Raw genomic sequence first — 113,339 nt, 5'->3', positions numbered from 1 at the left:
AAACTAATTATTACTGGCAAAGACTAATTAGAGAATCCATTGAAATTGAGAGGAACAAGAATAACTTTAATCGCTCTGACAGCTACCGGCTTAGTGCGGCCTGGAAGCGTATTATTAAATAATACACATTACATTTTGATTTAAAGAATTACTAATCTACAACTCATTACTAATCATAACCAATGACTGATTACTAATCGATTATATAATTACATTACCCCCCCCCCTCCGCCTCTAATCACTGCACCTGATGAGTTAAGTGATGACGTCACCCTGCTGCTCTATATAAAACCGGGAGCAAGCGAGGGCTTTACCATTCTGGCGAATTGCCCGATGATGCTGGAAGTATTTACCAGTGAAACGTCGTACTCAAACTGTAAATGTGGATTAACTCTTCAACACACCGGTGGGCTGAAGTAGTGAATTATTTGTCTTTTGTCAACGTGACACTTTTTTTGGTGATTGGCCGTGTCGGGTGGTGGAGGGTTACGACACATTTATAAATAAACGCGATCTAACCCAAAAAACCTTTATTATGGGGATGAGTCTGCCTACAGGGACGAGGTGGAGCGGCTGACAGCATGGTGCAGGGGCAACAACCTGCTCCTTAACACCGCAAAGACCAAGGAGCTCATAATAGACTACAGGAGAAAGAAAACGGACACTCCACCACTAACCATCAACGGGGACTGTGTGGAGAGGGTGGCAGACTTCCGCTTCCTGGGAGTCCACATTGGGGAGGGCCTGACCTGGAGCGCCAACACCCCTGAGCTACTGAAAAAGGCCCAGCAGAGACTTTACTTCCTGAGAATACTCAGGAAGAATAACATCACACAGAAACTGCTGATGTCCTTCTACCGAGCCTCCATCGAGAGCATTCTTACATACTGCATCTGTGTATGGTACACCAGCTGCACAGTGGCTCAGAGGAAAGCGCTGCAGAGGGTCATCAACACGGCCCAAAAAATCACCAGCTGCCCTCTCCCCACACTGGAAGAACTACACAGCTCCCGTTGCATCAAAAAAGCACAGAACATTTTAAAGGATTCTTCTCACCCTGGACACTCTCTGTTTGAGCTGTTGCCATCAGGCAGACGATTCAGATCAGTCAAAACAAGGACAAACAGATTCAAACACAGCTTTTATCCTACAGCAATTACCACACTCAATACTTCTAATTAATTAATACTGTTTACAATTGACTGTAAAATAGGGATGTGCAATGACAAAATGTACTTTTATTTGGGTATGTGGGTATACTTGGGCAGTTTTTAGATATAAAATGTAATTATTATTTTTTATTTTATATTTATTGTTGTATTTATTAAAATGTATGAATGATGCACTGACTGGTGAGCACTTTAAATTTCGTTGTACTGGTTACAATGACAATAAAGGATATATCTATCTATATCAGTGATGGAGCAACAGAAGCGGAACGGAACATTATCCGAGGAGATGGAGCAATGAAATCAGCTCAATTACGAGTACGAGCCAGATTACATCACAGGATCGTGAGATGTGATGGTTTGGGGAGGCCTTTATCCAGTAGTGGAATGAGCATGGCTGTTGAGGATTAGAGGTTCTGTTGACATCATACAACGTACAACTGGTAATGACAACAAAGCATGTTCCGTGCAGAATATGCCAATATAAACAATACGTCAAATAACTTATCAGGCAAAATGTTTGAGTTTCTCTTTTAAAAGACAACATTTTACAATCTTTATTGAATGTCAATTAGTATTATCTAAGTTGTATTACATTAGATGCACGCACGTATAAAATTAACTACACAACCTTTTAAACGGATAAAATGCACAATAATTCCACGTGAAGAAACGTGAATATTCATCTTTATTGCACACGACACCAACAATTCCAGTTTCGTTAACAATCAGCGTTCAATAAATCATTCGGATAAGCAATTGTAAATAAACGTATGTATTAATAACGTCGCTCCCTTTGTACTTGGTTATGTTACACATACACACACGACCGTTTTGTATAAATAGCAAAGAGAATCATTGCACGTCACTAGCCAGCCCACTGACGTGCACGCACGGCAAACATGACGATGCACGTGGGGTAAGCATGTGGTACACACGTGCATGCGCAGCACACACACGTGTGCTGCGCATGCACCCACGTGGCGTTTGCTCGTGTCACCTCGCGTGCTGTGTGCGGTTAAATCTGCGCTCAACCTCTAGCAGCCATGTCCCATCACGCGCACGAGTAGAAATCTGTTGCAACATTTGCATGTTGGCAATAGTTCAATGAAAGACGACTGCTTATTTTAAAAGGTTCAACCGTGTAAATTGTGGTGCAATGCCATTTAAAAACGGTCTCATATCGTCTCCACGCTCCATCCAACAATTTAACGCATAAGGCACCAGAACAATACACGTGGCTGTGACAATGTGAGGCACTTGCGACGGGTAACAACCTCGAGAGTGAACGTAATTCATATCGATCGTCATGTCTAGGACTTGACTGCCACCTCTGAATACATCACCAACTAGACGTCATCATGGACAAAGCCATTGATGCCACAACCGCACCTCGCTTGCCAACGCTTTTTGTCCTCCAACATATCCGCAGCAGCTGCACAGGGACACATGACCTCCAAGATCTGCCCTAACAGTATCCCAAAATCTGGCTGTAGACTCACACAGTGCCATTGATGTGCTCGAGTAGAATCCCACCATCTGCTGTTGGACATTCCCCTTGGTCGCTAAACCCCAAAGTGAAGAGTGGTTATTGATGCTTATGTCTGCAAGATTCCCATTGTGGGCAGGACAGAAAAAAGCAGCGGAGGTGGGAACAAACGGCTGCAGCTGAGGCTTGCACTGAAGACCGTCCGCGTGATCCACTAGGGAGCGTGGACGACCCCCCCGCTCCCCGTCTAGCCGGTGCGTGCAGCCAACCATGAATCTGCTCCATGCCTAAAATATTCGGCTTCAAAAATCAGCTTCTAAAATGCACAAGCTCAGAAACCAGAACAACGTTATGAGTGGGCTATGATTATGAATGCACATGCAGATAAATGTCCTAAGCCTTCTGGAGTACACGTGGTATATTGAGCCATTTGTGCAGTCACCCAGCCTGTGTGTATGATCCCTATATACAGATGGTTTCAGAAAACAATGCGTAAACTCACAGGGCCTGTGTACGAGGTAATTTATTCAGATTTTCACGAATGTTAAAGTGTGTTTGTAATTCAACGTGTTGTGTTGTTCTCAGGCCACCTGTCAGAGCACGAGGTTCTGGGCTAATTTTTGTTGCATCCGAGCATCAAACGGACGCAACCTGGCCATGGTCCCGCACTGATAACGATGAGCGTGCTTGTTCGTATCGGCCAAGGACATAAGACGAATCAACATCTTTAATGAAAAGTCAGAGTGCTTATCGAGGTCAAGGGCATCCTTTCCAACGCCACTTGTTGCAACTGCTATACTGCCCCGTTAAACTAATATTGCTATTAGGCTAAATAAATACTAGCAAGTTTCATGGGGAGCTTTTGACTCCGAGTATTAAACAGAAAAATTCCGTAGACATCAGTGGTGTTACACATATGGCAGAAATATCTGGGTCATTAACTGTACACAAATCTACAGGCTGGTGCCTCTAGGAAGGTAACTACAGGTGAAACATTCGCTATTGCACCATGCTGTAAACGAGTTGCTTCCTGCTATTTTCAGCGTCACTTAATTCCATCATCGCCAGTCACCACAGTCGACTGAGCACAGCTGCTTCAGGACAATCGCATGGCTCCGAGAAGAACAACACCGCTGTGTCTTTTACGCGTTTGTTCGGAAATCGCGCGGTCGTGGCAGCATCAATCACGCTGCACAACTGTCGTCCGTACAACGGTCACTCCACACGAATGAGCAAGGCTGTGATGATGGTGGAGCCCCTCTCTTTGGTGAACCACTCGATCTCCGAGCTGGGGAAGCGCGTGTCGGGCGCGTGTATGTTCGAGTGCGCGGCGGCGGACTGTGTGTGCGGCGGGTACGTGTTCGTCAACGCGTGCGCGCTGCGTGCGGGCTGCAAGGGGTGTGCGGCGTGTCCCGTGTTCACGGCCGGGTGAGCGCTGTACTTGTAAGCTCCGGGCCGAACGCACACCTGGAAAGCCACCTGAGCCCCGTGCATGCCCTGAGTCTTGGGGTCGCGGAACCTAGAGAGAGAAAGGCAATGCCGTGCGGATGAGGCTGAAGCGAAGGGAGGAGAATTGGCAAAGGGAGTAAGGTCGTTAAATGATAACCTGTTTGAGAATCGAATACTGGTGCCTAAAGTCAAGGACCAGTAAACGTTTCCAGTGGATTTTATTAGGAAGAGATGGGTGTACCCACACTTTACCCCACCACAAGCGACCTGCTGTTTCGACTGTGGCGAGTGGAGAGAGGTGGGTTGATTTGAGAAACTTAAATTACAATCGTTTCTCACGTAGCAGGGTGTATTGTTATTCTTATTACTCGAGACGTTCCTATAAGTGCAGAATTTTTTTTTTTATATATTTGTGCAGTTATAGGCAATGCAAACCAGAGTTAGAGGCTAAGGTAGAATCCCAATTGAGTAATTTGAAGGTAACTTTTTAAACTTAAAAAAATCTGAACCATGACACCAACACACAATGGCCTACTATTCTAGGAATGACAGAACGGGATTTTAACGTCCAATGTGAAGCAGACAGCATGTGGTATGCAACAGCTAGTACACCCGTGGTAAAAACCACGGCGACCGCCGGGCAACAAGTGGCAAATAAGCTCCTGCTAGGCCACGTCACCGCCTCGTACACAAAGACAAAGATCCCCCATATAGCCTTAAGACTGTTGGGGAAAGTGCTGTTATCGAACACCTCTGAAGGCAAGCATGGCACACGAGGGGATGGGTGGCCAGTACCACGCCCGACAGCCTTGGTCTCCCTGGTGGTGATGTTTACACACCGCACCAGGTACTCATTTGAGGCTGAGTCAACCGAGGGGAGGCCCCTGACTAGTTTAAACAATTGTCGCTGGTGTTGGTCGTGAATGGGAATTTAACTCGGGTCGCAGCTTTGTAGCGCAGCATAGCGCAAACAGCTACTACAATACTGCTCCCATCACTACACACGCACGTACGACCGTCTAAACCAGGGTGGGGAACGTCCGGCCCGTGAAATAATTAGGTCTGGACCTGCCAAGGCAACCGCACGACTCGAAATTCAATCAATCTAGGCGTTTTTTTTCATAGCAACATAAATTTAATTTTTTATGGCCCGAGAATGATGTTAGAAATATCCAAATGGCCCTTGGCAGAAAAAAAGGTTCCCCACCCCTGGTCTAAACGCACAGAGCAACGCACGTGATGTAGCAGCAGTCGCGGCTCGCATGCGGGAGAGATGGAGACAGTCGCACGGCCGCCGTGAGCAACCCCGTCACGACGTCACCCTGGCCCGAAGCCTGGCCTTCAGCGGCCGTGTGCGCACCACTTTCATCTGCCTTCGTTTTCTGTGCAAAGAGGGGGCATTTTGAAGCTGGGGGGGAAAAGATGGGACACAATCGCAGGGCTGTAAGGCTGGATACAGACGCACGACACACACACAAACCGTACGTGGAGAGTGAGGTCTTCAAAGAGCGTAGGTAGATAGACCGTCCCTGCGCATCACGAGTTTCTTTGTGGGATCTCTCTACATTTGAACTTAAGAGAAAAAATTCAACTCACACTGTGAGAAGCAATGCAGGCTTGCGGGCTGCAATTCAATGCTGCTAATACATGTCATGTGACCTGCAGTCCCAGTTTAGTACTGAGTGTGACAGTGAGCGTGGTGAGTTTTGTGAGCAGGATAAGTGTTGAGTGGTGTGTTAGAGTGTGTGCACTGCAGGGTACGTGTTGTGAGTAGAGTGTGTTCACTCAAGGGTACAGTGAGGGAAAAAAGTATTTGATCCCCTGCTGATTTTGTACGTTTGCCCACTGACAAAGAAATTATCAGTCTATAATTTTAATGGTAGGTTTATTTGAACAGTGAGAAACAGAATAACAACAAAAAAATCCAGAAAAACCCATGTCAAAAATGTTATAAATTGATTTGCATTTTAATGAGGGAAATAAGTATTTGACCTCCTCTCAATCAGAAAGATTTCTGGCTCCCAGGTGTCTTTAATACAGGTAACAAGCTGAGACTAGGAGCACACTCTTAAAGGGAGTGCTCCTAATCTCAGCTTGTTACCTGTATAAAAGACACCTGTCCACAGAAGCAATCAATCAATCAATCATATTCCAAACTCTCCACCATGGCCAAGACCAAAGAGTTCTCCAAGGATGTCAGGGACAAGATTGTAGACCTACACAAGGCTGGAATGGGCTACAAGACCATTGCCAAGCAGCTTGGTGAGAAAGTGACAAGTTGGTGCGATTATTCGCAAATGGAAGAAACACAAAAGAACTGTCAATCTCCCTCGGCCTGGGGCTCCATGCAAGATCTCACCTCGTGGAGTTGCAATGATCATGAGAACGGTGAGGAATCAGCCCAGAACTACACGGGAGGATCTTGACAATGATCTCAAGGCAGCTGGGACCATAGTCACCAAGAAAACAATTGGTAACACACTACGCCGTGAAGGACTGAAATCCTGCAGCGTCCGCAAGGTCCCCCTGCTCAAGAAAGCACATATACATGCCCGTCTGAAGTTTGCCAATGAACATCTGAATGCTTCAGAGGACAACTGGGTGAAAGTGTTGTGGTCAGATGAGACCAAAATGGAGCTCTTTGGCATCAACTCAACTCGCCGTGTTTGGAGGAGGAGGAATGCTGCCTATGACCCCAAGAACACCATCCCCACCGTCAAACATGGAGGTGGAAACATTATGCTTTGGGGGTGTTTTTCTGCTAAGGGGACAGGACAACTTCACCGCATCAAAGGGACGATGGACGGGGCCATGTACCGTCAAATCTTGGGTGATAACCTCCTTCCCTCAGCCAGGGCATTGAAAATGGGTCGTGGATGGGTATTCCAGCATGACAATGACCCAAAACATACGGCCAAGGCAACAAAGGAGTGGCTCAAGAAGAAGCACATTAAGGTCCTGGAGTGGCCTAGCCAGTCTCCAGACCTTAATCCCATAGAAAATCTGTGGAGGGAGCTGAAGGTTCGAGTTGCCAAACGTCAGCCTTGAAACCTCAATGACTTGAAGAAGATCTGCAAAGAGGAGTGGGACAAAATCCCTCCTGAGATGTGTGCAAACCTGATGGCCAACTACAATAAACGTCTGACCTCTGTGATTGCCAACAAGGGTTTTGCCACCAAGTACCAAGTCATGTTTTACAGAGGGGTCAAATACTTATTTCCCTCATTCAAATGCACCTTAATTTATAACATTTTTGACATGCGTTTTTATGGATTTTTGTTGTTGTTATTCTGTCTCTCACTGTTCAAATAAACCTACCATTAAAATTATAGACTGATTATTTCTTTGTCAGTGGGCAAACGTACAAAATCATCAGGGGATCAAATACTTTTTTCCCTCACTGTATATGTTGTGAGTGGTGTGTGTGAGTGTGTGGACCACAGCGTACGTGTTGTGAGTGATGTGTGTGTTCACTGCAGGGTACGTGTTGTGAGTGGTATGTGTGAGTGCACTGCAGGGTACGTGTTGTGAGTGGTGTGTGTGAGTGGTGTGTGTGACTGCAGGGTACGTGTTGTGAGTGGTGTGTGTGAGTGGTGTGTGTGAGTGCAGGGTACGTGTTGTGAGTGGTGTGTGTGGTTTGTGGACTGCAGGGTACGTGGTGCGAGTGGTGTGAGTGCACTGCAGGGTACGTGTTGTGAGTGGTGTGTGTGAGTGCAGGGTACGTGTTGTGAGTGGTGTGTGTGAGTGCAGGGTACGTGTTGTGAGTGGTGTGTGTGACTGCAGGGTATGTGTTGTGAGTGGTGTGTGTGAGTGGTGTGTGTGAGTGCAGGGTACGTGTTGTGAGTGGTGTGTGTGACTGCAGGGTACGTGTTGTGAGTGGTGTGTGAGTGCAGGGTACCTGTTGTGAGTGGTGTGAGTGGAAGGGTACGTGTTGTGAGTGGTGTTTGAGTGCAGGGTACGTGTTGTGAGTGGTGTGTGAATGCAGGGTACCTGTTGTGAGTGGGATGTGTGAGTGGCGTGTGTGAGTGCAAGGTACGTGTTGAGAGTGGTGTTTCAGTGCAGGGTACATGTTCTGAGTGGGGTGTGTGAGTGCATGGTGCATTTCGTGAGTGCGTGCAGGGTATTGTTGTGAGTGGTGTGTGTGGGTGCAGGGTACGTGTTGTGAGTGGTATGTGTGCACAGTAGTGCAGCGAACCTGCACACAGCTCTCCGTGGTCGAGTGAGCGCCGAACATCACCTATGTTGGCCCCATGATAGGCTACGTGCCACCGCTTGAGGAAGGTCGCGTCGCTACGGGGATTCGTCCTGACACATTCAACAGGAAACATGGAAGGTGTCAGACACATAGCCAACAATGACTTGGCATGGTTAGCTGTGTAGGGTGCGAAAGAAGTTTAACATACAGTGAGGGAAAAAAGAATTTGATCCCCTGCTGATTTTGGACGTTTGCCTACTTACAAAGAAATGATCAATCTATAATTTTAATGGTAGCTTTATTTGAACAGTGAAAGACAGAATAAGAACAACATCCTGAAAAATGCATGTCAAAAATGTTATAAATTGATTTGCATTTTAATGAGGGAAATAAGCATTTAACCCCCACTCAATAAAAAATATTTCTGGCTCCCATGTGTCTTTTATACAGGTAACAAGCTGAGATTAGAAGCACTCTCTTTAAGAGTGTGCTCCTAATCTCAGCTCGTTACCTGTATAAAAGACACCTGTCCACAGAAGCAATCAATAAATGAGATTCCAAACTCTCCACCATGGCCAAGACCAAAGAGCTCTCTAAGGATGTCAGGGACAAGATTGTAGACCTACACAAGGATGGAATGGGCTACAAGCACATTGCCAAGGAGCTTGGTGAGAAGGTGACAACTGGCAAGACCACCTCTGCAGTACTTAACTGAACCCAATTGTTTTCTATGGTCAAGGACATTGTACTATCTCCTGACGATATCCTCGTCAGCTTTGATGTGGTCTCGCTGTTCACCAAGGTCCCAGTGCCTGATACCATAATAATTGAAGATTTGGTCCAACATAGACTGAACCCTGATGTACCTGCGCTGGTTAGGCACTGCCTCACCAACACTTACTTTACCTGGAATGGTACCTTCTACAAAAAAATGAGGGTACCCCTATGGGTTCCCCCTTGTCACCAGTGATAACCAATGTTTTCATGAAGAAATATGAATCAGACGCCATCCAGACATCCACCCTTCGTCCTTCCCTGTGGAAGAGATATCTGGATGACACTTTCGTCATTTGGCCACATGGCCTCCCAGCTTTGAACCATTTCCTAGACCACATCAATTCCAGACACCCATCCATCAAATTCACCATGGAAGTGGAGAAAGATGGCAAGCTGCCATTCTTGGATGTTCTGTTTGAGAGGAGGACTGATGGCTCTTTGGGACATTCTTTTTACAGGAAGTCCACCTACACAGATTCCTACTTGAAGCCTGATTCCCACCACCACCCGCCTCAACATAATTATCTCATCAAAACATTATACCATAGGGCTCATTGCATTTCTGACCAACACCACCTGGCCAGTGAATTAAAACATGTACATCTGGCCCCCAAGATGAACGGTTACTCTGACCATACTATCCGCCAAGCTGTTTCTCCCACCATACAGAAACAACCACCTGATACTCCGATCAAAATCATCACACTGCCATACATAGCAGGTGTTACCAAAAAGATTTCCAAAATTTTAAACAAACACAAGATCCAGGTTCGGTTCAATACAGTACACAAAATCCGTGATCTGATCCCATTCGTAAAGGATGTCATTCCTGACTTACAGTACCCCGGTGTTTACAAATTGAGTTGTACCTGCGGTGACTGCTATATCGGGGAGACAAAACGACATATTTCTGACCGAATTCGCGAGCACAAATCAGATTTGAAACATGGCAGAACGAATTCTTCGGCCGTAGCTGATCATTGTCTCAACACAGCGGGTTCTCACGAGATTGTTTTCTCCGATACCAAAAGTACCATGCAAACCTCCCAGTTATTACCAAAGATTTGTCCATGAAGCCATCCAGATATACAAACATAGACACAACTTCAACCGAGAGGATGCTTTTAAATTGAGCAACCACTGGAAATATCTTCTTTGGTTCTTTCGGTAAAGTCACGTAGAATGAGAATAAAATAATAAATTGATCAAATAAAATAACACAATAATATTCCAAGACGTTTCGGCCACAACACAAGCGGCCTTCATCAGGTGAAGGGACGAGACTGTCTGGTAGGACAGCGCTGGAGTGAAAAAGCCACGCTGAGATCACGACCTTTAAGCTGTGAGAAGAAGCAAAGCGCCTTGACAAAGGAATTAGCATATAATTTAGCATTGAAATGGCTGAGTGATTAGCTTGTGACTGGTCACAGAAATGGCTATGTTAAAGTTAAAGCATACACATCCGCAGAGGCACCCCTTGACAAAGGAATTAGCATAGAATTTAGCATTGAAATAGCTAAGTTAAAGCATACACATCCGCAGAGGCACCCCTTGACAAAGGAATTAGCATAGAATTTAGCATTGAAATAGCTAAGTTAAAGCATACATATCCGCAGAGGCACCCCTTGACAAAGGAATTAGCATAGAATTTAGCATTGAAATAGCTGAGTGATTAGCTTGTAACTGGTCACAGAAATAGCTATGTTAAAGTCAGAGCATACACATTCACCGAGGCACCTAGTACAAATCAAACAGGAGAATTTAGCATTGAAATAACTAGGCGAATTTAGCATTGAAATAACTGAGTGATTAGCTAGTGACTGGTCACAGAAATGGCTATGTTGAAGTCAAGGCCTACACATCTGAGCTATTCACAGTAACTGGGTATACAATACAATATATAATGAATACTATATAGTGAACCAATAAAAAAAAGATGTCATAAACCAAGTCAAACTTTAGCTGCCTTATAAGTGTACAGCCTTTTCCATTGCTCTCGTGCAGTGAACCACCGCATCCCCCGAACCCTCAGCATAACAAAAGGCGGCTTAACTTAGCCCTCCACCTCATCATCATTCCCTTCCTGGCTCCTCCACCCCCCTTAACCTGTATATAATCTCGGGTGTCTCAGAGCTCCTCACTTGATGCAGCTATCTTGCTGTCACTGTTCCACCTGAAGACGGAAGCTTGTGTTGCCTCCGAAACGTCGTGATTTGATTTAGTTGTTTTATTATTATATTATTTTATTCTACCAACGTGACTTTACTGAAAAAAAACAAAGAGTAAGGTGACAACAGTTGGTGCGATTATTCGCAAATGGTAGAAACACAAAAGAACTGTCAATCTCCCTCGGCCTGGGGCTCAATGCAAGATCTCACCTCGTGGAGTTGCAATGATCATGAGAACGGTGAGGAATCAGCCCAGAACTACACGGGAGGATCTTGACAATGATCTCAAGGCAGCTGGGACCATAGTCACCAAGAAAACAATTGGTAACACACTACGCCGTGAAGGACTGAAATCATGCAGCGTCCGCAAGGTCCCCCTGCTCAAGAAAGCACATATACATGCCCGTCTGAAGTTTGCCAATGAACATCTGAATGATTCAGAGGACAACTGGGTGAAAGTGTTGTGATCAGATGAGACCAAAATGGAGCTCTTTGGCATCAACTCAACTCGCCGTGTTTGGAAGAGGAGGAATGCTGCCTATGACCCCAAGAACACCATCTCCACCGTCAAATATGGAAGTGGAAACATTATGCTTTAGGGGTGTTTTTCTGCTAAGGGGACAGGACAACTTCACCGCATCAAAGGGGCGATGGACGGGGCCATGTACCGTCAAATCTTGGGTGAAAACCTCCTTCCCTCAGCCAGGGCATTGAAAATGGGTCGTGGATGGGTATTCCAGCATGACAATGACCCAAAACACACGGCCAAGGCAACAAAGGAGTGGCTCAAGAAGAAGCACATTAAGGTCCTGGAGTGGCCTAGCCAGTCTCCAGACCTTAATCCCATAGAAAATCTGTGGAGGGAGCTGAAGGTTCGAGTTGCCAAACGTCAGCCTTGAAACCTTAATGACTTGGAGAAGATCTGCAAAGAGGAGTGGGACAAAATCCCTCCTGAGATGTGTGCAAACCTGGTGGCCAACTACAAGAAACGTCTGACCTCTGTGATTGTCAACAAGGGTTTTGCCACCAAGTACTAAGTCATGTTTTGCAGAGGGGTCAAATACTTATTTCCCTCATTAAAATGCAAATCAATTTATAACATTTTTGACATGCGTTTTTATGGATTTTGTTGTTGTTATTCTGTCTCTCACTGTTCAAATAAACCTACCATTAAAATTATAGACTGATCATTTCTTTGTCAGTGGGCAAACGTACAAAATCAGCAGGGGATCAAATACTTTTTTCCCTCACTGTACATACATACAGCCCATCATCCCTCCGGAGTCGATCAAATAAGTATCACTTTTGGAGAAGTCAACAGTCATTGTTCTATGGATAGCCTTGCTCCTGCCATAGGATTGTGGAATCTTAACCACAGGCTCAGGGCTGTAAAAATGAGCACCAATGCCGCAACGCTCATAAGAGCAGAATATCACTCTAATGTGCGCATACCCGAGTACCCACATAGACCACTGAGGACACAAGCATAGACTATAAATATGATCATACCAAGCATGTAACACCTGCATACAAGTTAAAATAAAGGTGTTTATGGTTGAGATGTTAACTTCAATATTTTTTAAATGAGGATCACCATGGCTAGTGCAACTAAAAAATTTAATTGCATCATAATAGTTACAATTAATATTCATAATTTATAGTTAGAGCTTTAAACTCAGTTCTAATATACAGAGACCACTTCAGCAATTTTTTCTTCTGAGTCTCACATATAGAGAACAACACGGCACATCTATTGTAAAGGCGACGCTATATGGGTCGACAGAGAGTGTGTAAAGCCTGACAAGACAAAGATCACCCTTATAGCCCCAATAGACTTTTAGGAAAAGTGCTGTTACCGAGCACCTATCTGGGTGAACAGTCCACGTAATAATAATCTTGTAATTTGGTAGTCGCGGCATTTCTTAAAGCGCAAGGTTATCACAAAGGCACCATGTTTCACATAGTCTGCAGTAGTGTCACAGTCGGGGGGCGATGTTGCTGTGTGTTGTCCCAATCGAATCACTTGTGGGAATTTTTCAAATGTAGAAAATGTGGACAATGGCGCCAACACACAATGGCCTTTCTCATTTCAAATGATGTCAAGCGATATTGTTCGCCCACTGTGCAGCAGGAGGCGAGTAATTTATGGATAATATGCTGGCAGGATTAACCAAGGTGGCCTGCCGGTTGCTAACCTCTAACCTCTGCAACAAGTGGCGAACGCATTGCCGCCACTGACTGCCCCAACGTGCTGGATGCGGGCATAGACCTCACCGCCTCTCGCATGCTTCGCGAGCACTCTACCATCTGAGCTAATCGCACTCGATCATGAGGAAAAAATAAAGTGGAAATGTCTCAACTCAATATCACGGATATCAGGACGGAGGGATTTCCACACAGCAGGGGCAGTTGAGCAGAAGCAGCGACCCCTCCACGAAGCGGAGGCTGACGACACGCTCGGCTGGCACATGCAGGACTCACCGGAGGGTGAAGTGTACCCATCCGAGAGGCAGGCTGTAGTCCCGCGGTGGCTCTCCCCTCGTGCGGTACGCTTCATCGTCACGTAGGTGGCAACATGACGCGCAGAAGCACGACACGCACGGCGTGAAGAAGCCTCCTGTGTGTCAGCCACACACATACAGCACCGCATGGGTCGGCTCGCAGCGCGGCCACACACACAGCACGGCCACACACACAGAAGGGCCACACACACAGCAGGGCCACACACACAGCAGGGCCACACACACACAGCACGGCCACACACACACAGCACGGCCACACACACACAGCACGGCCACACACACACAACACGACCACACACACACACAGCACGACCACACACACACACAGCATGGCAACACACACACAACACGGCCACACACACAGCACGGACGTACAGCACGGCCACACACAGCACGGCCACACACAGCACGGCCCCACATACACAGCACGGCCACACACAGAAGCACGGCCACACACAGAAGCACGGCCACACACAGAAGCACGGCGACACACACACAGCAATGTCATACAATGGAGGTTTTTTTTTAAGACAATGATTGAAATAATGAGGGAAAAGACGTGATTGTTAAAGAACAGTGCAAGACTAAAAAACAAAAGAGAAATATTAAATACTCCCAAATACAACTGTCAGCAGTAGCAGAACACCCGTGCCAACAAGGACACTAAATTGATATTGATAATGTTGAAGTTCTGTGCAAAACTAGCTACTACTGGCCAAGACTAATTCGAGAATCTATCTAAATTGAAAGAAATAAAAATAATTCTGCCCGTTCAGAGAGCTACCGCCTTAGTGGTGCCTGGAAGCGAATCATCAAATAATACATTGTTTAAATGCATGCCTATAAAGGACACCATACTTCAATATGGATTACCATTGGTACGGCTCGCATAATGCGAATAATAATGTACGTTGACTCGTTAATCCCCCCCCCCCCCACTTTGTGCAAGAAGTGTGGTCACCACATCTACGCCTCCATATAAGGAACGAAACAGGTGGACTTCTCCACAAATCTGGCTGCCGCCTGATGAAGCTAGTTGTAATTACTGGCGAGACGTTGAACTCAGATTGTAAATGTGGCTTGGCTCTCCAACACACCGGTGTCCTGTACTAGTGACGAATTGACCACGTTCTGTTTACGTGACAACCTTTTACTAGTTGGCTGTGTCGGGTGGTGGCGGGTTTAACGACACGTTTATATATTTACCCGATCTAACCCAAAAAACCTCTATTATGGAAAGAACAGTTTTCTGCATTTTTAAGTAGAGACAGACCTGCAGAAACATGAACATCTGGAAGATAAACAGGCGATTGAATGGATGAAAGTGAAGAGGTGAAAGACGAGGTTCCATGCTGTCATCGGCACTGTGTTTATTACTCGAGTCACGAGCAAGCAGTGAAAGAGGAATAAGGCTTCATTAACGTTTGGCCATGACTGTTGGTAGATGTGCAGATGGCACTGTCCTCATATCAGATTACAAATACAATCCACAATACGCTTTAAATGCAGAAAAAGGAGGTTTGTGATAAACATACTTGGTTTAAGGTAAAGAATGAAAAAAATAAAATAATAAAATAATAATTTCATAAAAGTTTAAAAGAGCAAAGAGAATTTAAATGTAAGATTGTAATGTTAAAGGTTCTATTGAACAAGGCACTAAAGATGTTAACAAACACTGAAACCAGTGGAGGCCGAGTGGGCTTAGAGGTCAGACAGCTGAGCTGACGCCGCTGTGATCCGGTTTCAATCGCAGGTGGTTACCAGTGACTAAAACCGGATTGCCAATGGAGCGAGCCCACGGTCTCAGCCCTGTCAACCACCCACTTCACAAAAGAGGGTGTTGTATTTAATCTGGTTTTGCACTGCTGTGGTGGAATGGTGAGCGCACAAGACTTTGAAGGTTCGATTCCATCGCCTGGCGCGGCAGTTGAAACAACGGTGAAAGTTTCTCAAATCCTCCGCATCGCCTCTGTCCACCCAGCAGCAAAAACCAGTTCACCACAGTTAGTCTGTAATCGGCAAGTCACGTGCGGTGGGATAAAATGTGGGTATGCCAACCTTTTCCAACACGTTTGGTTAACGAGGGGGAAGAATAGACCAAATACCCTCTTAGTATCCGTCCCGGTGGAGGCCCTGTTGTCAGCAATGGCGTGAGCAAGCAATTTCAGAGCTGTGCCTTTACCCGCTACGTGCGGCAGATGTGCGTGTGAGTGGCCATTACCTGGGAGAGCTAGGAGGTCCCTGAACCGCACGCAAACTGCCTGGTAATCGCAGACGGCTCGGAGGACGCTTCCGTCAACACACGCTGGAGGTCTCAAAACGCCTTCCTTCAAGCCTGTCTCACCACAAAGCAGCCACATGGCCATCGCGTCAGGTCTCAAGCAAGACGCACAACCGCACGGCGCCCGTGCCAGGCTAGGAGCACTGTGAGGTCAAGTAAAGTATTGAAGAGCTCGCGTGCGGGATGTCATGGCACGACCCAGGTGTTATAAGTTAACTGAGAAGACTATCAGATGCATGACTTGCACTTAAACTCACTGGGCCCAATGCATGTATAGATTTTGGCACAGCTATCATTTACATAGCCATTTCATGGGATGCAATAAATGTAGTTGTGCTGTTTATGGCTTATAAATACACACATTTTACACATGACAGCATACGCGTGCTAACAACACTGAGATCCATAGGAGCCATTGCCTGTTATTTTGCTGCATGCGATTTCTTACCGTCCACCATGTCGGCTTTCTCTCTGTCTTCACAGCTTTCCTCCCCGCACGCACCCTCGTCCGTCACCAGGGTAACCTGAGAACACAACAACAGTGCTCATGGACAATATGAAGGAATGAGGCATTAGCTATCCGGTGGCAGGGTGATGGCGCAGTGGTAACACTGGTGCCTCACACCAAGAAGGTTCCTAGGTTAGATTCCCGACTCGGGTGCTTTTCTGTGTGCTGTTTTTTTAAGTTCTCCCCCTGTTCTGTATGTGTTTTCTCCAGGTTCTCCAGTTTCCACCCATAGATAAATATATACAATGTAACTGGTATCGGTCAAACATCCCAATGCTGAAAAATGACCTGCAAATTACTCACAGCAACATCTCCCACTACTGCGACAAAACTTTATACGACCCTCCGTATAGTGAGTGAGGCCTTCCTGGGCAAACGAACGTGTGATAGCGACAACAACGACGACAAAGACGACGAGCCCGCCCCTGGCGGTACCCGAGCACCTTCAGGCAGCACCCATAGAGGTGCACGGCGACGCGGGTGTTCACGGGGACGTGGGCGGCACACGCTCCCTGGTCGACGCCGTTCACGTACAGGTGCAACGCTCCAAGCGTGTCGACGAGCAGGCCGACGCGCGTGCCCTCCGCCAACGAGTCGAGGCCCGGCCCGTAGCCGTCCCGGATCTGAGGGACGGACGGAGACAGCGGCGGCGCGTTTGCCAGGTGGTACCCGGCCGTCGTGCTGCGCCCGTAACCTTGCGCTGTGGAGGCGGTGGTGAGCGCACACGTGGGTGGCACACGTCCGTGAAACTCCCTTCCTATCCGCAGGCATCGAGGTCGCCATCTCCTGGCTTCCAAGGGTATGAAGGTAGGAGAGGAAGTGGGTTCCTTTTCATTTGTATTCCCTTGGCACGTGTGCGTTTTCTCCGGGTACTCCTCGTTTCCTCCAGAATGTATAAAAATTTGGAGTTGGCCAAATATACCAATTATAGGGCGACAGAGCTTAGGCAATTGTTGGCGACAATTTTGGCTGCTTTCCCACTTGTCTGTGGATACCCGTGCACCTGTATCACTCTCGCTCTCTCGAGTGAATGAAAACTGTATACGTTACAAACTCTAAATAATCATAATGATTTCCAAACAGCTTCTCACATTGCGATTTACACTTCCTGTCGCTCAGCAGCTGAGTGAGAGGCTCACATTTAGAAAATGCAAGTTAAAATCTTGGCTGGGGGTTGACTCAGCCCATCAACCCTCCGGAGTTGATATGAGTACCACTTTGGAGGAAGATACAAATGTGGAATTTCACCACTGGCTCAGGACTGTAAACGGGAGATGAGCAATGCCTCAAAGATCATTTTAAATCACTGGCTCTTCTTTAGTTACATTTTACTTTAATTCTTTGTTTATCTTTGGATGTAATCACTTGCACAACAGCACTACTCGTTATCATACTTATGGGACCCTTTTTGCCAGTATCAAGATGGTGAAAAAAATAGCCGGCAAAAAATACAGGTGTTAAACTCAAATTCCACGCAGAAAGGCACCCGAGTCGGGAATCGAGCACAGGCCCTTCTTGCTGTGAGGGACGAGCGTTAATGCTGTGACACCACCTGCCGCCCCAACTACAGATTCATACAAAACGGCCGCCTTACACGCCACATTCAGGTCTAACTGAGCGAGAAGGGGAGAAGCCCCAGGCGAGGCAGTGGCGGTGGCAGCACGCGGGCCGCACCTTGGTGGAGTTGTGGTAGACAGCACGGCCGCGGATCAGCCAGCTCTGCTGCTGGCCCCCTTGCACGATTGAGGAGGGCGGCGTTGCGGGGCTGCGCGCCAAGGGGGTTCGCGCCGTCGGGGTGTGCGCCGTCGGAGAGTGGCCCTCACTGACACTTTCCAATCCCAAACACAGCGAGCCTGACCACTCGTGAGACAGGCGGTCTACACACACCTGTACACATGCCAACAGCGACGACAAGAGGGGATTAACGAAGGCGCACAGCATCATTTCTGTGAATAATCTTGTTGATGCGAGAGACACAACACGCGCGGGTGAGACACGTGCGGGCAAGGCACACGCGAGTGAGCGGGATAGACGCGGAGGCTGCCGTACCTGCAGCAGGCACTGGCGGGGCAGCACGTGCGCCGTCCTGGCCACCGCCTGCGAGCAGCCGTCCCGGCGCGTTGCCGTGCGGTTGTGGTTGGACAGCAGCAGGTTCCTCCCGTCCACAAACACGGGCGACTCCCACGCGGAGCAAGCCAATTCCTAGGGTGGATGCAGGGAAGGTGGACCCAGAAAAGGGAGCAGAGATCATCGAAAGAAGGGGAGGGCAGCCTGCAGCTCGTGACTTCGTTTCACACGGCCAGGGACCTCGTGGCCAGGGGGCATTGACACGGCATTGCGGTCGCCGCTTGTTTCAGGGGTTCACAGTCCAAATGGTGCAGGCTGCCCTGGTTATTACTGCAGGTGTTTTAATTGTAAAATACTAGGCGCCGTCTGCTTCACAGTCAATGAAGCAAGCTTTATTTTACATGCCAATATCATGCTTAATAAAGTAGCCATCAGTGCACATTACAGTAAATCAGGAACGGTACAGGGGCCATACGGCAACAGGAATTATAAAATAAATCCGTGACGCCCTCAGCGGCTAACACCGACTGAGCAAATTACAACTACGCGCAACCAATAGCATACGGAAAGCAAGTAGTTAATAAAAATAAATAAGAAAATAAACATCAGAATAGGTTTTCCCCTTTTTTCTGACAACAAAACAGGTGTTAAGATGTTAAAACACCAAACTGAAACCTTTTACAAGGAATAATGTCTGCATTAACCACAAGATTTGTGGTCAGAATGCTGCGCTCGAGAAGGTTTCGTCCCCCCAGCGTCGGGTGAAAAAATCCTGGGCTGGTTAAGTTATGTCGTTCTCATGAAATGGAGTGTGTGTGTGCCTGAGGTTTGGGGAGAGATGTGGTTTTGCAGGTAGAAAGGGGCCAAGCCATGCATTGCTTTGTAGGTTAGGACGTTGCAGATCCAGCGAGGTCGTTCAAAAAGAGTAAGCCAATGTGTGCCAGCATCATTGTCCAGATTTGCCAAATTAGAAAATGACCTGCAAATTATTGAATTGGGATTGCAGATTGGAACATCGCCCCTACAGCGAAACTACTGCAGACAATTTCTGTGAAACATAACGCCTTCTTCGCGACAGCCTTGTACTGTAAGAATGCCGCAAATACCAAATGTAGAAATGTATTAATTATTCTTCACTTATAAAGGAGAGACGTGTTGTGGAGGAGGTGTTGCTGCTGACCGGCGGGGTGGGCTGGAGAGCGGAGATGGTGCTGGGGATCTTCTCTGGACTGGCGCACACGAGGGCACAGCCCGTGCTGGTGACCGTCACCGATGTCACGGTGCCGTACAGGTCAAACACGGCGTGCACGCCCTGTCACAGCACCCACACAGATAAAAACCCCCCATGGAGCCTTTAACAGACCGTTGGGATAGGTGCTGTTAGCAAGCAGCACTGATGAATACAGGCACGGCACACGAGGGAGTGAGTGGCTAACACCACGCACGGTAGCCTTTGTCTCCCCTGTACTGATGTTTTACACACTGCACCAGCTACTCATTTAAGGCTGACTTAACCTAGGGGAGGCCCAGGATGGGATCAAATATTTGCCACTGTTATTGGTTGTGTTCAATGTGAGTGTGTTAACCACTGTACCACAGCTCCCCATACACAACAGTACAACAACCGCCATTGTTACGGGTTGACCCCCTGAGATGACTGGAAGATGCACCACCTGTGCTCCCCACTGTGCCAACTTGCTGCGTTTTAGCAGCCCAGCACACTGGCGATTGTGAAGGTTGCTCCTTCACCGTTCATTGTTGTTGGAGGGCGATTGGCTCTAACTCTCTAGTAGCGTTTTTAAATAACCTCCTCCACAGAGGCTAATTCTTACACCACTGGTTCCAGTCATTGGCAAGTCCGCTCAGCTCCAAATCGTCCCATACCTCAGTGGCACATCTCTTCTCTAGCCTGTGCTCTGTACATTTAGCCCCTCTATACGGCCAAACAGAAACTGCGAGGGCATGTGGTGGTTGGGCATGCGGGTTCCATGAACTAGCCAATGCAGCCTCACCTGCTGGAGGAGTTCACTGATGGAAATGTCCAACTCTATCAAGTATCTATGAGCTCCTCAATCCAGCCTGGTTAAACTCAGGATGGATCTTAGGAAGGCCAGACAAACTGAACAACATGTGGTACAACCAAAAGATGCATTGGAGAGGTGTGCTTAAATATGATTTTATGATTACATTCTCTGATCACATACTGATTTACAATCTGTGAATATGGTTTCCAGAGCAGAAATAAATGCCTTTATGAAGGTATCGATTGTTGTGTGGTGACACACGCACAGCCTCACCGCTGGCACACCAGTGGCTGCAGGCCCCATGTCCTTGCCGTCAATGACGAGATGCATCGTGTCATCGTGACAGCGCTTCACTCCAACCCTGTTACCCACCTGACACACACACATCCTGTTACCCACCTGACACACACACGTCCTGTTAATCACCTGCCACACACACACCCTGCTACCCACCTGCCACACACACACCCTGTTACCCACCTGACACACACACGTCCTGTTAATCACCTGCCACACACACCCTGTTACCCACGTGCCACGCACACACACACACCCTGTTACCCACGTGCCACACACACACCTTGTTACCCACGTGCCACACACACACACACTCTGTTACCCACCTGACACACACACGTCCTGTTAATCACCTGCCACACACACACCCTGCTACCCACCTGCCACACACACACACACCCTGTTACCCACCTGACACACACGTCCTGTTAATCACCTGCCACACACACCCTGTTACCCACGTGCCACGCACACACACACCCTGTTACCCACGTGCCACACACACACCTTGTTACCCACGTGCCACGCACACACACACTCTGTTACCCATCTGACACATACACGTCCTGTTAATCACCTGCCACACACTCGTCCTGTTAATCACCTGCCACACACACACCCTGCTACCCACCTGCCACACACACACACCCTGTTACTCACCTGCCACACACACACCCTGCTACCCACCTGCCACACACACACACCCTGTTACTCACCTGCCACACACATACACACACCCTGTTACCCACCTGACACACACACGTCCTGTTAATCACCTGCCACACACACATCCTGTTACCCACGTGCCACGCACACACGTCCTGTTAATCACCTGCCACACACACATCATGTTACCCACGTGCCACGCACACACACACACCTTGTTACCCACGTGCCACGCATACACACACCCTGTTACCCACCTGACACACACACACAAATCCTGTTACCCACCTGACACATTACACACCCCGTTACTCACCTGACACATACACACAGTTACGCACGTGACACACACACACCCCATTACACACCTGACACATACACACCCTGCTACCCGCCTGACACATACACACCTTGTTACCCACCTGACACAGATAGGGTCTCATCAGAATTGTGCAAACGTGTTGTTCCAAAAGGAAAACCACTGAAAAAAGTATATAATAATATTCCCACGAACGAAATGTCACTCTGAAAGGCAATACAACAGTTTTACGAGTGAGTCTATACCAGGCCACAAACAAGCCACACTTACGCGCAGTCTGTCCAGTGTAGCGCCATAGTTCTGCCTCTGTGTGACTCCATTGCATCTCACCTCCGACCCCACCACCAGCCATGTGAGCTTTGATCTGGAAACCAGACACACAAACATTTATGAAAATTAACCATTTGTGTTATGGTGAAGAATGTAAATAAGCATATAATTATGCCTTGATCACATATCTATCCCTTTGCATAAAAATGAAAAGTATTTTCGACACACCCCACCGACCACGTGCCTGACTTTCTGGAAGTGCATAATTTCAGCAACATTGGATCAACACAAGCAAACTCTGGACTGGTTTTGACATTCAGTGTCTCATCAACAGTCACGCTTGCTTGAAACAATGCTGGTGAGGGTCCTTGCATTGGATCAAGCCAGCCTGACTCTGATGATGAGACACCAAATGTTAAAACCAGTACAGAGTTTGCTTGTGTTGAACCAATACTGCTTATGGGATGTGTAAAAAAAAATACTCGTATATATATATTTCTTGCGGAGTGACAGATATGGGAAGAAAGCATGTTGTCTGCTTATTCAGTTTGTTGCACAGAAATTATGTGAACAATATAATGCATACAATTCCTCCTCGGTGCAGGAGCAGCAGCCTCTCACCGAAGCTGCAGAGCTGAGGGCGCTAGTCGAGCGGGGTCAGAGGTGGAGAGAGAGGTGAGGCCGGCGTGCAGCGTGCCTGCCCACAGATCGTTCACATCGTCCACCTGCACCTGCACTCGGTGCACACCCACACCCCCGCGACCATCAGCCACGAACTTCACGTGCGGCAAATCCACACAGGTGCTCCCAGTGCAATCAGTTGAGTGTTGCAACATCAGCTATAAATCTTGACTTAAAGTTTTCGTGACTGCAGGGATTCATAATCTTTGGGTCTTTCGGGTAAAGTCACGTAGAGATAGGTTGAAAGAAAATATTTTTTAGTTTTTTTGTTATTTTCTTTCAACCTACCTACGTGACTTTACCAAAAGACCCAAAGAATTTCAGCTATAAACTATTTTTATTTGACCGACCAGATAAGGCCCACCGAGGACCCGTGTGTTCTAGATTCATAGAATGACAACAGCAGACAATGACGTCACGCAATATACAATGTCATGCTGTGATGCAATGATATAATAATACACACGTTATGCGACTTTCTTAACACCGTGCTTACCCATGGATACTCACATTTCCAGGCCACGGTTGGTAATTTGGTATACAAATAATTAACCTTGTGTACGTGAAACTGCAGTTGACAAGTCTGCGGTTGGCGATGGATTCCTGTACACAATAAGGCTTACACATAGAAATGATCGACTTCCTTGGCCATACCAAACTGCACCACACTGGCTCATGCAGGTTGGTAAAAGAAGAGGCTCAAGACGAGTTCAGATATCACTCAACGCTGAATTTGCTGTGGCCAAAAATCTCATTCAGGGCAATGGGGTTCATATAGTGCGGTGCTATAACCGCTGGATATTGTTGTCATTATCAAATTTGAATGTCAATAACATATAAGATTGTTTATCCCAGAAAACCTCACCGAGTCAAAAGACTAATTGTAAGGTGGGTCCTGCCAAGTGTTTGCAGTCGGGGGCAGTGTTACAGTGTGTAATGCCAATTGAGTCATTTCAGGTTATTTGACCTGTTACATTGTGTGTTTTTCAGCTATGGGAGGAAACCCAGAGATTTCAGAGGAAACCCATGGAGAACAGGGGGAGAACTTACAAACGTCGTATCGATAGACGCCCAAGTCGGCAATTGAACCCAGCGCATTCTTGCTGTAAGGCACCAGTGTTGCCAATGGGTCACCCTGCTGCCCAGGGTGGCAACAGGGTGGATTTAGCATTTCATGTTACAGGCCTTAGTGCACTCGTGTGAATACGCAACACGACGCACCTCAAACAGCTCCCCGGTGCGTAGTTCCGCAGCGCTGAAGAGCAGGCCGTGTGCATAACCATGCAGGCGTAGAGCCGAGCGTCCCTCTCTCCGAAGCACGATGCCTTTCCCACAGCACGCGTGCAGCCTGTGAGCCACGCCCAGCACTGCGCATAGCACACACAGCACTCAGCATAGCACACACAGCACTCAGCATTCACTAACACCACCCACTGTGCACAGCACACGCTGCACTCACCATTCACTAACACCACCCTCAGCACTGCGCACAGCACTGCCCATTCACTAACACCACCCCCAAGCACTGCGCACAGCACTCACCATTCACTAACACCACCCCCAGGACTGTGCACAACACACACAGCACTCACCATTCACTAACACCACCCCCAGCACTGCGCACAGCACTGCCCATTCACTAAGACCACCCCAAGCACTGCGCTAAGCACATACAGAACTCACCATTCACTAACACCACTCCCAGCACTGCGCATAGCACACACAGCACTCACCATTCACTAACACCACCCCCAGCACTGCGCACAGCACTCCCCATTCACTAACACCACCCCCAAGCACTGCGCACAGCACTCCCCATTCACTAACACCATCCCCAGCACTGCGCTCAGCACATACAGCACTCACCATTCACTAACACCACCCCCAGCACTGCGCTCAGCACATACAGCACTCACCATTCACTAACACCACTCCCAGCATGGCGCTCAGCACATACAGCACTCACCATTCACTAACACAACTCCCAGCACTGTGCTCAGCACATACAGCACTCACCATTCACTAATACCACCCCCAGCACTGAGCTCAGGACACACAGCACTCACCATTCACTAACACCACCACCAGCACTGCGCACAGCACACACAGCACTCACCATTCACTAACACCACCCCCAGCACTGCGCACAGCACACACAGCACTCACTATTCACTTACACCACTCCCAGCACTGCGCTCAGCACATACAGCACTCACCATTCACTAATACCACCCCCAGCACTGCGCACAGCACACACAGCACTCACCATTCACTAACACCACCACCAGCACTGCGCACTGCACAAAACAGCACTCACCATTCACTAACACCACCCCCTGCACTCCGCATAACACTCACAGCACTCACCATTCACTAACACCACCCCCAGCACTGCGCACAGCACACACAGCACTCAGCATTCACTAACACCACCCCCAGCACTGCGCACAGCACACACAGCACTCACCATTCACTAACACCACTCCCAGCACTGCGCTCAGCACATACAGCACTCACCATTCACTAACACCACCCCCAGCACTGCGCACAGCACACACAGCACTCACCATTCACTAACACCACTCCCAGCACTGCGCTCAGCACATACAGCACTCACCATTCACTAACACCACTCCCAGCACTGCGCTCAGCACACACAGCACTCACCATTCACTAACACCACCCCCAGCACTGCGCACAACACACACAGCACTCACCATTCCCTAACACCACCACCAGCACTGCGCTCAGCACATACAGCACTCACCATTCACTAACACCACTCCCAGCACTGCGCACAGCACTGCCCATTCACTAACACCACCCCCAGCACTGCGCACAGCACATACAGCACTCACCATTCACTAACACCACCCCCAGCACTGCGCTCAGCACATACAGCACTCACCATTCACTAACACCACCCCCAGCACTGTGCTCAGCACATACAGCACTCACCATTCACTAACACCACCCCCAGCACTCCGCACAACACTCACAGCACTCACCATTCACTAACACCACCCCCAGCACTGCGCACAGCACACACAGCACTCACCATTCACTAACACCACCCCCAGCACTGCGCACAGCACACAAAGCACTCACCATTCCCTAACACCACCACTAGCACTGCGCTCAGCACATACAGCACTCACAATTCACTAACACCACCCCCAGCACTGCGCTCAGCACATACAGCACTCACCATTCACTAACACCACCCCCAGCACTGCGCTCAGCACAAACAGCACTCACCATTCACTAATACCACCCCCAGCACTGCGCTCAGCACACACAGCACTCACCATTCACTAACACCACCACCAGCACTGCACACTGCACAAAACAGCACTCACCATTCACTAACACCACCCCCTGCACTCCGCACAACATTGACAGCACTCACCATTCACTAACACCACCCCCAGCACTGCGCACAGCACACACAGCACTCAGCATTCACTAACACCACCCCCAGCACTGCGCACAGCACACACAGCACTCACCATTCACTAACACCACTCCCAGCACTGCGCTCAGCACATACAGCACTCACCATTCACTAACACCACCCCCAGCACTGCGCACAGCACACACAGCACTCAGCATTCACTAACACCACCCCCAGCACTGCGCACAGCACACACAGCACTCACCATTCACTAACACCACTCCCAGCACTGCGCTCAGCACATACAGCACTCACCATTCACTAACACCACCCCCAGCACTGCGCACAGCACACACAGCACTCACCATTCACTAACACCACTCCCAGCACTGCGCTCAGCACATACAGCACTCACCATTCACTAACACCACTCCCAGCACTGCGCTCAGCACACACAGCACTCACCATTCACTAACACCACCCCCAGCACTGCGCACAACACACACAGCACTCACCATTCCCTAACACCACCACCAGCACTGCGCTCAGCACATACAGCACTCACCATTCACTAACACCACCCCCAGCACTGTGCTCAGCACATACAGCACTCACCATTCACTAACACCACCCCCAGCACTCCGCACAACACTCACAGCACTCACCATTCACTAACACCACCCCCAGCACTGCGCACAGCACACACAGCACTCACCATTCACTAACACCACCCCCAGCACTGCGCACAGCACACAAAGCACTCACCATTCCCTAACACCACCACTAGCACTGCGCTCAGCACATACAGCACTCACAATTCACTAACACCACCCCCAGCACTGCGCTCAGCACATACAGCACTCACCATTCACTAACACCACCCCCAGCACTGCGCTCAGCACAAACAGCACTCACCATTCACTAATACCACCCCCAGCACTGCGCTCAGCACACACAGCACTCACCATTCACTAACACCACCACCAGCACTGCACACTGCACAAAACAGCACTCACCATTCACTAACACCACCCCCTGCACTCCGCACAACATTGACAGCACTCACCATTCACTAACACCACCCCCAGCACTGCGCACAGCACACACAGCACTCAGCATTCACTAACACCACCCCCAGCACTGCGCACAGCACACACAGCACTCACCATTCACTAACACCACTCCCAGCACTGCGCTCAGCACATACAGCACTCACCATTCACTAACACCACCCCCAGCACTGCGCACAGCATACACAGCACTCACCATTCACTAACACCACTCCCAGCACTGTGCTCAGCACATACAGCACTCACCATTCACTAACACCACCCCCAGCACTGCGCTCTGCACATACAGCACTCACCATTCACTAATACCACCCCCAGCACTGCGCACAGCACACACAGCACTCACCATTCACTAACACCACTCCCAGCACTGCGCTCAGCACACACAGCACTCACCATTCACTAACACCACCCCCAGCACTGCGCACAACACACACAGCAATCACCATTCCCTAACACCACCACCTGCACTGCGCTCAGCACATACAGCACTCACCATTCACTAACACCACTCCCAGCACTGCGCACAGCACTGCCCATTCACTAACACCACCCCCAGCACTGCGCACAGCACATACAGCACTCACCATTCACTAACACCACCCCCAGCACTGCGCTCAGCACATACAGCACTCACCATTCACTAACACCACCCCCAGCACTGTGCTCAGCACATACAGCACTCACCATTCACTAACACCACCCCCAGCACTGCGCTCAGCACATACAGCACTCACCATTCACTAACACCACTCCCAGCACGGCACTCAGCACATACAGCACTCACCATTCACTAACACCACCCCCAGCACTGAGCTCAGCACATACAGCACTCACCATTCACTAACAAAACTCCCAGCACTGTGCTCAGCACATACAGCACTCACCATTCACTAATACCACCCCCAGCACTGCGCTCAGGACACACAGCACTCACCATTCACTAACACCACCCCCAGCACTGCGCACAGCACACAAAGCACTCACCATTCCCTAACACCACCACTAGCACTGCGCTCAGCACATACAGCACTCACCATTCACTAACACCACCACCAGCACTGCGCACTGCACAAAACAGCACTCACCATTCACTAACACCACCCCCTGCACTCCGCACAACACTCACAGCACTCACCATTCACTAACACCACCCCCAGCACTGCGCACAGCACACAAAGCACTCACCATTCCCTAACACCACCACTAGCACTGCGCTCAGCACATACAGCACTCACAATTCACTAACACCACCCCCAGAACTGCGCTCAGCACATACAGCACTCACCATTCACTAACACCACCCGCAGCACTGCGCTCAGCACAAACAGCACTCACCATTCACTAACACCACCACCAGCACTGCGCTCAGCACACACAGCACTCACCATTCACTAACACCACCCCCAGCACTGCGCTCAGCACACACAGCACTCACCATTCACTAACACCACCACCAGCACTGCGCACTGCACAAAACAGCACTCACCATTCACTAACACCACCCCCTGCACTCCGCACAACACTCACAGCACTCACCATTCACTAACACCACCCCCAGCACTGCGCACAGCACACACAGCACTCACCATTCACTAACACCACCCCCAGCACTGCGCTCAGCACACACAGCACTCAACATTCACTAACACCACCACCAGCACTGCGCACTGCACAAAACAGCACTCACCATTCACTAACACCACCCCCTGCACTCCGCACAACACTCACAGCACTCACCATTCACTAACACCACCCCCAGCACTGCGCACAGCACACACAGCACTCACCATTCACTAACACCACTCCCAGCACTGTGCTCAGCACACACAGCACTCACCATTCACTAACACCACTCCCAGCACTGCGCTCAGCACACACAGCACTCACCATTCACTAACACCACCCCCAGCACTGCGCACAACACACACAGCACTCACCATTCCCTAACACCACCACCAGCACTGCGCTCAGCACATACAGCACTCACCATTCACTAACACCACTCCCAGCACTGCGCACAGCACTGCCCATTCACTAACACCACTCCCAGCACTGCGCTCAGCACACACAGCACTCACCATTCACTAACACCACCCCCAGCACTGCGCACAACACACACAGCACTCACCATTCCCTAACACCACCACCAGCACTGCGCTCAGCACATACAGCACTCACCATTCACTAACACCACTCCCAGCACTGCGCACAGCACTGCCCATTCACTAACACCACCCCCAGCACTGCGCACAGCACATACAGCACTCACCATTCACTAACACCACCCCCAGCACTGCGCTCAGCACATACAGCACTCACCATTCACTAACACCACCCCCAGCACTGTGCTCAGCACATACAGCACTCACCATTCACTAACACCACCCCCAGCACTCCGCACAACACTCACAGCACTCACCATTCACTAACACCACCCCCAGCACTGCGCACAGCACACACAGCACTCACCATTCACTAACACCACCCCCAGCACTGCGCACAGCACACAAAGCACTCACCATTCCCTAACACCACCACTAGCACTGCGCTCAGCACATACAGCACTCACAATTCACTAACACCACCCCCAGCACTGCGCTCAGCACATACAGCACTCACCATTCACTAACACCACCCGCAGCACTGCGCTCAGCACAAACAGCACTCACCATTCACTAATACCACCCCCAGCACTGCGCTCAGCACACACAGCACTCACCATTCACTAACACCACCACCAGCACTGCACACTGCACAAAACAGCACTCACCATTCACTAACACCACCCCCTGCACTCCGCACAACATTGACAGCACTCACCATTCACTAACACCACCCCCAGCACTGCGCACAGCACACACAGCACTCAGCATTCACTAACACCACCCCCAGCACTGCGCACAGCACACACAGCACTCACCATTCACTAACACCACTCCCAGCACTGCGCTCAGCACATACAGCACTCACCATTCACTAACACCACCCCCAGCACTGCGCACAGCATACACAGCACTCACCATTCACTAACACCACTCCCAGCACTGTGCTCAGCACATACAGCACTCACCATTCACTAACACCACCCCCAGCACTGCGCTCTGCACATACAGCACTCACCATTCACTAATACCACCCCCAGCACTGCGCACAGCACACACAGCACTCACCATTCACTAACACCACTCCCAGCACTGCGCTCAGCACACACAGCACTCACCATTCACTAACACCACCCCCAGCACTGCGCACAACACACACAGCAATCACCATTCCCTAACACCACCACCAGCACTGCGCTCAGCACATACAGCACTCACCATTCACTAACACCACTCCCAGCACTGCGCACAGCACTGCCCATTCACTAACACCACCCCCAGCACTGCGCACAGCACATACAGCACTCACCATTCACTAACACCACCCCCAGCACTGCGCTCAGCACATACAGCACTCACCATTCACTAACACCACCCCCAGCACTGTGCTCAGCACATACAGCACTCACCATTCACTAACACCACCCCCAGCACTGCGCTCAGCACATACAGCACTCACCATTCACTAACACCACTCCCAGCACGGCACTCAGCACATACAGCACTCACCATTCACTAACACCACCCCCAGCACTGAGCTCAGCACATACAGCACTCACCATTCACTAACAAAACTCCCAGCACTGTGCTCAGCACATACAGCACTCACCATTCACTAATACCACCCCCAGCACTGCGCTCAGGACACACAGCACTCACCATTCACTAACACCACCCCCAGCACTGCGCACAGCACACAAAGCACTCACCATTCCCTAACACCACCACTAGCACTGCGCTCAGCACATACAGCACTCACAATTCACTAACACCACCCCCAGAACTGCGCTCAGCACATACAGCACTCACCATTCACTAACACCACCCGCAGCACTGCGCTCAGCACAAACAGCACTCACCATTCACTAACACCACCACCAGCACTGCGCTCAGCACACACAGCACTCACCATTCACTAACACCACCCCCAGCACTGCGCTCAGCACACACAGCACTCACCATTCACTAACACCACCACCAGCACTGCGCACTGCACAAAACAGCACTCACCATTCACTAACACCACCCCCTGCACTCCGCACAACACTCACAGCACTCACCATTCACTAACACCACCCCCAGCACTGCGCACAGCACACACAGCACTCACCATTCACTAACACCACCCCCAGCACTGCGCTCAGCACACACAGCACTCACCATTCACTAACACCACCACCAGCACTGCGCACTGCACAAAACAGCACTCACCATTCACTAACACCACCCCCTGCACTCCGCACAACACTCACAGCACTCACCATTCACTAACACCACCCCCAGCACTGCGCACAGCACACACAGCACTCACCATTCACTAACACCACTCCCAGCACTGTGCTCAGCACACACAGCACTCACCATTCACTAACACCACTCCCAGGACTGCGCTCAGCACACACAGCACTCACCATTCACTAACACCACCCCCAGCACTGCGCACAACACACACAGCACTCACCATTCCCTAACACCACCACCAGCACTGCGCTCAGCACATACAGCACTCACCATTCACTAACACCACTCCCAGCACTGCGCACAGCACTGCCCATTCACTAACACCACCCCCAGCACTGCGCACAGCACATACAGCACTCACCATTCACTAACACCACCCCCAGCACTGCGCTCAGCACATACAGCACTCACCATTCACTAACACCACTCCCAGCACTACGCTCAGCACATACAGCACTCACCATTCACTAACACCACCCCCAGCACTGCGCTCAGCACATACAGCACTCACCATTCACTAACACCACCCCCAGCACTGCGCTCAGCACAAACAGCACTCACCATTCACTAATACCACCCCCAGCACTGCGCTCAGCACACACAGCACTCACCATTCACTAACACCACCCCCAGCACTGCGCACAACACACACAGCACTCACCATTCCCTAACACCACCACCAGCACTGCGCTCAGCACATACAGCACTCACCATTCACTAACACCACTCCCAGCACTGCGCACAGCACTGCCCATTCACTAACACCACCCCCAGCACTGTGCTCAGCACATACAGCACTCACCATTCACTAACACCACCCTCAGCACTGCGCTCAGCACATACAGCACTCACCATTCACTAACACCACTCCCAGCACGGCACTCAGCACATACAGCACTCACCATTCACTAACACCACCCCCAGCACTGAGCTCAGCACATACAGCACTCACCATTCACTAACATAACTCCCAGCACTGTGCTCAGCACATACAGCACTCACCATTCACTAATACCACCCCCAGCACTGCGCTCAGGACACACAGCACTCACCATTCACTAACACCACCCGCAGCACTGCGCACAGCACACAAAGCACTCACCATTCCCTAACACCACCACTAGCACTGCGCTCAGCACATACAGCACTCACCATTCACTAACACCACCACCAGCACTGCGCACTGCACAAAACAGCACTCACCATTCACTAACACCACCCCCTGCACTCCGCACAACACTCACAGCACTCACCATTCACTAACACCACCCCCAGCACTGCGCACAGCACACACAGCACTCACCATTCACTAACACCACCCCCAGCACTGCGCACAGCACACAAAGCACTCACCATTCCCTAACACCACCACTAGCACTGCGCTCAGCACATACAGCACTCACCATTCACTAACACCACCCCCAGCACTGCGCTCAGCACAAACAGCACTCACCATTCACTAATACCACCCCCAGCACTGCGCTCAGCACACACAGCACTCACCATTCACTAACACCACCACCAGCACTGCGCACTGCACAAAACAGCACTCACCATTCACTAACACCACCCCCTGCACTCCGCACAACACTCACAGCACTCACCATTCACTAACACCACCCCCAGCACTGCGCACAGAACACACAGCACTCACCATTCACTAACACCACTCCCAGCACTGTGCTCAGCACATACAGCACTCACCATTCACTAACACCACCCCCAGCACTGCGCACAGCACGCACAGCACTCACCATTCATTAACACCACTCCCAGCACTGCGCTCAGCACACACAGCACTCACCATTCACTAACACCACTCCCAGCACTGCACTCAGCACATACAGCACTCACCATTCACTAACACCACCCCCAGCACTGCGCACAGCATGCACAGCACTCACCATTCATTAACACCACTCCCAGCACTGCGCTCAGCACACACAGCACTCACCATTCACTAACACCACCCCCCAGCACTGCACTCAGCACATACAGCACTCACCATTCACTAACACCACTCGCAGCACTGCGCTCAGCACACACAGCACTCACCATTCACTAACACCACCCCCAGCACTGCGCTCAGCACATACAGCACTCACCATTCCCTAATACCACCACCAGCACTGCGCTCTGGACATACAGCACTCACCATTCACTAACACCACCCCCAGCACTGCGCTCAGCACACACAGCACTCACCATTCACTAACACAACCACCAGCACTGTGCACAGCACAAAACAGCACTCACCATTCACTAACACCACCCCCAGCACTCCGCACAACACTCACAGCACTCACCATTCACTAACACCACCCCCAGCACTGCGCACAGCACACACAGCACTCATCATTCACTAACACCACCCCCAGCACTGCGCACAGCACAAAACAGCACTCACCATTCACTAACACCACTCCCAGCACTGCGCACAACACTCCCCATTCACTAACACCACCCCGAAGCACTGCGCACAGCACTCCCCATTCACTAACACCACCCCCAGCACTGCGCTCAGCACATACAGCACTCACCATTCACTAACACCACCCCCAGCACTGCGCTCAGCACATACAGCACTCACCATTCACTAACACCACCCCCAGCACGGCGCACAACACACTCAGCACTCACCATTCACTAACACCACCCCCAGCACTGCGCTCAGCACATACAGCACTCACCATTCACTAACACCACCCCCAGCACTGCGCTCAGCACATACAGCACTCACCATTCACTAACACAACTCCCAGCACTGTGCTCAGCACATACAGCACTCACCATTCACTAATACCACCCCCAGCACTGCGCTCAGCACATACAGCACTCACCATTCACTAACACAACCACCAGCACTGTGCACACCACAAAACAGCACTCACCATTCACTAACACCACCCCCAGCACTCCGCACAACACTCACAGCACTCACCATTCACTAACACCACCCCCAGCACTGCGCACAGCACACACAGCACTCATCATTCACTAACACCACCCCCAGCACTGCGCACAGCACAAAACAGCACTCACCATTCACTAACACCACTCCCAGCACTGTGCACAGCACTCCCTATTCACTAACACCACCCCTAGCACTGCGCTCAGCACATACAGCACTCACCATTCACTAACACCACCCCCAGCACTGCGCTCAGCACATACAGCTCTCACCATTCACTAACACCACCCCCAGCACTGCGCACAACACACACAGCACTCACCATTCACTAACACCACCCCCAGCACTGCGCTCAGCACATACAGCACTCACCATTCACTAACACCACCCCCAGCACTGCGCTCAGCACATACAGCACTCACCATTCACTAACACAACTCCCAGCACTGTGCTCAGCACATACAGCACTCACCATTCACTAACACCACCCCCAGCACTGCGCACAGCACACACCGCACTCACCATTCACTAACACCACCCCCAGCACTGCGCACAGCACACACAGCACTCACCATTCACTAACACCACCCCCAGCACTGCGCTCAGCACATACAGCACTCACCATTCACTAACATCACTCCCAGCACTGCGCTCAGCACATACAGCACTCACCATTCACTAACACCACCCCCAGCACTGCGCTCAGCACATACAGCACTCACCATTCACTAACACCACTCCCAGCACTACGCTCAGCACATACAGCACTCACCATTCACTAACACCACTCCCAGCACTACGCTCAGCACATACAGCACTCACCATTCCCTAACACCACCCCCAGCACTGCGCTCAGCACATACAGCACTCACCATTCCCTAATACCACCACCAGCACTGCGCTCTGCACATACAGCACTCACCATTCACTAACACCACCCCCAGCACTGCGCTCAGCACATACAGCACTCAATATTCCCTAACACCACCCCCAGCACTGCGCTCAGCACATACAGCACTCACCATTCACCAACACCACTCCCAGCACTGCGCACAGCACACACAACACTCACCATTCACTAACACCACCACCAGCACTGTGCACAGCACAAAACAGCACTCACCATTCACTAACACCACCCCAGCACTCCGCACAACACTCACAGCACTCACGATTCACTAACACCACCCCCAGCACTGCGCACAGCACACACAGCACTCATCATTCACTAACACCACCACCAGCACTGCGCACAGCACAAAACAGAACTCACCATTCACTAACACCACTCCCAGCACTGCGCACAGCACTCCCCATTCACTAACACCACCCCCAAGCACTGCGCACAGCACTCCCCATTCACTAACACCACCCCCAGCACTGCGCTCAGCACATACAGCACTCACCATTCACTAACACCACCCCCAGCACTGCGCTCAACACATACAGCACTCACCATTCACTAACACCACCCCCAGCACTGCGCACAACACACACAGCACTCACCATTCACTAACACCACCCCCAGCACTGTGCTCAGCACATACAGCACTCACCATTCACTAACACCACCCCCAGCACTGCGCACAACACTCACAGCACTCACCATTCACTAACACCACCCCCAGCACTGCGCTCAGCACATACAGCACTCACCATTCACTAACACCACTCCCAGCACTGTGCTCAGCACATACAGCACTCACCATTCACTAACACCACCCCCAGCACTGCGCTCAGCACATACAGCACTCACCATTCCCTAACACCATCACCAGCACTGCGCTCTGCACATACAGCACTCACCATTCACTAACACCACCCCCAGCACTGAGCTCAGCACATACAGCACTCACCATTCACTAACAAAACTCCCAGCACTGTGCTCAGCACATACAGCACTCACCATTCACTAATACCACCCTCAGCACTGCGCTCAGGACATACAGCACTCACCATTCACTAACACCACCACCAGCACTGCGCACTGCACAAAACAGCACTCACCATTCACTAACACCACCCCCTGCACTCCGCACAACACTCACAGCACTCACCATTCACTAACACCACCCCCAGCACTGCGCTCAGGACACACAGCACTCACCATTCACTAACACCACCACCAGCACTGCGCACTGCACAAAACAGAACTCACCATTCACTAACACCACCCCCTGCACTCCGCATAACACTCACAGCACTCACCATTCACTAACACCACCCCCAGCACTGCGCACAGCACACACAGCACTCACCATTCACTAACACCACCCCCAGCACTGCGCACAGCACACAGAGCACTCACCATTCACTAACACCACCCCCAGCACTGCGCACAGCACGCACAGCACTCACCATTCATTAACACCACTCCCAGCACTGCGCTCAGCACACACAGCACTCACCATTCACTAATACCACTCCCAGCACTGCACTCAGCACATACAGCACTCACCATTCACTAACACCACCCCCAGCACTGCGCACAGCACGCACAGCACTCACCATTCATTAACACCACTCCCAGCACTGCGCTCAGCACACACAGAACTCACCATTCACTAACACCACTCCCAGCACTGCGCTCAGCACATACAGCACTCACCATTCACTAACACCACCCCCAGCACTGCACTCAGCACATACAGCACTCACCATTCACTAACACCACTCCCAGCACTGCGCTCAGCACACACAGCACTCACCATTCACTAACACCACCCCCAGCACTGCGCTCAGCACATACAGCACTCACCATTCCCTAATACCACCACCAGCACTGCGCTCTGGACATACAGCACTCACCATTCACTAACACCACCCCCAGCACTGCGCACTGCACAAAACAGCACTCACCATTCACTAACACCACCCCCTGCACTCCGCACAACACTCACAGCACTCACCATTCACTAACACCACCCCCAGCACTGTGCACAGCACACACAGCACTCACCATTCACTAACACCACCCCCAGCACTGCGCACAGCACACACAGCACTCACCATTCACTAACACCACCCCCAGCACTGCGCTCAGCACATACAGCACTCACGATTCACTAACATCACCCCCAGCACTTCGCACAGCACACACAGCACTCACCATTCACTAACACCACCCCCAGCACTGCGCTCAGCACATACAGCACTCACCATTCCCTAATACCACCACCAGCACTGCGCTCTGGACATACAGCACTCACCATTCACTAACACCACCCCCAGCACTGCGCTCAGCACACACAGCACTCACCATTCACTAACACAACGACCAGCACTGTGCTCAGCACAAACAGCACTCACCATTCACTAATACCACCCCCAGCACTGCGCTCAGCACACACAGCACTCACCATTCACTAACACCACCACCAGCACTGCGCACTGCACAAAACAGCACTCACCATTCACTAACACCACCCCCTGCACTCCGCACAACACTCACAGCACTCACCATTCACTAACACCACCCCCAGCACTGCGCACAGCACACACAGCACTCACCATTCACTAACACCACTCCCAGCACTGTGCTCAGCACATACAGCACTCACCATTCACTAACACCACCCCCAGCACTGCGCACAGCACGCACAGCACTCACCATTCATTAACACCACTCCCAGCACTGCGCTCAGCACACACAGCACTCACCATTCACTAATACCACTCCCAGCACTGCACTCAGCACATACAGCACTCACCATTCACTAACACCACCCCCAGCACTGCGCACAGCACGCACAGCACTCACCATTCACTAACACCACTCCCAGCACTGCGCTCAGCACATACAGCACTCACCATTCACTAACACCACCCCCAGCACTGCACTCAGCACATACAGCACTCACCATTCACTAACACCACTCCCAGCACTGCGCTCAGCACACACAGCACTCACCATTCACTAACACCACCCCCAGCACTGCGCTCAGCACATACAGCACTCACCATTCCCTAATACCACCACCAGCACTGCGCTCTGGACATACAGCACTCACCATTCACTAACACCACCCCCAGCACTGCGCTCAGCACACACAGCACTCACCATTCACTAACACAACCACCAGCACTGTGCACAGCACAAAACAGCACTCACCATTCACTAACACCACCCCCAGCACTCCGCACAACACTCACAGCACTCACCATTCACTAACACCACCCCCAGCACTGCGCACAGCATACACAGCACTCATCATTCACTAACACCATCCCCAGCACTGCGCACAGCACAAAACAGCACTCACCATTCACTAACACCACTCCCAGCACTGCGCACAGCACTCCCCATTCACTAACACCACCCCCAAGCACTGCGCACAGCACTCCCCATTCACTAACACCACCCCCAGCACTGCGCTCAGCACATATAGCACTCACCATTCACTAACACCACCCTCAGCACTGCGCTCAGCACATACAGCACTCACCATTCACTAACACCACCCCCAGCACTGCGCACAACACACACAGCACTCACCATTCACTAACACAACCCCCAGCACTGCGCTCAGCACATACAGCACTCACCATTCACTAACACCACCCCCAGCACTGCGCTCAGCACATACAGCACTCACCATTCACTAATACCACCCCCAGCACTGCGCTCAGCACATACAGCACTCACCATTCACTAACACAACCACCAGCACTGTGCTCAGCACATACAGCACTCACCATTCACTAATACCACCCCCAGCACTGCGCTCAGCACATACAGCACTCACCATTCACTAACACAACCACCAGCACTGTGCACAGCACAAAACAGCACTCACCATTCACTAACACCACCCCCAGCACTCCGCACAACACTCACAGCACTCACCATTCACTAACACCACCCCCAGCACTGCGCACAGCACACACAGCACTCATCATTCACTAACACCACCCCCAGCACTGCGCACAGCACAAAACAGCACTCACCATTCACTAACACCACTCCCAGCACTGCGCACAGCACGCACAGCACTCACCATTCATTAACACCACTCCCAGCACTGCGCTCAGCACACACAGCACTCACCATTCACTAATACCACTCCCAGCACTGCACTCAGCACATACAGCACTCACCATTCACTAACACCACCCCCAGCACTGCGCACAGCACGCACAGCACTCACCATTCATTAACACCACTCCCAGCACTGCGCTCAGCACACACAGAACTCACCATTCACTAACACCACTCCCAGCACTGCGCTCAGCACATACAGCACTCACCATTCACTAACACCACCCCCAGCACTGCACTCAGCACATACAGCACTCACCATTCACTAACACCACTCCCAGCACTGCGCTCAGCACACACAGCACTCACCATTCACTAACACCACCCCCAGCACTGCGCTCAGCACATACAGCACTCACCATTCCCTAATACCACCACCAGCACTGCGCTCTGGACATACAGCACTCACCATTCACTAACACCACCCCCAGCACTGCGCACTGCACAAAACAGCACTCACCATTCACTAACACCACCCCCTGCACTCCGCACAACACTCACAGCACTCACCATTCACTAACACCACCCCCAGCACTGTGCACAGCACACACAGCACTCACCATTCACTAACACCACCCCCAGCACTGCGCACAGCACACACAGCACTCACCATTCACTAACACCACCCCCAGCACTGCGCTCAGCACATACAGCACTCACGATTCACTAACATCACCCCCAGCACTTCGCACAGCACACACAGCACTCACCATTCACTAACACCACCCCCAGCACTGCGCTCAGCACATACAGCACTCACCATTCCCTAATACCACCACCAGCACTGCGCTCTGGACATACAGCACTCACCATTCACTAACACCACCCCCAGCACTGCGCTCAGCACACACAGCACTCACCATTCACTAACACAACGACCAGCACTGTGCTCAGCACAAACAGCACTCACCATTCACTAATACCACCCCCAGCACTGCGCTCAGCACACACAGCACTCACCATTCACTAACACCACCACCAGCACTGCGCACTGCACAAAACAGCACTCACCATTCACTAACACCACCCCCTGCACTCCGCACAACACTCACAGCACTCACCATTCACTAACACCACCCCCAGCACTGCGCACAGCACACACAGCACTCACCATTCACTAACACCACTCCCAGCACTGTGCTCAGCACATACAGCACTCACCATTCACTAACACCACCCCCAGCACTGCGCACAGCACGCACAGCACTCACCATTCATTAACACCACTCCCAGCACTGCGCTCAGCACACACAGCACTCACCATTCACTAATACCACTCCCAGCACTGCACTCAGCACATACAGCACTCACCATTCACTAACACCACCCCCAGCACTGCGCACAGCACGCACAGCACTCACCATTCACTAACACCACTCCCAGCACTGCGCTCAGCACATACAGCACTCACCATTCACTAACACCACCCCCAGCACTGCGCTCAGCACATACAGCACTCACCATTCACTAATACCACCCCCAGCACTGCGCTCAGCACATACAGCACTCACCATTCACTAACACAACCACCAGCACTGTGCTCAGCACATACAGCACTCACCATTCACTAATACCACCCCCAGCACTGCGCTCAGCACATACAGCACTCACCATTCACTAACACAACCACCAGCACTGTGCACAGCACAAAACAGCACTCACCATTCACTAACACCACCCCCAGCACTCCGCACAACACTCACAGCACTCACCATTCACTAACACCACCCCCAGCACTGCGCACAGCACACACAGCACTCATCATTCACTAACACCACCCCCAGCACTGCGCACAGCACAAAACAGCACTCACCATTCACTAACACCACTCCCAGCACTGCGCACAGCACGCACAGCACTCACCATTCATTAACACCACTCCCAGCACTGCGCTCAGCACACACAGCACTCACCATTCACTAATACCACTCCCAGCACTGCACTCAGCACATACAGCACTCACCATTCACTAACACCACCCCCAGCACTGCGCACAGCACGCACAGCACTCACCATTCATTAACACCACTCCCAGCACTGCGCTCAGCACACACAGAACTCACCATTCACTAACACCACTCCCAGCACTGCGCTCAGCACATACAGCACTCACCATTCACTAACACCACCCCCAGCACTGCACTCAGCACATACAGCACTCACCATTCACTAACACCACTCCCAGCACTGCGCTCAGCACACACAGCACTCACCATTCACTAACACCACCCCCAGCACTGCGCTCAGCACATACAGCACTCACCATTCCCTAATACCACCACCAGCACTGCGCTCTGGACATACAGCACTCACCATTCACTAACACCACCCCCAGCACTGCGCACTGCACAAAACAGCACTCACCATTCACTAACACCACCCCCTGCACTCCGCACAACACTCACAGCACTCACCATTCACTAACACCACCCCCAGCACTGTGCACAGCACACACAGCACTCACCATTCACTAACACCACCCCCAGCACTGCGCACAGCACACACAGCACTCACCATTCACTAACACCACCCCCAGCACTGCGCTCAGCACATACAGCACTCACGATTCACTAACATCACCCCCAGCACTTCGCACAGCACACACAGCACTCACCATTCACTAACACCACCCCCAGCACTGCGCTCAGCACATACAGCACTCACCATTCCCTAATACCACCACCAGCACTGCGCTCTGGACATACAGCACTCACCATTCACTAACACCACCCCCAGCACTGCGCTCAGCACACACAGCACTCACCATTCACTAACACAACGACCAGCACTGTGCTCAGCACAAACAGCACTCACCATTCACTAATACCACCCCCAGCACTGCGCTCAGCACACACAGCACTCACCATTCACTAACACCACCACCAGCACTGCGCACTGCACAAAACAGCACTCACCATTCACTAACACCACCCCCTGCACTCCGCACAACACTCACAGCACTCACCATTCACTAACACCACCCCCAGCACTGCGCACAGCACACACAGCACTCACCATTCACTAACACCACTCCCAGCACTGTGCTCAGCACATACAGCACTCACCATTCACTAACACCACCCCCAGCACTGCGCACAGCACGCACAGCACTCACCATTCATTAACACCACTCCCAGCACTGCGCTCAGCACACACAGCACTCACCATTCACTAATACCACTCCCAGCACTGCACTCAGCACATACAGCACTCACCATTCACTAACACCACCCCCAGCACTGCGCACAGCACGCACAGCACTCACCATTCACTAACACCACTCCCAGCACTGCGCTCAGCACATACAGCACTCACCATTCACTAACACCACCCCCAGCACTGCACTCAGCACATACAGCACTCACCATTCACTAACACCACTCCCAGCACTGCGCTCAGCACACACAGCACTCACCATTCACTAACACCACCCCCAGCACTGCGCTCAGCACATACAGCACTCACCATTCCCTAATACCACCACCAGCACTGCGCTCTGGACATACAGCACTCACCATTCACTAACACCACCCCCAGCACTGCGCTCAGCACACACAGCACTCACCATTCACTAACACAACCACCAGCACTGTGCACAGCACAAAACAGCACTCACCATTCACTAACACCACCCCCAGCACTCCGCACAACACTCACAGCACTCACCATTCACTAACACCACCCCCAGCACTGCGCACAGCATACACAGCACTCATCATTCACTAACACCATCCCCAGCACTGCGCACAGCACAAAACAGCACTCACCATTCACTAACACCACTCCCAGCACTGCGCACAGCACTCCCCATTCACTAACACCACCCCCAAGCACTGCGCACAGCACTCCCCATTCACTAACACCACCCCCAGCACTGCGCTCAGCACATATAGCACTCACCATTCACTAACACCACCCTCAGCACTGCGCTCAGCACATACAGCACTCACCATTCACTAACACCACCCCCAGCACTGCGCACAACACACACAGCACTCACCATTCACTAACACAACCCCCAGCACTGCGCTCAGCACATACAGCACTCACCATTCACTAACACCACCCCCAGCACTGCGCTCAGCACATACAGCACTCACCATTCACTAATACCACCCCCAGCACTGCGCTCAGCACATACAGCACTCACCATTCACTAACACAACCACCAGCACTGTGCTCAGCACATACAGCACTCACCATTCACTAATACCACCCCCAGCACTGCGCTCAGCACATACAGCACTCACCATTCACTAACACAACCACCAGCACTGTGCACAGCACAAAACAGCACTCACCATTCACTAACACCACCCCCAGCACTCCGCACAACACTCACAGCACTCACCATTCACTAACACCACCCCCAGCACTGCGCACAGCACACACAGCACTCATCATTCACTAACACCACCCCCAGCACTGCGCACAGCACAAAACAGCACTCACCATTCACTAACACCACTCCCAGCACTGCGCACAGCACTCCCCATTCACTAACACCACCCCCAAGCACTGCGCACAGCACTCCCCATTCAGTAACACCACCCCCTGCACTCCGCACAACACTCACAGCACTCACCATTCACTAACACCACCCCCAGCACTGCGCACAGCACACACAGCACTCACCATTCACTAACACCACTCCCAGCACTGTGCTCAGCACATACAGCACTCACCATTCACTAACACCACCCCCAGCACTGCGCACAGCAGGCACAGCACTCACCATTCATTAACACCACTCCCAGCACTGCGCTCAGCACACACAGCACTCACCATTCACTAACACCACTCCCAGCACTGCGCACAGCACGCACAGCACTCACCATTCATTAACACCACTCCCAGCACTGCGCTCAGCACACACAGCACTCACCATTCACTAACACCACTCCCAGCACTGCGCTCAGCACATACAGCACTCACCATTCACTAACACCACCCCCAGCACTGCACTCAGCACATACAGCACTCACCATTCACTAACACCACTCCCAGCAATGCGCTCAGCACACACAGCACTCACCATTCACTAACACCACCCCCAGCACTGCGCTCAGCACATACAGCACTCACCATTCCCTAATACCACCACCAGCACTGCGCTCTGGACATACAGCACTCACCATTCACTAACACCACCCCCAGCACTGCGCTCAGCACACACAGCACTCACCATTCACTAACACAACCACCAGCACTGTGCAAATCACCAAACAGCACTCACCATTCACTAACACCACCCCCAGCACTCCGCACAACACTCACAGCACTCACCATTCACTAACACCACCCCCAGCACTGCGCACAGCACACACAGCACTCATCCTTCACTAACACCACTCCCAGCACTGCGCACAGCACAAAACAGGACTCCCCATTCACTAACACCACCCCCAAGCACTGCGCACAGCACTCCCCATTCACTAACACCACCCCCAGCACTGCGCTCAGCACATACAGCACTCACCATTCACTAACACCACCCCCAGCACTGCGCTCAGCACATACAGCACTCACCATTCACTAACACCACCCCCAGCACTGCGCACAACACACACAGCACTCACCATTCACTAACACCACCCCCAGCACTGCGCACAACACACACAGCACTCACCATTCACTAACACCACCCCCAGCACTGCGCTCAGCACATACAGCACTCACCATTCACTAACACCACCCCCAGCACTGCGCTCAGCACATACAGCACTCACCATTCACTAACACAACTCCCAGCACTGTGCTCAGCACATACAGCACTCACCATTCACTAACACCACCCCCAGCACTGCGCACAGCACACACAGCACTCACCATTCACTAACACCACCCCCAGCACTGCGCACAGCACACACAGCACTCACCATTCACTAACACCACCCCCAGCACTGCGCTCAGCACATACAGCACTCACCATTCACTAACATCACTCCCAGCACTGCGCTCAGCACATACAGCACTCACCATTCACTAACACCACCCCCAGCACTGCGCTCAGCACATACAGCACTCACCATTCACTAACACCACTCCCAGCACTACGCTCAGCACATACAGTACTCACCATTCACTAACACCACCCCCAGCACTGCGCTCAGCACATACAGCACTCACCATTCCCTAACACCACCACCAGCACTGCGCTCTGCACATACAGCACTCACCATTCACTAACACCACCCCCAGCACTGCGCTCAGCACATACAGCACTCACCATTCACTAACACCACTCCCAGCACTGCGCACAGCACACACAACACTCACCATTCACTAACACCACCCCCAGCACTGCGCACAGCACACACAGCACTCACCATTCACTAACACCACCCCCAGCACTGCGCTCAGCACATACAGCACTCACCATTCACTAACATCACTCCCAGCACTGCGCTCAGCACATACAGCACTCACCATTCACTAACACCACCCCCAGCACTGCGCTCAGCACATACAGCACTCACCATTCACTAACACCACTCCCAGCACTACGCTCAGCACATACAGTACTCACCATTCACTAACACCACCCCCAGCACTGCGCTCAGCACATACAGCACTCACCATTCCCTAACACCACCACCAGCACTGCGCTCTGCACATACAGCACTCACCATTCACTAACACCACCCCCAGCACTGCGCTCAGCACATACAGCACTCACCATTCACTAACACCACTCCCAGCACTGCGCACAGCACACACAACACTCACCATTAACTAACACCACCACCACCAGCACTGTGCACAGCACAAAACAGCACTCACCATTCACTAACACCACCCCCAGCACTCCGCACAACACTCACAGCACTCACGATTCACTAACACCACCCCCAGCACTGCGCACAGCACACACAGCACTCATCATTCACTAACACCACCACCAGCACTGCGCACAGCACAAAACAGCACTCACCATTCACTAACACCACTCCCAGCACTGCGCACAGCACACACAGCACTCATCATTCACTAACACCACCACCAGCACTGCGCACAGCACAAAACAGCACTCACCATTCACTAACACCACTCCCAGCACTGCGCACAGCACTCCCCATTCACTAACACCACCCCCAAGCACTGCGCACAGCACTCCCCATTCACTAACACCACCCCCAGCACTGCGCTCAGCACATACAGCACTCACCATTCACTAACACCACCCCCAGCACTGCGCTCAGCACATACAGCACTCACCATTCACTAACACCACCCCCAGCACTGCGCACAACACACACAGCACTCACCATTCACTAACACCACCCCCAGCACTGTGCTCAGCACATACAGCACTCACCATTCACTAACACCACCCCCAGCACTGCGCACAACACTCACAGCACTCACCATTCACTAACACCACCCGCAGCACTGCGCTCAGCACATACAGCACTCACCATTCACTAACACCACTCCCAGCACTGTGCTCAGCACATACAGCACTCACCATTCACTAACACCACCCCCAGCACTGCGCTCAGCACATACAGCACTCACCATTCACTAACACCACCCCCAGCACTGCGCTCAGCACATACAGCACTCACCATTCCCTAACACCACCACCAGCACTGCGCTCTGCACATACAGCACTCACCATTCACTAACACCACCCCCAGCACTGCGCTCAGCACATACAGCACTCACCATTCACTAACACCACTCCCAGCACTGCGCACAGCACACACAACACTCACCATTCACTAACACCACTCCCAGCACTGCGCACAGCACACACAGCACTCACCATTCACTAACACCACCCCCAGCACTCCGCACAACACTCACAGCACTCACGATTCACTAACACCACCCCCAGCACTGCGCACAGCACACACAGCACTCATCATTCACTAACACCACCCCCAGCACTGTGCTCAGCACATACAGCACTCACCATTCACTAACACCACCCCCAGCACTGCGCTCAGCACATACAGCACTCACCATTCACTAACACCACCCCCAGCACTGCGCACAACACACACAGCACCCACCATTCACTAACACCACCCCCAGCACTGTGCTCAGCACATACAGCACTCACCATTCACTAACACCACCCCCAGCACTGCGCACAACACTCACAGCACTCACCATTCACTAACACCACCCCCAGCACTGCGCTCAGCACATACAGCACTCACCATTCACTAACACCACTCCCAGCACTGTGCTCAGCACATACAGCACTCACCATTCACTAACACCACCCCCAGCACTGCGCTCAGCACATACAGCACTCACCATTCACTAACACCACCCCCAGCACTGCGCTCAGCACATACAGCACTCACCATTCCCTAACACCACCACCAGCACTGCGCTCTACACATACAGCACTCACCATTCACTAACACCACCCCCAGCACTGCGCTCAGCACATACAGCACTCACCATTCACTAACACCACCACTAGCACTGCGCACAGCACACACAGCACTCACCATTCACTAACACCACCACCAGCACTGTGCACAGCACAAAACAGCACTCACCATTCACTAACACCACCCCCAGCACTCCGCACAACACTCACAGCACTCACCATTCACTAACACCACTCCCAGCAATGCGCTCAGCACACACAGCACTCACCATTCACTAACACCACCCCCAGCACTGCGCTCAGCACATACAGCACTCACCATTCCCTAATACCACCACCAGCACTGCGCTCTGGACATACAGCACTCACCATTCACTAACACCACCCCCAGCACTGCGCTCAGCACACACAGCACTCACCATTCACTAACACAACCACCAGCACTGTGCACATCACCAAACAGCACTCACCATTCACTAACACCACCCCCAGCACTCCGCACAACACTCACAGCACTCACCATTCACTAACACCACCCCCAGCACTGCGCACAGCACACACAGCACTCATCCTTCACTAACACCACTCCCAGCACTGCGCACAGCACAAAACAGGACTCCCCATTCACTAACACCACCCCCAAGCACTGCGCACAGCACTCCCCATTCACTAACACCACCCCCAGCACTGCGCTCAGCACATACAGCACTCACCATTCACTAACACCACCCCCAGCACTGCGCTCAGCACATACAGCACTCACCATTCACTAACACCACCCCCAGCACTGCGCACAGCACACACAGCACTCACCATTCACTAACACCACCCCCAGCACTGCGCTCAGCACATACAGCACTCACCATTCACTAACATCACTCCCAGCACTGCGCTCAGCACATACAGCACTCACCATTCACTAACACCACCCCCAGCACTGCGCTCAGCACATACAGCACTCACCATTCACTAACACCACTCCCAGCACTACGCTCAGCACATACAGTACTCACCATTCACTAACACCACCCCCAGCACTGCGCTCAGCACATACAGCACTCACCATTCACTAACACCACCCCCAGCACTGCGCTCAGCACATACAGCACTCACCATTCCCTAACACCACCACCAGCACTGCGCTCTGCACATACAGCACTCACCATTCACTAACACCACCCCCAGCACTGCGCTCAGCACATACAGCACTCACCATTCACTAACACCACTCCCAGCACTGCGCACAGCACACACAACACTCACCATTCACTAACACCACCCCCAGCACTGCGCACAGCACACACAGCACTCATCATTCACTAACACCACCACCAGCACTGCGCACAGCACAAAACAGCACTCACCATTCACTAACACCACTCCCAGCACTGCGCACAGCACTCCCCATTCACTAACACCACCCCCAAGCACTGCGCACAGCACTCCCCATTCACTAACACCACCCCCAGCACTGTGCTCAGCACATACAGCACTCACCATTCACTAACACCACCCCCAGCACTGCGCTCAGCACATACAGCACTCACCATTCACTAACACCACCCCCAGCACTGCGCACAACACACACAGCACCCACCATTCACTAACACCACCCCCAGCACTGTGCTCAGCACATACAGCACTCACCATTCACTAACACCACCCCCAGCACTGCGCACAACACTCACAGCACTCACCATTCACTAACACCACCCCCAGCACTGCGCTCAGCACATACAGCACTCACCATTCACTAACACCACTCCCAGCACTGTGCTCAGCACATACAGCACTCACCATTCACTAACACCACCCCCAGCACTGCGCTCAGCACATACAGCACTCACCATTCACTAACACCACCCCCAGCACTGCGCTCAGCACATACAGCACTCACCATTCCCTAACACCACCACCAGCACTGCGCTCTACACATACAGCACTCACCATTCACTAACACCACCCCCAGCACTGCGCTCAGCACATACAGCACTCACCATTCACTAACACCACCACTAGCACTGCGCACAGCACACACAACACTCACCATTCACTAACACCACCACCAGCACTGTGCACAGCACAAAACAGCACTCACCATTCACTAACACCACCCCCAGCACTCCGCACAACACTCACAGCACTCACCATTCACTAACACCACTCCCAGCAATGCGCTCAGCACACACAGCACTCACCATTCACTAACACCACCCCCAGCACTGCGCTCAGCACATACAGCACTCACCATTCCCTAATACCACCACCAGCACTGCGCTCTGGACATACAGCACTCACCATTCACTAACACCACCCCCAGCACTGCGCTCAGCACACACAGCACTCACCATTCACTAACACAACCACCAGCACTGTGCACATCACCAAACAGCACTCACCATTCACTAACACCACCCCCAGCACTCCGCACAACACTCACAGCACTCACCATTCACTAACACCACCCCCAGCACTGCGCACAGCACACACAGCACTCATCCTTCACTAACACCACTCCCAGCACTGCGCACAGCACAAAACAGGACTCCCCATTCACTAACACCACCCCCAAGCACTGCGCACAGCACTCCCCATTCACTAACACCACCCCCAGCACTGCGCTCAGCACATACAGCACTCACCATTCACTAACACCACCCCCAGCACTGCGCTCAGCACATACAGCACTCACCATTCACTAACACCACCCCCAGCACTGCGCACAGCACACACAGCACTCACCATTCACTAACACCACCCCCAGCACTGCGCTCAGCACATACAGCACTCACCATTCACTAACATCACTCCCAGCACTGCGCTCAGCACATACAGCACTCACCATTCACTAACACCACCCCCAGCACTGCGCTCAGCACATACAGCACTCACCATTCACTAACACCACTCCCAGCACTACGCTCAGCACATACAGTACTCACCATTCACTAACACCACCCCCAGCACTGCGCTCAGCACATACAGCACTCACCATTCCCTAACACCACCACCAGCACTGCGCTCTGCACATACAGCACTCACCATTCACTAACACCACCCCCAGCACTGCGCTCAGCACATACAGCACTCACCATTCACTAACACCACTCCCAGCACTGCGCACAGCACACACAACACTCACCATTAACTAACACCACCACCACCAGCACTGTGCACAGCACAAAACAGCACTCACCATTCACTAACACCACCCCCAGCACTCCGCACAACACTCACAGCACTCACGATTCACTAACACCACCCCCAGCACTGCGCACAGCACACACAGCACTCATCATTCACTAACACCACCACCAGCACTGCGCACAGCACAAAACAGCACTCACCATTCACTAACACCACTCCCAGCACTGCGCACAGCACACACAGCACTCATCATTCACTAACACCACCACCAGCACTGCGCACAGCACAAAACAGCACTCACCATTCACTAACACCACTCCCAGCACTGCGCACAGCACTCCCCATTCACTAACACCACCCCCAAGCACTGCGCACAGCACTCCCCATTCACTAACACCACCCCCAGCACTGCGCTCAGCACATACAGCACTCACCATTCACTAACACCACCCCCAGCACTGCGCTCAGCACATACAGCACTCACCATTCACTAACACCACCCCCAGCACTGCGCACAACACACACAGCACTCACCATTCACTAACACCACCCCCAGCACTGTGCTCAGCACATACAGCACTCACCATTCACTAACACCACCCCCAGCACTGCGCACAACACTCACAGCACTCACCATTCACTAACACCACCCCCAACACTGCGCTCAGCACATACAGCACTCACCATTCACTAACACCACTCCCAGCACTGTGCTCAGCACATACAGCACTCACCATTCACTAACACCACCCCCAGCACTGCGCTCAGCACATACAGCACTCACCATTCACTAACACCACCCCCAGCACTGCGCTCAGCACATACAGCACTCACCATTCCCTAACACCACCACCAGCACTGCGCTCTGCACATACAGCACTCACCATTCACTAACACCACCCCCAGCACTGCGCTCAGCACATACAGCACTCACCATTCACTAACACCACTCCCAGCACTGCGCACAGCACACACAACACTCACCATTCACTAACACCACTCCCAGCACTGCGCACAGCACACACAGCACTCACCATTCACTAACACCACCCCCAGCACTCCGCACAACACTCACAGCACTCACGATTCACTAACACCACCCCCAGCACTGCGCACAGCACACACAGCACTCATCATTCACTAACACCACCACCAGCACTGCGCACAGCACAAAACAGCACTCACCATTCACTAACACCACTCCCAGCACTGCGCACAGCACTCCCCATTCACTAACACCACCCCCAAGCACTGCGCACAGCACTCCCCATTCACTAACACCACCCCCAGCACTGTGCTCAGCACATACAGCACTCACCATTCACTAACACCACCCCCAGCACTGCGCTCAGCACATACAGCACTCACCATTCACTAACACCACCCCCAGCACTGCGCACAACACACACAGCACCCACCATTCACTAACACCACCCCCAGCACTGTGCTCAGCACATACAGCACTCACCATTCACTAACACCACCCCCAGCACTGCGCACAACACTCACAGCACTCACCATTCACTAACACCACCCCCAGCACTGCGCTCAGCACATACAGCACTCACCATTCACTAACACCACTCCCAGCACTGTGCTCAGCACATACAGCACTCACCATTCACTAACACCACCCCCAGCACTGCGCTCAGCACATACAGCACTCACCATTCACTAACACCACCCCCAGCACTGCGCTCAGCACATACAGCACTCACCATTCCCTAACACCACCACCAGCACTGCGCTCTACACATACAGCACTCACCATTCACTAACACCACCCCCAGCACTGCGCTCAGCACATACAGCACTCACCATTCACTAACACCACCACTAGCACTGCGCACAGCACACACAACACTCACCATTCACTAACACCACCACCAGCACTGTGCACAGCACAAAACAGCACTCACCATTCACTAACACCACCCCCAGCACTCCGCACAACACTCACAGCACTCACCATTCACTAACACCACCCCCAGCACTGCGCACAGCACACACAGCACTCACCATTCACTAACACCACCCCCAGCACTGCGTTCAGCACATACAGCACTCACCATTCACTAACACCACCCCCAAGCACTACACACAGCAAACACAGCGCTCACCATTCACTATTTGGTCAGATAAATACACGGCCTAACCCAAACATAAGTTATGAACCAAATAAAACGCGGTCATTCTCATTGTCGTGGCCCGGGGAGCACCGCGTTGGTCACTCACAGCGCGGTGAGTCCTCAGGCAGCGAGAGGTGAGTGACCACGCTGCTCGACAAGCTGTTGTCCACCACTCCACTGGAGGCCGTGACGCTCACTTGGGCACACTGGCCATAGAGGTCGACCACTGCATACACCTCTACACACACAGACACACATAAAACGATACAGATCCCCCATATAGTCTTAACAGACTGGTGGGGGCAAGTGCTGTAAGTAAGCATCTCTTCACACACAGACAGGTTTAGAATACGAATGCAAACGGCTGCGCTGTCACAACTATTAACACCTGCATAACAATAGAGAGACAAAGGCAGAGAGGTAAGCATGAAGAGAGGCAGCCAAACAAAGACAGATTGAGACACAGACATGGCTGTGGAAATTCCACATATCCACGAGGGGGCCAACCCTACCACACATCTGGTGGTGGGGTCGACAGCAGTGCAAGTGTGAGACGCAAAAATGTGTGGTGGGGATGGCGAGTCGCACCGGCGGGGAGGCCCGTGGCGGCGGGGCCCTGGTCCACGCCGTTGATGAAGTAGTGCAGCGCGCCGTGGCGGGAGCGCAGCATGCCGATCCGTGAGCCAAACCCCAGGCGGTCCAGGTCGCTCCCGTAGCTGTTGCACACCGTGTTACCATCACGCATGATGGCTGTGCCACTACACGCACACACACACACGCAAACTCGCCTTTCACATCCTTCACCTGCTGACGCCGCTGCCTCCACTACTGGCGCTGTTCACGTCTCACCAACAAATGTTGCAACGTGGCCCAGCGGTAGCGCTTTTGCTGCTTGTTGCAGAGGTTCGCGGTTCGAGCCCGGCAGCCACCCTGGCTAATACCGCGGGTGCATTAACCGTAGTGTACTATGCGCCGTCTGCTTCGCAGTGGACAATTAAGATCTCCTGACGCCATTCGGAAAAAGATAAAGCCGCTGTGTGCCAGCGTCATGGTCCAAGTTGCCAAATTCGAATAATTACCTGCAAATTACTCAATTGGGATTACAGATAGCAAAAATCATCGCCCCCTACTGGCAGACTAGTGCCTGATTGCAGACCAGATGCAACGTGCCCAAAGGGACAACTGCCACTGGGGGTGCCCTCACAAATGTGTTGAGAAGAAATGCGATGCAAATAGCTTATTGCGTGTCAAGCGCTCTGATATTATCCAGCATGAAGGAAGATCTATAAAAAAAACATCTCTTTATTATATAAAATGTTTTTCTACATCCTCGGTTAAAAGGGGCCAGTGTACAACAGTATGCCATGCCAGCATTTCAGAATACCAAACCTGTATACCAGCAATTTACAGTAGTCGCTTGTTCTTCTCGAAGGATACATTCCGGAGATGCTCGTGAATAGAACATTTTGCGGAAAAATATATTGGCCTACGGAAACCTAGATTTTTTTAAGAATTGCATAAATAACCTATGAAATACATGAAAATCATCATAACAAAACAAAATTGATAAATAAATATTATAAATAAATATTCAAGTATCTCACTCTCTTCTCTCGATGCAGTTGTGTCGCGTTTCAGATGCGATTCGTGGATAGCCAAAGTTGCAAGTTCTCGAATAACGAGGGAATACTGTACTATGATGCTTCCATAGAGGTGAAATCGCAGTGAAGTTGGGCTGCAGGGCAATACTTTTACTCTTGTTTACCCAGGAAGGGCTCACTGAGTCTAAATACAGGAGGGTCATACCAAGTTTCTGCAGTAGGGGGGGTATGTTACTGTGTGTAGTCTCAATTGAGGTAATTTTTCATGATTGTGATGTTTGGCCAATACCAGTTACATTGCTGCTCTTTGGTTCTTTCGGTAAAATCACGTAGTTAGAAATAAAATAAAACAAATCAGGACGTTTCGAGTAAGGATTCCTGCAGCCATGAAAGCTTCAAACCAGTTACATTGTTTTTTTTACTATGGGAGGAAACCGGAGAACTCGGAGGAAAGCCACGGAGAACAGAGAGAGAACAAATCCCACACAGGAAGGCACCCAAGTCAGGAACTGAATTCAGGCCCTTCTTGCTGCGAGGCACAACTGTTCCCACTGCGCCACCACCCTGCCGGTCAAATATTGGTGGGAATATTTTTTGAAGGCAGTTAAGCAGCGGGGCACCAGTCACAGCATTAGCTGGGTGTTGGCAGTGGTGCACACCTCTTATCCAGCACTGTGGAGGTGAGGGTTGGTGGATCGCACACAATTTGTAAAACTCCCTTTCCATGGGTGTCCAGGACGAGCCATGCCCTGGCACGCCAAGAGAGGGCATAACAAATTGGACTCCACCTGTTACATCCTTAAGGGACAGAGTGTTTCCCCTTGCTTGCGTAGTTTTCTCCCACATATAAACTCATTAATTGGCTGATAACACCTTCCTATATAGAGGAACATGGAGCTTGGGCAAATGTTGGCGCCAACTCATCGTGTGGCTGCCTTCCTGCTCATCTGTGGTTCCGCGTGCCTTCTGGGTCGTTCTCTCTCTCCATGAGAAAGAGCGAATATTGTGTGGAGTTATAAGTAGAAGCAATAGCGATAATTATTATGAGCGTGCACCTATGCCCTTATGTGGGTATTTGCAAACTAACACCTTTACCTCAGCATCCAGGTGTCATGGTCGATATCTGTCATTGTGTTTGGAAAGTGGAGCTCCTCGGGAACAATTGCAGTGACACCTGCATCACACAACACCACAAAAGACAGGCACAAGCTAACCAGGCACAGGAAATGCGGAAGACGCACAGTTGCTCTTTAACACCAATCACGTTTTAACAATAATGAACAGAACAATGGGCAACATATCATGACAAATCAAGTAATGTAAAACTAGGCTTCTGCACAACGTGAGATAATCAGTAAATAAGAAAGGGTTTTATTCGCCATGAAAGTTCGCACAGATAAAAGTATTTCCTTTGCTCATACCAACTTCTATGGAGCCAGACCATCTGTCCACCATCTTCTCAATGACAATCTCAAACAACTCTCCGTCCCGGAGCGGTCTGAGCACACAACCAACAGCACATGAGCACAGCATTACAATCGAACACAAAATCCAAAGCATGGCCAACATCAGAACCGAATGCCCCAAATGGCTCAAATGGTTCTCATGTTGCCAGTCCGCAGGTCACTTGGCAAACACCTGGTGGGTTGCGTAACAACGCATAACATCTATGCCGCATGATGCTCAGCTCCGCGGTGTCACACCGGTTCGTGATGACGATGGCGTCGTTGAACTCGGCACGCGGGTTCTGGCGCAGGGCAGTGCGACCGCCGTTGGTGATGACGGCATTGGTGCCGTGAAAGTGAGCGAAGACCAGGTCGCACCGCGCCGGGCCATTGCCGCAGTCGCACAAGGACAGCGGAGGGGTGCACGGGGTGGGGTGGGTGTGCGTGTCGGACAGATCGTCGGGCAGTGGTGGCATGTCTAGGGAACAAACAGCACATGGATGTCACGTGAAACCCACAGCATTAGCAGTAGCAGCAATAGCAAAAATCAGTTCTAAAGAAATGTTTTCAATTTAGATTTAAATGTGCAAAGCTCCAGTGGCCTCCTCACAGGTACTGCAAGATCCAACCATATCCGTCCAGTGCCTGCTGAGCTGCATTGGCTTCTGGTTGCCGAACGAATACATCAGGTCACACTCATTACGTACACAAGTGAACCACAATACCTTGCTGATCTCAAGACCCTTTGATTAGGATCATGCCAAGTTTTTTTTCAATTGGGGGCGCTTGCTACATGGAATCCCAAATGAGTAATTATCAGGTAGTTTGTCTATGATAGGATGTTTGGCCAATACAAGTTATATTTTATGTGTTTTTAGCTTTGGGAGGAAACCAGAGAATCTGGAAGAAAGTCATGCAGAACAGGGGTACAACATATAAACTCCACACAGCCCCAGTCGGGAATCAAACCCAGGCCTTTATTACTGTGAGGCACAATTGTTACCACTGCGCCGCTGGTCTTGACGTCCTAAAAGCGGAACACAAAGCACGGGCAGAATACCGTGTGTGGAGTCAAGGATGGTGGCTTGGGCCGCCTGCCCGTAGAGGTCGAGCACGGCGTACACGCACGGTGGGACCCCAATGACCGCGCGGCCCTGGTCCTCCCCGTTTACCAGCAGGTGCAGTGCACCATCCACATGGCGGATCACTCCCACACTGTCCCCTGCCTGCATAGAGGCACACACACACATACATCAGCACGCATACCCACAAACCACACAGGCACACATCGGCACGCACACTCGCAAACCACACAATTAGCAAGCACACTCACAAACCAGACATGTCAGCACGCACACTCACAAACATACGCACACATCAGCAAGCACACTCACAAACCACACAAGCACACATCAGCACGCACACCGACAAACCACACACATCAGCATGCACAGTGAAGTCCCAGAGTTCAACCTTCCATGGAAACTTAGACAACTCCCAACCGCTTGAGGACAAGGGCCAGGGAAGATGTGGCCACTTGCTCCAGGAGTAGAACATGAGGAGCATCCCAAATTGTGACTGTGGCCACTACCCAAGCCAGACAATCGCCCCATGTACTGAACTCCTGCCCTGAGAGATCCATTCCCGGTGGCATCGCGACCACTCACTCTGTCTCACCTGAAGCCGTTGAACAGATTGCTAACCTCGACATCAAACTGCTTCCCCAGCCATACAAAGAAGCAGAGGTCTCACTCCAAATCAGTCGAGCGGCATTATATTTTCATCGCCTGCGTAACACTGTGTGGAAGCTAGATGGCCTGTCGCTCCATACAAAGGTTTGGGTCTTCTTGCAAAACGTGAACCCCTTTAAAAGGAACATCGGCACCGGTTCTAAACATTCAGGCTGGCCTGCCTACAATTAATCCCGGGTTTAACCGTACAGGTTCGTATGAGCTCACAAATCTTTCAAAGATTGGACACAAAGCCATCAGTGAGCTCCTCCAGAAGGTGAGGCTGCGTTGGCTGGGTCATGTCACCCCCATGTCCAGCCACCGTATACCCACGCAGCTTCTATTTGGTTGGATAGAAAAATATAAACAAACATGGCATGGGCTAGAGAAGAGATGTGCTAATGGGGTACATAGGATGTCGACCTGAGGACTGTTGATGACTGGTATCAGTAGTGTCATTATCAGCCTCTGTGAAACAGTCTCGTGGAGGACAGTTGGAGGGCAGAGGAGGTGCAACAACAGTGAAAGGCAGAGAAGCAATGCTCACGAGCGGAGCGCCGGGTGGCTAAAACGTAGCAACTGGTCACAATGCGGAGCACAGGTGGTGCATCTGTCAGTCATCTCCGGCAGTTAACCCATAATATCTGGGTCTGTCCTGTGACCATCTGTCAGCGAGCTTTCAACACTTTAAGTGGCCTAAAAGTGCACTTAACCTGACACAAGCGCTGTGGTGGCATCATTGCCACTTTGTGGTGAATGGTGGCTGTTATTGTAATTGTGTTTCTGTGTGTGTGCCAGTGCTCATGCATATGCAGTCATTAATTAATACATGACTTGTGAATGTGCATTCAAACCCGCAGGCGATCCAGGTTATGCCCATAGTCGTCCAGAATGGTGGTTCCGTTGTGCATCACTCCATTCCCAGTCATCATCCACGTGCCTGTACAACAAGCAATACATAAACCCATTTTCCATTGAACGCAAGGGGCTGATTAAACCAGAAGTAAATTAACATATCTTACTTATGTACAGCCCATTACAGTGTATAGGAAGGCACACACGTTGAGTCTCAAAAACGAGTGGAGAAAATGTTCCAACAAACCCACAGATACTCTCCCATCTAATTCACAATTTTATGCTAAGCTGTCAATTCTGTATATAATTTCCCTTGCAGTTGAATTTTTTAAATATTCTTGTGTTTACATATTCGTGTAATAATCACCATAAATATATTTACATTTCCTGCAACTGAACTTGACTTTGGTTTTTAAAAGAAATTTGTCCGGGCCAACCTTTATAACTGGACTAGAGCGAAGTACCCGGCGTTGCCCGGGGGAAAAATATATTTAAAAACTTCTCAAAACTTAAAAACATAACATATACATACACAAATACTAAGCTATTGTGAAAGCCCGGCGTGTAGTTTGTCTGTCCATTTGTCCATCAACAAAATTAGAAGTCAAAAAAGTTATAGAAAGTGGGGGGTAAATAGTTGATCTAAAAGGTTTCCGAAAACTGTCGACCCCTCTGCCACCCTCAAAAAAGATTTTTACCCCCGCGTAGGCATATATACCTAAACACCCTACATACAATAGAGTAGTATCTAGTGACTCTATAGTAGTATCTGACTCTACAGTAGTATCTGGCTCTACAGTAATAACTACTGACTCTGCAGTAGTGTAGTGAGTCCAACTGAGTTGCAGACGTTGTCTTGGGAGCAACACGTTTTATTCAACTATTCGCACAACATACTCTCGGGTGGTGACCACCCAACTAGCCACGCTACGGCGGAACTAGACACGGTTCCACTATCCCGGTCCGGACCACAAGCTGGGTCCCGGACCGCGTGGCTGGAGGCTTCTTCAGCTTGATGTGGATCTCCTGCCTCTCCAACAGTAAGAACCCCGAGCCCCTCACAGAGCCCCCCTGATATCAGGCCGGTCTGGGGCTGGCTCCGCCTCTTGCCCCGCTCACCTTCTCGATCTCTCTCGCCCTTACCCGAAGGCTCTCGAGAGTTCTTCCCGGACCACGTGACCACCCATTAGCCCCCTCCACCGGTGGCCCCCCTCCAGTATCATCCAGTCACATGTCCCCAGGTCAGCCAGAGTATCATGCCCCCAACGTAACCCCAGCTGGCTGACACTCTCTCGCTCTCTCAACGGCCCGCACTGCACGCTGTGCGTGGCCATTGCGCTTAACCAGCGCTCACCCAAGCCCCCACTAGGGCTGGTACTACACCCCGTCTCCGGGGTGTACACAAAACAGGATACATCCCACCGTGGCCTCACCAGCCCGGCACCACACAGTGACATTCCCAGTCACTACAGTCGTATCTAATGACGATAGTAGTACCTACTGAACCTATAGCAGTATATATTGACTCAATAGTATCTACTGACTATAGTAGTAACTACTAACTCCATAGTAGTATCTGCAAACTCTATAGCAGTATCTACTGACTCTATAGTCGTATCTACCGACTCTGCAGCAATATATACTTCCTATAGTAACTACACACATTGGGGTGGGAGGGGGAGAAGAGGACATGACACTTTGAACAATTACCTCAGCGTTGTGTCTGTTTTTTTGCATTAAAGCGAATTACATTTTTTCCCCGCCCTCACCAATCGCGCGTGTGCGTTGCTATGGGAACCACGACATTTCATGCATGCGAAGATGCGTGCTTTGGCACGCGCTTAGTGTAGTAAATTAATAATTAATAGTACTAAATTGTCAATTTAACTACTTTAAAGTTAGAAATGTAAACCGCAGTTTGTGAGTTAAAAGCGTCGCAAGTTGCGTATACAGACAGACAGACGGAAACACAAACAGACAAAAATGACTTTTATAGGTAAGAATTGAAAGTACTCGCAGTAATAATTTACCTAAATATTTTTTTACATAAAAGACCCATTGGCATTGTACGGTGAAAACATTTAACGTGCTACATGTAAAGTTTGCACACAATAACCCTAATCTTTATAAATCATGTAATTATATATTTTTAATTAAAATTAAACCCAATGCGCGGTGGAAAAAAAACTTACGCTCACGCGCCAAGATTCGATTCTTTAAATCGAGGAAAGGAATCCAAGGTTGTAGATTTATTTATAATTGGCCTATTCCCGTCTAATCGATACCACAAACGCTCACCAGATATCGATTCTTGCCAGTCTTGTATGCGGGTTGATGCCACACACTTCATGGTGATTCCCCCCCCCCGCCACAAAATACAAAAGCCTATTTTGATATTTTGCATGGTGTACAGTCTGGAGGCTACCCACATGCCAAATTTCAAATTTGTAGCATGTTGGGAAGTATGCTAAACATTTTGAACAAACACACATATCTACAAATTTCCCTTTTATATATATACAGTGAGGGGAAAAAGTATTTGATCCCTTGCTGATTTTGTACGTTTGCCCACTGACAAAGAAATGATCAGTCTATAATTTTAATGGTAGGTTTATTTGAACAGTGAGAGACAGAATAACAACAAAAAATCCAGAAAAACGCATGTCAAAAATGTTGTAAATTGATTTGCATTTTAATGAGGGAAATAAATATTTGACCCCCTCTCAATCAGAAAGATTTCTGGCTCCCAGGTGTCTTTTGTACAGGTAATGAGCTGAGATTAGGAGCACACCCTTAAAGGGAGTGCACCTAATCTCAGCTTGTTACCTGCATAAAAGGCACCTGTCCACAGAAGCAATCAATCAGATTCCAAACTCTCCACCATGGCCAAGACCAAAGAGCTCTCCAAGGATGTCAGGGACAAGATTGTAGACCTACACAAGGCTGGAATGGGCTACAAGACCATTGCCAAGCAGCTTGGTGAGAAGGTGACAACAGTTGGTGCGATTATTCGCAAATGGAAGAAACAAAAGAACTGTCAATCTCCCTAGGCCTGGGGCTCCATGCAAGATCTCACCTCGTGGAGTTGCAATGATCATGAGAACAGTGAGGAATCAGCCCAGAACTACACGGGAGGATCTTGTCAATGATCTCAAGGCAGCTGGGACCATAGTCACCAAGAAAATAATTGGTAACACACTACACCGTAGAGGACTGAAATCATGCAGCACCCGCAAGGTCCCCCTGCTCAAGAAAGCACATATACATGCCCGTCTTAAGTTTGCCAATGAACATCTGAATGATTCAGAGGACAACTGGGTGAAAGTGTCGTGGTCAGATGAGACCAAAATGGAGCTCTTTGGCATCAACTCAACTCGCCGTGTTTGGAGGAGGAGGAATGCTGCCTATGACCCCAAGAACACCATCCCCACCGTCAAACATGGAGGTGGAAACATTATGCTTTGGGGGTGTTTTTCTGCTAAGGGGACAGAACAACTTCACCGCATCAAAGGGACGATGGACGGGGCCATGTACCGTCAAATCTTGGGTGAGAACCTCCTTCCCTCAGCCAGGGCATTGAAAATGGGTCGTGGATGGGTATTCCAACATGACAATTACCCAAAACACACGGCCAAGGCAACAAAGGAGTGGCTCAAGAAGAAGCACATTAAGGTTCTGGAGTGGCCTAGCCAGTCTCCAGACCTTAATCCCATAGAAAATCTGTGGAGGGAGCTGAAGGTTTGAGTTGCCAAACGTCAGCCTCGAAACCTTAATGACTTGGAGAAGATGTGCAAAGAGGAGTGGGACAAAATCCCTCCTGTGCAAACCTGGTGGCCCACTACAAGAAACGTCTGACCTCTGTGATTGCCAACAAGGGTTTTGCCACCAAGTACTAAGTCATGTTTTGCAGAGGGGTCAAATACTTATTTCCCTCATTAAAATGCAAATCAATTCATAACATTTTTGACATGCGTTTTTCTGGATTTTGTTGTTGTTATTCTGTCTCTCACTGTTCAAATAAACCTACCATTAAAATTATAGACTGATCATTTCTTTGTCAGTGGGCAAACGTACAAAATCAGCAGGGGATCAAATACTTTTTTCCCTCACTGTATAGATGTACTAGCTTTCCTACCCGGTTTCGCTCGGGACTTGGATTCACCACGCCCGGCCACCTTTGTTTCCCCAGTGGTGATGTTCACACACCACACCAGTTACTCGTTCGAGGCTGAGTCGACCTAGGGGAGGCCCAGGACCGGTTCAAATAATCGTCACCGGTGGTGGCCGTGAGCGGGAATCGAACTCGGGTTGCCGAGTTCGTAGCGCAGCGCGCTAACCACTACACTACCGCTCTCCCCACACACACGCGCGTACGTCCATAGGTATACATACACGCGCTTGCTGCAGACACATACAACTTTCAGGGTGCGTACGGCATTAAACGACTAAAATAATAAACCAATGCTGTGCGAAGAAAGCCTTAGACCTGCAACACATTTGTATTTCACTTTACCCAAGGAGGGTTGGGGGGGGATGCGTGACATAAACAGGCAAACTGCGTTAAGGTTCTGCATACGGGTCAAATGACAGATGTGACGTCACAGCTCACTTGCCATGCAAAATATATGCATTATTGCGCCCCCGCCCCAAAAAATAATACAAAAGTCTATTTTTATAATTTTTGCATGGTGAACATGACAAATTACAAGTTATTGCATGTTGGGAAGTACGCTAAACATTTTTAACAGACACACATTCACAAATTTCCCTTTTATATATATAGATGTATTTATATAACTGGATATGTATTTATTTGATAGTGAATTGTGATGGTGCACTGTTTTTTATTTCCTCTGTAATGCAGTTACTGGACATCTATGAAAAAGAGCTTCATAGCTTATCAGATTCCTCCAGTCCAAATAAAGATTCTGATTCTGAGTCAGTTGCTTTTGCCCCAATATCTATTTGTTTATTTTTGCTCTTACTTATATTTTGGTTGTTTTTGCTCTGAATTCTATTAGCTTTATTGTTGTACTTTGTTTTGTTGCAATTGTTTTGTCAGTTTCATGACCCAGGCGACGCTTACAAATGAGTCTGTCTGTCTCTCCAGTTTTCACCTGGTTAAACAAAATACACGCTTTAAAAAAAAAAGTTTTATTACGCTCATTTGGACTGGAAAGCCTCACTGAGTCTCAAGATTTTTTTTCAGGAAGTTATTGCAAAGTTTTTTTAAGAGGGGGCAACGTTGATTTGGATCATCCCAAATGAGTAATTTGCATGTCATTTTTAAACATTGTAACGTTTGGCCAATACCAGTTACAATGTATATTTGGTTTAGTTTTTCGAGAAAATAGGGGAAAACCTGGAGGAACCAATGCAGAACAGGGGGTGAACGAACATGCTGAACATACGCAGAAAGGAGCCCAATTCAGCAATCGAACTGAGGCCCTCCATGCCGTGAGGCAGAAGTGTTGCCAACGCGCTGCCGCCACCCTGCCGGCCGACCACGGTGGCCCACGCGAGTGAACGGATGCGTGCGCACACACGCGTACCAGAGCGCATGTTGGTCATGGTTGAGGGCAGCGCAATGCGCACGGGCGAGTGAGTGGTCACGCCGACCTCGATGGAGCCCGCCCACTTGTCCACCATGCGGTCGATGCGCACTTCAAATCGTTCTCCCGGCCCGAGGGGTCGGTTCGAGAGAACCACCCCGTGGTTAAAATCTTCCAAGGCACTGTGGGTACAGAAGGCATGATAAACATATAACAAATTATGCAAATCAAATACACAATCATAACTGCAAACACTGCACTACATAGCAATTACAAACATATTGCCATGTATTGAAGTGCACAGAGAGGAAAAGCAGGTGTTACATTAACAAAATAAATTAGCAGGAAATTCACCCCCTTCCCATATCTGTCCATCCACATGAAAATTTTATTTTTTACACATCCCATCGGCCACACAGCCTTCTGAGAGTGCATCAATTCCAGAAGCATTGGTTCAACACAAGCAAACTCTGAACTGGTAGTGGTATTTAGTCTTATCAGCAGTCAAGTATGTTTGCACCAATGCTGGGTGAACTGCCAAATGTTGACTTAAAGCTTTCGTGACTGCAGCAATTCATACTCTTTGGGTCTTTCGGTAAAGTCACGTAGATAGAAAAAATATAAAATCATGACGTTTCGATCGCAACACAAGCAATCGTCTTGAGGTGAAAAAATGGCAGTGAGAGAGCTGCTGAAAAAGGATGTTATATCACATACCGAAAGACCCAAAGAGTATGAACTGCCAAATGTTTATAGGCAAGGAATTGAAATCATAGTTAGAGGTCGGGTGAGCCCATTTTCCTTCTGGGTCAATAAAATAAGCACTACTTCGTGGGAACAAGGTTTTGTATCTTCACATGGCTGTGTGGATGCAGCCATGGTCATCCCAGACAGGCTGGCCCCACTATAGGAATGTGAAATTCTTATTTAATTGAGCCTAAGACCAAATTATGTAGAGTCTCTGCAGCTGGATGAGACAAGAAGCAAGCAGCAGGACTAAGCCAGGGGCGGTGCAGTGGTAACACTCCTGTCTTACAGCAAGAAGTACCTCGGTTCAACTCCCAACTGGGGCACCTTTCTGCGTGGAGTTTGTATGTTCTACCCCTGATCTGCATGAGTTTCCTCTCGATTTTCCAGCTTTTTCTCATAGCTGAAATAACGTCCAATGTAACTGGTATTGACAAAACAACCCTATGGTAAAAAAACCTACAAATGACTCCATTGAGATTTCATGCAGCAACATCGCCCCCTAATGCGGAAACTTGGCAGGACCCTCCTGTACAAGACTCCTGAGGCTCAGTGAAGATTTCTTGCTATAACCAAGTGTAAATCATTAAAAACAACGAATTATGGTTTCTCAGTCGTGTTTGACGACCCACGAACTTGGTTCCGATTGCAAGACAATCGAGAGACACAAGACGAGACTCACTTTGGCCGCAACGCGGTGCGTCCTCCATTGACCACGGCCGCACGCTGCCCACAGTTTTGGTGGAAGAGCAGTGGCCCACAATCTCCAGAAGTGCCTTCACCTCCCTCTATCACCGTCGTCACGGAGGCCTCCATCTCTCCGGAGCCGCAGCCACCCACACTTGGACCGCCGGCCAATGCCGTGGCATTACAACTCTGTCCATTAAGTTCAACGTCAGATCCATTGTCCAAACCAGATAATTCACTATTGGCAAAAATCGCTTCGGCAGAAGGAAGTGAGAGCTGATTTGGTTCTGGAGTGCATAGGCTTCTAGTCTCTGCTGTCCCTGTGGTTCTCTCCCTCTCCGTCTCTCTTTCTCTCCATGTTGACAATCTGGCATTTGTAAAGAAACTTGAATGGCTCAACCCCAATCCGATGCCATCTCTCTCCCTTCCATTCTCTAACTCTTCATCTCCATTTCCCCCCCTCTCTCTCCACGACGCGGCTAACCGCACGTTCGTGTGAGCAATGAGATGCCTTGCGTCGGAATAATTTGTAGGCACATTCAGTTCTGGCAACAGCCTCCCTGTGTCACTTTCTATCTCCACCTGTCTGCCCGTGTCCATCTCCTCTTCCCGATTTAATTCTCTATCTACCTGCAATTCTCTGCTACGTGCAGAGCGGAGCAAGTTTTCTCTTGTGGCATGAGCTCGGCAATAGGCGATTCCAAAATCCAAATAGCTGGACAGACTGGAAAAATAGTCTAAATCGGAGCTCAGGTAATTGTCTCTATTGGTTTCCCTATCCCCCAGGCTCTGTCTACCGCCTCCTACTTCTCCATTCCTGCATCTTCTGCTCTGAGTATCTTCGTATATCTCGGACAGACCCGACGCATCTCCTGCTGATATCTGCTCGCGCCTCCTCTCTCTCGAGGAATTAATGTCATCTTCTGCGCTCTTCTCTCCTTCCGCCACCTCCGGCGTTTCTCTCTCTGTCTCCTGCTCTTCGTCTCTCCATCCCACTTCGTCCATCACTCTTTCTCGTTCCCTGACAGCTCGAGTGGTCCTCTCCGCCCCTCTCCGTGTCTCAAGATCTCCACCAAAATCAACACTCTCATCAAAGTTCTCTCCCGCCATTAGAGGCATGGGGGCGGCCGTGGCCCATGTCGTGCCGCACGCGTCGGCCTCCAAACGCGAGTTCAATCTACCGGTGGCAAGGCCGCTGCTGTGGCCCGCACCGCCAGCGGCTGCCCTAGCCCTGCGATTGGTGGACTCGGGAGAAATCGCACGCATGATGGCCGTGTTTCTCCTCAGACGGTCGGCATGATTTTGTTCGTGGACAATAGTGACTTTGGCAGCCATTCCATAGAGATCCACCACCCCGTAGATTGTGGCCGCGGTCTGGGATGCCGCTACACCTGTGTACACAGGTAGTGGAAGGAAACAAGCCAACACATGACACCTACACAACACCAGAGACACATCTCCACAAGGTCAGTGCCTCCGTTTCTGATTAAAATCATGCCAAGTAATATGTATGATCAGAATGTTTTTTTGCCCGAGGTATGCTGATTTTAACGATCACTAGAAAATAATTACAGACAAAATATAACATACACTGAAGTTTGTAAACCATCAGGAATAGAACGAGAATAGAAATTAAAAAAACACAAAAAATATATCGTTGAAGATGTCATAAGCGATGGGAGCATGACAGCAGCAGGAAAGGTTGAAGATTGGCAATTCTTAGTACATAACAAGAATTATTTTTATACACATCTCCATTGCTAAAGATTAACATATCACAGGGAATTTCCAGATGAAGAGAATGTTCCAGAGGTCACACTTGAAGAAGTAACCATGGCCATTCAGTGTGAAAAAGGAAAATATCCCAGACCAGCTGGAATTACTGTGAACATCACCGCAATGGTGGGACCAGCTTTTGGACAAAATTAACGGGCCTACTTACCATATGTTTACACAGAAAGTAAAAACCTTCATTGTGGAACGATGCCTCAACCTTTCGTCAATTTTAAATAGAAGAAAAAACTTATTTTAGGAATTAAATACCCATTAGCCTCCGATCACATATATGCAAATTGTTCACAAAATATGATCGGGACAGATTAATGGACACGTACGAGGGCAATACATACCTTGATCCAAGCCGTTAACATAAAAGTGAAGCTCGCCATTCATTTTCCTAATTAAGCCAATGTGATCCCCTTCCTACAGCCAGAAAAATAAAACAATGGATAATTATAAATATGGTAATGACACTAGAAATATATACAGGAATAAGACAGTCGTATTGGGAAACCACTGCAGCATTCACAAAGATGGGGGAACCACCAGACTCGGTGGGGTCAATGGCAGATGAAGCAATATTAAGCGAAACAAATACAGTAGACGCTCGATTATCCGCGCTAATGATAGGGAGGACATCCGCGGAAAATTAAAAATCGCGGATCCTCCAAAAATATAACCATTTTCCGTGGATGTCCATGCCAAAAAGCACGAACATAGTAGGTCTAAATTACCGATCAATGCGCGTGCGCAGTGATAACACTTTCGTGCTCCTGCGCAGAAGACTCAGCCCACTAAGTGGACAGCAGCAGAGCCATACCAATCAACATCAATCAAACTCCACCCACTATTGTAAAGATATGCAATTAATGTATTGTACTGTAGAGGCGAACATGTGGATTTCAGATTAACCCGAGCAACATATTTGTTTGGTTTAAGCACGTGACTTGTAATAAACATTTCCACGAATAACAATGTAAAACTATTTTAGAATATTAATTTGGGCTAAAGGGAAAATCCACGAGTTATTCATTATATCAAAATCTCAGGTGCGCGGTTAATCCGCGAATCGGATAAACCGCACGTGGATAATCGAGAGTCTGCTATAATGTCAAGGCAGCATCGATGACAAAGCATGTGGAAATCATGCCCGTAATGATTACGTCACCTGCAGCTCATCGAGGCTGAAATCGCAGTACTCTCGCCGCGTCCCCTTCCCGTTTGTCAGGATCCCACAGCCGCTCATCATGATTGTACCTGCATATTTAAACAGACCATCATCATCATCCTCCCACACCTCTGATTATCACGGTTGGCTATGTACGGTGCAAAACAAGTTCAACATAGATAGACACATCAAGGCGAGGGATGAGGAAAGTTCTCTGCAGACACACAAACACTCCTGCAGATGCTACGACAAACCTGGGTTACATTCTACATGAACCGGCAGTGTGCACCATTTAAATATAATTTGTGTTTCTTTATGCTTTTGTATAAATGCGTACTGTTTAATTAGTTTGCCTCCGCAATTATGTCTGCCTTGTTAGTAAGATAATAGATAGACAATTTATATGGCATATGTCGGTGACAAAAACTGTAAAGTGTTTTGATATAAATTATAATAACTTACAGCTCTTTGTAAATCTACTGATGGATGAAGGCCTTCCCAGGCTGTGTTGGTCATGGGGGATATTTGGACATATTTTACCACACTGGGAGTGTGAACTGGTGAAATGGGGGTCACGGGACCAGCTCAAACATCACTGATATGAGCTGGAAACCACATTTCAACTCAGGTCTCCGAATTTAGAGTGCAGTGCCGCTAACCACTGCGCCACTCATTAATTCACATAATTCTGCATGTTTATCGACGATTACGTTTCATAACGTGCTTGTACAATACCTGACATCATGTTGGTCATTGTGGCCGGATAGTCCATGCTGTTGGGGTCATGTGTCGTTACACCAATTTCTAGAGAGCCACTCCACTTGTCCACCAGTCGGTCTATCCGGATCTAGGAATAAAAAAACACACAATGTGGGTGCATAGACTCTCTGTGTTGCATTGCATTACATTTCCAAAAAAAATAACAATTTTTTTCTCATACTACCTATTTCTCTCTCTAAAATTTACCAGGCTCTCTAAAATTTACAAGCAGGACCCACCTCTCTCTCTGCCCAACCCACCCCTCTCTCTCTATTTAAGGCCTCAAGACAGAGGCATTGGGTCTCTGTGTGTCTATGTTGTCTCTCTCTGCCTGTGTGTCTGTCTGTGTGTCTCCGTGTCTGTGTTTTGTCTCTCTCTCAAATTTAGTTCTACCTGATGACGACCGCTTGTGTTGCAATCGAAACGTCGTATTCTATTATTCAATTTATTTTCTTTCTACGTGACTTTACTGAAAGAACCAAAGAGTTGGTGCATGGAATTAAGGAAGTCTTATAATAATTCACTTGGATACAAAATTCAATTGGATACAAAATAATATGACATGTACTCTTTGGTTCTTTCGGTAAAGTCACGTAGGTTGAAAGATAAAAGAAAAAATAATATATCACGACGTTTCGATCGCAACACAAGCGGTCGTCCTCAGGCAGAAGAAATAATCCAGCTGTGGAACTGCTAAACTAGCGAGAGAGCTGTTACAACAAGAGGTTACAGTGAGGGAAACAAGTATTTGATCCCCTGCTGATTTTGTACGTTTGCCCACTGACAAAAAAATGATCAGTCTATAATTTTAATGGTAGGTTTATTTGAATAGTGAGAGACAGAATAACAACAAACAAATCCAGAAAAACGCATGTCAAAAATGTTATAAATTGATTTGCATTTTAATGAGGGAAATAAGTATTTGACCCCCTCTCAATCAGAAAGATTTCTGGCTGAGATTAGGAGCACACTCTTAAAGGGAGTGCTCCTAATCTCAGCTTGTTACCTGTATAAAAGACACCTGTCCACAGAAGCAATCAATCAGATTCAAAACTCTCCACCATGGCCAAGACCAAAGAGCTCTCCAAGGATGTCAGGGACAAGATTGTAGACCTACACAAGGCTGGAATGGGCTACAAGACCATTGCCAAGCAGCTTGGTGAGAAGGTGACAACATCTTCTTTGGTTCTTTCGGTAAAGTCACGTAGAATGAGAATAAAATAATAAATTGATAAAATAAAATAACACAATAATATTCTCACGACGTTTCGGCGACAACACAAGCGGCCTTCATCAGGTGAAGGGAGCGAGACTGTCTGGTAGGACAGCGCTGGAGTGAGAGAGCCACGTTCAGATCACGGCTTTTAAGCTGTGTGAGAGGAACAAAGAGCCTTGACGAAGGAATTAGCATAAAATTTAGCATTGAAAAGGCTGAATGATTAGCTTGTGACTGGTCACAGAAATAGCTATGTTAAAAGTTAAAGCATACACATCCGCAGAGGCACCCATTGTTAAAAGGAATTAGCATAGAATTTAGCATTGAAATAGCTAAATTAAGGCATTCGCTTGTAACTGCTACAGAAATAGTTACGTTGAAATCAGAGCATACACATTCACCGAGGCACTTAGTACAAATCAAAACAGGAGAATTTAGCATTGAAATAACTAGGCGAATTTAGCATTGAAATAACTGGGTGATTTGCTAGTGACTGGTCACAGAAATGACTACACATCTGAGCTATTCACAGTACTATATAGTGAACCAATAAAAACTAAAATATAAATTACCTTCATGTTATCAATAAACTCTATATTCTCCAATCAGCTAAGCTACCAACCATAAGTCGTTATATATCACAATGCTATATGGCGAAAAAATGGGTGGATTCTTACCCTCAAATTTCCGTACCACGGATAGCTACGGGCCCCATTCAGACGGACGAGTTCGTCCATGGTCGGAACAGAGGAGGGGGAGAGAGAGACAGCTGCGAAGCCCTAGTATACTCCATGTTGTAAACCATACCATTAACCGTGGTGTGAGAGGTATTAAGAGGCAATGCTGGCGAAAGAGCTGCGGTCTGAAGGTCATCGTAAAATTACAATTAATTAAGAACAGAAATGATTTAACACATCTTTCCAGTGGTTACTAAGCCTGAATCCATCTTCTCGGTTGAAATTGTCTCTGTGCTTGTATATGTGAATGGCCTCATGAACGAATCTCTCATGGTAGCCAGTTGGTTTGCAAAGAACCTCCGTCTTGGAGAAGTCAATGTCATGTGAGCCCACTGAATTGTAACAGTGATCTGCCACGGCAGAGGAGTTCGTCTTACCGTGTTTCAAGTCTGCTTTATGTTCGCGGATGCGGTCCGAGATATGTCTTTTGGTTTCTCCAATGTAGCTACTACCACAGAGGCACTTTAGTTTGTAAACGCCCGGGTACTGTATGTCTGGAAGAGCATCTTTTACAGATGGAACTAAATCACGGATTTTGTGTACTGTGTTGAATCGGACCTGGATCTTGTGTTTATTCAGGATTTTGGAGATCTTTTTAGTGACCCCTGCAATGTAGGGTAAGGTGATGGTTTTGAGTGGCTCCACAAGAGGATCCTTCTTCATGACTGGAGTGATGGCTTTGCGGATTGTGTAGTCGGAGTAGCCATTAGCCCTGAGAGCCTGGTGTACGTGCTTGAGTTCACTGGTAATGTGTTACTGGTCGGAAATGCATTGGGCTCTATGGTATAGAGTCTTGATGAGGCAGTTCTTCTGGGATGGATGGTGGTGGGAATCCGGTTTCAAGTAAGCATCTGTATGGGTAGCTTTCCTGTAGACAGAGTGGCTCATTGAACCATCATGTCTCCTTTTAATTAAGACATCCAGAAAGGGTAGTTTGCCATCTTTTTCGACCTCCATGGTAAATCTGATGGCTGGGTGTATGGAATTGATGTGGTCGCGGAATTGGTCTAGAGCAGGCTGGCCATGTGGCCAGATGACAAAGGTGTCATCAACGTACCTATTCCATAAGGTCGGGCGTAGAGTGGCAGTCTGGATGGCGTCAGTTTCAAATTTTTCCATGAATACGTTGGCTACAACCGGAGATAGGGGGGAGCCCATTGGGGTGCCCTCAGTTTGTTTGTAGAAAGTTCCACTCCAGGTGAGGTATGTGTTGGTTAAGCAATGTCTCACCAGGGGGGGTACATCAGTATGCAGTCCTTGATGAACCAGGTCTTCAATGATAGCGATGGTGTCAGGTACCGGGACTTTGGTGAACAAGGACACCACATCAAAACTGACAAGCAGGTCGTTTGGGGACAGGGAAATGTCTTTGATTGTCGATACCAGGTGAGTAGAATTTAGTACCGCAGAGGTGGTTTTTCCAGTGAAAGGTCGCAGTATATCAGCCAGAAAACGTGCCAGCCATCAGATTTACCATGGAGGTCGAAAAAGATGGCAAACTACCCTTTCTGGATGTCTTAATTAAAAGGAGACATGATGGTTCAATGAGCCACTCTGTCTACAGGAAAGCTACCCATACAGATGCTTACTTGAAACCGGATTCCCACCACCATCCATCCCAGAAGAACTGCCTCATCAAGACTCTATACCATAGAGCCCAATGCATTTCCGACCAGGAACACATTACCAGTGAACTCAAGCACGTACACCAGGCTCTCAGGGCTAATGGCTACTCCGACTACACAATCCGCAAAGCCATCACTCCAGTCATGAAGAAGGATCCTCTTGTGGAGCCACTCAAAACCATCACCTTACCCTACATTGCAGGGGTCACTAAAAAGATCTCCAAAATCCTGAATAAACACAAGATCCAGGTCCGATTCAACACAGTACACAAAATCCGTGATTTAGTTCCATCTGTAAAAGATGCTCTTCCAGACATACAGTACCCGGGCGTTTACAAACTAAAGTGCCTCTGTGGTAGTAGCTACATTGGAGAAACCAAAAGACATATCTCGGACCGCATCTGCGAACATAAAGCAGACTTGAAACACGGTAAGACGAACTCCTCTGCCGTGGCAGATCACTGTTACAATTCAGTGGGCTCACATGACATTGACTTCTCCAAGACGGAGGTTCTTTGCAAACCAACTGGCTACCATGAGAGATTCGTTCATGAGGCCATTCACATATACAAGCACAGAGACAATTTCAACCGAGAAGATGGATTCAGGCTTAGTAACCACTGGAAAGATGTGTTAAATCATTTCTGTTCTTAATTAATTGTAATTTTACGATGACCTTCAGACCGCAGCTCTTTCGCCAGCATTGCCTCTTAATACCTCTCACACCACGGTTAATGGTATGGTTTACAACATGGAGTACACTAGGGCTTCGCAGCTGTCTCTCTCCCCCTCCTCTGTTCCGACCATGGACGAACTCGTCCGTCTGAACGGGGCCCGTAGCTATCCGTGGTACGGAAATTTGAGGGTAAGAATCCACCCATTTTTTCGCCATATAGCATTGTGATATATAACGACTTATGGTTGGTAGCTTAGCTGATTGGAGAATATAGAGTTTATTGATAACATGAAGGTAATTTATATTTTAGTTTTTATTGGTTCACTATATAGTACTGTGAATAGCTCAGATGTGTAGTCATTTCTGTGACCAGTCACTAGCAAATCACCCAGTTATTTCAATGCTAAATTCGCCTAGTTATTTCAATGCTAAATTCTCCTGTTTTGATTTGTACTAAGTGCCTCGGTGAATGTGTATGCTCTGATTTCAACGTAACTATTTCTGTAGCAGTTACAAGCGAATGCCTTAATTTAGCTATTTCAATGCTAAATTCTATGCTAATTCCTTTTAACAATGGGTGCCTCTGCGGATGTGTATGCTTTAACTTTTAACATAGCTATTTCTGTGACCAGTCACAAGCTAATCATTCAGCCTTTTCAATGCTAAATTTTATGCTAATTCCTTCGTCAAGGCTCTTTGTTCCTCTTACACAGCTTAAAAGCCGTGATCTGAACGTGGCTCTCTCACTCCAGCGCTGTCCTACCAGACAGTCTCGCTCCCTTCACCTGATGAAGGCCGCTTGTGTTGTGGCCGAAACGTCGTGAGAATATTATTGTGTTATTTTATTTTATCAATTTATTATTTTATTCTCATTCTACGTGACTTTACCGAAAGAACCAAAGAAGATGAATCATTGCAGTCACGAAAGCTTTAAATCGAAATTTAAGGTGACAACAGTTGGTACGATTATTCGCAAATGGAAGAAACACAAAATAACTGTCAATCTCCCTCGGCCTGGGGCTCCATGCAAAATCTCACCTCGTGGAGTTGCAATGATCATGAGAATGGTGAGGAATCAGCCCAGAACTACACGGGATGATCTTGTCAATGATCTCAAGGCAGCTGGGACCATAGTCATCAAGAAAACAATTGGTAACACACTATGCCGTGAAGGACTTAAATCCTGCGGCGCCCGCAAGGTCCCCCTGCTCAAGAAAGCACATATACATGCCCGTCTGAAGTTTGCCAATGAACATCTGAATGATTCAGAGGACAACTGGGTGAAAATGTTGTGGTCAGATGAGACCAAAATGGAGCTCTTTGGCATCACCTCAACTCGCCGTGTTTGGAGGAGGAGGAATGCTGCCTATGACCCCAAGAACACCATCCCCACCGTCAAACATGGAGGTGGAAACATTATGCTTTGGGGGTGTTTTTCTGCTAAGGGAACAGGACAACTTCACCGCATCAAAGGGACGATGGATGGGGCCATGTACCGTCAAATCTTGGGTGAGAACCTCCTTCCCTCAGCGAGGACATTGCAAATGGGTCGTGGATGGGTATTCCAGCATGACAATGACCCAAAACACATGGCCAAGGCAACAAAGGAGTGGCTCAAGAAGAAGCACATTAAGGTCCTGGAGTGGCCTAGCCAGTCTCCAGACCTTAATCCCATAGAAAATCTGTGGAGGGAGCCGAAGGTTCGAGTTGCCAAACGTCAGCCTCGAAACCTTAATGACTTGGAGAAGATCTGCAAAGAGGAGTGGGACAAAATCCCTCCTGAGATGTGTGCAAACCTGGTGGCCAACTACAATAAACGTCTGACCTCTGTGATTGCCAACAAGGGTTTTGCCACCATATCATGTTTTGCAGAGGGGTCAAATACTTATTTCCCTCATTAAAATGCAAATCAATTCATAACATTTTTGACATGCGTTTTTCTGGATTTTTTTGTTATTCTGTCTCTCACTGTTCAAATAAACCTACCATTAAAATTATAGACTGATCATTTCTTTGTCAGTGGGCAAACGTACAAAATCAGCAGGGGATCATATACTTTTTTCCCTCACTGTATATATGTGGCGATGGGCGGGCAAGCAAACGGGGTCTGAGCTGGAAGAAATTCCATCCCTGGACGCAAGCACGTCAGTTGTGTTAATGGGGGAGATTAGGGAGAGAGAGAGATTCGGGAGAGAGATGAGCATGAAATGAACTTCTGCTCGCACAATATTGTTTTTTCCGAGACCAAGGTACTCTGCAAACCTTCAGGCTAGCATCAAAGATTTGTCCATGAAGCCATCCAGATATATAAACACAGAGACAATTTCAACCGATAAGATGGGTATAAGCTGAGCAATCATTGGAAGGATGTTATTAACCAAGCAAAGTCGTAACTTGCTGTGGTGCTTCCATTCTTCCCTGCCGTTTGGCTGTTATCTCCGACTCTCTGAGTTGCATTGCCCTGTTAGGTGCCTCTGCATTAACGGGCTGGGGTCTCAATAACATGGCCACCTCTGCTCCCTTAGCCTCGATGTATCGATGGTTCTGGCTGTGTGATGGGCTGTGTGTCTCACTGGCGCGACCACCATTGCGGTGGTTCCCTTGCGTGGACGCGCTTGCCTCTCACAGCGCAGTTGGCAGCGCCGCAGCTTGTGTTGCACATAGACATGACATTAACTTGCTAATCCCTCTAATCTCTCTGCCTAATATCTCCCATCAACATAGTGCTAATCTCCCATTAACACTGCTGTTGTGCACATATATACACTTATGGGGCAACAGAAGCTCATCTCATGCTAATCTCTCTCCCTAATCTCTCTCTCCCTAATCTCCCCCATTAACACAACTGAAGTGCTTGCGTCCGGGGATGGAATTCCTTCCAGCTCAGACCCCGCTTGCTTGTCCATTGCCACATATATAACCTCTTGTTGTAACACCTATCTCGCTGGTTCAGCAGTTCCACAGTTCCACTGCTGAATTATTTTTTCCGCCTGAGGACGACTGCTTGCGAGCGAAACGTCGTGATATATAATTTATTATTTTATTTTTCTACCTATGTGACTTTACCGAAAGAACCAAAGAGTATGGATTGCTGCAGTCACGAAAGCTTCAAATAAAAAATATGTATGACATGTTTAAACCTTACTTGTGCCCGCTCACCCACCCACAATCCACCCACGATCCATACCATACAATCCACCCACGATGCACACACGATTCACCCACGATCCACCCACGATCCACCCACGATCCACCCACGATCCACACACACGATCCACACCACACGATCCACACCACACAATCCACCCACGATGCACACACCTCAAACGTCTCTCCATGGCGAAGCGGCCGGTTCGTGAGCACGACGCCATTGTTGAACTCATCCAGTGGCCGCCGCCGCTCGGCTGTCTTTTGGTTGTTGCTCAGACGGATGAGGGCACCGCACTTTGCGTGGAAGAGCAGTGCGTCGTTGCAGGCAGACACAGGCGCATGGGGCGTCGGGGGGCTGGACCAGGAGTGGGTAGGAGCCGAGAGGAGGGAGGCGGACGACGACGAGGCGAGCGCGGAGCCGAGTGGTGCCGAGCCGTGCACGTCCACCGCCACCGTCAACCCCGCGTCCACTGCCGCCGCCGCCGACAAGGAGGAGGTGGAGGCCGCCCGAGTGCCGTGCCGCGCCGCGCCGCTGCGGCGACTCTCTGTGCGCGATGCGGAGACGTTGTCCGGCGGAGGAGCGGCGGACGGAAGACAGCGGGAGGCTGGGGAGGTGGGAACATGCGCAGACAACGAGGACGCGCTTAGAGGAGCGATGACGACGGGGCCACCGCGTCTCACCCCTCCTGCCTACAAAGCGCCTTCCTGGGCCCTCGAGTCAAACGCACACAACCCAGAATGGATAATCAGTGTCAACCTCATTTTAACGGCTGGTGATGTTGATTCGCTGCCTGCAGGCTGTAATTTATGGGTTGATGTCAGAGTGAAATCCAAGGGGCACTTACACATCATGCAGAGACTGTGTGCTGTCTAGGTGGTGAGAAAACATTTCCACATGGTGGTCGTATGAGGGCACTGTAATGAGCCGAGATATGTTTAGCAGAATTAGAAGTTATTTCCCAAGTAAAGCCCGTTGAGCTAAGAAGTGCTTTTCAAGGATGACTCGGTTGGCAGATTACCGCGGTTTCAAAATAAATAACTAATGGTACATGCGGCTGGGGGAATTTTGTGCATGCGGTCAGGGCCGGATTAAGATTTTGCAGGCCCCTGGGCTACAGGTACTGTGAGGTCCCCAGTAATATTTTGAAAAGGAAAACAAATCTTGACTTAAATCTTTCGTGACTGCAGGAATTCATACTCTTTGGGTCTGGAAAACACAGTTAAAGAAAAATAAACTTTATTTTTACAAGGCTAACAACAAATAAAATTCAGCACTCACAAATGAAATAACTTTTCACTTAATCTCTGGCGGAGGCCCCTGGGCTGCAGCCACTAAAGCCCATGCCTTAATCCGGCCCTGCATGCGGTTGCTGTGGGCTCTTCGTAAAATACCTTCTGGTGGGTGATCGGCTGCCTGTTGTGGTCGTTCATCATCCACAACAGTGACCTGCAAAGATACACACACGTGTGTGTAAGTCACATGGAAATGCATACAACATGTTACGGTGTATAAGAGGCTCACCCGCGTGCACGAGTCTCCCCCGCGTGCACGAGCCTCACCTGTGTACACTTGCCGTAGAGGTCTATGAGGGCCCACACAGGGGAGGGGAGGCCTGTGGCCGCCACCCCACAGTCGTGGCCGTTGAGCCACACGTGGAACTCGCCCGCAGCTGTCCTCTGCACCCCAACCAGCGCTCCCTCCTCCAGCGAGTCCAGGTCCACACACTCATCTTGTGCACACACACGCATGTGCGCGATTAATGATAAAGATCCCGCCGTGTATCCTGAACAGACTCTTGAGTGTGCACCTGTGAAGGCCAGCATGGCACACGTTGGAGTGGGTGGCCAGCACTACACCCAGTCATCTCTGGTTCCCTAGTACATTCTAGATTTGAAGCTTTCGTGACTGCAAGGATCCATACTCTTTGGTTCTATTCGGTAAAGTCAGGTAAAAGTATAAAACAACAAAAATAAAAAATTGACGACGCCACAACACAAGTGGCCTTCATCAGGTGAAGGGACCAGACTGTCTCGAGGACAGCGCTGGAGTGAACAGAGCCAAGCTCAGACCGCGACCTTTAAGCTGTGTGAGAGGAAACAAGGTGCCTTGACAAAGGGATTAGCATAAAAATTAGCATTTAATTGGCGGACTTAGCATGATGAACGGTGTAGAGAGGGGGAAACATGTGCAGACCGGCGAGGGGGGGAGGGGGAGTTAATATATTGATGGTGTGAAAAGGGAATATAAGCAGCTGCGAAAGTTTGGGATACCACTACTTGAAAAAATATACTGTACCATTGATAATTAGTTTAATGTTTGGTTCGATTTAGAACATCTTTCCAATGGTTGCTTAATTTGAAACGTCGTGAATTTAATTTTTTTTATTTTTGTTGTTTTATACTTTTACGTGAACCAACAAGTATGGATCCTTGCAGTCACGAAAGCTTCAAATCTAGAATTGATAGCCTCTACGGGGAGGGTTTTCACCTATCTGTTAGAGCTTTTAACAGACAACAGGACAAGAAGTCACAGCTCAGCGAGACGCTGACCTTCCTCAAAAGATGCCATGATCACAAGGTAATACCCATCGCTTTCACACTCACTTCTGCTGCTGGATCTTCACTGAATTCTAAACAGATTCTGTTTAAGGCCAGCCTATCTTTAATCTCAGAGAGGATAAGACTACTCCGATTTGAACTCGATACTTTAGACAGGACTCTCCTACGAGCTCATTTAATGTTCACACAATAAATGTCACCTTCTGATTGGAATCACGTAGACAACATAACTGCTTCTTCTGCTGATTCACTGTCAGCCAAATGCAAAGCAAACCTGATTTCTAACTTCAACCACCTATCAAAGAAGAACACAGTTCCACATATAACAAAACTAGACGTCACCCTGATTTCGGACAATCTGAAAACAGTACTGGCTAGGGGGCTAAATTTTGCTGTCACCCCAAAACACATACCAGTAGATGATATCATCTCTCAGGTCGATGTAGCCCTCAAAGGCGTAGGACACATCCAAGCAGACGTTGCGAGAGCTGAAATAGCCATTATTCTTAAGAATGCTAAGAAACCCATTAGCAACAACAGCAAAAATGAACGCTCTGAACTCGCAAATTTAAAAAACAGAAGTGACATAGTCATCCTCTCAGCCGATAAAGGCAACGCTACTGTAATTATGGATAAAGATTCATACAACAACAAAATCCAGAATCTGCTCAACGATGGAAGTTACTCAAAAATTAAAAATGACCCTACTAATAGCCTAGCGATAAAAACCAACAAGATCATCACAAGTTCGACCTCTCTAATCGACCCAACTAAACGTCCCTCCCTAAAACATTCTGCTGCAAGACCCCCTAGATTCTATGGTCTTCCCAAGTTTCATAAAGAAGATACCCCACTACGACCCATCGTATCTACGATCAACTCCCCTACCTATAGACTAGCCCATTTTCTGTCAGATACCTTGCTGCCTTTCACTGGCAAGACCGCCTCAGCAGAACTTATCTCAGCCCAATTGGTCCCTATGGTCAAAGACGTTGTACTGTCCCCTGACGATATCCTTGTCAGCTTCGATGTGGTTTTTTTGTTCACCAAGGTCCCAGTACCTGATACCATTGAAATAATTGAAAAATTGGTCAAACATGGACTAGACCCCGATACACCTGCACTGGTTAGGCACTGCCTCAACAATGCCTACTTTACTTGGAATGGCTCCTTCTACAAACAAAATGAGGGTACCCCCATGGGATCCCCCTTGTCACCAGTGATAGCCAATATTTTCATGGAGAAATTTGAATCAGACGCCATCCAGACTTCCACCCTCAGACCTTCCCTGGCCTCCCGGCTTTGAACCTTTTCCTAGACCACATTAATTCCAGACACCCTGCCATCAAATTCACCATGGAAGTGGAGAAAGATGGCAAGCTACCATTCTTGGATGTTCTGTTTGAGAGGAGACCTGATGGCTCATTGGGACATTGTCTACAGGAAACCCACCCACAAAGATCCCTAATTGAAACCTGATTCCCACCATCGCCTGACGCAAAATAATTCTCTCATCAAAACGTTATACCACAGGGCTCATTGCATTTCGGACCAACACCACCTGACCAGTGAATTAAAACATGTGCATCTGGCCCTCAAAAGGAATAGATACTCTGACCGTACCATCCGCCAAGCTGTTTCTCCCTCCATACAGAAACAACCACTTGATACTCTGATCAAAACCATCACACTGCCATATATAGCAGGCGTTACTAAAAAGATCTCCAAAATTCTAAACACAAGATCCTGGTCCAGTTCAATACAGTACACAAAATCCGTGACCTGATCCCTTCCGTGAAGGATGTCATTCCTGACTTGCAGTACCCCGGAGTTTACAGATTGATCTGCACCTGTGGTGACTGCTATATCGGGGAGACAAAACAACATGTCTCTGACCGAATTCGCGAGCACAAACCAGATTTGAAACACGGCAGAAGCTGATCACTGTTACAACGCTGTGGGTGATCACGATATAATTTTCTCCGATACCAAGGTTCTTTGCAAACCCACGGGTTTTTATCAGAGATTTGTTCACGAGGCAATTAAGATTTACAAACAGACACAATTTCAACCGAGAAGATGGTTTCAAATTAAGCAACCATTGGAAAGATGTTCTAAATTGAACAAAACATTAAACGAATTTTCAATGGTACAGTATATTTTTTCAAGTAGTGGTATCCCAAACTTTCGCAGCTGCTTAAATTCCCTTTTCACACCATCAATATGTAAACTCCCCCTCCCCCCCTCGCCGGTCTGCACATGTTTCCCCCTCTCTACACCATTCATCATGCTAAGTCCGCCAATTAAATGATAATTTTTATGCTAATTCCGTTGTCAAGGCACCTTGTTTCCTCTCACACAGCTTAAAGGTCGCGGTCTGAGCTTGGCTGCGTTCACTCCAGCGCTGTCCTCGAGACAGTTTGGTCCCTTCACCTGATGAAGGCCACTTGTGTTGTGGCCGAAACGTTGTGAATTTTTTTTTGTTGTTTTATACTTTTACGTGACTTTACCGAATAGAACCAAAGAGTATGGAACCCTAGTACATATGTAGTGACTTGTAACGTCACTACCGTGTGAATATACACACACACGCATAACGTCACTACCGTGTGGGTCGACACACACACATGAGGTTACTACATGTGGATGTGGGAATGACGTCACGGCCGGGTCGGGGGGCTTGGAGGCCGTCGGTCAGTGCCGCGGGGGTTGTGTGAGGCCGTGGCACTCTGGATGAACCCGACCGGACACGTGACTTGATCAAGGTGGGTGCCAGGGGCCCCGGGGGAACTTTGGAGGCCACATGGCCAGAAGCAAAGCCTTCTCGAGGGTGTGGAAGGTGGGCGTGGCCGGGGTGTGGCCTGGCCACGCCGAGGCGCATATAAGCGGGATCCGGACTTGGTGCGGGGCTGCTCGGGTCCGGGATGAAGATGCCTCACGAAGACGCCTCATGAAGAGTGAAGCCAAGCCTCAAGCCAGTGTGGCCAGGCAGTGGCCCTCCTGGCTTGGCCACGACAATGTTAGCGAGGATAGGTCGGTGGTCACCACCCTATGTGTATTGTTATTTCACGTTGTGTTAATAAAGTGTTGCCTTCCCATAGCAGTGTGTGCGCCTCTCTTGAATCATTTCACATATGTTTACGCACAATACCAGGTACTCATTTAAGGCCGATTGGACATAGGAGGAGGCCCAGGACCGGTTCAGATATTCGTCACCCATGAGCGGAAACCGAGTTAGTAGGGCAGTGCGATAACCACTTCACGACCGCATGTGTCCGCACACACAACAACAACCGCCATTCACCACTAAGTGGCGGTGACGTCACCACGACACTTGTGCCAGGCCATGTGCACCTTGAGGCCATGTGAAGTGTCAAAAGCCCGCTGGCAGGAGGTCACGGGGCAGACCCAGGTGCCATAAGTCAACTGACTAAGACGACTGGCTGATGCACCACCTGTGCCCCCTACTGTGCAAACTTGCTGTGTTTTAGCCGCCTGGCGCTCCGCTCGTTGTTGTGAGCTTCGCTCCTCCGCCCTCCGTTGTTGTTGGAGGGTGACTACCTCCAACTGCCCAGTAGCGTCCTTCATGAGCCTCCTCCACTGAGGCCGATCTTGACACCGCTGGTACCAGTCAACGGCAAGTCCACTCAGCTCCACGTCCTCCTGTACCACATCACTCCTCTTTTTTAGCCCGTGCCGCGCCCGTTTAGCCCCCTCTATCCGGCCGAACAAAAGCTGTTTAGGCATGCGGTGGCTAGGCATGCGGGCTACATGGTCCAGCCAACGTAGCCTTGCCTGCCGGAGCTCACCGATGAGATCTTTCAAGGATTTGTGAGCTCCTCACACAATCCAGCCTGGTTAAACCCAGGATGGATCGTAGGCAGGCCAGCCTAAATGTTTCTAACCGGCGAAGATGTTCCATGAGGGGGGTCCACACACACACACACACTCTTTCACCAACGTGCCGATTAAACCTCACCGTTAAGCACATGTGCGCCACACACACATGCACACGAGCACACGAGCGCACGAGCGCACGAGCGCACGAGCGCAAACACGTACCCTCACCGGCGTGCGTGCGCCCATATGCATCGAGCAGCGTCTTGGCGTCATGCAGCACGCAGGAGCCCGACAGCAGCCAGGCGCCGCCCCGTAGCGTCGTGGCACTGCTCGGAAGCTCACTCGCTTCCTGGCCTGGGTCCCGGGATGTAAGCCCCACCTCGAGGGAGCCGCTCCACGAGTTGAGCTGCGAAAATGTAGACGACACGCTCATTATTACGCAAAGAACCCAGCGACACGGCAAACGCAGATAACAAAAAAAACTGCCAAGTAGAAATCAGAGCAAACAAAAAGTGTTTACAGGCAAAACTGAAACAGTACACAAAACATATTATAATTAATGAAAATACATTTGCTGTAACAAAACGTTGCCTTGGGACAAATTACTTCGAAAAACCACGCAGTAAAAATCAAGTCACAGAAACGTCAAAATGGATTTCACTGGTGTGCAAAAAGACGAGGACATACGTCAAGAATATATGTCACGGGTGCATGGTGTTGCCTCGTGGGGCACAGATAACATCGGTCTCGCCGAATAAGGGCGGTCACGCCTCAGATTAAATAACTCTCAGCATTCAGGACATTCGTAATGCATGGGTACTACATGCGTATCATACGTTGCTTAACACACGTTTATGAGGCACTGCATTTAACAGAAACCTGCAACATGGCAACAGCAACCTGCAACACTTCAACAGCAACCCGCAACATGACCAACAACCCGCAACACGTCAAAAGCAACTTGCAACACGGCAAACTGCAACACTTCAACAGCATCCTGCAACACTTCAACAGCAACCAGCAACATCACCAACAACCCGCAACACGTCAAAAGCAACTTGCAACACGTCAACAGCAAAATGCAACATGGCAACAACAACCTGCAACATGTCAACAGCAACCTACATCATGGCAACCTGCAACACGTCAACAGCAACTTGGCAACCTGCAACGTCAACAATAACCTGCAACATGTCAACAGCAACCTACATCATGGCAACCTGCAACACGTCAACAGCAACAGCAACCTGCAACGTCAACAATAACCTGCAACACGTCAACAGCAACCTGCAACATGGAAACCTGCAACACGTCAACATCAACATGGCAACCTATTAGACGCCAACAGCAACCTGCAACACGTCAACAGCAACCTGCAACAGCAACCTGCAACATGTCAACAGCAACCTGGCAACAGCAACCTGGCAACAGCAACCTGGCAACACGTCAACAGCAACCTGCAACAGCAACCTGCAACATGTCAACAGCAACCTGGCAACAGCAACCTGGAAACAGCAACCTGCAAAACGTCAACAGCAACCTGCAACAGCAACATGTCAACAGCAACCTGTCAACAGCAACCTGGCAACAGCAACCTGCAACATGGCAACAGCAACCCGCAACATGTAAACAGCAATCTGCAGGGGGCAACTGAGGGGACGCGTGGGGTGAGGGGGTCAGGGAAGGGGTTAGGTTATATAAAGTGTGGGGGAAGAGCTGGGCGTTGAGGGTTGGGGGCTAGGGGTGAGGTTGGGATAAGGGGAGGGGGGATGAGGGCTGGGGTGAGGGTTAAGAGGGGGGTGAGGAGGTGAAGGGAGGGGCGGGGTGGGGGTGTGAAGAGGGGGGGTGAGGAGGTGAAGGGAGTGAGGGGCGGGGTGGGGGTGAGGGGCGATGAGGGGAGGGGGCTGCGGGATGCTGCGCGCGGCCCTCGTCAGAATTCGCAGTGCACACGAGCGCCACGTGATGCGGCGGCCCAATGAGCGCGCCGCGTGGCCGCCGCCTCGGCCAATGGGCGCGGGGTAAGCGCCGGTCCGAGCTGGGGAATCTGAGAGCCCCGCGCCGGGCGATCGGGGGCTCGGCGTCCCCCCTCCTCCTCACCCCCGGGGCGGGGGGGTTCCTCACCTTGCGGTCGATGCGGATCTGGAAGAGCTGCCCGTCCCGCAGCGGCTCGCGGCTCATCACGAGGCCGTGGTTGAACTCGTGCGCGGCTCGGAGGCGCCGCGCCGTGCGGCCCCCGTTACTCAGCGAGACGAGGCGCCCCGCGCGCGGGTGGAACGAGGCCGCCATGGCGTGACGTCACCGGCACAGCGCAACGTGACGTCATTCCTCTGGCAGGGTTTGCGCGCGTTACGTCACGCCTCGCAAGGGCCGCCTGACGTAATTCCTTTGCGGAGGCCGGTGATGCACGCTTCGTGGTACAGTGACGTCGCTATTCAAATGCCTCGCGGGACCTCTTGATGTCACCCCCTTGTAGCAAGTTGGTGACGTCACGCCTTTGCTCAAGTTAGTGACGTAGCGCTTCGCGGTGCCGCGTGATGTCAATGCCTTGCAGAATCTGGTGACGTCAGGCCCTTGCACAAGTTGGCGACGTAACGCCTCGCGGTGCCGCGTGACGTCATTGCCTTGCAGAAGCCGGTGACGTCTCGTCCCGCCCGCAGGGTTTCCCGCTCTTACAAAGGAGCAATGGCGCGTTACCAAAGAATCTCGTGAGAGGCGACGCAGTGTAATCAACAGTGAAGCAATTTATTATTTACAGGTTGAGCACAGTGCACAGAAAGTCCGAATGAGAATGATTCAGAGGCGCGCGAAGCCACAAACACGACGCGGGGAGGCAGCCAGAACCGGTGGCAACCATACCTCAAGCTCAACGGTCCTACAATTGGGGGATGTTTGGCCAACTCCATGAGCGAGTTGTGTTTTACACAAGTGGGATAAAACCAGAGCATCCTCACAAAACCCACGTGTGCGAGGCGGATCGAACAATCCCCGTAACTAAGGAAATTAACCCACCATTTGCGCTACTGCAATACCCTGCACGGGCAGGGAGTTTCCTGAGCGTGTGCGTGATCCACCAACCCCCACCGCCGTCTCATCCACAGTGCTGGGTTATAGGCCGCGTGCTGCAGAGCCACCAGCTCCCGGCAAATGCATTTCAACCACTGATGCATTATGAATGTTTGGGTTCGGCCACGTCCTAATATGGTAACATTTGTGTCAAAGTCCACCCAACATAGCTAAGCGAATGGTCACGGGTATAAGCGGTAGATAAATCTGATTGCTATATTTGGCCGTGAGGATTATTGTGCTTTAACTTACCCGCGCGAGCTGAAATAATTTGGCACGTTAATATAATTTACAGAGCGCCTTCACTCAAAGCGCTTTGACAGCTACTATACGTGCCAATTTGTTTAGCTGTGTCTGGTGGACAGATCCTGTAAGGAATCTCCGTGACTGCGACGACCTCTGTGTTGAGTTATTCGATCCACCGTGACCTCTGCATTGCGTATGACCAGCACGGCCCTCAGTGCCCCGGTTGTGTGGGTACGTGTGCGGGGAGCCATCGGCTTCCGTCAAGACCATGATAAATCTCACGTGTGGAGGAGAGGAGAGCTAAGGCCAAACAAACTACCAAAGTAAACGGGGTGCGACAGTGGCGAGATGTTAACTACCTCGCCTGGCATACAGGAGTCTATTTGGAGTTTGCATGTTCTCCCCGTGGTCACATGGACTTTTCTCCGGGTCCCTTGGTTTTTCCCTCCACATTTAGAAACACGCGTTTGGTGGATTTTACTGATATAAATTTCCACATAAGCTACTTCGTTGAGCTATCATTCGTGGCCAGGTCGCTTATGGAAAAATAAAAAGAGTTTTTAACACAAGCATAGCCGCGTATTTATTAAACTTCTAAGCAAATAAAAAAAGTGACTTATGCAAATGCCTGAACATATTGTACGCGAATATGTCTGTGTACATGCAAAGACTTTTCCTGCAGAGATTATATATTTAAAATTATTTGTCTGCGAATGATACAATCCTTAAGTAGAAACATTCAGAATACCCATTTCAGGATATATGGAATTAACCCTGCATCATGTCACGATTCACAGTGCTGCTCGTAGATGAAAACCTTTTCCAGGCTCACATTGGTGTCTATTCCTTGGCAGGCTTTTTCTGTTTTGACTTGAGTTCCTTTAACCATTGGGGAGGCTCCGACCTGAGAAGAAATGAAACGTGAAAATCACCTTGTTAGTCATCATCGGCTATTCCGGCTGGCATTTAAGTCGTCTTTATAATGCAGCAGAACATTTCAAACAAATACAGTGTAACGCAGCGATGGTAGTTCTGAAGTGGAAGGGGTGGGGGGAAGAGGGCGGTTGTGGTGAACCGGAGCGGTTGTGCCAGAGCAATTGCACGGAACCGGCCCACTTTGGTCGGACCGGAGCAGTCACACCGGTCGCGCCGAACCGATCCGGTTGCGCTGGACCGGCCCAGTTGTGCCGAACCGGAGTAGTCGTGCCGGATCAGAGCAGACGCACCGGAGCAGTCACACCAGACCGGAGTGGCCGTGCAAGTCCGGCCCAGTTGTGCCAGACCGGAATGATCATGCCAGATCGGAGTGGACGCACCGGACTGGAGCGATCGAAGCGTACCCTTGTTTGTCGGCGTCATCACTGGCCGGAACTGGCAGCTGTCTTCTAGCTCCGGGCAGGGGAAGGCCCAGGCTGCTCTTAGACTTGAATAATTCTTTGGTTGGTGGTTTGGGAGAGACTTCGCCATGTTCACTGTCTTGAGATTTCTTCCTGAACATCTGAACAACAAGAGCAAGAACAAAACTCAACCCAAAAAATGGGCATGTGGTGGCATGGGGTGGGGTGATTGGTGTTGAGGTGGGTGGTGGTGTTTGGAGGTGTGTGGTATGGGATCTGGTGGTGAGTGGTAGAGTTGTGGAGATAGGTGGTGGCGTGTAGAGGTGAGTGATGTTGTGTATGGAGTGGATGAGTGGTGGTGTACACACAGACTATTACATAAAGAAACGGACAACTATATTCACATTGACCCGTACACGCAGGGGCGGAGCCAGGGGGGGTGACAGGGGTGACATTCTCCGTATAAGTGTACGACACTCGGTCTGGCGGACTCCGTGCAACTGCATTGTCAGAGTGTGTCGCCAACCGATGGCGTCTAGCTCAACAGCCTGACTCTCTAATCATTCTTGAAATTAAAATTTGCTGAATGTCACCCCGGCCTGAAATCCTGGCTCCGCCCCTGTGTGCATGCACAGACATGTGTAGACTCTCGATGTGTGTTCACACTGCATATAAGGGGTGTCGCTGTTTGCTGTTCAAAAATACATTGAAATGTTGTACTTAACAAAAAACATTCTCATAAATGTGCTTGAAATACAAAATACTTTGGTGTATTTTAAATACAGCGTTTCTGAAAATGTATAAACCTAAAAAGAAAGTTTAATAGTTTTACTGTTATTCGAAATACCCACATAAATTTAATACGAGTACATGTAATATACTTCTAACTTTATTTTATTCATGGTATTGATTAGAAATTCTAGAATTATCATTCACTATAATCAATCAAAATGTTAAAACCCCAGAGATAAAAATCCAAGTCGGGTGAATGGGCGGACTTATTGTAGAAAAAAAATTGTTTCTCCTGAAACTAAAAGAAAGTACAATCAATATTCACAAGAAACTAAAACTTCTAAGTCTAATGCATATAATTTCCACACAACTCTCTCGAAAAAATGTACCAGTCTTGCTTTCTCTCCCCCGGCCGCCGCGGAGTGGATTTCCACACAGCTCTCTCATTGACATGCTAATTTCTATGCTCCAGCAGACCCACCTCTCTCTCTCTGCCCCCCCCCCTCTCTCTATTTAAGGCCACGACACAGAGGCATTGGGTCTCAGTGTGTCTATGTTGTGTTTCTCTCTCTGTGTTGCCTCTCTCTGCTTGTGTGTCTGTCTGTGTGTGTCTGTGTTTTTGTCTCTCTCAAATTTAGTTCTACCTGATGGCAATTGCTTGTGTTGCAATCGAAACGTCGTATTATATTATTTAATTTATTTTCTTTCTACGTGACTTTACCGAAAAAAACAAAGAGTAATTCCTGCAGTCACGAAAGCTTCAAATCAAGTTTGAACCACCTCTACGGGGAGGATGTAAGTTTGTTTTCTCTCTTTCTCTGTGTGCCTCTGTTTGTCAAATTTCACACTTAACGTCTAATTAAGCAATCTCTGGAGAACGTAATCAACCAGGCTATGCGTTAACTGTGTGTTAGCCGACTCTTTGCATTGCATTGCATTATATTTCCAAAAAAATGCAAAGTTTGTTTTCTCAAACTGCCTATTTCTCTCTCTAAAATTTACCAGGCTCTCATAGGCCCATTCGCTCTCTCTCCGCGGCCGCTTCGGGGTGGATTTCCACACAACTCTCTTTAAAAAATGTACCAGTCTTGCTTTCTCTCCCCGGCCGCCGCGGGGTGGATTTCCACACAGCTCTCTCATTGACATGCTAATTTCTCTGCTCCAGCAGACCCACCTCTCTCTCTGCCCCCCCCCCTCTCTCCCTATTTAAGGCCACGACACAGAGGCATTGGGTCTGTGTGTCAATGTTGTGCGTCTCTCCGTGTGTATCTGTGTTGTCTCTCTCTGCTTGTGTGTCTGTCTGTGTGTCTCCGTGTCTGTGTTTTTGTCTCTCTCTCAAATTTCGTTCTACCTGATGACTGCTTGTATTGCAATCGAAACGTCATATTCTATTACTTAATTAATTTTCTTTCTACGTGACTTTACCGAAAGAACCAAATAGTCTAATGCATATATTCATATCAGATTTATGTCAGTATCTCTAATAACAATACAACTATTAAACTTTAATTTTCGGACACTGTATACTGCCCATCTCTGCCTAGTGGAGGCCCAGGACAGTGTAATGTGATGTGCATGACCAAGAATCGAATCTAGGTGGCCGTGATTGTGGTACAGTGCATGGCCCCCTGTTGCCATGGGTTCCCTGTTGTGTACAAACTTTAACGAGGTGTAGCTACTCATGGCACAGGTAGATTACCTGCACGCCAGGCAAGGAGGGTCCCAGAGCAGGCAGCCTGAAGCCACCTGGCGGACCTCTCTTCTGAGTGGGTGGCTCCTCTTTGGGCAACTCGGCACTTGGAGAATCTGCAAAATAATAAGGGCAGCCTCTGCATTTACATTCACAAGAATGCAACTGGCCATTGATCATTGGGCCCAATGTATCTTCATAAATACCAGTGGAAGGTCCGTTGATACTTAATGGTAACACTGTATATTGACTTAACACGTAGATTATTGCAGCCAATATGGTTTATATAGATTTTTGGGTTAGGCCATTCTGACTTTGTGAAATTTATTCCCACTTCTTGGATTTTGTTCTGAAAATGCTTGGCATATGTTTCAAGTGAAGCATCGTAAACAATTGCAAAATTCGGTTGTGAATGTTGTTCTTGAGTTGAAGCAATAATACTTATACACGTTATAATTTAATTTGTTTGGTTATGTCGGGTGTTGAAGGTCATATTATTGTGGCATAACTCAATAATCTGGCATGAATGAGTACATTCTCTCCACAGCAATATGATGAAAAGCAAGGTTGTACTTTATACAGAATTGTCCACACGATTCTCTTTTCTACCCTACATGCTGAGTTTGCAGTATACATTAAGACAGAATGTGTTACGATTCGGTGCCTCGCACTTTCTTTCCCTCTGGTAGTAAGATTGCTACAAACTTGTTAACGTGTTCGTAGCTGTCCATGTCACCAGTGAAGAGGATTTTGCGGAATTCCCGTCATTGATATCACAGCATACAATGTACGTCAACATTATATCGCCAATACCCTCTGCTGCGCTTGCAATGCGCCTTTGGTTTTCCACGCAAACCGGGAAAATTGGAAAGGGGCGCTAGTCCGGCGTGGCCCATGTGTGTATGAGCGCACCGGTGCTGTCTCTGTACATCCACTCCGAGTCCGTGTCTGCTGGCCGCGGTTTCCCCGGTTTGCGATTGCCCAGTGCTCCTAACTTGCTGAGTGAGGCTCGCTGCTTTTGGATCGTGAAATCCAATGGGGGTGACGAACACTTGGGAGAGATCAAGAGACAAGACATTGCATCCGATGCCCAGCAATCATCACTCAAGCGCGTATACCACAATGTACACAAACAGATACAGGAGCAATGGACATGATATACTATCTTACATACAGTTGACACCTGACCTCAAAGTCCCGGTCTTAGTCTCATCGGGGCGGTGACGTGGCACAGCGAGAGTGCGTTCTCCGCTTGTTGCAGAGGTTTGTGATACGAATCCAGCAGGACGCCCTGGTTTAATACTGCAGTCGTATTTATATTCCTGGTGCTTTAACCATGACATATACGCTGTTAAAGATCCCAATGACGCCATTCGATAAGAGTCGGCCCTTGTGTGTGGCGTCACATTTCAAATTGTAAATGTATCCATTGGGATAACTAAAGTGTTTTTACTCTACCAGGAAATGCCCATTGAGCTATGTAGCTCTTTCTCAGAAGCGACCTGGCCACATCACAGCTCAACGAAGTTGCTTATTACATGGAAATTTATAGCAGCCAAATACTCTAAACGTATGTTGATTCTAAATATAGATAGAAAAAACAGAGGATCCGGAGAAAAAATCTACCCGACCACCGGGAGAGAGACATGCAAACTCCAAATATACAGGTGTCAGGATCGGGATCAAACCCACAACCTCCTGTATACCAGGTTAGGTAGTTAACATTTCGCCACCGCAGCGCCCTAACAGATATCAACATTGCCCGCTCCTGTGATACTACTGCGGACTCTTTGTGACGCACAGCGCCTTCGTGACTGCCTTATGCTATGAGAATGGCGTGAATGCCCAATGCACTAATGATTGGATTGGATTATTGTCACCGTCCGCCTTCAGATGTTCTCCGTGGTCGTTGACCTCCAAGGCCACTCCACCGCACGTTGCGGTGCCACCCCCTTCATCCTGCCCACGGCCTCCCGCACAACGCAGCTTCCTGGTTAAATTACCACGCTTCACTACAACCCTCCATTGTGAACTTTAAACATTCTGACGCTATATTGCTCAAAGACCAGAAGCTTATTTACTCGTTGCTTTCTTAAAGTCCATCACTCTTGACTCGTAAACAGAGACGTTAATAAGTTTACGGTACATACTACATAGCCAGCGCCAGATTTTCAATGCTCACATTACCAAACACAGTAACATTTACTTTTGCCAACATGCAAATACAGTAGAACCTCGGAGATCGAACGCACCAGAACTCGAACAAATCAGTGTTCGAACGATATTTCCGAAAAAATTTTGCCCCGGAAACTTAACGAAATTCGGAGGTCGAACGGGCAACCGCGACTTGAAAGAACCCGTATGGCTGAGACGCGTATGGCCAGTGTGCATGACGCTTGCCCAGACAAAGGTTTTACCGTATGAGAGGAAATGTCTTCAGAGGAGGAGGAGGAGGGAAGGGATGATGCCCCTAGTTCAGTGATAAAAGAAATGTGTGCAAAATGGATTGAGTTACAGAATTTTATAGAAAAAATATCACCCAGATAAGGCAGTAGCCAACCGAGTGAGCAATCTTTTTAATGTTAATGCAATGTGTCATTTTCGAAACATCCTAAGACGGAGGCAGAAACAAACCTCTAGATACATTTTTAGTCAGAAAGAGCTCAAGTGATTCAGTTAGTGGCAGAAAAGAGGCACAAAAGAAAAAGAACCCCAGAAGGGCAGTTACCCGACGTTATTATGATAAGGGACTCCCCTTCCAAACAATAACACCACCACCACCTCCTCCTCCTCACCATCTTCCACTCAAGCCATCAACTCTCCTTACTACAGGTAAAGTGAAGTTCAATGCTTATTTATTTCATTTATTCCAATTATTTGTGTTTCTTGTTTTTTTTATGATTTTATGCATGTAATTACTGTAAAGTTCGTGTAAAAAATGCTTTATAATGAGAGATTTCTTGTGTCTGGAACCAATTAATGTAATTTACATTAATTCTTATGGGGAAAATGTATTCGGTGTTCGAACAAATCGGTGTTTGAATGGCCTTCTGGAACGAATTAAGTTCGATCTCCGGGGTACCACTACATATTTTCAAGATGCATAATATTAAGCGTCTTCTTGCAGAATGTAACAACGTAAATTATCAGACAATAACCAAGCAGATGTCATGTCCTCCTTCCCAAAATGAACCCCGCTTGAACAATGTAACAATTACCTCAACATAAAAATGATTTTCAAAATCATCTTTGTCAGCAACGCCGGCGAATTCCTGATCGCCTTCGTGCTCCCGGCCGCCTGCTGTGCACTCATTGGCCCAGCGCGGTGAGGTAGTTGAAGGAGATGGCGGTGCCGAGTTTAACGACGACGGAGCGAAGCTCGGCTGAAAGCTCCGCGCCTCTGGAGATGCTAAGAATGGTGGCAGCAGAGGCGATATGGCGCATGACGATTGGGATGCAGGTGGCGGATGTAACGTCAGCGCTGATGTGTTGTGACCGTCGGTGACTGACGTTTCGGCCCTCATCCTTTCTACAGGCACTGAATGCAAGGCACGGTCCGTAGTGGTGGCGGTGTGACCGATGGCATCGCCAAAGCAGCCGTCCTTTTCCATCAGACGCTGTTGGGCCTCCTCGCTTGGTGCATGACGCTGGAACACATTTGCGTCCCCCGCGTTTGCCGTGAACATGGGGGAACCTCGCCGGAGCCCCGCGGCGTCGTCTCTCTCGCCTCCAACGGATCTCCTGGACGTAGCCGCGGCGGCGGCGTCGTCCACCGTAGCAAACGGCGGCGTCCCCTCGAGAGTCCTCGCCGGGGATTTGCGGTCGAGGTCAGAATGGCCGCCTGCGCCCACCACCGTCTCGACCTCCGAGTTCCCGCCGCCCTTGCCCTCACGAGCCGACATCTGCGGCTCGCGCTCCATAGCCGCTTCGGTTCTGGATGACAACGATTGCCGTGGACATGGTGAAGTACACCGCACGGAATGACATTTCATTTTACCCGGCGTCAGCTCGCGCGCAATCGTGTTCCGGCAATGCACAAGTGCGGCCGTCTCCGACACGAATGGCGTCAAGCGGAAGGGTGGCCCTGTGGTGAACGTGGGGAATGCGATCTGCTCATCAGACAGTGCTTCCACTCTCGGTGTAGTCATGTGGTGCAGTACGGGATTAGTGTGGTGTGTAGTCATGGAGTTTATCGTATCGGTGTATGATGCAGTGTACGAGTGTACCGTGTACTTCCTGTGTGCTATTATACGCTTGCACAGGAAGTACGGACGTGGTACATTAAGGAACTCCTGAAGCTATTGAATGGGTTATCAAGCTCAGCATCATATTAATAAGTTTCATACATTTAGTATTTGCACTAACATTCTTACATCGTGAGATTATCATCAAGCCACTATCTTTTACATCATCTGCAGTGGCTTTTTTTTACAGACGTGAGCAGTGGTGCTATTTCTAAATGAGTAATTGTTAGATAATTTTTTCAAATCTGGTAAATTTGGATCCTGACACCGCACACGATGGCCTATTCTTACGAAAGACATCACGGGATCTTTAACGTCCACTGTGAAGTGGACAGAACAAATTTGTACGGTCAATACAGCCATGGTCGAGGCCTCAATCCAAAAGTAGACTGACCATGGCTGATGATGATTAATAGAATATACAGTGGAGAGGCCTTATGGATGTTCCCTCACCACGGGGAGACAATGTGTGAACACGAAGGTGCCCTTGTGGCCCAAGCTGTACCTGTTGTGACTCCCATACTTGTTCACGTCTTCAGATGAGTCCGCGAGAGGCTCCAAATCGTCCGCTGCTGGCCTCACGAGGTATCTCTACAGCAGCGACAACACCCGCGTGATGGCAATACCACACGGGTTAGAAGCAGCACATGAGGACACTCTGTCAAGACCCGTGGTGATCGTGGTGGTGTGAGGGTGGGGGTGCTGTGAAGCTGCGAGTTAGAAGCCCTCTTTGGCTCTGACTTCACGAGACATCGCCACTCCGGACAGACTGGTTCCACCATGGGAATGGGGAATTTCTGCCATTGACTTTACACACAACACGCACTCGTGCTCACTCACACAAAGACAACACAGATCCCCCGTGTAGCCTTAACAGACTGTTGGGGAAAGTGATTTTGGCAAACACCTATGAAGGCCGGCACAGCATACGACGGGGTTGAGTGGCACCACGCCTGACCGCCTTTGTCTCCCCAATGATGTTTACACACCGCACTAGGTACTCATTTGAGGCCGAGTCGATCTAGGGGGAGGCCCATGACCATCACTGGTGTTGGCCGTGAGCCGGTTCGTAGCCCAGCGTGCTACCCGCTGCGCCACCGCTCCCCACTTACACACTCATGCTCTCACACACATTCACTCGTGTTCATACACACGCTGGTGTTCACACACAGAGTACTCAGTGTACACACTTTTGTTCACCACGAAGTGGCGGTGACGTCACCACGGCGCTTGTGACATGCTAGGTGTACTTAGGCCCTGTGAAGTGTCAAAGGCCCATTGGCAGCAGGTCATAGAACACACCCAGGTGTGTATGTATGCTGCACTTCTTTCGTACAGTACGTAGCCAACCGTGCAAATCGGAGGTGCGAAAACCCAGGTGCCATGAGTTGACTAACTGAGATGACTGGCAGATGCACCAACTGTACTTCCCACTGTGAAAATTTTCTGCGTTCTAGCTGTCCGGCGCTCTGCTCGTTGTGAGCATCGCTCCACTGCCCTCCGTTGTTTGCCGGAAGGTGACTGCCTCCAACTTCCCAGTCGCGCCCTTCACGAACTTCCTCCAAAGAGGCCGATCTTGGAGCTGTTGGTACCAGTCATCAGCAAATCCAATCAGCTCCACATCCTTCTGTACCACATCAGTCCATCTCTTCTCTAGCCCCATCTATCCGGCCAAACAGAAACTGCTTGGGCATATGGTGGCTAGGCATGGGGGCGACATGACCCAGGCAGCGCAGCCTCGCTTGCCGGAGGAGCTCACTGATGGGCCTTTGTCCAGACCTTTCAAGAATCTGTGAGCACCTAATACAATCCAGTCTGGTTAAACCGAAGATGGATCGTAGGCAGGCCAGCCTGAATGTTTCAAACCGGCAGAGATGTTCCTTTAGAGGGCTCCGCGCACTGCGTTTGGCAAGCGTAGAGAATGTAAAGGGCATAACTGTGGCAGGGAAGACCTGGAGCTTTGTACACACTCAATAGTGTTCACACACACACACTAGAATGCACTCAGTATACACACAAAAACGACAAAGATCCCCCGTATAGCCTTTAACAAACTGTTGGTCAAGTGCTGTTAGCGAGCACCTATGAAGGCCGGTACGGCACACGAGGGGTGAGGGGGCAGCACCACGCCCGGCCGCCTGTCTCCCTGGTGGTGAAGTTTACACAGCACACCAAGTTGAGTTGACCTAGGGAAGGCCCAGAACACTCTTATATAAGCGCACAACTTTATCTATCTGTGATGAACGCTGCACTTTCCGTCGTTTTCATGCAGGGGGCGCTGCAAACCTACGCACCCCCTGCATGAACGACGGAGGCGCAGGGACAGACGTTCGATTATGTTGGAATCGATCTGCAGACGCAGTCTTCTCACACGGCCAGCTCTATGTCGCCTTATCTCGATCCGCAATCCCAAACAGGTGAAAGTCCGCATCGAACCGAACCTCCAGCAAGGCCATCGACTTTACGACGAGAGAAAATTCACACGAAATGTCGTCTTACAGATGTAAAATTTCTAAGCTTTTAATGAAGAAATAAAATTAATTCAAAACATAATAGAATTCAAAGATGATTCATTTTTAAACTTCAAAATGGAGCATCGGGTGCTTGCGTGAATGCGTCGTTCGTGCGCAATTTTTTTGTGACTTTCCTAGCCGAAGGCCGTTAATGGTTGTTCATATTAATAGTCACTGCTGTTGGCCGTGAGCGGGAATCGAACTTGTATGTCGCCGGGTTCGAAGCGCAGCTCGCTAACCGCTACATTCACTACGCGTGCACACATGCAGACTAGTGTACACACACGTACAGGCTAGTGTACACACAGACTAGTGTAAACATATAGACTAGTGTACAACATAAAGATTAGTGTACACACAGACTAGTGCACACAAAGACTAGTGTACACACGCACACATAAACACAAGTGGACAAACACAGACGAGTGTACACACAGTGTTCACACGTATCGCAGTAGTCTCCACGCTCACTCTGAGCTCAGACGAGCACGACTCATCTGGTGCCACTCACCACCCAGCCTTGCAGGGCGCTCCACAGCTGGCTGCAGTAGTAGGCAGCCATTCGAGCAGCCATGGTGACGGGACTCTGAGCGCGCCTCCTCACCCCCTGGCTCGCTCACCCCCTGGCTCGCTCACCCCCTGGCTCGCTCACCCCCTGGCTCGCTCACCCCCTGGCTCGCTCACCCCCTGGCCCAATTGCCACGCGATATCGCCATGCGCCGTCGCACACTGCGTGGTTTAGCGTGTGCCGCTAAAATTAACGCAGCCACGGGAAGGTTGGCGGCGGCGGCGTCGGCGGCGAGTAACAGCGCAACATCTGCTGAGCCTTAATGACCACCGGCCTGCGGCTACTCGGGCTTGTAAGTCAACAGCTGTTTATAAACGTTGACTCAAGTTCTATGGTAGCACTTGCGAGACATGGGTAGTCCTGCCTCCCCTAAAAGGAGCGAGCATCATCCACCCTCTGCCAAGTCCCCCCGCTCCCCTCTCTCCCACACCGCCCCCCACCCTTCGAAGCGGGGCGTGCAAGCCACAAGGAGAGGAGGAAACAGCTGCGCTTCGCCCGGGCACTCCGACGCAAGGGGGAAGTCACCGCATGCGGAGCGCACTCACCGGCGACTCAAAAGTCACATCCATGCACTAAAACTAAGGCTGAGCGCAACCAAGGGGAGAGACACTTTCGGGTAGAAAGTGATCGCTGACGGCAGCTGTGGCCAAAAATTGGGACTCGGACTGCCGGTGAACGAAGCGCTGCTGCTCTAAGCGTCGCACACACGATCAACACACTCGTCACTAACGCTGTGTGTGTGGCCTTAAAAGGAAATGTATGTAATCGGCGATGTTTCGGGCAATGGGCCGTCTTCATAGCACAGAGAGGCCCGTGGAGAGGCAGAGTGGATGATAAGGGTTGGACACTGCGCTTGTTTACATCATGGGGCCCGATGAGAATGACATTTATAAATGTTTCCTGAAAACAGTTTTTTTTAGTTGACGTAAGGATAGTTGCATGATACGTCGGAGCTATCGCGTAACAGACAAACCCTTGAACAATTTGGAAGTGTTACTTCTCGGTAAACTCACTTATTGTTTTAAGTTACATTATGGAATGCTGTTGGCAGCGCGTGCACGCACGGACACGCGCTGCCACGGTGAGAGCGCATCCCGGGGGGGAGACACGAGGTGAGCGCACGGGACGTGGTGGTGGTGGTTGATAGTGGTGGTGGTGGTGGTTGTGGTGTTACTGAGTATCAGAGCACGAATTACCACAAAGGCGGGGGACGAGGCCCAGCGCGTTGTTGTAGGGTTTCGCGGTTCAAACCCGGTAGGGCGCCCTGGTTACCACTGCGGGTGTATTAAAGGTTAAATATATAACCGCTCCGTCTGCTTGAGAAAAGTATTATGTTGAACTTCTTTCCCACCGTACGTAGCTAGAGTAGACCACTGTATGGCGGCGTCACGGTCCAACTTTGGCAAAAAAATTTACACCGCCGCACATTACTCAACGGAGTTTACACAGCGGCGGAATCGCCCAGGGGCAAAGAAAAAGCCCCCCCCCATTCCCGTACCCCCCCTCGCCCCCTTCCCGTGACGTAACTTGTTTGTGCTCGGGAGAGGCAACTCGTGAACCTATTAGAGCCTGGTAAATTTTAGAGAGAGAAATAGGCAGTTTGAGAAAACAAAATTTAGCAAATTTCTTGGAAATGTAATGCAATGCAACACAGAGAGTCGGCTAACACACAGTTAACGCATAGCCTGGTTGATTACGATCTCCAAAGATTGCTAAATTTGAAGTTTTGTGTGAAATTTGACAAACATTGCGTTTCTCTTCGTGGGAATTGCCGTACAAATGCGTGTATTGGAGTACGACCGCTTTCGGCTGAGCCCGAGGCGGTGCCACGGGCGATGGGCGCGCGCCGAGGGCGGCTGCTGCCACCGAGGGCCCTGGGGGTCCCTCTTTACACTTTATCTCAGGCTGCAAGACTTCCTCTAGGGCCTTTGTGGCTTTTCGTGACTTAAGACATTTTCGAAATTGCAATGCGTGGAATTTTAAATAAATTACGACTAATTTGTAGGTATGTGTGTAATATTTATTAATGTGTTTTAGTCCGTTAACATTATTTCAACGTACAGTATACAGTATAAAAAAAAATTACGACTAATTTGTATGTACGTGTGTAATATTTATTAGTGTGTTTTAGTCCGTTAACAATATTTCAACGTACAGTATAAAATGAAAATAAATTACGACTAATTTGTATGTACGTGTGTAATATTTATTAATATCATTAAGTCACGTTTTAAGTAAATTCCTCCCGACGCGTTGCGTCTCGCACCGCTCTTGCGAGGTTGTCGTCTGCAAAACCTTGCACACTGTACGTAGCTCATCCCAGAGATGTGTCTGATGCACTTGGTACTGTTTAAAGTCAATGGTGCAGAAGAGAGCAGCGCTCCTACTCTGCGTGGTGGCGGATAAGTTCAGGTTGCACTGCAGAGAGTTTCTAGAAGTTCTCCATTCTCTTTGGTTCTATTCGGTGAAGTCACGTAGGTAAAAATAAAATAACAAAAAATCACGACGTTTCGGCCACAACACAAGTGGCCTTCATCAGGTGAAGGCACTGGACTGTCCAGAGGACAGCGTTGGAGTGAAGACAGCAAGCCCAGGTCGTTCCTGGAAGTCAGGAACGACATCCTTCACGGATGGGATCAGGTCACGGATTTTATGTACTGTATTGAACCGGACCAGGATCTTGTGTTTGTTTAGAATTTTGGAGATCTTTTTAGTAACGCCTGCTATACATGGTAGTGTGATGGTTTTGACTGGAGTATCAAGTGGTTGTTTCTGTATGGAGGGAGAAACAGCTTGGCGGATGGTACGGTCAGAGTATCCGTTTCAATACAGTATACAAAATCCGTGACCTGAACCCATCCGTGAAGGATGTCGTTCCTGACTTATGGTACCCCGGGGTTTACAAATTGAGCTGCACCTGTGGTGACTGCTATATCGGGGAGACGAAAGGACATGTCTCTGCCCGAATTCGCGAGCACAAATCAGATTTGAAACACGGCAGAACGAATTCTTCTGCCATAGCTGATAACTGTTACAACGCTGTGGGTGATCACGATATAGTTTTCTCCGATACCAAGGTTCTCTGCAAACCCACGGGTTTTTATCAGAGATTTGTCCACGAGGCAATTCAGATTTATAAACACAGACACAATTTCAACCGAGAGGATGGTTTCAAATTAAGCAATCATTGGAAAGATGTTCTAAATCAAACCAAACATTAAACAAATTTTCAATGGTACAGTATATTTATTCAAGTAGTGGTATCCCAAACTTTCACAGCAGCTTATTTCCCTTCACACCAACATTATGTAAACTCCCCCCCCCCCCCCCCACCGTGCCGGTCCAGTACATTATTTTATGCTAATTCCTTTGTCAAGGCGTTTTTGTTTCCTCCCACACAGCTTAAAGGACGCGACCTGGGCTTGCTGTCTTCACTCCAGCGCTGTCCTCTGGACAGTCCAGTCCCTTCACCTGATGAAGGCCACTTGTGTTGTGGCCGAAACGTGATTTTTTTTGTTATTTTATTTTTACCTACGTGACTTTACCGAATAGAACCAAAGAGTATGGATCCTTGCAGTCACGAAAGCTTCAAATCTAGAAGTTCTCCATTATTTATTTGATAATTCATCGTATTCTTTCGTGATTATTGTTCACGAGTATTAGTAGTTATTACGCTTTCGCATTGGGATCCTACGATAGAATTCACGTGAAAATTATAATTATTATTCGTTTCATTTCTCAATCCGCTTGTCCTGGTGAGGGTTGCGGCGGCAGCATGTTGCGTAGGGCGGTCCAGACCTCCCTTCCCCTGGCAGACTCCAGCTCTTCCTAGGGAATTCCCAGGCGTTCTCAGGCCAGCCGAGCGACATAGTCCCACCAGCGTGTCCTGGCACGGCACCGGTATCTTTTTCCAGTAGGACGTGCCCGGTAGAGTTCCAGGGGGAGTCTATTGGGGGGCATCCTTACCAGATGCTTGAACCATCTCAACTGGTTCCTCTCGATCCGGAGGAGCAGCGGCTCGATTCTGAGGCTCCTCACCTGCTCACGGAGAGTGAGCCCATCAACCCTGCAGAGCAACCTTATTTCAGCCCCTTGTACACGTGATCTAATCCTTTCGGTCATTACCCAAAGCTGTAAACCAAGAGCTTTGTTTGAGAACTCAGCTCCCGCTTCACTACTACGGACCGGTGCGGTGTCCGCAACACTGCGGACACCGCACCGATCACTGGCCGATCTCTCGGTCCCTCTTACTATAAACGCGCGAAAGAAACCACGGGGTACTTAAACTCCTCCACGAAGGGCAGCTGTTCCCCCCTCACCTGAAAAGAACAATCCACCATCTCCCGGGAGTGAACCATGAACTCTGGTTTGGGGGTGCTGATCCTCATACCAGCCGCTTCACACTCAGCATCAAACCGTTCAAGTGCGTGCTGGAAATCAGAGACTGACGAGGCAAAGAGGACGTCATCTGCAAAAAGCTGCGACGCCACCTCCATGCCCCCGTACTGGATACTCTCCATATCTCGGCTGCGCCTCGATATCCTGTCCATGAAAATCACAAACAGGAGTGGAGACAAGAGGCACCTTTGGCCGAGTCCAACACCCAGAATGAACGACTTTCATTTACAGTGAGGGAAAAAAGTATTTGATCCCCTGCTGATTTTGTACGTTTGCTGACTGACAAAGAAATGATCACTCTATAATTTTAATGGTAAGTTTATTTGAACAGTGAGAGACAGAATAACAACAAAATCCAGAAAAACGCATGTCAAAAATTTTATAAATTGATTTGCATTTTAATGAGGGAAATAAGTATTTGACCCCTTCTCAATCAGAAAGATTTCTGGCTCCCAGGTGTCTTTTATACAGGTAACGAGCTGAGATTAGGAGCACACTCTTAAAGGGAGTGCTCCTAATCTCAGCTTGTTACCTGTATAAAAGACACCTGTCCACAGAAGCAATCAATCAATCATTCCAAACTCTCCACCATGGCCAAGACCAAAGAGCTCTCCAAGGATGTCAGGGACAAGATTGTAGACCTACACAAGGCTGGAATTGGCTACAAGACCATTGCCAAGCAGTTTGGTGAGAAGGTGACAACAGTTGGTGCGATTATTCAAAAATGGAAGAAACACAAAAGAACTGTCAATCTCCCTCGGCCTGGGGCTCCATGCAAGATCTCACACCTCGTGGAGTTGCAATGATCATGAGAACGGTGAGGAATCAGCCCAGAACTACACGGGAGGATCTTGTCAATGATCTCAAGGCAGCTGGGACCATAGTCACCAAGAAAACAATTGGTAACACACTACGCCGTGAAGGACTGAAATCCTGCAGCGCCCGCAAGGTCACCCTGCTTAAGAAAGCACATATACATGCCCGTCTGAAGTTTGCCAATGAACATCTGAATGATTCAGAGGACAACTGGGTGAAAGTGTGGTGGTCAGATGAGACCAAAATGGAGCTCTTTGGCATCAACTCAACTCGCCATGTTTGGAGGAGGAGGAATGCTGCCTATGACCCCAAGAACACCATCCCCACCGTCAAACATGGAGGTGGAAACATTATGCTTTGGGGGTCTTTTTCTGGAAGCACATTAAGGTCCTGGAGTGGCCTAGCCAGTCTCCAGACCTTAATCCCATAGAAAATCTGTGGAGGGAGCTGAAGGTTCGAGTTGCCAAACGTCAGCCTCGAAACCTTAATGACTTGGAGAAGATCTGCGAAGAGGAGTGGGACAAAATCCCTCCTGAGATGTGTGCAAACCTGGTGGCCAACTACAAGAAACGTCTGACCTCTGTGATTGCAAACAAGGGTTTTGCCACCAAGTACTAAGTCATGTTTTGCAGAGGGGTCAAATACTTATTTCCCTCATTAAAATGCAAATCAATTTATAACATTTTTGACATGCGTTTTTCTGGATTTTGTTGTTATTCTGTCTCTCACTGTTAAAATAAACCTACCATTAAAATTATAGACTGATCATTTCTTTGTCAGTGGGCAAACGTACAAAATCAGCAGGGGATCAAATACTTTTTCCCCTCACTGTAATACCAAGAATACGGACACAGCTCTCAGTCCAGGAATAGAGGGACTGGATAGCGCACAAAAGCGGTACCAGTGCATCATACTGCCGAAGCACCTTCCACAAGACATTGCTGGGAACACAGTCATATGCTTTCTCCAAATCTACAAAACAGAGGTAGACTGGCGAAGCATACTCTCATGACCCCTGAAATATCTGTCAGAGAGAAAAGAGCTGGTCCATTGTTCCACGACCATGACGGAATCCGCATTGTTCGTCCTGAATCTGAGACTCGACCACCGGGCGGAGCCTCCTCTCCAGCACTCTGGTGTAGGCTTATGTAGTATGGTGAGACTGCAGTGTGGTCAGTTTGTTGTGACCTGCAGTGTGGTGAGTGTGTGAATGTGTTGTGACCTGCAGTGTGGTGAGTGTGTTGTGACCTGCAGTGTGGTGAGTGGGTGAGTGTGTTGTGACCTGCAGTGTGGTGAGTGTGTGAATGTGTTGTGACCTGCAGTGTGGTGAGTGGGTGAGTGTGTTGTGACCTGCAGTGTGGTGAGTGTGTGAATGTGTTGTGACCTGCAGTGTGGTGAGTGGGTGAGTGTGTTGTGACCTGCAGTGTGGTCAGTGTGTGAGTGTGTTGTGACCTGCAGTGTGGTGAGTGGGTGAGTGTGTTGTGACCTGCAGTGTGGTGAGTGGGTGTGTTGTGACCTGCAGTGTGGTGAGTGTGTGAGTGTGTTGTGACCTGCAGTGTGGTGAATGTGAGTGTGTTGTGACCTGCAGTGTGGTGAGTGGGTGTGTTGTGACCTGCAGTGTGGTGAGTGTGTGAATGTGTTGTGACCTGCAGTGTGGTGAGTGTGTTGTGACCTGCAGTGTGGTGAGTGGGTGAGTGTGTTGTGACCTGCAGTGTGGTGAGTGTGTGAATGTGTTGTGACCTGCAGTGTGGTGAGTGTGTGAATGTGTTGTGACCTGCAGTGTGGTGAGTGTGTGAGTGTGTTGTGACCTGCAGTGTGGTGAGTGTGTGAGTGTGTTGTGACCTGCAGTGTGGTGAGTGGGTGAGTGTGTTGTGACCTGCAGTGTGGTGAGTGTGTGAATGTGTTGTGACCTGCAGTGTGGTGAGTGTGTGAGTGTGTTGTGACCTGCAGTGTGGTGAGTGTGAGTGTGTTGTGACCTGCAGTGTGGTGAGTGGGTGAGTGTGTTGTGACCTGCAGTGTGGTGAGTGGGTGAGTGTGTTGTGACCTGCAGTGTGGTGAGTGGGTGAGTGTGTTGTGACCTGCAGTGTGGCGAGTGTGTTGTGACCTGCAGTGTGGCGAGTGTGTTGTGACCTGCAGTGTGGTGAGTGGGTTGTGACCTGCAGTGTGGTGAGTAAGTTAGTGTGTTGTGACCTGCAATGTGGCGAGTTTGTTGTGACCTGCAGTGTGGTGTGTGTGTGTGTTGTGACCTGCAATGTGGTGGGTTTGTTGTGACCTGTAGCGTGGCGAGAGGGTGGATGAGCGTGTTGTGACCTGCAGTGTGGTGAGTGGATGAGTGTGCAGTGACCTGCAGTGTGATGGTTGAACACATAATTGATCAGACGAAACACTGAGTGTCTGGAAGACAAGATCCTCTACATGAGTGGAGGAATCCATGACTGAAGTTTACGGGAACAGTAACCATGGTAGTCGCGATAAAAGAGCGATGAGGAGGCGATTAACCGCCTCCTCATCGCATGGAGTGAATCAGTGAGTGATGGATCATCAACCTCACTGCATCCCATGAAGTTGCACCGCAGGCGCACTTGACTGTGAGTGATGTTAACAATGATCATCGTTTCTTTATCAGAGCGCCCTGGATTCCTCCGAGACATCTCAGTGCGCCGTACACGCAATAAACAACGTACGTCACGTCTCATCTGAACACATTTTTGAAAGGGCACCCCCAGTGCCCCTGTGCTGCACAAGTTCAAACTGGCATGCGAGCAGGCACGCGTCTGCCAGTATGGGGCGCCGATTGCTGCTGCGCATAGTCACCACTGAGGGTCACTGCAGTCAAATTGGAACCGTGGCGCCGGCACTCCTGTGGACGACTCTTCTCGAACGACGTCACGGGAACGTTAACGTCGAACCGCGAAGCAGACGGCGTGTAGCCACTGTGCGTCGTTTTAATAACACCCGCAGCAGAAAGAACCCCGGGACGGCATGCCGGATCCAAAACCGCGAACCTCTTTAACGAGCTGCACCACCCCCTGCGGCCACATCACCGAACATTCTGCAGAGCCACCCTCACCCCCCGCTCACTGCCGGTTCGACTCCACCTCCCATCACTAAATTACGGCTGTTGAAACAATGGGGAAAGTTTCTCAAAGCACCCCAAACTACCCCCCCCCGCCGCCGAGACCTCTGTCCAGCCAGCAGTGTAAGTGGAAATGTATAGCAGCAGCCAACTACTCAAAACGCGTGATATCCATTCTAAATGTGGGGGGGGGGGGGGGGGGGAGAACTCCGGGGAGAAAAAAAAATCAGGCGTCCAAGAGGAGAGAGACGCAAACTCCAAATATACAGCAGGTGTGAGGGCCGGGATCGAACCCACGACCTCCTGCATACCAGGCGAGGTAGTTAACATCTCCTAGCCACCCCGACGCAGTAGTGAGCTATACAGGGTGTTTCAACAACACCAGTGCCCCTTGGGCACGGGGGAGACCACCTGGAAAAGATTCCAGGCATGCGTTAACAATGATGGCGAACGAGTGGAGACTCTTTTACTTTTTGAAGCTATTAACATGCATTTGTTATCATGTTGTGGTGTATTATCCGTTCTTTTTCCATTAACAAACGATAGTTCAACAATAAGTGTTAACATTTTTTGAAGCACGCTGTATAGCTCAGTGGGCCTTATCTGGTAAAAAAAAAACACAACTATATATAGTTTAGCTACATAACAACACAAACCACGCGTAATTGATACGAACAGTTAAGAGGTGGCACATCAATGACGGTTTCCCGATCGGCGCCGAGTAACCGTGCCCTCGGCTCTCCACGAGTGGGCGCTGTTCCCCCATTGCTCCCGCACGACGTTGGTGGCTTCGTGCGGGCGCCCTGTCGCAACGTGGCTCAGACGGTGCCGCGCGTGCGCCCCACGAGAGAGACTCCACCTCTGAGCTCACGTCGTGGAACGTGTTAACCGCACAGCCAACCCCAATTGCTGTGCCTCCATTCCCAGCACATCTCGGAGCCTGGCGCTGGATTGCAGCGCTGTTGCACCAACGCCGCCCGCGCATCGCCACCGCGGTTCGTGTTGACAGCTCCGCTGAGGACTCGCCAGCTGCCTGGCACTGCCTTCAAACGTCCGCGCTGTGCCGCGTGTCCCGCGTGCGCCACGGTGGCTAGGAGATGTTAACTACCTCGCCTACTGTGCAGGTCGTGGGTTCGATCCCGATCCAGACGCCTGCTGCTGCTGTCTATTTTTAGTTTGCTTCTCTATCCCCCCCCACCCCCCCACCCGTGGTCGCGTGGATTTTTCTCTGGGTCCTCAGTTTTTTCCCCTCCACATTTAGAAATCAATATGCGCTCTCGAACATCGGGCTGCTAGAACTGTACACGGGATAATCCACTTCGTTTTGGCTCGTGTTTACCCCCACCACAATTACACGCATGCACCCCTACACTGACGCCAGGCTCGCACGCAGATCAACTCATTTGTCAGCTAGTAAACGCGGTTGTTCTCGAGGGGATACTACAGAGTGGTCCAGATGTCTCGTGACCCCCATTTTATTATATATTTCTTTTTAGAGCAAGGTTTATTTAAATCAGAAATGAAAATGTAAAGCGGGAAAAAAAATTTTGATCAATTAATTGGGGGTCACAAGACATCTTGACCATTCTGCACATGGGAATAACCAGAGATTGTCGGCTTAGGCAGTAAAGTGAACAAAATACGGTATAGCACGATTAGCTACACACTGTGCGAAATACGTTCAACATAGATACATACTCTTGGGTGACGACCTTGAGTCTCACATCCCGGGGGTCGATTCCCTACCCCGCCACCTCTCCGTGTGGAGCGTATAAGTTCTCCTGTTCTTCATGGTTCTCATTCGGATTCTCTGGTTTTCCACTCCCTCCCCCCCTCCCCCTAGGCTAAACGCACACAGACAGAATGTAACTCGTCCTGCCCAAAACATCCACACTAATCACCCGCAAATTATTATTCAATTGAGTTTACACTCAGCAACGACATCGCCTCCTCCTGTGCTAACTTGGCAATGCCCTCCTTAAGCTGAGTCTTGAGACTCCAACTGCATCACGTGTTCCACACGTGCACACCCATGCTGATATCTCAATCTTAATTAGAATTGCCTCAATTACCGCAGACTGCGTTAATTGCTTAGCGGATCACGTGGTACGTGTTTAACAATCGTCGGGTGCGTGCGGCGTGGAACGAGTTAATTTGCATTTGAATGGTGGAGTAAATTGGTGAACGTAAACAAAAAACGGTGGGTCCTGAGGATTGGAGTTTGGGGAAACGTGATGAAGCACACAAGTCAGTGTGACGAGCAAGTCAAAGTCCTGCAGCTCATGAGCGCCGTTTCACCATCGAAACATAGAGACGTCCCGACGGCTGCTCTGGAACCAGCTCCACACTTACACCGTCTTCACCCGGGCAGTCCTGCCGGGTTCGCCGTGGGGAATGCAGCGGCGTCCGCTGTGGGGACCGCGCTCAGAGCACGCGACTCACGATCGATAGGTTACCATCCCTCGACAGCAGTGGTTCTTAACACAAATCTAGCACGGGCACGGAAGTCTAACTACTTTGTTTCATCAAACCAATGTGTTTATCAACATACTTTTTTACCGCTTGAGAACCAAATGGCTGCAGTAAAGGTTAAGAACCACTGCGCTATAGGGTTGATAAAAAAATATATGGGCAGACAGGCCTCTGCCACTGGAATGTGGAATGCACACCTCTGGCTCAGCACGACCGACAGAGACTACCCATGCTCTACGTTCGCTTCAGCTTTGGCTTGGGTGCCATGTCCTCAATATTCCCGCTGTTCACATTTAGTCGGGTAATTCGGGTTAATCTGACTCATTCAGACCATTCTACATTGTTGTTCTGACTTCCTGGATCTTGTCCTCATGATGTTCGACGTAGCTGCAAAAAGAACGTCGTTCATCTAACTGCTAGATGTGTTGTGTGAACTGCTCATCAACTAACCGGTGAGCCGAACACTATAATAATTTGCTCATTAAACACTTGTACGCGTGATAGTGTTGGCTGTGTCGGGTTGTGAAAGACTCTTAACGACACAAATTCGATCAGATAATTCCTTGTCCTAACCCAAAATTAATGATTAACGGAGTTAGGCTTTGCGCTTATAGTGGGAAGACATATAGTACTGCGTACACTTATGCCTAGAGAAACAAAGTGCATGATCTTATAAAACAGAAACATAGTCAGGGACTCACGTCAAAATGTTGCATAAATTCATCCGCCAGACTGCTGTCCTGCTGCATGTCCAGGAACTCAAAGTCCTCCCCGATGGCGTCATGGCTGTGGTCGCTCTCTGGCTCGCCAATCTTTCTGCTCTCGCTGTCACGGACTTCGCTAGCTGCCGCCGCTGCTGCCGCCGCCGCTGCTGCCCCCGCTACTGCGTCTTCCCTGGCCGCACCGGGGCAGTCTCCGTGCCTCACTCGGAGGCTCCCCCGGTCCCCTCCCACGTCCTCGCGCGGCGCCACATTGTGCTGCCCCGCGAAGCCAAACCCCGAACCGTGCCGCGAGGCGACGCTGGCCGCCTCCATTCGAATCCTCGTGTCACCCTCTCTGCCGCCTCCTCCTCCATTGCTCATCTGCCTGACGCTCTGGTCTCCTCTTTCCTGTGGCTTCTTGCCGTCATCCTCTTCAACCTCCTGTGCCTCTTGGCTTTCCGAGTCCTCGCTATTTCCTCGCTTAGCTCGCGCCTTGAACCGTTCTAGAAACGAGTCGGCCATAACTCCGTTCCTCGAAAAGAGAATCTCTCGACCTAATTTTACTTTAGAACACGTCTCAGTGGAACTGTGGCGTTCACTCGGCACTGTGGCAGGAGTGGAGGGGCTTGGAGGTTTATGAAACACGGTGCACGGGTGGGAGAGGCTGTGCCGTACAGGGAAGTGTCTCTGTACTTCTGCACGTATGTCACCTGTCGCTGCTGCTGCGAGGAATGCTGGCTGGACTCACCACTGTTCACTCACTGGCACCGGTTTCCTGGGAAATAGAAGTTCACCTTCCGCACTGCAATCCAGATTTCATTCGGACAATGCGTAGAAATCGACCCTTTATATTTTCATTGTTCAGGCATTTATTTATAACTGCAGTGAAAATGTAAACAATTGCGAATCTGTCGAAGAATTACGGCGATGAACTGAACTATTTGGACAAAAAATATAATTGTAAGTATCGCGAGAAAAATAATAATTGAGGTTTTGTTTTAAATAGAGTTTTTTTTGGTGCCGCAACAAGAAAGGTGACATTCCTTCGTGACATGCGCGTGTGGTGTTGAAACCTGCATGTAAATCCACACTGGCGCACCCAGTGTGCAGCAGAGCGGGCAGCCGACTTTTTATGACAAGGGCGGTTTTGTACGGCCACGGCCTACATTCCCCGTTCCAATTCTGAACATCTGTCGCAACAAACGCACGCTTTTGTTACGCTTGTTTTTACGCAACGAAAGCCTGAGTCTCAAGACTTTTTTTCAGGAGGGTCCTGGTAAGTTTGTTGTTGCTATGTCTAATCTCGATTTAGTAATTTGAAGGTACATTTTCAGCATTGAGATGTTTTTTGTATATACAGGTTGAATGCTATGAGTTTTAGCTATGTGACAAAAATTGAGGTTGTGGAAACCCATGTAAAACTGGAGAACATAAAAACCCCACACAGACAGACAGGCAGCCGAGTCAGGATTCGACCCTGGGTCCTTACTGTGAGGTATGAGTGTTACCTCTGCACCACCCCTGCCGCACATAAACTGGCCATGAGTCGACTCCGTCCATCATTTCTCCACGGCTAAAAAAATGAATATGATTTCATGGAAATATCAACATTGTTGTCCAGAAAGGGCGCTACCACAAAAAATTGGAATTTCCACCACTGGCTCGTGAATGGCCCAAGGCAATTGCTGCCATCGAGGAGTTATTGCCATTGATACAGTGTACACTTCGGGCATATACAGTCGTTTGCATATGTACACACAACCACGAGAATACAAATATACACCCGTGCAGCTATTATACACTACCCCAATAAATATTAATAGATGCATGCCTCTGCTTACACACATGGATGGTGATTGGTTTACAAAGGTCTCAGCAAGGCCTTGCGGGGGAATTCTAAAATTAGTGGGTGACAGGGAGGACCTCACAAAAAAATGTCTGCATTACAGTATATGACAGCTGTCACTAGGGGTGCCCCTTCGAATGATAGATATGAGATGTGATGCAAGTGTGGGGCCCGACGTCTGCCCCGCCGCCCTCACGGGGAAGGTTGTGCGCAACGTCCGCCCATTCTTCCCTCTCCTCCACCGCGTCGGGCTGCCCTTGCCTGGCACCTGCCGATCGAGTAACCGGGCCTGTGGTGCCACGGCAGCGTAGCAACTCCGCAAACGCTGCGACTCCCCCCTGCCCCCCACCCTGAGCACATGCACACACGCAGCTCAACGGGTTTTCATCCGAAGGGCCCCTAGGTGGGAAGTCCCGCGGTTTCCTGGTGCCAGGAGATTGGCCGACCCTCCCAGGACAAATCACATTGCGGCGCCCCTAAATTGGTTGAAAATGGTATGGGCACACAAAGGTTCACCGGGCCAGCCGCAATGAGTCACGCACGACATCGGGGAGAGGGCTGGGGTGAAATATTAAGTGAGCAGAGCAGACGATGAGGTCAGGGGATACAAAGCACCACCGACCAAGTACTCACTAGCCGGGTGTGTATTCACCAGCCGGACGCCCTTCCAGATTAAACAGGCTGAGTCAGGGATTAATGAGTACGGGTATAGAGACAATGGGTTGAAAAATAACGTAACGTAACGCTCCATGTAATGGCAGAGAAACGGTTGAAAATCACAGGTAGGCGCACGATTGGCTGCGCAGGATGACGTAACTCTGGATTTCAAAAGTCAGGGGAGTAAAAAGGGGAGCCAAAAAATTTATCAAGAGAGTTCTAATCTTCAACAGCTTGGTCGCCAAGACCGCCCCTGCCGTCCGGCCTCCTCAAGCCGCTTGCAGCATCTGTGTGATGTCAGCGAGTGCTGCTACGAGGCAGTGATAGGCAAGGTTTTTTTCACCATCCTCCCTCTGACACTCACAGCGTCCGTGCGACGCCGTGAGTACAGCTGCGAAGTATGTGATAGGGCGTGTGAGTATTTGGGGACTTGGATAGCAGTAGGCTTGCAGAATATTCCCTCCAGGCAATGCAGGGTTTGCGCCGTGCATAAACGTTAGCACAGAGCAGCGTGCGTTCACGCCGCCGCACGAGCGTTAGCTGTGGTGTGTGCGTGTGTTAGGATATAATCGCATGCAGGTACGTGCGCGAGTAGCGCCGCCGCACTAGCGTTAGCTGTGGTGTGTGCGCATGTTAGGTGTGTGCGCGTGTTAGGATGTAATCGCCTGCAGGTGCGCGCGTGCGTTCACGCCGCCGCACTAGCGTTAGCTGTGGTGTGTGCGCGTGGGTCGCCTTGACAGCACATCGGCATTTGCGTGCGTCCGACCAGCCCTGTATTCGATCTGCAGGTTATACTTCTGCAGCTGCGTCAGCCACTGGGCCATCTGCCCCCACAGCTCCTTGAAGGTGAGGAGGAATTGCAAGCCATAATGGTCAGTACGTTCACTACACCTCCGGCCATACAAGTGTAGTGGGTTCAACTGAGTCGCACACTTAGACTCGAAGGCAGCGCATTTATTACTTCAACACAACGGGGTAACTTTACCCCTTAACAAGACAATGACCTAGGGTGGTGACCACACTGGCTAACTACACAGGTTACAAGATAACTGTCAACTTCGGACCGGGACCAACAGCATACTGCCCGGGTCCATGTGCTGAAAGACTTGAAGATCGGAGATTGTAGATGAAGGGTTTCTTCCCTGGGACGAACAACCAAGATCCCTCTCGGGACTCGGCTTATATTTTCTCCGGTGTGGCCGACTCTGGCCCTAGCCACGCCCCTTTTCCAGAACCTTCACGAATAACCTCAGTTCCCATCACGTGACCCTCACAGCCCTCTCTCGGGGACCCCTCTGTCATTCTAACTGGTCACGTGCCCTCCCGGGTCAACTAGGTTGTCATGGCCTTACCCGACCTTCCCTTCAGGTCGATATACACCATGCTCTCTAGGGCCAGTACTGCAGTTACAGCATGGTGACATCCAGCGATGTCACTACATCACCCCCCCCCCCTTCGTAAAACACAGCCATCCCAGCTGTCAACTCCCCCAAAACCAGAATAAAGCCCCCTAGCATGCCTCCATAATTAAAAGTGTCAATGAGCGGTATGTACAATATATACACTATATATAGTGAGCACAATAAA

The 113,339-nt window shown here is 49.7% G+C and overlaps 2 protein-coding genes across 4 annotated transcripts; both read right to left on the bottom strand.

Annotated features, from left to right (window-relative positions):
• Positions 1-1,834: 1,834 nt before the first annotated feature.
• Positions 1,835-85,872, bottom strand: NEURL4 (neuralized E3 ubiquitin protein ligase 4). Of its 3 annotated transcripts, none has more exons than XM_032963596.2 (31): positions 85,515-85,872; positions 83,616-83,799; positions 78,555-78,724; positions 78,387-78,441; positions 77,166-77,599; positions 69,567-69,678; positions 68,832-68,920; positions 68,014-68,086; positions 65,880-67,275; positions 64,451-64,632; positions 58,898-58,983; positions 57,374-57,539; positions 56,572-56,791; positions 56,290-56,366; positions 55,964-56,042; positions 53,856-54,025; positions 53,374-53,505; positions 24,104-24,249; positions 22,823-22,932; positions 22,202-22,295; positions 20,923-21,021; positions 19,806-19,937; positions 18,608-18,760; positions 18,233-18,445; positions 17,002-17,181; positions 16,499-16,574; positions 15,991-16,104; positions 13,729-13,864; positions 8,303-8,412; positions 5,344-5,515; positions 1,835-4,177 (listed from the first exon to the last, which is right to left on the bottom strand). In XM_032963596.2, the coding sequence occupies exons 1-31, from the start codon at positions 85,677-85,679 to the stop codon at positions 3,874-3,876; spliced, it is 5,829 nt and encodes a 1,942-aa protein (XP_032819487.1). In that variant the 5' UTR covers positions 85,680-85,872; the 3' UTR covers positions 1,835-3,873. The 3 variants fall into 3 exon arrangements, with proteins under 3 accessions (XP_032819487.1, XP_032819490.1, XP_032819488.1); XM_032963599.2 differs by having other exon boundaries at positions 53,856-53,983; XM_032963597.2 differs by having other exon boundaries at positions 83,622-83,799; positions 85,515-85,871.
• A 244-nt stretch (positions 85,873-86,116) lies between these two features.
• KIAA1671 (KIAA1671 ortholog) lies at positions 86,117-109,972 on the bottom strand. The gene is made up of 7 exons (XM_032963600.2): positions 109,250-109,972; positions 95,211-95,296; positions 93,680-94,394; positions 91,374-91,512; positions 90,471-90,577; positions 88,043-88,200; positions 86,117-87,606 (listed from the first exon to the last, which is right to left on the bottom strand). Exons 1-7 carry the CDS (start codon positions 109,769-109,771, stop codon positions 87,543-87,545), a joined length of 1,791 nt encoding a protein of 596 aa, XP_032819491.1. The 5' UTR covers positions 109,772-109,972; the 3' UTR covers positions 86,117-87,542.
• Between the last annotated feature and the right edge of the window lie 3,367 nt (positions 109,973-113,339).

This window comes from Petromyzon marinus, chromosome 30, assembly GCF_048934315.1.
Source record: "Petromyzon marinus isolate PM22_M1 ecotype Great Lakes invasive population chromosome 30, UKy_Petmar_22M1.pri1.0, whole genome shotgun sequence".
NCBI classification, from domain to species: Eukaryota; Metazoa; Chordata; class Hyperoartia; order Petromyzontiformes; family Petromyzontidae; genus Petromyzon; species Petromyzon marinus.
This window is presented reverse-complemented; position numbering and strand designations above follow the sequence as displayed.

Bases quoted from the DNA above. Each gene is read 5' to 3' on its own strand.
- NEURL4 (XM_032963596.2), bottom strand. From the start codon at position 85,679: ATGGCGGCCTCGTTCCACCCGCGCGCGGGGCGCCTCGTCTCGCTGAGT. The intron at 67,276-68,013 runs GTATGTATTGCC...CTGTGTACACAG, and splicing joins TGTTAACGGCTTGGATCAAG to GTGTAGCGGCATCCCAGACC. The intron at 58,984-64,450 runs GTACGCGTGTGT...CTTGTTGTACAG, and splicing joins CATGACCAACATGCGCTCTG to GCACGTGGATGATGACTGGG.
- KIAA1671 (XM_032963600.2), bottom strand. From the start codon at position 109,771: ATGGCCGACTCGTTTCTAGAACGGTTCAAGGCGCGAGCTAAGCGAGGA. The intron at 95,297-109,249 runs GTGAGTCCCTGA...TCGCTGCTGTAG, and splicing joins AATTTATGCAACATTTTGAC to AGATACCTCGTGAGGCCAGC. The intron at 87,607-88,042 runs GTACGCTTCGAT...ATTTCTTCTCAG, and splicing joins GATGACGCCGACAAACAAGG to GTCGGAGCCTCCCCAATGGT.